At 41.3% G+C, this 144,179-nt stretch overlaps 2 protein-coding genes across 2 annotated transcripts in view; both read left to right on the top strand.

Moving 5' to 3' along the window:
• The first annotated feature begins 79,713 nt into the window (after window positions 1–79,713).
• Window positions 79,714–135,333, top strand: LOC128666878 (cytochrome P450 2G1). Its single transcript, XM_053721682.1, has 9 exons — window positions 79,714–79,955; window positions 86,877–87,039; window positions 111,222–111,371; window positions 114,575–114,735; window positions 117,328–117,504; window positions 124,095–124,236; window positions 128,802–128,989; window positions 130,141–130,282; window positions 134,459–135,333. The coding sequence occupies exons 1-9, from the start codon at window positions 79,782–79,784 to the stop codon at window positions 134,638–134,640; spliced, it is 1,479 nt and encodes a 492-aa protein (XP_053577657.1). The 5' UTR covers window positions 79,714–79,781; the 3' UTR covers window positions 134,641–135,333.
• A 5,574-nt stretch (window positions 135,334–140,907) lies between these two features.
• LOC128636469 (putative inactive cytochrome P450 2G1) overlaps window positions 140,908–144,179 on the top strand; it is a 49,954-nt gene continuing 46,682 nt past the window's right edge. Inside the window, exon 1 of the mRNA XM_053689481.1 lies at window positions 140,908–141,039. Within this exon, the coding sequence (XP_053545456.1) occupies window positions 140,908–141,039 (132 nt within the window). The remainder of the gene's footprint in view (window positions 141,040–144,179) is intronic.

Below are 144,179 nucleotides of genomic sequence, written 5' to 3'. Positions count from 1 at the left end.
AGACATCTCATTACCACTAAAACACCGAAAATTCGCTAATATGGTGGTGCTGGTAGCTAGGAAATTAATCCTGCAATATTGGGCCAAGAATAGAGAGCCTCCTTTTAAAAAACTAACCCATGCTTTACATCAACAGTTTCTGTCAGAACACGCAGACACACAGAGTGACCGTGATGTTAGAATTAAATCATTCATGACTAAGTGGGACCCGTACTTATTGCACCTACCTGTAGGACTGAGGAGGAAACTCCTGCGCCCCTTCCAAAATTCCATGTTCATGCTAAATGAGAACCTACGAGGACGCTGGTGCATACCAGAGTCGAACTCAGACCCTGACTCTTAACTAACACACTGCTAAACGGGACTGACACAGTCACTACCTCATTTGAAATCTTGGTGACTACATGTGGGGACCTAGGAACCTGGGCACATCCATCCGCCGACGCAGCAACGCAACAACTTGATCACTCTTTTATCTACAGCTCAAAGGTACTTAAGTTGTCATGAGTTTATGTTGTATGTTTTATGTTATTAGTTGGCATGACTGCATCGGCCCATTGACATAACTAGAATCTTCAGACATCAATACCTATTATGGAAGACCTGGCTTTGCACTACTACTATAAATGCAAAATAATCCTAACAGACTGTGAAAGTAGACACCAATATAGTGCAGTTAATACCCCGGAGCATATTTCTTCCCATACTTGGTATGATAACACCCTGTAACATCTTCTAGACTCATTGATGCAGTTAGCCAAGATCTATTTATGGTTTTGTTTTGTATTGTTTTGTATAGTTTTTGTTCTTTTAAAAGTTCTAATTATGCAGGGAACTTGACCCTCCACATGGCTCAGGATAATTCGGTGGACACAATTCAGACTCAGATTCCTTGAAAAGATCATGTTACACCTCATATTGTTATTGCCTTACGATGACAAGATATTGTACAATGCTGTGTGAAAGTGTCTAAGCTTACCTGTAAAAAATTTTTTTTCAAAAATAAAGTTATTAAAAAAAAATAAAAAAATACTATCATACTCAAAAGAATATAGGGGCTACGCATTACCAGATATTGGGAATTATAATTTAGCATGCTTGGTCAAAATAGCAGATGAATGGTTGATAGACAAAGAATATTTTACAGATAAATTATTAGAAGAAGAGATTGTAAAGCCTTACATACTTAAAGCGCTATTACACACGCAAACTAAAGATATCCCTCAGAAAATTAAAAATTTTCTTTCATATTCCGGCATTATAAAAGCCTGGCAACAATACTGTAAGAAACTAAAAGTTAATTTTACAGTATCCAATTTTTTAACAATAACCAGTTATCCTCCGTTTCCAGAAGCTTTAAAATCTGCAGTATTCCATAGATGGAAAAGAAAGGGTTTAATAAATATTAGTCAAATGATTAACTTTACTTCAGATATAGCACAGATTAAAACATTTGAAGAGCTAAGAGGTGAATTTGACCTCCCTAGCAAAGACTTTTTTGCTTATTTACAATTAAGAGATCTTGTCAATAAATTATTACACAATCAAAATAATGAATGGGGTTGGCCGTCACTCATTTATATTTTGGATCTATGTAAGATGGGAAATTTTTCCATAAAAAAAAATGGTACAAGGAGTCATTAAGACAGGAGGGCAACTTAAATCTGCAACTGATTGCTAAGAAATGGCATCTGAAGGGATTAACAGAATGCAATGAAGAATATATACAAAATAGTATCACGAGAACTAATAAGATCTTCATCTCTACCAATTTTAGAGAAGTACACATTAATATATTAAATCAAACATATCTTACCCCTTCCGCTATGGCAAGATGGAATAGCAATACGCAAGATAAATGTGTCAAATGCGGTAGCGGGGGGGCTGATATTGTGCACTACTTCTGGGAATGCACATTAATTAGACAATACTGGAACAAAATGAGTTTCTGGCTATCAAGGATATTAAAAACAGAGATGAAGATCTATCGAGCTCTAGTATTTTTTCTGTTCTCTCCAGACAAAAAAGAAAAGATCAATAATAAGGAATTTATTGAATTAGCTATTGGGATGGCCAGGTTCCTATTACTGAAAACATGGATCTCGAAAAAAGTGCCTGCTATAGCTGAAATAAATAATCAGATTTTGAAACAAATGACTATAGCGCAATGTTTATTGGAGATAGATAAAACCAATGAAGTTGAGAGATTTTTCAAGAAATTTTTAAATATTTATATATTCACAGTCACTGGATATGCAAAAGAAAATGATCTACCCACTCAGATCTACAGAGTATGTAATGAATGCCATACTTGGTTTACTGAGTTAAGAATAAGAGAAGGCTGAGGACACTATAAATATTTTCTTTTTTTTTTTTTTTTCTTTCTTCTTTTTCTTCTGTTTCTTTTCTTTTTCCTTTTTCCCCCTGTTTTGCTTGGTATGCTGTTTTCATACCATGTAACAAAATGTTATTCATATAGGGAGGAATTAATCGCTTTTTGGTGTTACTGAGGAAGATATGGGGTTTGGAGGATTGAGATCTAATTTAATTTCTTTATGTAAGCCTGTGGTTAACTGGCTGGCGCATAATCCAGAAGGAAACTTTTTTTTTTTTTAGTAGTGTAAAATGTATATCTACAACTCCCAAATATGTAAACTTGAGATGTAATATACCCCAAATGTCCTTCTCCTTTGTTTCTTTCTTCTGTACCCCTCATGGATTTTCTTTTTCAATAAATATATATATATATATATAAAAATAAAAAAAATGGCATTTTGCACCAAAAAGGAAGTCTCTTTTTAATAAGATGTGTAGGCCTCCACTCAGCTGCTATCTATCTATAGTTCTTAAGCGGGAGATGTCCGTAATTATAGGAGTAGGTTAGTGACTGGTGACAAATAAAGCACTCTGCTTACCCCCTCGTGCAGCTTCTGTGTGTCCGCCGCAGTGACCTCCTCCACCGGGTCTCAACCGGCAAAGGGGGGCCCTGCTTATAGATCTCTTTTGCAGCAAATGGGCTTACACCAACTCTGGAGTGGAGCCCCGACCCTCCAGAGTGCAGTCAAGTAGACGGGCTTGACAGCAGGAATCCAAAAGTGCCGCACAGACTAACCGCTATTGTCAGAAGGGTCAGCTACACATCGGGTCCACAAGATGTTGATTACCTTTGTCCAGGCAGCCTGACAGAGTAATTTGGCTGCAGTAAATATGATCCCAAACACCGGTAATATTGTTTTTAACAGTTTGGGGCCAGGAGCTCCTTGAAAGTGCGACCGGTGTGTCTGGATGCTATCTCCGCTCTTTTTTTATTTTCTCTCCCCTCCCATACCCCCACCTCACCCTTCCAAATTGAGACTTGGTACACTTATTTTTAGAGACCTCAACTCCCCTTATGTTAACCAAACCAGTTTCCTCCACAGGCTGCTGGGAAGAGTGGATAAGCTCAAACAAGGCCACGTTTTTTTAGATGGTGACTGCAACCTGGTCTGGGACCCTAGTAGAGTTAGGAAATTTCATAATAAAAATGCTGCATCCCAAGGGGATGAAAGCTGTTCCCAAAGTGTTGTCAGACCATGACGCTGTCCTCATAGATATATCTCTCATGCACTCGGACAGAGTAAAGGGTTCCTGGCTCTTGCCTGACTATCTGCTTTCCGATATTCATGTGGCCTCTTGGACTCAGGGGATAGAAGACTTTCTTTGCGTCAATGATGTAGGAAACACATTGGAATTGACCTTATGAGCTACACTCAAGGCCTATTTGAGAGGTCTGTTTCTGCGACATGATAGTCAATCTAAGAAAGCTAGAGGTGCCTCTTTGGCCCAACTATACTGTGACTACACTACATTGAGAGATAAACTGAAAAATGGAAGGCTAAGCTCCTTAGTAAGTAGAGTGCAATCCGTTAGAAAACGGATTGAACAACTCAAACTAGAAAAGGTTCAGTGTAATCTTTACCTGCTAAAGCAGAGATATTATCACAAGGGCCACAAGGCTGACAGGTTGTTAGCTTACAAACTACGGCAATGCTCACTTTCAAATAAAATTTCCTATATTAGAAAAGACCACCATAGATACTACTCTCTAAATGACATTGGAGAAGCTTTTGTTAGCTATTACAGCCAGCTATATCAGATTGAAGGGTCTGAGAGTTCCCACTATGCCACCAAATTGAAGATCTCTCATTTCTTGGCTGAACTTCAGCTCCCAAGTGTCCCGGAGAACTTTCTCGAATCCTTAATGGCTGATATCTCCATTGAGAAAGTTGTGACCACCAACAAAGGCCTTAAACTCCATAAGGCACCGGGCCCTGTTGGGTATGGAGCTCTATTTTACAAAAAGTTCACAACAATTCTCAGTCCTGTTTTTGTTCAGGTTTTTAATGTGGCCTCTGAGTCAGGTTGCTTACCTAAAGCGTATTTAGAGGCCTCTATTGTTACCATTCTTAAACCAGGAAAGGATCCTAGTCTATGCGGGAGTTATCGCCCAAATTCCCTAATTAATGGGGACATGAAAATTAATTCTAAAATTTTAGCCAATAGGTTCAACTGAGTTCTCCCCTGACTAATCCACCCTGATCAGGTGTGTTTTACCCCTGAGCAACAGGGCTTGGATAATACCAGGCTGCTATGAACCTCTTTTCTGAGGTGGCATCTCTCGAGATCCCACCAGTAGCCCTGTCACTTGATGCCGAAAAGACATTTGACAGGGTGCAGTGGGATTATATGACGGAGGTGCTCCGCTATTAATGAATATCAGGGTTTAACAGCAGGATATAGCACTATACAGTGCGATATATCAGTATATCTGCCATCAATAATTCATACACACTTGATTAAACATATATAAGAGAAAATCTAAAATGTATATTTTTCACATGGAGGATAATACAGGACTTGTGAAATAAATTTTATTTATGGTCAATATGTTTGAAAGGATTTTTCAATGCCATATCATTCATGACAAACTTTAAACTATACTCCTCATATGGAATACACAATCCTGGTTATATGTACATGGTATATCACAATATGCCATAATCATTAATCCATTTTAGGATAACATGCAATTTTCTCATTAAATCTGACCTATATCTTCCATTAGGATTCTCCTTGATCCATCATTGAGATTTAATTATTATTAGTGAGTCTGAGGACTATGGATTAATATGTCATCCTAGGTCTATACTATTAAGACTAGCTAATAATACGTAATACTTTTTTCTCATCTTAAACTAATATTTACATTTGGATAACTCCAGTGTATGCTGTTTGAATCCTGATTTGAGTTATTATACGTTCCTGTAATTTTAAACGTGCTGTTTTTCCATTATTTTAAAGTCCCAATAAAAGTTATATTTTAATTTATTTTTCCTAGTTTATCGGCCACTTGTTACTCAGTCTAATATTACCTACTTAAGGGAATTTTGAGTGCTATCTATGTGTACATTTTTTGGAGGTTCACATCTCCTTTTGTTCAAAAATCTCTCGAGATCCCACTAATAGCCCTGTCACTTGATGCCGAAAAGACATTTGACAGGGTGCAGTGGGATTATATGACGGAGGTGCTCCGCTCCTTCCATTTCCCTGACAAGTTAATTTCTGCAGTCGTGTCGTTGTACGTGGCCCCTTCAGCTAGAGTGAGAGGTTTAGGATTTTCCAGACCATTCGACATTAAGAATGGCACCAGACAGGGGTGCCCCCTCTCTCCACTTCTGTTTGTCTTGACCATCGAGCCTCTGGCCAGTAAACTTAGGACGAGCATAGACATTTAAGGTTTGATGTTATACAATACCCCTCACATTTTGGCATTGTTTGCTGATGATCTGACTGTTTTTGTAACAACCAAAGGACTCCCTGACAGCTTTATTTGACCTGCTGTCAGAGTTCGGAAGATTATCTTACTACAAGATTAACTATACGAAGATGGAGGCATTTGTCATGGGCTTGTCACCTGCTAGTGTGGAGAAGCTGAGGAGATCCTATCCTTTCAAATGGTTCGCAGAAGGGCTGAAGCATCTTGTGCTGTCCCCTGATCCCAAGACAATCATTACTAAAAATTATGAGCCTCTTCTTCAGGACTTCAGGCGACTGATCGCAAAGTGGTCTCCATTGGAGGTGTCTTGGACAGGTAGAGTGATGGCTCTAAAAATGATGCTACTCCCCAAGCTAACTTATTTTTTATAGGTGTCTCACAGTGGCTGTTCCTGTCTACCTTATAAACCACTTCCAATCAGTTTTTTCAAAATTCACCTGGAAGGGTCACCCTTCTAGAATCTCGCTCCTCCAATTTCAAAAGCCAATAAAATGTGGCGGTCTATCAGCCTCTAACATTATCCACTACTACAAGGCTGCAATGTTGTCACACATCGCCGCTTGGGAGGTTAAATCTGACAACTCGAGATGGTATCAGCTTGAGCAGGCATCCCTGCCAGCAGGCATGAACCTAGATGATCTGATATGGATTCCTGACCATGCCGATGTCCTTAAAGGGGTGCACAATCCTATTATACAGACTTGTCTTCGGTACTAGAGAGAACTCCTCTCTCACCAGCAGGTGGACCCACACCCCTCTCCAGTGCACTCAATAAAGGCATTGCTATATTGTCTGCCTGACTCCCAGCCTAGACATTGGGATGCACTGGGGACTAGGCAGGTATCAGATCTATATAAGGGAGACACTCTTGTGTTGCCACCCAACGATTTCCCAGTCACCGATTTCCCCAGAAACTTACAATTTGAATACCTTAGGATGACCCCATTGCTTTTATCTTGGGGGTTCCCCAAATCCGGCACCCGGACCCTCACACAATGGGAATGACGATGGACTGCATTTGGAGCTGAGTTATCGGGGATAGCAATTTGAGACATTTCAGCAGAGTGGAAGAAGGAGCTGACTGACATTGATGATTTAGATTGGCTTTTAGATAGCTTATCTCCTTTTGTCTCTTTCTTGGAAGCCATGGTTTTTGCTTGTTTTAAAAGTAACACCTATATGTAGGTTAAAGGCTTCAATTGTAGGCAAGCTTAAGGTGGGTTACCTTAGTTCAGGGGAGTGGTTATAAGTGTCCCTGAATTTAGGCTCATAGCCTGGTAGAAGCGATACAGAGTATCAGTTGTTTTTAACGTTTTACTTTATTGTATTTTCATGAGCTCAGTGGTATAAGCTGCATTGTGGGAATTGCAGGAGAGCTAGTAGAACAGTATTGCTTTTATATTTATATTTTCCCATAAGTGGTAAGGGCTATTTGCATCTGAGAAAAATGCAGTTTAATAGGCGTATCTGTAGAAAAGTAATTCCCTCTTAAAATCTGGCCTACCCTTTAGCATGCATATTGTGGTTATTTGTACCTAGGCTCATAAGGGTATGTGGTAATGGCCAGTGTATCTGTTGGGTCTTCTGCTGCTTGAAGTGGTGGTCTGAAGTCACTGTTTAATTCTTAGAGCCTGCAAAAGAAGGTCTCAGTATGAGGACTGCATGTTGCTTTGGTAGCATACTGGTGACAAATAAAGCACTCTGCTTACCCCCTCATGCAGCTTCTGTGTGTCCGCCGCAGTGACCTCCTCCACCGGGTCTCAACCGGCAAAGGGGGGCCCTGCTTATAGATCTCTTTTGCAGCAAATGGGCTTACACCAACTCTGGAGTGGAGCCCCCACCCTCCAGAGTGCAGTCAAGTAGACGGGCTTGACAGCAGGAATCCAAAAGTGCCGCACAGACTAACCGCTATTTTCAGAAGGGTCAGCTACACATCGGGTCCACAAGATGTTGATTACCTTTGTCCAGGCAGCCTGACAGAGTAATTTGGTTGCAGTAAATACGATCCCAAACACCGGTAATATTGTTTTTAACAGTTTGGGGCCAGGAGCTCCTTGAAAGTGCGACCGGTGTGTCTGGATGCTATCTCCGCTCTTTTTTTATTTTCTCTCCCCTCCCCTCCCATACCCCCACCTCACCCTTCCAAATTGAGACTTGGTACACTTATTTTTAGAGACCTCAACTCCCCTTATGTTAACCAAACCAGTTTCCTCCACAGGCTGCTGGGAAGAGTGGATAAGCTCAAACAAGGCCACGTTTTTTTAGATGGTGACTGCAACCTGGTCTGGGACCCTAGTAGAGTTAGGAAATTTCATAATAAAAATGCTGCATCCCAAGGGGATGAAAGCTGTTCCCAAAGTGTTGTCAGACCATGACGCTGTCCTCATAGATATATCTCTCATGCACTCGGACAGAGTAAAGGGTTCCTGGCTCTTGCCTGACTATCTGCTTTCCGATATTCATGTGGCCTCTTGGACTCAGGGGATAGAAGACTTTCTTTGCGTCAATGATGTAAGAAACACATTGGAAAGGTTCATAGTCTATGCGGGAGTTATCGCCCAAATTCCCTAATTAATGGGGACATGAAAATTTATTCTAAAATTTTAGCCAATAGGTTCAACTGAGTTCTCCCCTGACTAATCCACCCTGATCAGGTGTGTTTTACCCCTGAGCAACAGGGCTTGGATAATACCAGGCTGCTATGAACCTCTTTTCTGAGGTGGCATCTCTCGAGATCCCACTAGTAGCCCTGTCACTTGATGCCGAAAAGACATTTGACAGGGTGCAGTGGGATTATATTACGGAGGTGCTCCGCTATTAATGAATATAAGGGGTTTATCAGCAGGATATAGCACTATACAGTGTGATATATCAGTATATCTGCCATCAATAATTCATACACACTTGATTAAACATACAGGGAGTGCAGATTTATTAGGCAAGTTGTATTTTTGAGGATTAATTTTATTATTGAACAACAACCATGTTCTCAATGAACCCAAAAAACTAATTAATATCAAAGCTGAATATTTTTGGAAGTAGTTTTTAGTTTGTTTTTAGTTTTAGCTATTTTAGGGGGATATCTGTGTGTGCAGGTGACTATTACTGTGCATAATTATTAGGCAACTTAACAAAAAACAAATATATACCCATTTCAATTATTTATTTTTACCAGTGAAACCAATATAACATCTCAACATTCACAAATATACATTTCTGACATTCAAAAACAAAACAAAAACAAATCAGTGACCAATATAGCCACCTTTCTTTGCAAGGACACTCAAAAGCCTGCCATCCATGGATTCTGTCAGTGTTTTGATCTGTTCACCATCAACATTGCATGCAGCAGCAACCACAGCCTCCCAGGCACTGTTCAGAGAGGTGTACTGTTTTCCCTCCTTGTAAATCTCACATTTGATGATGGACCACAGGTTCAGATCAGGTGGGGTTCAGATCAGGTGAACAAGGAGGCCATGTCATTAGATTTTCTTCTTTTATACCCTTTCTTGCCAGCCATGCTGTGGAGTACTTGGACGCGTGTGATGGAGCATTGTCCTGCATGAAAATCATGTTTTTCTTGAAGGATGCAGACTTCTTCCTGTACCACTGCTTGAAGAAGGTGTCTTCCAGAAACTGGCAGTAGGACTGGGAGTTGAGCTTAACTCCATCCTCAACCCGAAAAGGCCCCACAAGCTCATCTTTTATGATACCAGCCCAAACCAGTACTCCACCTCCACCTTGCTGGCGTCTGAGTCGGACTGGAGCTCTCTGCCCTTTACCAATCCAGCCACGGGCCCATCCATCTGGCCGATTAAGACTCACTCTCATTTCATCAGTCCATAAAACCTTAGAAAAATCAGTCTTGAGATATTTCTTGGCCCAGTCTTGACGTTTCAGCTTGTGTGTCTTGTTCAGTGGTGGTCGTCTTTCAGCCTTTCTTACCTTGGCCATGTCTCTGAGTATTGCACACCTTGTGCTTTTGGGCACTCCAGTGATGTTGCAGCTCTGAAATATGGCCAAACTGGTGGCAACTGGCATCTTGGCAGCTGCACGCTTGACTTTTCTCAGTTCATGGGCAGTTATTTTGCGCTTTGGTTTTTCCACACGCTTCTTGTGACCCTGTTGACTATTTTGAATGAAACGCTTGATTGTTCGATGATCACGCTTCAGAAGCTTTGCAATTTTAAGAGTGCTGTATCCCTCTGCAAGATATCTCACTATTTTTGACTTTTCTGAGCCTGTCAAGTCCTTCTTTTGACCCATTTTGCCAAAGGAAAGGAAGTTGCCTAATTATTATGCACACCTGATATAGGGTGTTGATGTCATTAGACCACACCCCTTCTCATTACAGAGATGCACATCACCTAATATGCTTAATTGGTAGTAGGCTTTCGAGCCTATACAGCTTGGAGTAAGACAACATGCATAAAGAGGATGATGTGGTCAAAATACTCATTTGCCTAATAATTCTGCACTCCCTGTATATAAGAGAAAATCTAAAATGTATATTTTTCACATGGAGGATAATACAGGACTTGTGAAATAAATTTTATTTATGGTCAATATGTTTGAAAGGATTTTTCAATGCCATATCATTCATGACAAACTTTAAACTATACTCCTCATATGGAATACACAATCCTGGTTATATGTACATGGTATATCACAATATGCCATAATCATTAATCCATTGTAGGATAACATGTAATTTTCTCATTAAATCTGACCTATATCTTCCATTAGGATTCTCCTTGATCCATCATTGAGATTTAATTATTATTAGTGAGTCTGAGGACTATGGATTAATATGTCATCCTAGGTCTATACTATTAAGACTAGCTAATAATACGTAATACTTTTTTCTCATCTTAAACTAATATTTACATTTGGATAACTCCAGTGTATGCTGTTTGAATCCTGATTTGAGTTATTATACGTTCCTGTAATTTTAAATGTGCTGTTTTTCCATTATTTTAAAGTCCCAATAAAAGTTATATTTTAATTTATTTTTCCAAGTTTATCGGCCACTTGTCACTCAGTCTAATATTACCTACTTAAGGGAATTTTGAGTGTTATCTATGTGTAAATTTTTTGGAAGTTCACACCTCCTTTTGTTCAAAAATCTCTCGAGATCCCACTAGTAGCCCTGTCACTTGATGCCGAAAAGACATTTGACAGGGTGCAGTGGGATTATATGACGAGGTGCTCTGCTCTTTCCATTTCCCTGACAAGTTAATTTCTGCAGTCATGTCGTTGTACGTGGCCCCTTCAGCTAGAGTGAGAGGTTTAGGATTTTCCAGACCATTCGACATTAAGAATGGCACCAGACAGGGGTGCCCCCTCTCTCCACTTCTGTTTGTCTTGACCATCGAGCCTCTGGCCAGTAAACTTAGGACGAGCATAGACATTTAAGGTTTGATGTTATACAATACCCCTCACATTTTGGCATTGTTTGCTGATGATCTGACTGTTTTTGTAACAACCAAAGGACTCCCTGACAGCTTTATTTGACCTGCTGTCAGAGTTCGGAAGATTATCTTACTACAAGATTAACTATACGAAGATGGAGGCATTTGTCATGGACTTGTCACCTGCTAGTGTGGAGAAGCTGAGGAGATCCTATCCTTTCAAATGGTTCGCAGAAGGGCTGAAGCATCTTGTGCTGTCCCCTGATCCCAAGACAATCATTACTAAAAATTATGAGCCTCTTCTTCAGGACTTCAGGCGACTGATCGCAAAGTGGTCTCCATTGGAGGTGTCTTGGACAGGTAGAGTGATGGCTCTAAAAATGATGCTACTCCCCAAGCTAACTTATTTTTTATAGGTGTCTCACAGTGGCTGTTCCTGTCTACCTTATAAACCACTTCCAATCAGTTTTTTCAAAATTCACCTGGAAGGGTCACCCTTCTAGAATCTCGCTCCTCCAATTTCAAAAGCCAATAAAATGTGGCGGTCTATCAGCCTCTAACATTATCCACTACTACAAGGCTGCAATGTTGTCACACATCGCCGCTTGGGAGGTTAAATCTGACAACTCGAGATGGTATCAGCTTGAGCAGGCATCCCTGCCAGCAGGCATGAACCTAGATGATCTGATATGGATTCCTGACCATGCCGATGTCCTTAAAGGGGTGCACAATCCTATTATACAGACTTGTCTTCGGTACTAGAGAGAACTCCTCTCTCACCAGCAGGTGGACCCACACCCCTCTCCAGTGCACTCAATAAAGGCATTGCTATATTGTCTGCCTGACTCCCAGCCTAGACATTGGGATGCACTGGGGACTAGGCAGGTATCAGATCTATATAAGGGAGACACTCTTGTGTTGCCACCCAACGATTTCCCAGTCACCGATTTCCCCAGAAACTTACAATTTGAATACCTTAAGATGACCCCATTGCTTTTATCTTGGGGGTTCCCCAAATCCGGCACCCGGACCCTCACACAATGGGAATGACGATGGACTGCATTTGGAGCTGAGTTATCGGGGATAGCAATTTGAGACATTTCAGCAGAGTGGAAGAAGGAGCTGACTGACATTGATGATTTAGATTGGCTTTTAGATAGCTTATCTCCTTTTGTCTCTTTCTTGGAAGCCATGGTTTTTGCTTGTTTTAAAAGTAACACCTATATGTAGGTTAAAGGCTTCAATTGTAGGCAAGCTTAAGGTGGGTTACCTTAGTTCAGGGGAGTGGTTATAAGTGTCCCTGAATTTAGGCTCATAGCCTGGTAGAAGCGATACAGAGTATCAGTTGTTTTTAACGTTTTACTTTATTGTATTTTCATGAGCTCAGTGGTATAAGCTGCATTGTGGGAATTGCAGGAGAGCTAGTAGAACAGTATTGCTTTTATATTTATATTTTCCCATAAGTGGTAATGGCTATTTGCATCTGAGAAAAATGCAGTTTAATAGGTGTATCTGTAGAAAAGTAATTCCCTCTTAAAATCTGGCCTACCCTTTAGCATGCATATTGTGGTGATTTGTACCTAGGCTCATAAGGGTATGTGGTAATGGCCAGTGTATCTGTTGGGTCTTCTGCTGCTTGAACTGGTGGTCTGGAGTTACCGTTTAATTCTTAGAGCCTGCAAAAGAAGGTCTCAGTATGAGGACTGCATGTTGCTTTGGTAGCATCATAGCAGAGAGAGTGGACCCATTATGTGGATCGACCTAGGAGCCGCAATGACTTTGAGTTTTGCCTCTGGTTTAATCTTGGTAAAGTGCCAGCATGTCTGTACTTTACTTTAGGTCCCACGTGGATGACAGTATGGCGGCAGTTGATCTGTCGCTATGAAGAGATGAACTGTACTCGAGCCAGGTTGCTTGGTTTGTTCTGCCGAGTTCACATTGAAGGCTGCGGTGTAGGAGCAGCTGGATGGTGCATGCTGATGCCGTCTCAGACTGTTGAATCAATTGGCGGTCGTATAATTGTCACCGAGCTGTGTGACTATGCGGCCACTTGCTTACTTGGCAAAGCTCTGCCCCCTGGCATTACCTAATATTATTATCAGTTACTTAGAGCACCAATAGGTTCTGCAGTGCTAAAGACATGGGTATAAAATGCAAGGTGACAGTTATGGGAGACAAAAGGATAGAGGGCCCTGCCAAGAGTTTCACTGTTGTAAATCATCACTCATGAAGGTGATCTACAAAACAGCTAGGCTTGTAGGCTTACATGCAAAGGGGTTCAAGGGGATAGCTAAAGAAGGAGAGGAACTAAGATAGAAAAATATTAGAGTATATTATATGCATCCCTGAAAAGTAGAATCTTTAAGTTAAGTTTGAAAACTAGGGGAGAGTAGTGTAGAGCAAGGCAGAGTGACACAAAATAGGGGCCAATCTGGAGAAGTCAATGTGAGGAGGTAACAAGAGAGGAGAAGAGAAGGAGGTCATGAGCAGAGCATAACTGTAACCCTCACCATGCTTTAATAAAAGGGGAAGGCTCCAAATTAATACTCTGCAACATTATTTTGTTTTTATAGTTTAAACATTTGCCTCAGGGATCTGTTTTAAATCCTAGAATCATGGGATATATAATATAATATATTTATATGCTCTGTGTCAATGCTTCTAATTTCAGCTCCAACATTTATCCTGTAAAAGTAAAAAGTTGTGGACTCTGTGTCTGTATGCTTTGCATGTTATCATTACTGCAGCCTTAATTACTTTCCTTAAGGTTTCCACTTAAAGCCAATAAATCACTTTGATAACTTAAATTTACACTCCTGCTGGGACTGCTGCACTATATTCCTGGTGTCACTGAGAACATCAACTAGAGGGGAGAGACTTCCCAGATCATCTTTAAATATAACATCCTCTGTAAATAATAATTTTAAACATCTGACCACATATGATACATCTGACAACATTAGTGCAACCACTCACAGACTGAACTTCCTGAAAAAATAGAGAGAAATGTCAATGCACCTGACAAAGGCAGATATATGTGTTCTCTCTACAAAAGATTTTATGGCTGACAAGATGCAAAATATAACAGAATGCATCAAGGAAGAAATAGCTGGTCTCAGATCAGATCTAAATGAGCTTGATTTCAGGGTAGAATTCCTGGAAGATGAGAAATAGACCATTGTCAAGGAAACTTTCAAGCCAAAAAATCACAAAAAAGTACACTGCCCGCCTTCATCTACAGACCAGTAGTACACTGCCCGCCTTCAGCTACAGACCAGTAGTACACTGCCCGCCTTCAGCTACAGACCAGTAGTACACTGCCCACCTTCATCTACAGACCAGTAGCACACTGCCCGCCTTCATCTACAGACCAATAGCACACTGCCCGCCTTCAGCTACAGACCAGTAGTACACTGCCCGCCTTCAGCTACAGACCAGTAGTACACTGTCCGCCTTCAGCTACAGACCAGTAGTACACTGCCCGCCTTCAACTACAGACCAGTAGTACACTGCCTGCCTTCAGCTACAGACCAGTAGTACACTGTCTGCCTTCAGCTACAGAGCAGTAGTACACTGCCCACCTTCACCTACAGACCAGTAGGGCACTGCCCACCTTCAGCTACAGACCAGTAGTACACTACCCGCCTTCAGCTACAGACCAGTAGTACACTACCCGCCTTCAGCTACAGACCAGTAGTACACTGCCCGCCTTCAGCTACAGACCTATAGTACACTGCCCGCCTTCAGCTACAGAGTAGTAGTACACTGTCCGTCTTCAGCTACAGACCAGTAGTACACTGCCCACCTTTAACTACAGACCAGTAGTACACTGTCCGCCTTCAGCTACAGACCAGTAGCACATTGCCCACCTTCAGCTACAGACCAGTAGCACACTGCCCATCTACAGCTACAGAGCAGTAGTACACTGCCCGCCTTCAGCTACAGACCAGTAGTACACTGTCTGCCTTCAGCTACAGAGCAGTAGTACACTGCCCACCTTCACCTACAGACCAGTAGGGCACTGCCCACCTTCAGCTACAGACCAGTAGCACACTACTCACCTTCAGCTACAGACCAGTAGTACACTACCCGCCTTCAGCTACAGACCAGTAGTACACTGCCCACCTTCAGCTACAGACCAGTAGCACACTGCCCGCCTTCAGCTACAGACAAGTTGTACACTGCCCACCTTCAGCTACAGACCAGTTGCACACTGTCCGCCTTCAGTTATAGACCAGTAGCACACTGCCGCCTTCAGCTACAGACCAGTAGTACACTGCCCGCCTTCATCTACAGACTAGTAATTCACTGCCCGCCTTCATCTACAGACCAGTAGTACATTGCCCGCCGTCACCTACAAACCAGTAGTACATTGCCCGCTGTCACCTACTGACCAGTAGTACACTGCCCGCCGTCACCTACAGACCAGTAGTACACTGGCCGCCGCCACCTACAGACACGTAGTACACTGCCCGCCTTCATCTACAGACCAGTAGCACACTGCCCGCCTTCAGCTGCAAAGGATCAAGGAGGAAGGAGAACAGCACACCTGTTTGTGGGGCACGGAGTAAGATTTACCAAATCTTGTCAATCCAAATAGTCATACATCCAAAGCACTCCAGCCACCAGAAATCTTTGTTTAAGAGACCTTTATTCTCATTAGTTGGGTCCAAAAGTTTACAGGTTTACAGGTTCCTGTAAACTTTTGGACCCAACTAATGAGAATAAAGGTTTATCAAACAAAGATTTCTTCTGGTGGCTGGGGTGCTTTGGACTCCTTCAGCTACAGACCAGTAGCACACTGCCTGCCTTCACCTACAGACCAGTAGTACACTGCCCGCCTTCAGCTACAGACCAGTAGCACACTACCTGCCTTCAGCTACAGACCAGTAGTACACTGCTCGCATTTATCTACAGACCAGTAGAAAATTGCCCACTTTTAGCTACAGACCAGTAGTACACTGCCCGCCTTCAGCTACAGACCAGTAGTACACTGCCCGCCTTCAGCTACAGACCAGTAGTACACTGCCCACCTTCAGCTACAGACCAGCAGTACACTTCGTGCCTTCAGCTACAGACCAGTAGTACACTGCCCACATTCAGCTACAGACCAGTAATACACTGCCCACCTTCACCTACAGACCGGTAGCACACTGCCCACCTTCACCTACAGACCGGTAGCACACTGCCCACCTTCACCTACAGACCGGTAGCACACTGCCCACCTTCAGCTACAGACCAGAAGCACACTACCGCCTTCAGCTACAGACCAGTAGCACAGTGCCCGCCTTCTGTTACAGACCAGTAGTACACTGCCCACCTTCAGCTACAGATTAGTAGTACACTGCCTGCCTTCAGCTACAGACCAGTAATACACTGCCCGTCTTCAGCTACAGACCAGTAATACACTGCCAGCCTTCAGCTTCAGACCAGTAATACACTGCCCGCCTTCAGCTACAGACCAGTAGTACACTGCCCACCTTCAGCTACAGACCAGAAGCACACTACCGCCTTCAGCTACAGACCAGTAGCACAGTGCCCGCCTTCTGTTACAGACCAGTAGTACACTGCCCACCTTCAGCTACAGATTAGTAGTACACTGCCTGCCTTCAGCTACAGACCAGTAGCACACTGCCCGCCTTCATCTACAGACCAGTAGCACACTGCCCGCCTTCAGCTACAGACCAGTAGTACACTGCCCGCCTTCAGCTACAGACCAGTAGTACACTGTCCGCCTTCAGCTACAGACCAGTAGTACACTGCCCGCCTTCAACTACAGACCAGTAGTACACTGCCTGCCTTCAGCTACAGACCAGTAGTACACTGTCTGCCTTCAGCTACAGAGCAGTAGTACACTGCCCACCTTCACCTACAGACCAGTAGGGCACTGCCCACCTTCAGCTACAGACCAGTAGTACACTACCCGCCTTCAGCTACAGACCAGTAGTACACTACCCGCCTTCAGCTACAGACCAGTAGTACACTGCCCGCCTTCAGCTACAGACCTATAGTACACTGCCCGCCTTCAGCTACAGAGTAGTAGTACACTGTCCGTCTTCAGCTACAGACCAGTAGTACACTGCCCACCTTTAACTACAGACCAGTAGTACACTGTCCGCCTTCAGCTACAGACCAGTAGCACATTGCCCACCTTCAGCTACAGACCAGTAGCACACTGCCCATCTACAGCTACAGAGCAGTAGTACACTGCCCGCCTTCAGCTACAGACCAGTAGTACACTGTCTGCCTTCAGCTACAGAGCAGTAGTACACTGCCCACCTTCACCTACAGACCAGTAGGGCACTGCCCACCTTCAGCTACAGACCAGTAGCACACTACTCACCTTCAGCTACAGACCAGTAGTACACTACCCGCCTTCAGCTACAGACCAGTAGTACACTGCCCACCTTCAGCTACAGACCAGTAGCACACTGCCCGCCTTCAGCTACAGACAAGTTGTACACTGCCCACCTTCAGCTACAGACCAGTTGCACACTGTCCGCCTTCAGTTATAGACCAGTAGCACACTGCCGCCTTCAGCTACAGACCAGTAGTACACTGCCCGCCTTCATCTACAGACTAGTAATTCACTGCCCGCCTTCATCTACAGACCAGTAGTACATTGCCCGCCGTCACCTACAAACCAGTAGTACATTGCCCGCTGTCACCTACTGACCAGTAGTACACTGCCCGCCGTCACCTACAGACCAGTAGTACACTGGCCGCCGCCACCTACAGACACGTAGTACACTGCCCGCCTTCATCTACAGACCAGTAGCACACTGCCCGCCTTCAGCTGCAAAGGATCAAGGAGGAAGGAGAACAGCACACCTGTTTGTGGGGCACGGAGTAAGATTTACCAAATCTTGTCAATCCAAATAGTCATACATCCAAAGCACTCCAGCCACCAGAAATCTTTGTTTAAGAGACCTTTATTCTCATTAGTTGGGTCCAAAAGTTTACAGGTTTACAGGTTCCTGTAAACTTTTGGACCCAACTAATGAGAATAAAGGTTTATCAAACAAAGATTTCTTCTGGTGGCTGGGGTGCTTTGGACTCCTTCAGCTACAGACCAGTAGCACACTGCCTGCCTTCACCTACAGACCAGTAGTACACTGCCCGCCTTTACCTACAGACCACTAGCACACTACCTGCCTTCAGCTACAGACCAGTAGTACACTGCTCGCATTTATCTACAGACCAGTAGAAAATTGCCCACTTTTAGCTACAGACCAGTAGTACACTGCCCGCCTTCAGCTACAGACCAGTAGTACACTGCCCGCCTTCAGCTACAGACCAGTAGTACACTGCCCACCTTCAGCTACAGACCAGCAGTACACTTCGTGCCTTCAGCTACAGACCAGTAGTACACTGCCCACATTCAGCTACAGACCAGTAATACACTGCCCACCTTCACCTACAGACCGGTAGCACACTGCCCACCTTCACCTACAGACCGGTAGCACACTGCCCACCTTCACCTACAGACCGGTAGCACACTGCCCACCTTCAGCTACAGACCAGAAGCACACTACCGCCTTCAGCTACAGACCAGTAGCACAGTGCCCGCCTTCTGTTACAGACCAGTAGTACACTGCCCACCTTCAGCTACAGATTAGTAGTACACTGCCTGCCTTCAGCTACAGACCAGTAATACACTGCCCGTCTTCAGCTACAGACCAGTAATACACTGCCAGCCTTCAGCTTCAGACCAGTAATACACTGCCCGCCTTCAGCTACAGACCAGTAGTACACTGTCCGCCTTCAGCTACAGACCAGTAGTACACTGCCCGCCTTCAACTACAGACCAGTAGTACACTGCCTGCCTTCAGCTACAGACCAGTAGTACACTGTCTGCCTTCAGCTACAGAGCAGTAGTACACTGCCCACCTTCACCTACAGACCAGTAGGGCACTGCCCACCTTCAGCTACAGACCAGTAGTACACTACCCGCCTTCAGCTACAGACCAGTAGTACACTACCCGCCTTCAGCTACAGACCAGTAGTACACTGCCCGCCTTCAGCTACAGACCTATAGTACACTGCCCGCCTTCAGCTACAGAGTAGTAGTACACTGTCCGTCTTCAGCTACAGACCAGTAGTACACTGCCCACCTTTAACTACAGACCAGTAGTACACTGTCCGCCTTCAGCTACAGACCAGTAGCACACTGCCCACCTTCAGCTACAGACCAGTAGCACACTGCCCAACTTCAGCTACAGACCAGGAGTACACTGCCCGCCTTCAGCTACAGACCAGTAGTACACTGTCTGCCTTCAGCTACAGAGCAGTAGTACACTGCCCACCTTCACCTACAGACCAGTAGGGCACTGCCCACCTTCAGCTACAGACCAGTAGCACACTACTCACCTTCAGCTACAGACCAGTAGTACACTACCCGCCTTCAGCTACAGACCAGTAGTACACTGCCCACCTTCAGCTACAGACCAGTAGCACACTGCCCGCCTTCAGCTACAGACAAGTTGTACACTGCCCACCTTCAGCTACAGACCAGTTGCACACTGTCCGCCTTCAGTTATAGACCAGTAGCACACTGCCGCCTTCAGCTACAGACCAGTAGTACACTGCCCGCCTTCATCTACAGACTAGTAATTCACTGCCCGCCTTCATCTACAGACCAGTAGTACATTGCCCGCCGTCACCTACAAACCAGTAGTACACTGCCCGCTGTCACCTACTGACCAGTAGTACACTGCCCGCCGTCACCTACAGACCAGTAGTACACTGGCCGCCGACACCTACAGACACGTAGTACACTGCCCGCCTTCATCTACAGACCAGTAGCACACTGCCCGCCTTCAGCTGCAAAGGATCAAGGAGGAAGGAGAACAGCACACCTGTTTGTGGGGCACGGAGTAAGATTTACCAAATCTTGTCAATCCAAATAGTCATACATCCAAAGCACTCCAGCCACCAGAAATCTTTGTTTAAGAGACCTTTATTCTCATTAGTTGGGTCCAAAAGTTTACAGGTTTACAGGTTCCTGTAAACTTTTGGACCCAACTAATGAGAATAAAGGTTTATCAAACAAAGATTTCTTCTGGTGGCTGGGGTGCTTTGGACTCCTTCAGCTACAGACCAGTAGCACACTGCCTGCCTTCACCTACAGACCAGTAGCACACTGCCTGCCTTCACCTACAGACCAGTAGTACACTGCCCGCCTTTACCTACAGACCACTAGCACACTACCTGCCTTCAGCTACAGACCAGTAGTACACTGCTCGCATTTATCTACAGACCAGTAGAAAATTGCCCACTTTTAGCTACAGACCAGTAGTACACTGCCCGCCTTCAGCTACAGACCAGTAGTACACTGCCCGCCTTCAGCTACAGACCAGTAGTACACTGCCCACCTTCAGCTACAGACCAGCAGTACACTTCGTGCCTTCAGCTACAGACCAGTAGTACACTGCCCACATTCAGCTACAGACCAGTAATACACTGCCCACCTTCACCTACAGACCGGTAGCACACTGCCCACCTTCACCTACAGACCGGTAGCACACTGCCCACCTTCACCTACAGACCGGTAGCACACTGCCCACCTTCAGCTACAGACCAGAAGCACACTACCGCCTTCAGCTACAGACCAGTAGCACAGTGCCCGCCTTCTGTTACAGACCAGTAGTACACTGCCCACCTTCAGCTACAGATTAGTAGTACACTGCCTGCCTTCAGCTACAGACCAGTAATACACTGCCCGTCTTCAGCTACAGACCAGTAATACACTGCCAGCCTTCAGCTTCAGACCAGTAATACACTGCCCGCCTTCAGCTACAGACCAGTAGTACACTGCCGCCTTCAGCTACAGACCAGTAGTACACTGCTGCCTTCAGCTACAGACCAGTAGTACACTGTCCGCCTTCAGCTACAGACCAGTAGTACACTGCCCGCCTTCAGCTACAGACCATTAGTACACTGCCCGCCTTCAGCTACAGACCAGTAGGACACTGCCCGCCTTCAGCTACAGACCAGTAGTACACTGCCCGCCTTCAGCTACAGACCAGTAGTACACTGCCCGCCTTCAGCTACAGACCAGTAGTACACTGCCGCCTTCAGCTACAGACCAGTAGTACACTGCCTGCCTTCAGTTACAGACCAGTAGTACACTGCTGCTTTCAACTACAGACTAGTATCACACTGCCCACCTTCAGCTACAGACCAGTAGCACACTGCCCTCTTTCAGCTACAAACCAGTAGCACTCTGCCCTCCCTCAGCTACAGACCAGTAGTGCACTGCCTGCCTTCAGCTACAGACCAGTAGTACAGTGCCGCCTTCAGCTACAGACCAGTAATACACTGCCGCCTTCAGCTACAGACCAGTAGTACACTGCCGCCTTCAGCTACAGACCAGTAGTACACTGCCGCCTTCAGCTACAGACCAGTAATACACTGTACACCTTCAGCTACAGACCAGTAGCACACTGCCCGCCTTCAGCTACAGACCAATAATACACTGTACACCTTCAGCTACAGACCAGTAGCACACTGCCTGCCTTCAGCTACAGACTAGTAGTACACTGCCCTCTTTCAGCTACAGACCAGTAGCACACTGCCCTCCCTCAGCTACAGACCAGTAGTGCACTGCCCGCCTTCAGCTACAGACCAGTAGTACACTGCCGCCTTCAGCTACAGACCAGTAGTACACTGCCGCCTTCAGCTACAGACAAATAGTACACTGCCCGCCTTCAGTTACAGACCAGTAGTACACTGCCCGCCTTCATCTACAGACCAGTAGCACACTGCCCGCATTCATCTACAGACCAGTAGCACACTGCCCGCATTCATCTACAGACCAGTAGTACACTGCCCGCCTTCAGCTACAAGCCAGTAGTACACTGCCCGCCTTCAACTACAGACCAGTAGTACACTGCCCGCCTTCAGCTACAGACCAGTAGTACACTGCCCGCCTTCAGCTACAGACCAGTAGTACACTGCCCGCCTTCAGCTACAGAGCAGTAGTACACTGCCCACCTTCACCTACAGACCAGTAGGGCACTGCCCACCTTCAGCTACAGACCAGTAGTACACTACCCGCCTTCAGCTACAGACCAGTAGTACACTGCCCGCCTTCAGCTACAGACTTATAGTACACTGCCCGCCTTCAGCTACAGACCAGTAGTACACTGTCTGCCTTCAGCTACAGACCAGTAGTACACTGTCCGTCTTCAGCTACAGACCAGTAGTACACTGCCCACCTTCAACTACAGACCAGTAGTACACTGTCCGCCTTCAGCTACAGACCAGTAGCACACTGCCCACCTTCAGCTACAGACCAGTAGCACACTGCCCATCTACAGCTACAGAGCAGTAGTACACTGCCCGCCTTCAGCTACAGACCAGTAGTACACTGTCTGCCTTCAGCTACAGAGCAGTAGTACACTGCCCACCTTCACCTACAGACCAGTAGGGCACTGCCCACCTTCAGCTACAGACCAGTAGCACACTACTCACCTTCAGCTACAGACCAGTAGTACACTACCCTCCTTCAGCTACAGACCAGTAGAACACTGCCCGCCTTCAGCTACAGACCTATAGTACACTGCCCGCCTTCAGCTACAGACCAGTAGTACACTGTCTGCCTTCAGCTACAGACCAGTAGTACACTGTCCGTCTTCAGCTACAGACCAGTAGTACACTACCCACCTTCAGCTACAGACCAGTAGTACACTGTCCGCCTTCAGCTACAGACCAGTAGCACACTGCCCACCTTCAGCTACAGAACAGTAGCACACTGCCCATCTACAGCTACAGACCAGTAGTACACTGCCCGCCTTCAGCTACAGACCAGTAGTACACTGCCCGCCTTCAGTTACAGACCAGTAGTACACTGCCCAACTTCACCTACAGACCAGTAGTACACTGCCCGCCTTCAACTACAGACTAGTAGCACACTGCCCACCTTCAGCTACAGACCAGTAGTACACTGCCAGCCTTCAGATACAGACCAGGAGTACACTTCCTGCCTTCAGCTACAGACTAGTAGTACACTACCCGCCTTCAGCTACAGACCAGTAGTACACTGCCCGCCTTCAGCTACAGACCAGTAGTATACTGCCCGCCTTCAGCTACAGACAAGTTGTACACTGCCCACCTTCAGCTACAGACCAGTTGCACACTGTCCGCCTTCAGTTATAGACCAGTAGCACACTGCCGCCTTCAGCTACAGACCAGTAGTACACTGCCTGCCTTCATCTACAGACCAGTAATTCACTGCCCGCCTTCATCTACAGATCAGTAGTACATTGCCCGCCGTCACCTACAAACCAGTAGTACATTGCCCACCGTCACCTACTGACCAGTAGTACACTGTCCGCCGTCACCTACAGACCAGTAGTACACTGCCCGCCGTCACCTACAGACCAGTAGTACACTGCCCGCCTTCATCTACAGACCAGTAGCACACTGCCCGCCTTCAGCTACAAAGGATCAAGGAGGAAGGAGAACAGCACACCTGTTTGTGGGGCACGGAGTAAGATTTACCAAATCTTGTCAATCCAAATAGTCATACATCCAAAGCACTCCAGCCACCAGAAATCTTTGTTTAAGAGACCTTTATTCTCATTAGTTGGGTCCAAAAGTTTACAGGTTTACAGGTTCCTGTAAACTTTTGGACCCAACTAATGAGAATAAAGGTTTATCAAACAAAGATTTCTTCTGGTGGCTGGGGTGCTTTGGACTCTTCAGCTACAGACCAGTAGCACACTGCCCGCCTTCACCTACAGACCAGTAGTACAATGCCCGCCTTCACCTACAGACCACTAGCACACTACCTGCCTTCAGCTACAGACCAGTAGTACACTGCTCGCATTTATCTACAGACCAGTAGAAAATTGCCCGCTTTTAGCTACATACCAGTAGTACACTGCCCGCCTTCAGCTACAGACCAGTAGTACACTGCCCACCTTCAGCTACAGACCAGCAGTATACTTTGTGCCTTCAGCTACAGACCAGTAGTACACTGCCCACATTCAGCTACAGACCAGTAATACACTGCCGCCTTCACCTACAGACCGGTAGCACACTGCCCGCCTTCACCTACAGACCGGTAGCACACTGCCCGCCTTCACCTACAGACCGGTAGCACACTGCCCACCTTCAGCTACAGACCAGTAGCACACTACCGCCTTCAGCTACAGACCAGTAGCACAGTGCCCGCCTTCTGTTACAGACCAGTAGTACACTGCCCACCTTCAGCTACAGATTAGTAGTACACTGTCTTCCTTCAGCTACAGACCAGTAATACACTGCCCGTCTTCAGCTACAGACCAGTAATACACTGCCCGCCTTCAGCTACAGACCAGTAGTACACTGCCGCCTTCAGCTACAGACCAGTAATACACTGCCGCCTTCAGCTACAGACCAGTAGTACACTGCCGCCTTCAGCTACAGACCAATAGTACACTGTCGCCTTCAGCTACAGACCAGTAATACACTGTACACCTTCAGCTACAGACCAGTAGCACACTGCCCGCCTTCAGCTACAGACCAATAATACACTGTACACCTTCAGCTACAGACCAGTAGCACACTGCCTGCCTTCAGCTACAGACCAGTAGTACACTGCCCTCTTTCAGCTACAGACCAGTAGCACACTGCCCTCCCTCAGCTACAGACCAGTAGTGCACTGCCCGCCTTCAGCTACAGACCAGTAGTACACTGCCGCCTTCAGCTACAGACCAGTAGTACACTGCCGCCTTCAGCTACAGACCAGTAGTACACTGCCGCCTTCAGCTACAGACAAATAGTACACTGCCCGCCTTCAGTTACAGACCAGTAGTACACTACCCGCCTTCAGCTACAGACCAGTAGCACACTGCCCATCTACAGCTACAGAGCAGTAGTACACTGCCCGCCTTCAGCTACAGACCAGTAGTACACTGTCTGCCTTCAGCTACAGAGCAGTAGTACACTGCCCACCTTCACCTACAGACCAGTAGGGCACTGCCCACCTTCAGCTACAGACCAGTAGCACACTACTCACCTTCAGCTACAGACCAGTAGTACACTACCCTCCTTCAGCTACAGACCAGTAGAACACTGCCCGCCTTCAGCTACAGACCTATAGTACACTGCCCGCCTTCAGCTACAGACCAGTAGTACACTGTCTGCCTTCAGCTACAGACCAGTAGTACACTGTCCGTCTTCAGCTACAGACCAGTAGTACACTACCCACCTTCAGCTACAGACCAGTAGTACACTGTCTGCCTTCAGCTACAGACCAGTAGCACACTGCCCACCTTCAGCTACAGAACAGTAGCACACTGCCCATCTACAGCTACAGACCAGTAGTACACTGCCCGCCTTCAGCTACAGACCAGTAGTACACTGCCCGCCTTCAGTTACAGACCAGTAGTACACTGCCCAACTTCACCTACAGACCAGTAGTACACTGCCCGCCTTCAACTACAGACTAGTAGCACACTGCCCACCTTCAGCTACAGACCAGTAGTACACTGCCAGCCTTCAGATACAGACCAGGAGTACACTTCCTGCCTTCAGCTACAGACCAGTAGTACACTACCCGCCTTCAGCTACAGACCAGTAGTACACTTCCCGCCTTCAGCTACAGACCAGTAGTACACTGCCCGCCTTCAGCTACAGACAAGTTGTACATTGCCCACCTTCAGCTACAGACCAGTTGCACACTGTCCGCCTTCAGTTATAGACCAGTAGCACACTGCCGCCTTCAGCTACAGACCAGTAGTACACTGCCCGCCTTCATCTACAGACCAGTAATTCACTGCCCGCCTTCATCTACAGATCAGTAGTACATTGCCCGCCGTCACCTACAAACCAGTAGTACATTGCCCGCCTTCATCTACAGATCAGTAGTACACTGCCCGCCGTCACCTACAGACCAGTAGTACACTGCCCGTCGTCACCTACAGACCAGTAGTACACTGCCCGCCTTCATCTACAGACCAGTAGCACACTGCCCGCCTTCAGCTACAAAGGATCAAGGAGGAAGGAGAACAGCACACCTGTTTGTGGGGCACGGAGTAAGATTTACCAAATCTTGTCAATCCAAATAGTCATACATCCAAAGCACTCCAGCCACCAGAAATCTTTGTTTAAGAGACCTTTATTCTCATTAGTTGGGTCCAAAAGTTTACAGGTTTACAGGTTCCTGTAAACTTTTGGACCCAACTAATGAGAATAAAGGTTTATCAAACAAAGATTTCTTCTGGTGGCTGGGGTGCTTTGGACTCCTTCAGCTACAGACCAGTAGCACACTGCCCGCCTTCACCTACAGACCAGTAGTACAATGCCCGCCTTCACCAACAGACCACTAGCACACTACCTGACTTCAGCTACAGACCAGTAGTACACTGCTCGCATTTATCTACAGACCAGTAGAAAATTGCCCGCTTTTAGCTACAGACCAGTAGTACACTGCCCGCCTTCAGCTACAGACCAGTAGTACACTGCCCGCCTTCAGCTACAGACCAGTAGTACACTGCCCACCTTCAGCTACAGACCAGCAGTATACTTTGTGCCTTCAGCTACAGACCAGTAGTACACTGCCCACATTCAGCTACAGACCAGTAATACACTGCCGCCTTCACCTACAGACCGGTAGCACACTTCCCGCCTTCACCTACAGACCGGTAGCACACTGCCCGCCTTCACCTACAGACCGGTAGCACACTGCCCACCTTCAGCTACAGACCAGTAGCACACTACCGCCTTCAGCTACAGACCAGTAGCACAGTGCCCGCCTTCTGTTACAGACCAGTAGTACACTGCCCACCTTCAGCTACAGATTAGTAGTACATTGCCTGCCTTCAGCTACAGACCAGTAATACACTGCCCGTCTTCAGCTACAGACCAGTAATACACTGCCCGCCTTCAGCTACAGACCAGTAGTACACTGCTGCCTTCAGCTACAGACCAGTAGTACACTGCTGCCTTCAGCTACAGACCAGTAGTACACTGTCCGCCTTCAGCTACAGACCAGTAGTACACTGCCCGCCTTCAGCTACAGACCATTAGTACACTGCCTGCCTTCAGCTACAGACCAGTAGGACACTGCCCGCCTTCAGCTACAGACCAGTAGTACACTGCCCGCCTTCAGCTACAGACCAGTAGTACACTGCCCGCCTTCAGCTACAGACCAGTAGTACACTGCCGCCTTCAGCTACAGACCAGTAGTACACTGCCTGCCTTCAGCTACAGACCAGTAGTACACTGCCGCTTTCAGCTACAGACCAGTATCACACTGCCCACCTTCAGCTACAGACCACTAGCACACTGCCCTCCCTCAGCTACAGACCAGTAGTGCACTGCCCGCCTTCAGCTACAGACCAGTAGTACACTGCCGCATTCAGCTACAGACCAGTAATACACTGCCGCCTTCAGCTACAGACCAGTAGTACACTGCCGCCTTCAGCTACAGACCAGTAGTTCACTGCCGCCTTCAGCTACAGACCAGTAATACACTGTACACCTTCAGCTACAGACCAGTAGCAAACTGCCCGCCTTCAGCTACAGACCAGTAATACACTGTACACCTTCAGCTACAGACCAGTAGCACACTGCCTGCCTTCAGCTACAGACCAGTAGTACACTGCCCTCTTTCAGCTACAGACCAGTAGCACACTGCCCTCCCTCAGCTACAGACCAGTAGTACACTGCCGCCTTCAGCTACAGACCAGTAGTACACTGCTGCCTTCAGCTACATACCAGTAATACACTGTATACCTTCAGCTACAGACCAGTAGCACACTGCCCGCCTTCAGCTACAGACCAGTAGCACACTGCCCACCTTCAGCTACAGACCAGTAGTACACTGCCCGCATTTATCTACAGACCAGTTGCACACTGTCCGCCTTCAGTTATAGACCAGTAGCACACTCCCGCCTTCAGCTACAGACCAGTAGTACACTGCCCACCTTCAGCTACAGACCAGTAGTACACTGCCCGCCTTCATCTACAGACCAGTAATTCACTGCTCGCCTTCATCTACAGATCAGTAGTACATTGCCTGCCGTCACCTACAAACCAGTAGTACATTGCCCGCCGTCACCTACTGACCAGTAGTACACTGTCCGCCGTCACCTACAGACCAGTAGTACACTGCCCGCCGTCACCTACAGACCAGTAGTACACTGCCCGCCTTCATCTATAGACCAGTAGCACACTGCCCGCCTTCAGCTACAAAGGATCAAGGAGGAAGGAGAACATCACACCTGTTTGTGGGGCACGGAGTAAGATTTACCAAATCTTGTCAATCCAAATAGTCATACATCCAAAGCACTCCAGCCACCAGAAATCTTTGTTTAAGAGACCTTTATTCTCATTAGTTGGGTCCAAAAGTTTACAGCTTTACAGGTTCCTGTAAACTTTTGGACCCAACTAATGAGAATAATGGTTTATCAAACAAAGTTTTTTTCTGGTGGCTGCGGTGCTTTGGACTCCTTCAGCTACAGACCAGTAGCACACTGCCCGCCTTCACCTACAGACCAGTAGTACACTGCCCACCTTCAGCTACAGACCAGCAGTACACTTTGTGCCTTCAGCTACAGACCAGTAGTACACTGCCCTCATTCAGCTACAGACCAGTAATACACTGCCCGCCTTCACCTACAGACCGGTAGCACACTGCCCGCCTTCACCTACAGACCGGTAGCACACTGCCCACCTTCAGCTACAGACCAGTAGCACACTACCGCCTTCAGCTACAGACCAGTAGCACAGTGCCCGCCTTCTGTTACAGACCAGTAGTACACTGCCCACCTTCAGCTACAGATTAGTAGTACACTGCCTGCCTTCAGCTACAGACCAGTAATACACTGCCCGTCTTCAGCTACAGACCAGTAATACACTGCCCGCCTTCAGCTACAGACCAGTAGTACACTGTCGCCTTCAGCTACAGACCAGTAGTACACTGCTGCCTTCAGCTACAGACCAGTAGTACACTGTCCGCCTTCAGCTACAGACCAGTAGTACACTGCCCACCTTCAGCTACAGACCAGTAGGACACTGCCCACCTTCAGCTACAGACCAGTAGTACACTTCCCGCCTTCAGCTACAGACCAGAAGTACACTGCCCACCTTCAGCTACAGACCAGTAGTACACTGCCGCCTTCTGCTACAGACCAGTAGTACACTGCCTGCCTTCAGCTACAGACCAGTAGTACACTGCCGCTTTCAGCTACAGACCAGTATCACACTGCCCGCCTTCAGCTACAGACCAGTAGCACACTGCCCTATTTCAGCTACAAACCAGTAGCACACTGCCCTCCCTCAGCTACAGACCAGTAGTACACTGCCGCCTTCAGCTACAGACCAGTAATACACTGCCGCCTTCAGCTACAGACCAGTAATACACTGTACACCTTCAGCTACAGACCAGTAGCACACTGCCCGCCTTCAGCTACAGACCAGTAATACACTGTACACCTTCAGCTACAGACCAGTAGCACACTGTCTGCCTTCAGCTACAGACCAGTAGTACACTGCCCTCTTTCAGCTACAGACCAGTAGCACACTGCCCTCCCTCAGCTACAGACCAGTAGTGCACTGCCCTCCCTCAGCTACAGACCAGTAGTACACTGCCGCCTTCAGCTACAGACCAGTAGTTTACTGCCGCCTTCAGCTACAGACCAGTAGTACACTGCCGCCTTCAGCTACAGACCAGTAGTACACTGCCGCCTTCAGCTACAGACCAGTAGTACACTGCCGCCTTCAGCTACAGACCAGTAATACACTGTACACCTTCAGCTACAGACCAGAAGCACACTGCCCGCCTTCAGCTACAGACCAGTAATATACTGTACACCTTCAGCTACAGACCAGTAGCACACTGCCCACCTTCAGCTACAGACCAGTAGCACACTGTCCGCCTTCAGCTACAGACCAGTAGTACAATGCCAGTATGAAGCTGATGTTATTATAACTATGTGTTTAAAACTTTAAGTAATGTTGCATTTAGAGCATTGTTTAAATTGATTTTTTTTTATGTAATTTCATCTCAGAACAATTGATACATACACCACCTCTATAAACAGACCACGATAAGTATGAGCGAATATTTATGACATATTCAGTGAGATTTATGTAGATATCAGTCTTTCTCGATATCTATTCTATCTCGCTTCCCTATATTTCTATTAATCATTCTCTCCCTCTACTTTTCCTATATCTCTTATCTATTGCTCTCTCTATTTATCTACATGTGTTTCTATCTATCTATCTATCTATCTATCTATCTATCTATCTATCTATCTATCTAATATCTCTCTACTGATGTATCTCTTATCTATCTCTCATATCTATCTATCTATCTATCTATCTATCTATCTATCTATCTATCTATCTATCTATCTATCTCTATATTATATATATATATATATATATATATATATCCATCTATCTCATATCTATCTGTCATCTTTATCTTCTATCCATCTATATATCATCTATCAGTCTATCTAATATCTATCTACCGATTTATCTCTTATCTATCTCTCATATCTATCTAGCTATCTAAATCATATATATATATCCATCTATCTCATATCTATCTATCTGTCTATCTATCTGTCTATCTATCTATCTATCTGTCTATCTATCTGTCTATCTATCTATCATCTTTATCTTGTATCCATCTATATATCATCTATATAGCATCTATCTATTTATTTATCTGTCTGTCTGTATCTTTATCTTCTATCATGTCAGTCTGTCTGCCTTTCAGCAATCGGTCTGTTTATAGATTATTATATCATCTATCATCATTACATATCAACAACACATTTCATGTAAAATAAAATACTTTCAAAAAGTATTTACAGTATATCTGTACAGACCCAACATGGCTAGCTAACAGCTAGTACAGATTGTGCAATAACATAAATGCACTAAGTAATGTACAAAGATATAGCTGTTTACAGAACACTTGTGCCAAAAGATTTGCATTTTAAGTACTTTCTAAACCTGTATGGAATAGTACCCCACCCAAAGAAATAATTTGCAATGATGTTCGTAGATGATGTATTTAACATTGTGTCCATAATGTCTTTATTATTTTTTTATAACTACCAACGTTAATACATTATTATAAACTGTTAATTTAATTCCACCCTTTGTACCAGATCTGATCCAGATATCGTACCTGTTATAACCCGTCTGCATTCGTAGAGTTGTTGTCAATTGTATGTCAATTTGACCTTGGTACATATTTATTTATACAACATAAGGACTGAATGACCTATTTCAGGATAACAGTAAAGTGACACGCACCTACCAAACTTTATTACTCCCCTCTTTCCCCTGAAATAAAGACACAACACCAAGTTGGGAAGAAGACCAGCGGGTCGCATTTATTCAAACAGCTAGTGCGCATGCTCGTACTAGCAGGTTACTTAGTAACCAACAGCATATGCAAATATGCCGGCGCGCATGAGTCCCTATCCATAACTCCTACTTTGGGAGGTAGCGGCCCAATTTTAATTCGGGATATGACGGGGTCCCCCGGATGACTCCGCCCCATCAGGTGTTAGTCAAGGGGGTTAGGATGATTTTTTCGGTCTGCCTACCTGCGAGGAAAAGGCACCCTAGGCCCGGACCTAGTGACGTCGCCTTTCCTCCAGCCTGACCAATCACTCCACCCCAAGGCTTCAAATTTAGGCCACTACCTCTCGCCGCTAGAGCAACTATAACTCCTGCCCTTAAGGGGCCCAGCACTTGACAGCCGAAAGAGCCGAATAAGATGCTGGCGGAGGCCCAAACTTGCAAACACGGGCTTACCTTAAGGCTAGCTCGACTAAACCTACCCTTGCCGTGTTAACTAATGCCGAAACTCAGCCGCTACTCATGCCGCCTTCTTATGTTCTTTTAATAGGGAAGGGAGGGTGGGCAACTCCACTTTTAACAGAAAAAATGGAGGAAAGAGGCAGAACCTTCCAGAACATCAGTTCTTAAACCCCTAGGTGAGTCACTCCCCTTAAGCTGCAACATTGTTGCAGCTCCATCTTTTCTTTACATTCCTATCCTTGCAAGGCCACAGCCCTTAATATGTTTCATTCCCACTAGGGGTCACTACACTATCATAAGGACTGAATGACCTATTTCAGGATAACAGTAAAGTGACACGCACCTACCAAACTTTATTACTCCCCTCTTTCCCCTGAAATAAAGACACAACACCAAGTTGGGAGGAAGACCCGCAGGTCGCATTTATTCAAACAGCTAGTGTGCATGCTCGCACTAGCAGGTTACTTAGTAACCAACAGCATATGCAAATATGCCAGCGTCCATATTGGACTACCCTACACGGACCCCCGGGGACCAGGTACGCAGCCACGCAATGTCTGCTTGAATGATTTTGATGAGATCCAACACCGGAATCTCACCCACATCATTCCCCCCAGGTGCAACACAATTATCTGGGGTCTACCCCAGCGTCGCTGCGCATCCTGCAAAAGCGATGGGAGCTTGCGCCAGTGCATGCCTCTCCTGCCTAGCCATCTAAGAGATGCCCTGGCCGTAGAGAAACCCAATTGTTGCCCCCCAACTGAAGCGGCGGCCCGAATGGCCGCCCAATGGACATAATAATGCCCCACAATCCAAACTCGAACAGCAGCTGCAGAACCTGAAACAACAACAATAAACTTACTAAACTCAAACCGAAGCAGCGACCTGCAACAAACATTAACTTGCTAGCCCTAAATTGCCCCGTTTGCATCTATTGCTGCAATGGCCTAACATACAGCCTATATCTATTCGAGCGCCACCGGCCTAGCCGCCTAATGTCAGCTGCTGACTGCCCTTCTGCCGCTGCGGACGTGGCTGCGCCAATTCTAAAAGAATGCGTCCCTATACTATTCGGCTTGATGCCCACACTGCCTGCCACTGTTTTCAACACCTTCTTGAACTGGTAGACCGACAGCGATGAACCATCCGCATGTACCAATAACTGAATCCCGCCTATGGGACGCACCCTTAAGAACTCGGACAACACCCGAACTGGGCAGGCTACACCACCACCTTTCCCAGCCAGTGTCATCCAAGCACCCTTACACTCCTGGTCCGTTTTAGACCGGGGGACAAACAGTAGAACTGCCGACTCATACACCCTAACGTACTGAAGCAGAACACCTTTTCCAGATATCCTAGCCGCCGGTGCTACCAGCTCGCTCACGTGCAATGCACCCGCAAACGCCAGTACAAATGCTGCCCTAAAAAGTGTGACTTCATAGGGGGATGAACACACCCCTTCCAGTCCAATCAGAAGCCGCTCTAGCCTCTCGCTGGTGATAGGTTCCCGCAAGTCTGGAACGACCCTGCAGGGTCAAAACCACCCGCGAGCTTATAGAAGTAAGTAAGGGCAGCCAAACGTGCCTGCACAGCCGCTTTGCGCATCCCTTGCCTTTTGAGCACGGATAACCACTCCACATTACCTGAGACCCATCCCGTACAGAAACCTGCCAGTTCCTGCAGAATTCATCCCAGGCTCTCCAGTATGACACGTAGGCCGCCCAAGTTGCCGGGGCTAGCGCCGCACCCACTAATGACAAAATGGCTCCCCCAGATCCGCCAGCTGCCAGAGAGAAGGAGGACAAGTCAACCCCACTGTCGCAGCTTCTGGCACTAGCTTCCTAAACTGATCCCACTGGAAGCGCGATAAAGCATCTGCCACCACGTTATCCACTCCTGGCACATGACGAGCCGAGAATTGAATATTGCTATGGAGGCAACGCAATACCAAAACACGCAAATAACGCACCACCATTGGCGAGGCAGCTGACAAGTTATTAATGGCATGCACCACGCTCAGGTTGTCAGTCCAGAACGTGACTACCCTATCCTTGAAGCGATCAGCCCATAATTCTACCGCTACCACGATAGGAAAGAGCTTGAGCAAAGTCAGGTTACGCGCAAGCCCCTGCACATGCCATTCCACTGGCCAAGGCCCTGCGCACCACTCTCCCTCAAAGAAAGCCCCGAAGCCGGACGCCCCAGCCGCGTCAGTAAATAGCTGCATCTCTTGACTGGTGACCCATTGCCTAGGCCACAGCCGGACCCCATTAAAGTCTGTCAGGAACCTATCCCACACCTGCAGATCTTCCACAATATCTCTGGAAATCCGTACCCTGCCAGTTCTTGCCGGCCCCAGACAGCCCTCCATTCGCCTGTTGAAAACCCTACCCATGGGTATAACCCTACAGGCAAAGTTCAACATCCCCAATAATGACTGCAGCTCTTTCTTCTGCAACCATTCTCCTGCAGCGGCCAACCTAACCGCTTCCAGGAGCTTAAGGACCTTATCAATCTGCAGACGACACAGTGTGGCCTCCGTGTCAATTTCTATGCCGAGATACGTCAGGCACGTACCCCAAATTTGGTCATCATGAAATGCATAGTACCCATCAACCTGGCGCAACTCCCCGAACCCGGTGAGCCTACCAGGAGGAAATCATCCAGATAATGTGCTACCGCATCATCCTCTGCCACCGTGACCACCGCCCAGTGCAGGAAGGAACTGAACATCTCGAATAATGCGCACGACAGAGAACATCCCATGGGCAAACACCTGTCCACAAAATACTCCCCTTGTAGTTTACACCCCATTAACCAAAAGGATGTGGGGTGCAATGGCAGCAGCCGAAATGCCGACTCAATGTCGACTTTTGCCAACTCAGCCCCCTTGACAACCCTCAACACCACCTCTAGCGCCCGGTCAAAGGACTGGTAGTGCACTGAAGCCAGTTCGGGATCAATGGCATCGTTAACCGATGCCCCCGCCGGGTAGGACAGGTGCTGAATCAGCCAAAACTTGCCTGGCTCTTTCTTGGGTACCACCCTCAAGGGGGACACAACCAAATCCATGAAGGGGCCAACCATTCTACCAAGACGCACTTCCTTCATAAGTTTCTCCCACACCACCTCAGGATACTCCTTAACCGACTTTAAATTGCGATGGGTCGCCGACCCCCTCGTGATGGGGATCCGAAACCCCTCCCGCAACCCCTGCTGCCGGGTATAACTGCAACCAAAGCTCAAGAAAGTCCACCCTCAGCGGGGTGGGCGCTCTTCGCCCCAGCTCCTCCCTTAGCCTGCCCTCTGTGTGCCCCGAGGTCTCACCGTTTACAATCACAACCTGGGTGACCCCCACTGCAGAACTTGCAGATGTGACGAAAGGAGCACGCTGTGCCCCTATCACACTGCCGGTCCTGAAACTTCCAACACTCACGCCCCTTACGCCGGACCTTAGCAAAGGACCTCTGCACCCCTGCCGGTTACCCCGGGGGGGGAGGTAGACCTCTCTGCCCCCAGTCTAGCCCACAGGTGCATATCGTGGTACCAAAATTCAAAAGGGGGTTCCCCACCATTTTCCTGCGATACTTGTCATCGTAATCGCGCCACGCCCCCTCCTTGTACCTCTGACAGATCCAGTCAATCGTATACATGTATTTGATGACTGCCTGCATCTGATCAGGGTGCTTCTCCAAATAGCAAGCGCCCAGAACTCGGAAACAGCGATGCCATTCCAAGTATGTGTCTGGGCGCTTAAACTTCTTTGGGCCTGTACCATCTTTACTCCTCTTCTTCTGACTCTGTGCCTCGAACGACAGTTCGAAAACATTAACGAACTTGCCTGCCTGTATTCGCTGCACAGTCTTAGTTTTTAGATGCCCGTAAAGACAGTGCACCTGACACGGGGAAGTATCCCCGAGCAGCGCCGCTTTGCGCCCTACGCTGCCTTGAGGGGTGCATACCTGCTCCCCCAAAGGCATCAGGGAGCCTGCCTGCTCCCCCTGCCTAAGCTCCCCCATCTGCCTCACCGCCTGCGTACCCTGATTAGACACTAACTTATTCAGCAGCCTGAACATCCTACGCTTGTCTTTTCCTTCCAACTCCAAAGACTGATCACTATCTGACCCTGTATCTGAGGATGTATCAGAACCACCTCCCCCCAGTGTAAGTGTGGTTAGCTCACCAGCTCCAGAAGTCCCAGCTGCTCCACCCAACGGGGCTGATCCACCAATCGACGTAGAGGGTACCGCCTCAGACATCCCGGCTGCTTCTCTATTCGCCTGGGCCAGCGAAAGGGACCTTGCTGTTCTGGAATCCTACACCCAACAACCTGCTACTGGAACCTGTAAAACAGCAGAAACCTCGGGAGTACCAGGGCCTTGGACCACTGCCCCGCCTGCATTCACACTTCCAGCTACCTGCATTCCCCCGCCTGCTGCCTGCACTCCAAGCGTACCCCACGCATTCAATAGCGGCTGCAGTAACTGCAGCAGCACCGGTGGGATAACCTGCTGCCCTGCTGGCTGCATCACCTGCCCTTGTGGGCCCCCTAGCTGCCCTGGAAGCCCCACATTCATACCCCCACCGGCACCCACAGGCATCCGATGAGTCACACTGGGACCCTGCACACTCTGTCCTCTCCTATCATGAAAAGCCATCTCTTGCATGCCTCCCCCAGACACTTGCCCAACAGCATTATCACCAAATTCAAACCCGAGGCCCACTCCAACACCAGGCCCGAAAACGGGCCCAAAGCCTGCCAGACCCCCAGGCGCAACTGCCGCAACCAAGGCCTGCAGGAAGGACATCACTCCCACAGCTGCCTCAGCCGGCAAGGCCTGCAAGCCCTGCACCGAGCCACTGATCATCATAGGGGACACCTGAGAGGCCTCCAGCCCTGCACCACTAGGCCCAGGGCCTGAGGCCTCCCCACACTCTCTATCCTCCTGCCTATCAACTACTTCCCCCACCTCAGTCTCTCCCCCACTCGACTCTGCATCCTCATATAATGAGGGAGAGCCAGGGGGAGCTGGAGAGGGGGCCTTAGCACCCTGTCCACATGGGATCATGCCCTCCTGCGTGGGAAGGGGACTCTCCTGAGTAACCACTCTTTTCTCCTTTGCAGGAGCCCTACTACCACCTGGGGACCCATCCCTGAACCTCTTGGGGGGGACAGATACTCGCCTGGCACGATTCATGCTGACAGCAACTCAGACAACTCCACTTCTAACAGAAAAACCGGAGGAAAGAGGCAGAACCTTCCAGAACATCAGTTCTTAAACGCCTAGGTGAGTCACTCCCCTTAAGCTGCAACATTGTTGCAGCTCCATCTTTTCTTTACATTCCTATCCTTGCAAGGCCACAGCCCTTAATACGTTTCATTCCCACTAGGGGTCACTACACTATCATAAGAACTGAATGACCTATTTCAGGATAACAGTAAAGTGACACGCACCTACCAAACTTTATTACTCCCCTCTTTCCCCTGAAATAAAGACACAACACCAAGTTGTGAGGAAGACCCGCAGGTCGCATTTATTCAAACAGCTAGTGTGCATGCTCGCACTAGCAGGTTACTTAGTAACCAACAGCATATGCAAATATGCCGGCGCGCATGAGTCCCTATCCATAACTCCTACTTTGGGAGGTAGCGGCCCAATTTTAATTCGGGATATGATGGAGTCCCCCGGATGACTCCGCCCCATCAGGTGTTAGTCAAGGGGGTTAGGATGATTTTTTCGGTCTGCCTACCTGCGAGGAAAAGGCACCCTAGGCCCGGACCTAGTGACGTCGCCTTTCCTCCAGCCTGACTAATCAGTCCACCCCAAGGATTCAAATTTAGGCCACTACCTCTCGCCACCCTATCTACAAGAGACTCTTGCCGTCACTCCCAGCACAGCTTAAAGCTGTGCGCCCAACACCTCTCTCAAATTACCTAAAAATAGGTCCAGACCGACATCAGAGAGATGCACGCCATCAGGGCGATACAACGCCTTCTGATCAGCCGACAACTTCGGGTGCCTGACCACAAACTCTTTGCAACCCGCAAACCGTCTTCCCCACTTCTCTATTAATCTTCTTCCTAATCCTGTAACCGGCACCCGACGAACCTAGGTACCTCCAATGACTGCCTGCATCTGATCAGGGTGCTTCTCCAAATAGCAAGCGCCCAGAACTCGGAAACAGCGATGCCATTCCAAGTATGTGTCTGGGCGCTTAAACTTCTTTGGGCCTGTACCATCTTTACGATATGAGAGACAGAAAATATGAGAGACAGAAAAGAAGCATCCCTAAGCACTTAGAGGTAGAAAAAAACAAAAACAAATTACAAAGTCACCAAAATAGGGTCCAGGGCCCAGAAAAATAAAAATAAAAAAAAAATATATATAATAGCTATCATGTGAAAAAGCACAAAAGGGGTAACTATCCCTATTACAATGTGTGGCACCAAACACATAAAAGTCCCATACATAAATCTATCTGGGACTACTCCGCACTGGAGCCAGAAAGGGGTGGCATTCTGCTAACACTTTTGTGATACCCCACCAAAATTATTTAAAAAGGACTGGGTGTTTCCGTGCTACTATCCTTAAAAACAGTAAAAAAAAAAATAAATATATATATATATCACAATCAAGAAAAATCAATAAACTGACCCAAGGGGCACTGGACTCACCAGAAAAGCCTGACGTGCGTTTCACTAATATCTCCTCCTCTGATGCCCAGAGAGATTCTTTGCAAAATCCAACATTTTAACTCATGTTTAATCTGATGTGTCTGTAAGAAACGTGCTACTGAGGTCAGCTTCTTACCTTTTTCTAAGTCTTTATGTGCCTTTCTTAAGTTATTCAGATGTTCACCTAAGCGAGCTCGAAGTTCTCGTGAGGTTATGCCTACATACCTTTTCTGGTATCTACATTCAATGCAGTAAATGAGGTTGTTTGTACAACAGTTAAAGAGCCAATTTATATATCTGACACCATGTGGAAAAACCTCAAATGTATTAACCCCTTCCCCCAAAAGGATGTATATATACGTCTTGCAGTACTTTGCTTATCGTACTGCAAGACTTATATATACGTCTTTGCTTCAGGAAGCTCCAGTACTCTTGGCTGTTAAGTTACAGCCGAGACCTGGAGCTCCTGAAACTTCAGGCATCTGCCGCATATGGAGCTGGAGCGCGATCGGCGCTACGCCTCCATATGAGGGCAGATGACTGATCGCTACAGACGGTGACACTGTTTCACCGTCTGTAGCGATCTTCTGCTGGTGTGGGCGGGAAGTGTGGGTAGGAGGCGGGTGAGCGGTCCAGCAGAGGAGAGGGAGGGAGTGGGAGGTCACTACGCTACAGAAAAAAAAATAAAGGGACAGGGAGGGATTGGGCAGCTACACTACAGAAAAGGGGATCTGGGGGTGTAAGGGGCCCTAGCTAAATATTGTGTGTGTAGGGGAGGTGGGGGGGACACTATGCTACAGAAAATATGCAAAAAAAAAAAAAAAAAGAAGCAGTTTGTAGACAGCTGCCAGTACCTAAGATGGCTGGTAATACTTAGAAGGGGGGGGGGGGTTAGAGAGCAGTTTAGGGGGTCAGGGAGGTTAGGGGTAAGGGGGGGATCCTACACTGCAGAAAATATGAAAATAAAAAAATATATATTTTATTAAAAAAAAAAGCCTTATTTTCATACTGGCAGATCGTCTGTCAGTACCTAAGATGGGAGTTACCAGTGGGAGGTGGTGGAGGGAAGAGAGCTGTTTGGGAGGGATCAGGGGGTGGGAAGTGTCAGGTGGGAGGCTACTCTTTACACTAAATTAACCTTTTAAGCTACCTAATTAGCCCCTTCACTGCCGGGAATAATAGAAGTGTGGTGCGCAGCTGCAATTAGCGGGCTTCTAATTACCAAAAAGCAATGGCAAAGCCATATATGTCTGCTATTTCTGAACAAAGGGGATCCCAGATAAACTTTTACAAACATTTGTGCCCCGATTGCACAAGCAATATGCAAATAATTTCTGTGAGAAACTCAAAGTTTGTGAAAAAAGTACATTTTTTTATATTTGATTGCATTTGGCGGTGAAATGGTGGCATGAAATATACCAAAATGGGCCTAAATCAATACCTTGGGATGTCTACTTAAAAAATATATATAGATTTGATAAGTAAATAAAAAAAAAAGGCTCTATTTCTGTTTAAATGGAGTGATAGCAAAAATGCTAAAAATGCTCTGGTATTTTGGGCAAGTTTTTGTCTGAAAGTAGTGAAAGGGTTAATATTGATCATATATGGACAATAGCTGCACGTACCACGTGGGAAAGTGCCTCTGAGGCCATTGTATCTATTTGGTTTCCTTCTAGACAAATGGCTAGAGACTAATTTATCCCTAATAGTTTCTGATTTCTGCCAACTAGTAGCAATCTTGTTTCCCACAATCTCTTCATCAGAGTGAAGAATATCAAGGTGTTTGTTTGCCATCAATTTCCCTAGGGCATGTATTAAATGTACCCACAAATCTTACAGTCTGTTCATTGGCTTCTTTTCTGTCTCTAGTATTTTTTGTATTATATTTCCTTGCATCCAGCACCTTTCTTTTGTCCACTAGGGTTACCTATTGGAATTTCCACCAGTTTTTCTCTTGTTATTTCAACTATACTATTACTGTTTTAAGACAGTTCTCTTTGGTGGGTTATATAGACCCCTACAAATGGCTTCTATTAATCTATTACAGTACTTTTTGAATAAAAACGAAAGTCGTCAGGAAAACCTAGATGAAACCTTTACGAGGTCTGGTGAAATTTCCATGTTTGATAGAATTTACTGGGAACAGGGCCTTAAGACACTGGGTGAAATGATCAAGAAAAAAAAAAAGAAAATAAATAAATAAATATATATATATATATATATATACATGATTATAGCAACAGAAAAAGATTCAAACTCCTTAAAAGCGGTAATTTCTTTATTGGTATCCAAAACAGGTTAAAACCTGGGGTTAAAAGTAAGCACACACAGAGAAAGTGTGGGAGCAGCTCATAGGTTTTGGCTAAATGCCGTAATCATAGCACACTTATGATTACGGCATTTAGCCGAAACATGTAAGCTGTCCACATATGGAGGAATCGGCCAGAACACACACAGCTGTTGGAAGTACCTAGCTGCAAACTAAGGAGACGCTTGCAAGCGTTGTGTAGCAGAGTGGATTGCCTATGTAAATGTAAGCACTCATGAGAGAGAATCTGACATACAGACTGGTGAGTGGATAAGGCCTTAGAGCTTTTTTAGCACACGCTGCTTACTTTATATCCTCACCGGTAGTGTCTTGGCTACTTATGGTTTCCCACTAACTGTGTTCTGCTTTCACACGCAGCCACTGTTTTATTGAACTGTTGGACTCTTCTAAGGTTCTCCGGTCCAGGTTTATGGGCTTTGCAAAGGGGCAGTATCATTCTATTGGCCTAAGTTTAAAGGGCCTGGCAATTATAGATACTTAACACATTCTAGTTTACTTTCTTAATTACTGGTTATATACATGATTGATATATACAGATACATATAGGAATACATTTTTAATAATACTTAGAACATATTTCCTATATATATATATACTGTATATATAAATATATATATATATATACACACACATCCATATTTAGACATGTACAGTATATGTATGTATCTCTATGGTAAAGCCCTTTGCAGCCTTTTTTTCTAACACCTGAGACCTCATATCTTTGAGCCCTTATAACTTTTTTGTGCAAATTTAAACAAACAAAAAAAAAAATTATAACATTGTGTTATTATGAGTGTAACTGTACTTTGTAGTGTAATTTTAATTGTAATTTGTTTTCAACTTGCAATACGTGCGCAACACCCTACGTGCGCAAACAGACAATATAAACCCCTTTTCGCTTCTGCGTAACTGTTAGCGCGCCACTTGTAATCTGGCCCTAAACCTGTTCTGTTGGGCATCATATTTTATGCCACGTCTTTGCATGATGACTGTGAGGCTGGATATTATTACTCGGCATTATCCCATAGTAGTTATACTGATGTATTCACAGCAATGAGAACATGGTTGTGTCCCCCAGAAACATACCTATTATGAGCTTCTGAATTCACTTCGCATCTTTATCTGCTGCTATAGTCGTCATTGCCAATGCCACCTCTGCTTCCACTGCGCTGTGTAGAGTTTGGTGCACTAAGTGTTTCAAGTTTATACCTCCCCCTATCATGCGCTGCCTTTTGTCATCTGTGCGCAGGAGCTACAAACTCACTGCTTGGCCACATTACAGTGAGCTTCTATTATCCTTTATTCATGTTTGTACTTACAGAACCAATGTATTTATTAATACTACAAATACCTTCCATGATAGAGCTTCAAAGAAATACTGGTATAGACATCTTATTAATGCCCTTTTTCCTTATTTTTTTCCAATGTAATGCTTCTTTATTGCAATGGATTTCGGGTAGCCTGGGGGGGGGGGTGGCATCATCCTCTGGGGCTGATTTATTAAGCTGTGAATGCAGCTGTTTCCGCACGAGCCTTCAGGCTCGCCAGAAACAAAAGTTAAGAAGCAGCGGTCTAAGACCGCCGCTCCTTAACTCATCCGCCACTTCTGAGGTGGTGGACAGCAATCAGCCCAATAAGATATGATCGGGATGATTGACACCCCCTGCTAGCGGCCAATCGAATGTGCAGGGGGCGGCAATGCACAAGCATTTCGGCATTTAGTGATGTCGGGCGGACATGATTCTCTACAGCGGATCATGTCCGTCTGACATTTAATAAATCTACACCTTGGACTCAACTACTTCAGTAATATGGCACAACCACAGGTAATTGAGGCTTTGGGGCCGAACTATCAAGCTCCGAACTGAGCTTGATACCCCTTGTTTCCGGCGAGCCTTCATAAGGCTGCTCCATAACTTGTCCGCCTGCTCTGAGGCCGCAGACAGAAATCAACTGATTGGCACGCCCTTCTAGAGGTCGATTAGGCGTGAATCTGCAGGGGGCAGTATTGCACAAGCAGTTCTGGTGAACTGCTTGTGCAATGATAAATGCCGACAGTGTATGCTGTCGGCATTTATCGATGTGCAGCGGACATGATACGTTATATCGTATCATGTCCGCTCGCACTTTGATAAATATGCCCCTTTGACTCACTGGGTAACAATTCTGACACAGAATGTGAAAGGTTTCTTATGTCCCCAGGAATGCTCCTTGGCATTTTATGATTTTTATAAAAGAAAGGTTGCCCTAGTACAAGAGACCCTTTTTATGGGCGCTAATACACCTCCCTTGACCAAATATTATTATACGCAGCACTATTTTAGTTCCAATAACCATAAAAAGAATGGGGTAGCCATCTTTATTAGGAAAAAGCATCCCTTTTTAATTCATATCACACAAATATCGGACCCAGAGGGTAGAATTCTAAGAGCAGTGGGCCTGTTTTTTGGAAGGCCTGTCACAATCATGAACATCTATGCCCCCCATAAAGGACACCAATTTTTCTTTTATAAATGTATAAATCAGCTCCTAAAAGTGTCCAGGGGTCCTGTTTTTGTTGGTGGGGATTTCAGTATGCCCCACAGACTCCCTATAATACAACTCAACAGGCAAATCACACATATCTAAACAAGTGACAAGATCTGTTTGGGGGACCCTTCAGACAGCACACTTAATAGACACATGGAGGTTACAAAACCCTCAAAAATGTGATTATGCCATCTTTTGTCACCCCTTCTTTAAATATTTAAAGTTAGACTAAATTCTCTCAGATCACCGGGTGATCTCTAAAGTAGATAATATAGTTAGGGTGACCATATTGCCGCTTTAAAAAGGGACACATATGAAAAATACAGATGTCAGGGCTTTTTTTTAGTGCTGTTTAAAGAAATGTTCTGTATAAGAACCCTGCCATATGTATTTTTCATATGTGTCCCTTTTTAAAGAGGCAATATGATCACCCTAAATATAGCTATGTCTGAAATCACATGCTTGGACCATGCGGCTGTAGTGTATTCTCTGAAAAAGTAATGCCCCCTCTTCCTGTCATCAGTGGAGATTTGACAAATCTATTGCTAACAGAATTGGCAACATACACAGGGCTAAAACACAGCTTGAAAGCGTTCTTCCAATTTAATATCGCACCTGAAACATCCCATTTAATCAATTGGCAAGCACATAAGTGCAATATTAGAGGGAAGTGGATAAAGTTCAGTGCTCAACTTAAAAAGCAATACCTTGCAAAATATAACATTCTACTGCAGACTGTCACCCTAAAAGAAAAGGCCGACAAAATAAATCCTAGGCATAATAAATTATTGCTTGATTTAACAGTTGCTAGAGAGAACCTAAATACATTTATTCAAATTCAGAGACACAATAGAGAATTAGAGGCCGAATTATCAAAGGTCTTGAGGACCTGATCCGACATTGCGTATCAGGTCCGCAAGACCTCTCTGAATGTGGAGAGCAATACACTCTCTGTATTCAGCATTGCACTAGCAGCTCACAAGAGCTGCTGGTGCAACGCCACCCCCTGCAGACTCGCGGCCAATCGGTCGCCAGCAGGGGGTGTCAAACGATCGGGTTGAATTACGGCGATTCCTGTCTGCCTGCTCAGAGCAGGCGGACAGGGTTATGGAACAGCGTTCTTTGTGACAACTGCTTAATAAGCGCTGTTTCTGGCGAGTCTGAAGACTCGCCAGAAACACGGGCCCACAAGCTCCTTACGGAGCTTGATAAATTGGCCCCTTAATCACAAACTCCAAATTGTATGCGGAAAACAACAAAGCAGTAACATTGTTGGCCAGGTTTCTCAACAAAAACAGATTAAAACCTTTGTACACTCTACCAAAGGCAAGGATAACATTAAAATAATGAAAAAGGTTATGGCCAGCTACTTTCAAAACTATTATAATTATATAATATTACACAAACTAATCACAGGCAAAACGAAGGACCCTCCTCTACCAGTGTAATGCATAAATACCTATCTGATACAGTTGTCCTTACATTGGATTAGGAAGAAATAGAGGACTTGGATAGACATGAGGTCTTACAGGCTATCTCTGATATTCTCAAGGGTAAGGCCCCAGGCCTAGACAGCATCTCAGCTCATTATTATTAGTCATTCAGAGAGATCCTCCCCCCACATATAATCAACCTTTATAACTCTATAGATAAAACCATCCCATTTCCATGTGACATCATGTTGAAGACATATATCTTGGTCCTTCCCAAATCTGGAAAGTACTCTGATCACTGACAAAACTTTCATCCTATCTCTCTGCTAAATATAAACTGGCCATTAGAGTAGGATGCATTTTCGCAAAGTTGATACATTACAACCATTCTGGGTTTGTCCCAGGTTGAGAGGCTAGGGACAATATTATTAAAATTATTCAAATAATCAGTTACATGGAAAAGATACCAACCATGGTGCTATCACTAGATGCTGATAAAGCCTTTAAGAGGGTGGATTGGCAATTTTTGGCATCCACTCTGTCAAGGTTTAGGTTTAGTCCTGATTTCACAGCTTGCGCATTCGCACTATATAATCACCCCAAAAGAAAAATTCTGTGCTATTTTACTTCTAAGAAATGTCAAATACTAAAAAAAATTGTTTGAAATATGTGAATAGAAAGATATCAACATTTATAGAGAACACTCATTAATCTAAAAATAGTTCAAACAATAAATATATAAAGACCTCTCCTTTCCGTGAAGTTCCAACTGTCACAATAAGAAAAGATATACAGAGAAGTTCCCCTTGTGTCAATTCGGCCTCTTCCTCCTATACTAGATTTGTTTAGTTGTTATGTTTTGTATTTTATCACAAATCCTTGTCATTGTATGTGCAGCGCTGCAGAATCTGTTGGCACTTTATAAATAAAGAATAATAATAATAATACCCTATCTTTGTAACCAGCGCTACGAAATAATGCGGCGCTATACAAATAAATGATAATAATAATAATTTGGCTGCAGCTGCTTGTTGCTTTCGGCAGTCCTTCGACCAAACATAAGATAGAAACTTGAAACTGTAAAACAGAAACAAAGAGAAGCGCAGATCCGATTTAAAGTAACATTTATTTGAGCCGCGTGTCTATATTGCACTTACATAAACAAATAAATAAACTAAGCACATCCACACATCTGATTTCCTTCAGTCATTGCGATCCACAGCACAACCTCACAGGCTCCTTATTAAACCTAATAGCATGAGTCTTTCTCCGCTGGAAAGGTGCTGTGCATGTGGCATGCTGGAAGGTCTACAGAAGATCCTACGGCGGGAAACAAGGGACAAACCAAACCTCAATGCGTTCCTCTGATTTCCTGTGCAGGCTTTCTCAAGAGGAATGTCTATCTGTTATCATAAGGGGAATCTTATCATATTAAGTGATCTAATAGGAGAGATAGGATGCCCCTCCCATTCAAGCAAGTGTCTGTTGTGAGGTCACATCCAATTAGAATGTTTTGTCAAAAAGCCCCTTTCACACATAATGCTCAACTAATAAATAAAGTATGGCTGGCTGCTATTCCAATTACAGTTTTAAATAGTGCATTGCTAAAGGACGTATGTACAAAAAATTATAATAAATAATTAAAAAATAATAAAACTGACTATTATTTTCATAACAATAATAATTGACTATTAAAATCATTGTTAGAATATTTACATAATCACAACTTGTACTCATTAGTTTACTTTCCATTAAAGGTGCATGTAAAATAGTTTTAACACCATAGCAACCATAATACTTTAGCACTAATTTAAAAGAACTCCAATGTATCTCAAAAGGAGAGTAAAGTTGAATTACTATCAGGCTCAGATCAATATAACAGTGCATGAATGCTGCTATATCCACATCCACGTTGAGATCCTCAGGGTCCAAAGTGCTTAATTTTTGGATCCAATATGTCTCCTGTTGTCTCAATGTTAATAGCGTACTCTTTTTATTAGTTTTTATTAGAAGGAATCCAGTCTATAATCTGAATTTTTAAGGATCTAGTATCATCACCATGGATCAATCGAAAGTACACTATGGATTTACCTTTTTACAACATCTTTCTCCTTTATGTTATAGAGATGTTCATTAAAACGACATATAATTTTTTATAACTACAGCTAAAAAAAAATACTACAAATGTTAAATCATAGGTACATCAATACTTGTTGTTGAATTTACCACTTAAATTAAAAAAAAAAAATGTATCTTTGTTTATAAATTGGCACATTACTTTGCTTTTTTCCAGACTTATAAGTGTCTTACCTGAGACTAAGCCAGTTGATAATTATCACAGTATTATCAGATTTAATTTGATTTAATTTATTTTTTGCCAATATGTTTTAAGACTCTTTGCTTTTTTAAAAGTTATCAAGGGACTATATAATCAACCCAGAGCTAGAGTACGGGTAAATGGGGAACCCTCAGATCCATTCAGTATTAGCAATGGCACATGGCAAGGCTGCCCACTTTCAAGTATTCTATTTGTCCTGTCGATTGAGATCCAGGCCAGCAGAATCTGAACTAAGGGATGATATCCTACTTACTTTATCCACTAACTAGCTTATATTAAGAGAAGGAATTAGAGAGACATACGGCTAGATTTAGAGTTTGGCGGTAGATGGGGTGCGTTAGCTACGCGTGGTTTATGTCTAACGCACGGCATTGTTTGACTCCGGTATTTAGAGTTTATAAACAACCTTCTAACGATACTCCTAACGCATGTATTGCACACGCGGAATCCTGCCCGCGTTAGACAGTCTCCCATAGAGATCAATGGAAAAGCAAACAAACAAGCTTTTTTCATCTAACACTCGATCTCGCGAGAAATACGCACAGCTCGGTCATATGACGCATACCACATCATGCACAACAATAACACGCCGCAAAAGTCACAACAACAATCACTAAACAAAGCACACAAGCATTACACATTCAGAATCGGGGGGAATTTTATTTTAATAAAATACACGGAATACGCATATACTTTAAGATGCGGAAATACGGAAAATAACAACAAGAATAATTAAAAAAAAACATAACTAGCAAAATAATCGCATTCAATATCACTATATATTAGGACAAACATACATATACAACACTTCACTAATAACACACCATCGCAAATTCACATTTAAACATAATACTATTGGACAATGTTATAGAAAACGACCACTCTGACATCATCGCATTCTACACATTCCACAAATACTAACTCAAAATGAGCATGCGCACATTCACACACCTAATACACATTGCACAAATACTAATTGCTGATAATGCACACCTGAACACAATTTACAACGCAAATAGGTACATCATTAAACATTTACACAGGGTATATAAGCACCACACAAGCATGGCTTCTTTCACTGTGTTGATGGTGGGTCTTTGGAGATTGGAGGTTTAAGATTAGAGAGTTTGTGCATTATTGTGAGTGAGTTAGTGTGAGAGAGTCAGTTGTTAGTGTTATCATGAGTGAGTGAGTGGGAGTTAGTGGTAGTGGGAGTTAGTGAGAGTTAGTGGTAGTGTGAGTTAGTGAGAATTAGTAGTAGTGTGAGTTAGTGAGAATTAGTAGTAGTGTGAGTTAGTGAGAATTAGTAGTAGTGTGAGTTAGTGAGAATTAGTAGTAGTGTGAGTTAGCGAGCGAGTGCTTTTTCTGTACACTTAACACATTTACACGCAAACACATTCAATACATACATACACTTATCAATAACACTACATACACTCCATACCCCATACCCTCTCATACTACACTCCATACCCCATTCCCTGTACTCCCATTCCTTGTAATCCCATTTACTCTTATCCCATACCCCATACCATACCCATCCCCTAGTTACATTTAGTTGACATATCCTCCTTTTTTGTCTTCTCCTTCATTTTGTTCATTTAAATACTCCTTACCCTCTTTTATTTATATCCCTTTCACACTTTCAGCACTTTTTTCGTCTTTTTAGTTCTTTATTTTGACCCCCTTTCATTTGATCACACTCACTTTTGGGTTGCTTAGTTGGGGTTTAGTTTAGGGAAGAGATGGAGGGCAGGCAGGGGAGAGGTGAGGGGGGAGGAGAGGGAGGGGGAGAGGAACAGGGCAGGAAGGGGGGCAGGAAGGGGGGCAGGAAGCGGGGGTGGAAGCGGTGGGTGGACCCAGCCACTTGGTTCAAGATGAACAAGTGGCTGGGCCCAGTGGCGGACAGAGTAGGGCTTCACAGTCCGGGAAACAGAGGGCATCGTCACAGGGGAAGGCCAAGGCGACTAGGGAGGCGAGGTTTTCGATGGAGGAGAAGGAGGCCCTCGTAGAAGCCTATATGGCCAGGTATAGGAGGCTGCAGCATCAGAAGACCACCCCGACTGAGAAGAGGAAGCTCTGGCAGGAGATAAGGAATGCAGTCAATTCAGTGGGTGGCCGGAACAGAGATATGGACTCTATAAAACATCGATACCGGGACTGCAAGATGGATCTCAAGAAAAAGTTAAGCCTGGAGGCCCGACATGCCGCAGGAACCGGTGGCGGCCCTGCACTGGAAATCGAGTACTGCCGATGGGAGGAAATGTTGCGTCCCAGCATCTCCGAGGTGGATATATTCGGTATCGGAGGAATTGATACCGGGAACCTGCAATTCTCATCTGACGGTAAGCTCATTTAAGAATAAATTCACATACGAATGTATTTCAAGGGACACTATACGCAAACCTTTACTTTCATGATTGAGGTAGAGAATACAATTTTAAAAAACATTCCAATTTACTTATATTACCTAATTTGAATCATTCTTTAGATATACTTTAATGAAGAAATAGCCATGCACACGGTGAACCAATCACAGGAGGCAGCTATATTCAGCTAACAATCAGCAGCTTCTAAGCATATTTAGATATGCTTTTCAGCAAAGAATATCCAGAGAATGAAGCTAATTAGATAAGAAAAGTACATTAGAAAGTTGATTATAATAGTATGCTTCTAAATCATGAAAGATAAAACATTGGGTTTCATGTCCCTTTAAGGATCATATTAATGCTATTACGCTGTTTACACGCATTCACAATTACTTTGCGGTTACATTAGTATCTAGGCTATAGGTTAGGTGTGCATTTAAACAGACTGAAAACAAACGCTAAAACATTCAGATTGACCACAGATATCACAAACACGGTTTTGAAAATGCGGAAATCGTATTGATTGTTAGATTTCAAAGTGGATTAATGAGGCTGCATTTGTAATTGTATCGTAAGCTAAGTCATTTAAAGCTTTATTTTGAAATATGCTAATATATACATTTATTTCTTTTTCAAATATACAGAGTCTGGGGAGGAGGCAGCACAGCAAATACAGGCTCCTCCTTTTCCCCGGGATGAGAGTGGTGGGGATGAATCTCCACCTCGGAGGGAAGAGGCCCCCCATGATGAAGAGGCCACGGAAGCAGAGGAAGAGGCCACGGAAGCAGAGGAAGAGGCCCCGGGAGCAGAGGAGGAGGCCGCGGAACCAGAGGCCCCTCAAGGACCCGCACCCCACCGTGCACGGGCACCCCGCCGTGCACGGGTACCCCGCCAAGCACAACAAGAGGAAATAGCGGAGGTGCGGGTTCTACTAGACTACATAGACCAGATGCGTAACTCCCGGATACAAAATATAGAAGGCTGAACTAGAATTCTTGCAGGACAAAACCAAATAATTGAAGGCAAAAACCAAATAATAAACATACTTACTCGAATAGAAGAAGGGCAAAACAGAACCTTTAATCTACACCAAGAGATGTTTAATTTTTTCCGGGAGGTGCATGCTGGTCTGCCTCCTGGTCCGCCTCCTGCTGCTGGGCCTCCTGCTGCTGGGCCTCCTGCTGCTGGGCCTCCTGCCGGGCCATCTTCTCCTTACGGGCCTCCTGCTGCTGGGCCTCCTGCCGGGCCATCTTCTCCTGCCGGGCCTCCTGCTGCTGGGCCTCCTGCCGGGCCATCTTCTCCTGCCGGGCCTCCTGCTGCTGGGCCTCCTGCCAGGCCATCTTCTCCTGCCGGGCCTCCTGCTGGGCCATCTTCTCCTGCCAGGCCATCTTCTCCTGCCGGGCCATCTTCTCCTGCCGGGCCATCTTCTCCTGCCGGGCCATCTCCTCCTCCTCACCTTGGTCGTCCCAGTACTCTTCCTTCCACTCTTCCCACAACATATCCAATGAGAACTAGTCGGAGTCGGCAGTTGACCCTCCCAGAGCCTCAGCCCTGTGGGAAGAGGGGAAGGAAGAGGAAGTAAGTATTTCCTTTCATGTTTAATGTTATTTTTATTTAATGTGTAATGGATAGGTATGTAATGATGTGGTTTTCATACACTTGTGGACCACACTCTGTATCTAATCGACTTCTATGGGACCGGGTCCATGGAGGCAGATTGTTTGCAGAGTGTGGGTTATAAGTGTGTGAAAACCACATCACATACCTATCCTTGTTCATGATATTGATTGGTTTCTGTGATGTGATGTCCAAACTGTTTCCCGAATCGCTAACAAAATTACCATTACAATTATCCATGATGGCATATTACTGTTTGAATGTCAATAACACAGCTTAAAGGGACATTAAAAAAATTATTGATTACAAAGAAAACACTGTATTATGCATTATCAAGTTGGAAACAACAAAACATGGAGAAATACGTGTGACTTATGTGCTTACCCTTGGATCTATGACTATGAAAAATTACCACTTATTTGTTGTTCTGACATAACAACATTTTAGACATCAATGATCAATACATGGTAAATAATATGCTGTATGAGCACAAGGTTTTAGAGATACAAATGCTATCCAAATGCCCTCTAGTGGTCAAATTGCATAATGATTAAATGCACTCTTCAAGCTCTAAGAAATGAGCACACGAACCTCATAGGTTTAGCTAGCAAATTAAAATAAACACAGACAAATGATTAATTGGTGAGAAACCTTTGATATCATTGAAATTACAAAATTGACTTTTATAATAATGCAAAACATGATTTGTTTTCTAAACTGTCCCTTTAACAAAATTACATATGCTAACATATATTTGCAGATTGTTGGTATATCTACATGTACTTGTTCAAACAATAAATATTGAAAAAAGATTTATATTGACGTGTTAAATAAAGTCTATTTTCTTAAAGAGACATTATTGTGTTAATTTATTTTTATAAAGACATTTGTTTTAACAATGAATATGGTTTAAAGTCCTTTTAGGAGTGGGGGGTGAAAATATGCTAACAATAATATATTTGGAGATTAACCAATGTGGAACTCATACATGATACAAAAATAAACATTTGCATTAAAGGGACAGTATACTATCTTTTTAACAGAACTGTATATAATAGACACTACTAGAAACAACAAGATTAACATATACTGATATCAATATTACAAAGCTTTAAACACTTTCAAAGAAAATCGGGTTAGCTCTCTTGAAAATATAGATGAACCCCCATTACAACCGTAAAACAAGACAATACCCCATTATTAAAATATGAAAAGACCCTTTACACAAACAGGAGAAAGCTGGAGATGGTACTCACATGAAACTTTGAGGCTTGGCGAGGAGTCTGAAAATTACTTACATTTTATTTAAACAGAACCAAAATGAGACGTGTATTTGGAAAACAATGGACTATCTAACTAGAGACCAAATAAAATATTTTGATTTATAATGTGAGTGTCTAATGAACCTTTAATAAAATATACGACGAAATTACATTTAGAAGAAGTCTGCATCATATATTTAGCATTTGATAAAGATAAATGCATATTGATTACTTGATTCTAACACAATAGCGCATATTTATGAATTAGATATCTTTAACATTAAACACAACAGTCATTTTTCATAAAAAGGAACATATTGTTGACAAACATATTAAACAACATGGACTATAGAGATTTGCACTTGCCTCGAAATATCTTATGCATGAAAACATTTGGCTTTCGTTCGTTTATTCAACCAGACATCCAGCAAAAGAGAATGTGGTGGTCTTTATCAGCTATGGGTCAACAATGTAACATGATGCAAAAAATCCATATTCGCCATGTTTTTAAACCTGTCTTCTCATTCACAAACGTGTTTAACGTGCACAAACAAATATTGCGGGAATACGTAATACAATCAGACGTTTTTTTACCTTTGCATGTGACGTCTTAATTAACATGGCGCTTCCTTGATCGCGTAAGAACGCAAACCAAAAAAGGCGCATCCTTGATCGCGTAAGAACGCAAACCAAAAAAAGGCGCATCCTTGATCGCGTAAGAACGCAAACCAAAAAAAGGCGCATCCTTGATCGCGTAAGAACGCAAACCAAAAAAAGACGCATCCTTGATCGCGTAAAAACGTCACTCAATACAAGGAATCATTGGACAGCCTGGCAGGTGACGTCTTAAGCAACATGGCGCATCCGAGATCGCTGAAAAACCGCAGCCAATACAAGAACTCAGTTGACAGCTTGGCATATCAATAAGAAACGTATTTATATTTTAGTAACTAGTATGTGTCTAGATTGCTATCTAGTAATGTCACGAAATCATGAAGCATCTTTTCGGACTTGACTGTCCCTTTAACTATAGCTATGGTGTATATCTTTAACATTTAAAAGATACACATGAGAAATACATATGCCATTGATGTTTTAAGATATGTTTAGATTGTTTTGGAATAACAATAATGACACATGTATTGATCAAACGTGTCATTTATTCAAGTTGAAATATGGTCAGCCTACCTATAGCCATATATGGGAGGAGAAGTATTTTTTAATAATATTTGGTGAAAAATATTCCTCATCGAAAATATGCGCATTACACACAGAGATTGATTTGGTTACACTTTTACAATAAGATAGAATTGAAAATGAAATACATGTGCTGTCAACATTACAATAAGATTGTTTAGTAATAAGATTATATGTCCTTGTTCATGTAAAAAGGACAAAAACGCTTTAGAAATGGAAATACATTCATTAACAATTGTGCTCCCAGTCACTTAAAGGGACATGATTTTTATTTATAAAAAGAGGATACACAGAGACAATACTAATTCAATAACATGAACACTTTACAGGGATTATATCATTGTATCAATCCTCAGATCATTTGTTAAAGGTGCATCAATTCATGCAGAGTTTAGAAATACACACATGGATGTGAAATTTGAAATATACATATATATACACAAATAACTATCTATATATACATATATAAACAATTACTATGCTAATCATAATCATGCAATGATAAAGCTTTTCGAAAAATATATAAAGACAAATAATAAAATTACATTGGAGATGTTAATCTTAAAGTGATTTACAATTGTATTACATATATGATTCAGGAAACACCATTATTTTTGGTAAGGTCCCTTTAAGGATCAACCAGATAAACTAGAGATTTTAATAAATGACATGAATGAGGACAAAGAATCGTGCAATGACATGTCTTTTATTAGTATGTCAGAAAACATCAACAACGTTTATAAATAATCATGTAAATATCTGGAAAATTGGAGACATATGACAAGGTAAGAGAGTGCATCACAGTCCATGAAAAGAGTTGCCAAGGGCCAGCATAGCCCCATTTGAGCCATATGACAAGGTAACACAGTGCATCACAGTCCATGAAGAGAGTTGCCAAGGGCCAACATAGCCCCATTTGAGCCATATGACAAGGTAAGAGAGTGCATCACAGTCCATGAAGAGAGTTGCCAAGGGCCAGCATAGCCCCATTTGAGCCATATGACAAGGAAACAGAGTGCATCACAGTCCATGAAGAGAGTTGCCAAGGGCCAGCATAGCCCCATTTGAGCCATATGACAAGGTAACAGAGTGCATCACAGTCCATGAAGAGAGTTGCCAAGGGCCAGCATAGCCCCATTTGAGCCATATGACAAGGTAACACAGTGCATCACAGTCCATGAAGAGAGTTGCCAAGGGCCAGCATAGCCCCATTTGAGCCATATGACAAGGTAACAGAGTGCATCACAGTCCATGAAGAGAGTTGCCAAGGGCCAGCATAGCCCCATTTGAGCCATATGACAAGGTAACACAGTGCATCACAGTCCATGAAGAGAGTTGCCAAGGGCCAGCATAGCCCCATTTGAGCCATATGACAAGGTAACAGAGTGCATCACAGTCCATGAAGAGAGTTGCCAAGGGCCAGCATAGCCCCATTTGAGCCATATGACAAGGTAACACAGTGCATCACAGTCCATGAAGAGAGTTGCCAAGGGCCAGCATAGCCCCATTTGAGCCATATGACAAGGTAAGAGAGTGCATCACAGTCCATGAAGAGAGTTGCCAAGGGCCAGCATAGCCCCATTTGAGCCATATGACAAGGTAACAGAGTGCATCACAGTCCATGAAGAGAGTTGCCAAGGGCCAGCATAGCCCCATTTGAGCCATATGACAAGGTAACAGAGTGCATCACAGTCCATGAAGAGAGTTGCCAAGGGCCAGCATAGCCCCATTTGAGCCATATGACAAGGTAACACAGTGCATCACAGTCCATGAAGAGAGTTGCCAAGGGCCAGCATAGCCCCATTTGAGCCATATGACAAGGTAACACAGTGCATCACAGTCCATGAAGAGAGTTGCCAAGGGCCAGCATAGCCCCATTTGAGCCATATGACAAGGTAAGAGAGTGCATCACAGTCCATGAAGAGAGTTGCCAAGGGCCAGCATAGCCCCATTTGAGCCATATGACAAGGTAACACAGTGCATCACAGTCCATGAAGAGAGTTGCCAAGGGCCAGCATAGCCCCATTTGAGCCATATGACAAGGTAACAGAGTGCATCACAGTCCATGAAGAGAGTTGCCAAGGGCCAGCATAACCCCATTTGAGCCATATGACAAGGTAACACAGTGCATCACAGTCCATGAAGAGAGTTGCCAAGGGCCAGCATAGCCCCATTTGAGCCATATGACAAGGTAACAGAGTGCATCACAGTCCATGAAGAGAGTTGCCAAGGGCCAGCATAGCCCCATTTGAGCCATATGACAAGGTAACACAGTGCATCACAGTCCATGAAGAGAGTTGCCAAGGGCCAGCATAGCCCCATTTGAGCCATATGACAAGGTAAGAGAGTGCATCACAGTCCATGAAGAGAGTTGCCAAGGGCCAGCATAGCCCCATTTGAGCCATATGACAAGGTAAGAGAGTGCATCACAGTCCATGAAGAGAGTTGCCAAGGGCCAGCATAGCCCCATTTGAGCCATATGACAAGGTAACAGAGTGCATCACAGTCCATGAAGAGAGTTGCCAAGGGCCAGCATAGCCCCATTGTAGATATATGACAAGGTAAAAGAGTGCAACAGGCACAACAATAAACAGAAAAAAGGCCAAATGGCAACCATAAAAAAAAAAAATCAACATGTGGACGGAGGATTCTTATCTGCGTCCTTGGAGCATCTCCAGATCCTCCACTTACTGGTCATCCCCTTCATCGTCCTGTGCATGTCCAGCTCCAGATTCAGGCATTGAATGTAATCGCATGATCTGCCGCAGAGTCAAATGCTGAACCTGGAGCTGGGCCTGCATGGTGTCGGCCATCCCTCTCAGGACAGCTGCGTTCCTCAACACGGCTTGCTCTACACGTGCTATACCTTCTAGCATGAGCCATGTTGAGTCACAGCCTAAAATAAAGAATAAATAAAATATTAAGGATAATTACACAACCGAAGAAAAAATAAGCAAAGATACATTGTCATCATAAAGGCAAATCATTCTTTACATCAATTTGTTGAAATTGATTCTTTACACATTAAATATGTTATTCAGACAGACCGAAATCATTAAAGGGACAGTTTACTCAAACATGTTGTCCCCTTTAATTGGTTTTCAATGATCCACTTATACAGCTTGAGTGTATAAAATCTTGTTAAAGGATTTACATTGTACTTACATTAGCAATTTAAATATTTTAATTATACTGTGGTAGGCACACTTATCCTTAAACATTTTGGCGTTGAGGACAAGCTGTGTAAACATACCAACCTGAAGAAATTACATTCCCACTGGGTTAGACAAGAGATAATGTATCAACATTTTTACATAAATTGTTGGATCCAAGTAGTGGTGATTGGTATATGTAGTGATATAAAATTAAAGGGACACTGAACCTAAATATTTAATTGACTGATTCAGATAGAGCATGACATTACAAATAATAAAAAATTACACATATTCTTTAAATGTTAGAATTCTCTAGCTAGATTTTGAATGCAAGAATGTAGGTTTATAGGGCAGGCCATATTTGTTTATCAACTTTGGTTGTCCCTGCTGATTGATGGATACATTCATCCAACAATAAAGAAATGATGTCCATACTTATTTTCGATTTAAAATTAATTCTAGGCATTTCTTTGTTTCAATAAAGATAGCAAGAGAATGAAGAATAATTCATAAGAGTAGTAAATTATAAATTTGATTAACATTGCATGCTCTATTTGAATCACAATAGAAACAATTTGCCTTCAGTGTACCTTTAAGTATCTTATAATGTTGATTTTGAATGATACTTACAGCTGTGCCTGGGAAGGACAATCCGACACCCAGGACAATGAAGGTTGAGACAGGGGGGAGGGATGGGATTGTGTTGGGGAGGGATGGGATTGGGTTGGGGAGGGATGGGCTGCTGCTCTGGGGTAGCCCGTACAGCTGGGGAGTGGTGAGTTGGGGGCTGGGCAGCTGGGGTAGCTGTACGGGCCAAAAGACGGGGAGAGCGGTGAAGGGGGAGGTAGGGGCGTTTTTTGGGAGGGATATGACGGGACAAATGGGAAGGGCCGGGAGGGGAAGGGGACTGGGCAAGGGGCTGGGCAGGGGGCTGGGCAGGGGACTGGGCAGGGGACTGGGCAGGGGGCTGGGCAGGGGGCTGGGCAGGGGGCTGGGCAGGGGACTGGGCAGGGGGCTGGGCAGGGGAGGAACAATGATGACCAGAAGCAGAGGATCCATCTGAAATAAATATAATAAATATATTAACATCTCATACATCATGAAATCAAATCAACGCATTTCAACTTGATTATGTTTGCAATATACTTAGAAGTGTGTTTGAATTTCTAAACAATGATGACATGAGGATATGGTATGCATATAGGCACTCAGATGAATATCAATGACTGTCTGTACAATTCCAAAATTATTATTGTGGTTTGGCCTAGAATATGCATGTGACATCATGATGGCATGAATTTCAAATCCAAATATTTAAACAAATCCAAGCATATCTTCATGCTGCCTGATATATAAAGGGGGCAGTAGTGTATTTGAACAGACAAATAATATTCCTTTTTAAAGTGCAAAAGCTGTAGACTTTGAATGTCTTCAATAAAATGATTTCCAATAAAAAAACATGTTGGATACATGTTAGATATATTTCACATACCATCAGACTCCAAGGAAGCCTCTTCCTCCTCCGTCCCACATGTTAAATCAATCTCTGTAAAACATAACATGTTGTGTACACGTTAAGATCAGATATTATAACATATGTTACTGTTGCTCAAAGACACACATCAATGTTGCATTAAAGATATACACACCCAAAGTTATGATTTACATCATTTTGATGGAGCATACAAATGACATTATATTTGTTATTATCAATGATTCAGATTTTCAATGTATTGTTTGTATTAATTTTAAAATCATAAAAGCATAGTACATTGAATATTTAAGATTTCTCATGTGTGTATCACTTGATGATTGTTGTCAAAAATGAACCTGGAAACAAACATATGCTATACATCTTCTAAATAACAAAGGTGTAGACTAAGAAAGTTTTAATTCTTAATCTTTCAATATTCAAATAAAATTAATATATAATCAGAGGAGTCAATTATATGTTTGTTTCAAATGTTATGCTTCATCAGAATCATGCTCATAATATTGATTACCAATACACCTTCAATGACATATAAATGAGTCAATGGACTTACCAGATGACCGCAAAGGCGGCTCTGTGTCAGTGCTGGATTCCTCTGGGCTCCCCACACCAACTCTCTCTATGAATGATATAGATATATATTAGTGAACACATTTGGGATAGCACTAAATCACATCTGTATCGATTTATAAGAATAATCAACTTGAAAATGTGAAGAATAGAGCAGTCATTATACAATAAAATGCTTGATTGAATCAAGGGGATTATGTAAAAAATGATGTATTGAACATATGTTTAATTTCTGACTATATTAGATATCAAACTCATCTCATACGATGCTATTGCATATCTAAATATACCCATTGATCAATGTTCTTCAAAGAATACACACAAACCACATTTTGAATAACAGCTGTTGACAAATATAAACAAAGACATGTGGCACATCGAGCCATTTGTGCAATGTACAGTAATCTTGTTTAGGACACAACACATATTGATCACAATACCAAACCAAATAGATTAGTACAAATATGTAATCATGGTGCTGTTAGAGTATGCTTATATCTAGAAAGTAACTCCAACAGTGAATATGTGAATTATATATCAATATTGTCTAATCCAAAGAATGGAAGGATTAATGAATCTATTGTTTATTAAAGGGACACTGACATGATTTATTTCAATCATTGATTTCACTGTTCAAACTGTTCCAAATGATTTAACATTGACTCCTATTATAATTTTAATGTTGCTACATTTTAATCTTAAAGGCAGATATGCAATATTGGATTCAATAAATATTGTTTGTTGAAGGTATCCACCAATCATCAATAAAAACCCAAGTTGGTCAACCAAAATTGAGCTGCAGATAAACGTACATTCTTGATTTTAAAATACATTTAGCAATAGAATATTTCACATATGATTATAGTATTATATTTAAATGTTGCTTAATATTGCATGCTCTATCTGAATGACAACATTAATAATTTTAGATCAGTGTCCCTTTAATATAAAAAAATATTGATTTGATAAGGTTGGTGTTAATGAATTCTCTACTCCATATGTTGATGTAATGAATGGTATTGAGCATGCAATTTGAATCTAATATGTTATTTAAGGATATCCTTTGAATGATTTAATTTTCATCTATTAAAGGGACATGAAGCTCTAAATGTGTAATTGTATACTTTTTGAAACTATGTACTACTGTTATCTCAACACATGATTTTAACTTTTGACCCAATGCATATTTATGCATAAAAAAAACAGCCGGATAATACCAGTAATGCATTGTTTAACCTAAACCAAAATCAATATGTTTTTAGAAGAACTAAAACAATAGACTGAACCAATGTAGATCATAAAATGTTTAAACAAAACAATAAAATCACGTTTACAAATCATTCAATGTAAAATTTCGTTGGCATGTCCCTTAAATGACGTGATCAATTTAAAAAATGGAATCTATATTTTTTAAAAAAAATCATATGCAAAAGTGTGTGAGTTTTTTAAAAATGTATACAAATAAGATTAAGCAATACACAAGGGAAGAATATAAATTGGACATTCAAAGAATATTACATTAAAATTAAGATATGTTGTTTACTGTAGCTTTAATTATTTTTTGGTGTTATTTCATTCTCATCAATTGATGGGCATATGTTATTTTTTTTTTGGATTCTGTTTTTTTTTTTTATTATGTATAATATTGAAAAGAAGAATACTGTATTCTTCACATATATAATAATTCACATTTCATTTTGACCAACATGTATAAAGCAATGCCACTTACAGCAAACCCATGTTAACGTGTATGCGCAATTCTAATTTTCGCGATCATTGCGCAATGATTCCAAGCGGAATTACGCATCCGTCATTTGACCAACATGTATAAAGCAATGCCACTTACAGCAAACCCATGTTAACGTGTATGCGCAATTCCATTTTCGCGATCATTGCGCAATGATTCCAAGCGGAATTACGCATCCGTCATTTGACCAACATGTATAAAGCAATGCCACTTACAGCAAACCCATGTTAACGTGTATGCGCAATTCAATTTTCGCTCTGTGACGCATATTCTGTAGAGAGCAAGAAACATCATTCCTATTTCATGTGTCACTAATCTAAAATCAGATATCTAAACATCATATGTAGTGTATGTTGTGAGATCTGGATAGGTTTAGTATCTGACTATATACACATTTTTAAATAAATAATCAAATATTAAGATATTATATGAAGTTGGATAGTTACCTGGTTCAGATTCTCTATCAGCTCCTCCCAGGCCACCGGACGGAGAAGCAGCTGCCCTGGCCCCCGCGTCAGGACCTTCAGATCCCGCAGCTGGGAGGGAAGAAGAGGAGGCCGAGGATGGCGAAGATCTAAATCTTTTGGGGACCCGGAGATTGAGAAGCTCGCATAAAGTCACCTCATAAGGGAGTAGGTAGAGTTTCCGCGGGGCCTTTCTTTGGCCCCCTCTTTTACGGGCTTGTACCCACTCCCTTATGAGGTTGACTTTTTTGGACAATCGCAACCTCATATCTCGGAATCTCCTCATGATTTGATCCTGGCTCCTCTGGATGCCACACACCAATTTCACCGCATTGGTGATAGACTCCCAGAGGGCCTTCTTAACAGGCGCATCTGTCGACCTCCTCTTGTTCCCAAACAGCTGGGGATAAAAGTCCTTGACGGCGTGGACCAGTGCAGCACTCTCTGGCTTGGTGAACCTGGGAGACGTCATGCCTGCTGGGTTTTCTTATAATATATATATAAATAATATATCCACTACGCCTTGCAGGCATTAGAGAACTGACAAAGATGGCAACGTGTAATGGACTTTTATATGGTGAAGTAAACATGAGATGCACCATGGGACAAGTTATCTGTACATCTGATTGGATAAAAGTTTGAAATATTGTTAGAATGTCTGTGAGACCATCCTGACTCAAGTTGTGTTTGTGTGATGATCTCTGATTGGCCGTTCCTTAATGTTTCATATCTTAGTAACTTCCTTACACATACCGCTTGGTGGTGCTGTTACTTCATTTTTCATGTAGACTTATTTGTAACTCATGGGCCTGTCATGCAGATATGTGTGACGCAGATTTAATATCCGTGATCCGTTAAATATTAATGTTTAAATTCTCTTTAAAATCTAATACTGTCACATTATTAAATGTTGTATACATTTTTCGGTTTAATAACGGTCTGTTTCTTTAATACAGATACACATTTAATATTGTATGTCTTTATTGTTCATAAAATCAATTTGTTGACTTATTGTGAAGTATTGACATTGCTCTATTAAATGTATTCATAATGCACATTGATTGTGTGCTATTGCGTGACATTAGACTCTAATGTTTAAAGATGCAAATCTGGTGTTTCAAGATCCGTTTCCCACGCAACATTTCCGAATGTTCAAATTCAGGTTATAATGTCATTAACTTGGACAATCTGTTTATAAATGTTAAACTACAGGTTTGTTTGTTATTAGTAAATAAACCTCGAGCTTGTATTTGTCTGAAGTGCTCATATATGTTATTGTGCAATGGCGTCTTTATTTTTAAATAGACATTACAAACAAACAATTGTATCAAATGATCTGTAGAGATAGAAAATTGTTTAGACTTTAAAATGTAACTCAATTTATCTTTGTATTTAGATATCCTCAACAGAAGAAATTTAAATGCACATGGTTGAGCCAATCACATAATGCATCTCTGTGCATCCACCAATCTTCATCTACTGAGCCTATCTCGATATGCTTTTCAAGCAAAGTATGTCAAGATAAGAAGAGAAGTAAATACACTCTTTAAATCTCTTAAAGGGACACTGTCCAAACAAATTTAGCGTTCGTGATTCAGATTGGGCATGAAATGTTAATTAACTTTATAATTTAATCCGATTCTCAAATGTTAAGAATTATCTTGTTATCTTTCTTTGCAAATCAATAATGATATTTTAGATTACGGACAATTTATGCAAAAAACCTGGGTTGTCCTTGATGATTGTTGGATCAATTAATCCAACCAAAAAAAACAAGTTCTGTCCAGAGTACTGAAGCAAATAAATTATCTATTTAATGCCTTATTTTTAAAATAATGATAGCAACATCACGAGGAACATTGATAATATGAGACAATTTTTAAATTTGCTTAAAATCGAATACTCATTCAGAATGTATAAATCAATAATTTTTTAACTGTCTCCCTTTAAGTATATTTTGAGTTCATGTCCCTTTAAAGAGACATTTCACAATAATGCTTGAAAAATCATAAACCTAGGCACCTTCCTTTTGCTAAATTAGTATAACATATGAGTAAAGCATATTTATATTAACTTCTGGATTGTTTTACACACTGCCTGAAATATATATTGTAATGGATGTATTTCGCAGTCTTCAGCTTAGAGGGACATTAAGCTATATGTTATGTATGCATTTTGGATAAGATTATAATATTTTAACAACTTAATATGTTTTGGTATTCAATCATTAGATTGTAATTATATATATTCTTGGATTAAAGACATATCTACATAGGCTATTTTGATGATGATGATTGTTGGTTGCACATAGATGCCTTATGTAATTGACTAAGATATGTGCATTGATGTATATTTTTCGAAGTATATTTAAAGACAGAATGTAATTCTATAGTACTTTCTAAATATGTTTAAATTCTTTTATGATTTTTTAAAAATTAAGACACAATATACTTTGTGAATGTCCCTTTAAGGACCAAAACATTTTGAATGTTGATTTAACATTGACAAAAGAAACTAAAGGGGAATGAAAATTATATATACATATGTGATGTCTAACCCAAGAGGTAAGATTTTAAAAACTACATAATATTAATAACTATAGTAAAATGTCCCTTTAAATGACTCCACAAGAAAATAAAATCTATTAACATGGCATCCAATAACTAGCTTATGAAAAATATGAAGTTAAATGACCTACCATTTATAAATGTAAAAATTTATAAATTTAATAGAATAATGTTTTGAGATACCTAAGGAAGATACAAGATCTTATAAAATTAATTTTACATTCAACAACACTGTCACTTTAATGTAAGTGAACCACTTCCCCTTCTTAAAAGTGAAACAAAATAATTTATGTCAAATTTTGACTACATATCAGAAATTATTTGAACATCTAAGAATTTCAAAAGAAAAGCATTGATGGATCTCACTCCCCAATTAATTTAAAAAAGATAGTTTAATTTAATATTCTCTGAATCAGTGGATTTTATAAAATTAATGCATTATTTGACCTTATGCATGTGCTTGTCAAATAGACAACTACCAGTCATGGGAGTCAAATTGTTTTTTATTGACAGATTATATGGATATTTATTATAATCTGTTCAAAAGAGTGTATTTAATAATAAAATGTGGATTATTAACATTTAAAAAATTTAAAGTTTTTGAAACAAAAAAATATTCCTGGAAGTCATCAGATGACAATCTGAAATTAAAAAAGAAATTTTTACAAAGTTAATACACACATTGTAAAATATTCATAAAATACATTTACAATCATCTTGTGTCTATGCTCTAACTTTGTTCAACATTTTATAAAGATATTTATGATTTAAATTTTAAAATAAATAAAATAAACATACACCATTATATTGTGTAATAAAAATTAAATTTAAATATCAGAATTTCGAATTATACATAATAATGTATATCACATTCCAATAATAAATATATATGTATGCTGAACATAAATTTAATATTTCATGTCCATTCAAATACCTCTATATCAACTATAATATGTATTCCTTTTTCTGATTGTGATCCCTAAATATCTAATTATGAACTAAATATGACTAATGTATGTAAGCTACTAATATTCAACAGTCTTCACTAGCATGCATTGGTACACCAACCTGGATAATGCATGGTCTTTGAAAGTCAATTCAGGGGTAAACAGTTGATCTTCAATAGGTGTCTTATTCATCAGTTCATAAAATAGAGGATTAAAATCCAATCTAAAAATTAGAAAATCATCTAAATGTCTGATTGTGATGCCTAAATATTTAATTATGAACTAAATATGACTAATGTATGTAAGCTACTAATATTCAACAGTCTTCACTAGCATGCATTGGTACACCAACCTGGATAATGCATGGTCTTTGAAAGTCAATTCAGGGGTAAACAGTTGATCTTCAATAGGTGTCTTATTCATCAGTTCATAAAATAGAGGATTAAAATCCAATCTAAAAATTAGAAAATCATCTAAGTGTCTGATTGTGATGCCTAAATATCTAATTATGAACTAAATATGACTAATGTATGTAAGCTACTAATATTCAACAGTCTTCACTAGCATGCATTGGTACACCAACCTGGATAATGCATGGTCTTTGAAAGTCAATTCAGGGGTAAACAGTTGATCTTCAATAGGTGTCTTACTCATCAGTTCATAAAATAGAGGATTAAAATCCAATCTAAAAATTAGAAAATCATCTAAGTGTCTGATTGTGATGCCTAAATATCTAATTATGAACTAAATATGACTAATGTATGTAAGCTACTAATATTCAACAGTCTTCACTAGCATGCATTGGTACACCAACCTGGATAATGCATGGTCTTTGAAAGTCAATTCAGGGGTAAACAGTTGATCTTCAATAGGTGCCTTATTCATCAGTTCATAAAATAGAGGATTAAAATCCAATCTAAAAATTAGAAAATCATCTAAGTGTCTGATTGTGATGCCTAAATATCTAATTATGAACTAAATATGACTAATGTATGTAAGCTACTAATATTCAACAGTCTTCACTAGCATGCATTGGTACACCAACCTGGATAAAAATCATGGTCTTTGAAAGTCAATTCAGGGGTAAACAGTTGATCTTCAATAGGTGCCTTATTCATCAGTTCAAAAATAGAGGACTGTGAAATACCATCTAAAAAAATAAAAATAATATAAGTGTCTCCAATAGGATGCCTCCACAGCCTTATTCTATCAAATAGTTGGCACTTACCATGTGAACATGTCTTTGTATGGTTTTCAAGGTCAGCAGATTGGAAAGATAATGCCAGACATGATCCCATTGGTATACTTCAATTTCAATCTTGGCTTTTTCCACTGTCAGTCTGGGCAATCTTCACTGTCAGGCTTCGAATTCTTCCCTTTCAGTCTTTAGATTGTCAACTCCCTAATGGCAGAAAATTTTGAAAAAAAAATATTACTACAAGTGTGGGAATCAGTTCTGTACCCCTCTCCCACCCCTCATTTCTGAATCAATTTCTGTCACTAGCTTACTAAGCGTGTGTAGCATCTTGTGTTCTGTTCTATCAAGTGTGAAGATGAGTCATATTGAGCAGAACGAACCTCTAATGTGTGACATTGAACCATAGCCATGCTAGAGGATAGTTATGCTAGAGGATCCCTTTCTGAGTATGTACATTTTAAGTAATGTGTAAACTAAATACTAGTTTTTAAAATGTATGCCATATGATGTATTTGTGTACAATTCATGCCAGCAACAGTCCATACATTTATACTTACCAGCTGATGTCCTCTTTAAAAACCAGGTGGCAAAGACTCGCTACAGGACCCGATGACCAGAGCATCACCTATATTAATAAATCAAACACATTTTTAGCATTTGATGAACAATCCTAACATGTTTGCACAATTCTCTACTTGTCATTTCCCTAGAGTTCACATCTATTGAAAATACTCCAGTCTAACTTCTGTTATTTACCGTCTAAAGTGGCGGTTGATGATGTCTGCTCTGACATTGAGCCCCTCGTCCCGGAATGGCCCCTCTAGAACAGGATCATCCTCCTCATCTCTGAGGAGGTTTCGGTGCACCTGGACGCCCTGCAGCATCCCAGCCCGCTGTGCAATATTATGCAGGACACTACAGGCTACAACGATCTTAGCCACCTTCTTTGGGTTATACTGGAGGGCTCCTCCCGACCAGTCCAGGCACCTGAACCTCATCTTCAGGAGCCCGAACATCCGTTCAACCACCGCCCTGGTTCTCTTATGAGCCCTATTGTAGCGCTCCTCAGACACATCAGTCGGGCTACGCAAGGGGGTAATAAGCCAAGGCCGGCTCATGTACCCAGAATCACCTATAAATTATGAACAGAACATAATTCAAACTGAATCCTCAAAATAGTATTTTGATTCCAATAAAAGTTTTTGTACACGATAATCCACTAACAAATGTTTATTTTTTAAAAGAATAATCTAGTTCAATCTTATTCTCTATCTTCCCATTTCAGCTAAGACATGCTACATATGCGTATTTCTCCTAAACCAAACCTTGTGTAAAATGCAAACTAAATGGTTACATTGCATTCTCTATCTGAGCATTTAAGGTAAGACATGCTACATATCTGCATTGAACTAAAACTAGACATTAGCGGAAAGAGACAATGACATGGTTAAATTGCATTAGCTAATATCTTCCCATTTCAGCTAAGACATGCTACATATGCGTATTTCTCCTAAACCAAACCTTGTGTAAAATGCAAACTAAATGGTTACATTGCATTCTCTATCTGAGCATTTAAGGTAAGACATGCTACATATCTGCATTGAACTAAAACTAGACATTAGCGGAAAGAGACAATGACATGGTTAAATTGCATTAGCTAATATCTTCCCATTTCAGCTAAAACATGCTAAATATGCGTATTTCTCCTAAAACAAACCTTGTGTAAAATGCAAACTAAATGGTTACATTGCATTCTCTATCTGAGCATTTAAGGTAAAACATGCTACATATCTGCATTGAACTAAAACTAGACATTAGCGGAAAGAGACAATGACATGGTTAAATTGCATTAGCTAATATCTTCCCATTTCAGCTAAGACATGCTACATATGCGTATTTCTCCTAAAACAAACCTTGCGTAAAATGCAAACTAAATGGTTACATTGCATTCTCTATCTGAGCATTTAAGGTAAGACATGCTACATATCTGCATTGAACTAAAACTAGACATTAGCGGAAAGAGACAATGACATGGTTAAATTGCATTAGCTAATATCTTCCCATTTCAGCTAAGACATGCTACATATGCGTATTTCTCCTAAAACAAACCTTGTGTAAAATGCAAACTAAATGGTTACATTGCATTCTCTATCTGAGCATTTAAGGTAAGACATGCTACATATCTGCATTGAACTAAAACTAGACATTAGCGGAAAGAGACAATGACATGGTTAAATTGCATTAGCTAATATCTTCCCATTTCAGCTAAGACATGCTACATATGTGTATTTCTCCTAAAACAAACCTTGTGTAAAATGCAAACTAAATGGTTACATTGCATTCTCTGTCTGAGCATTTAAGGTAAGACATGCTACATATCTGCATTGAACTAAAACTAGACATTAGCGGAAATAAAAATAAATGGTTAAATTGTATCCTATAGCTGAACATGACGCTAACATTTTAAAACTACAGTGGCAATTGTCTAACTAATTAACCATGTTGTGCACAAATACTCACCAACGAGATAACCAGGGGGCATTTGTCTTTCCTCAAACTGTCTCCACAGGGACGACTGAAAGAGGATGCGGGCATCATGACTAGCTCCTCCAAAATTCGCACACACATGCATAATCCTCATCTGTGCGTCACAAACATACTGCACGTTGAGGCTATGAAAATGTTTGCGATTTCTGAAGGGCAAGTCATCAATTGGAGCACGCAGCGCAATGTGGGTACAATCTATGGCTCCCAAGACATTGGGCAATTGAGCAATATCAAAGAATTCCCGCTTCAGGCGCCTCCAATCACCATCATTTTGTGGGAATCCTATGTATTGCTTACTGATCCGTACCATGGCGTCCAGAAATTTATCAAACACCACAGAGAATGTACCTTGAGCCAGGCCATGCATGTACATTTCTCCGGATTGAAAACTCCCAGAGGCCAGGACGTAAAGACAACTTAGCATCTTACTCATGCCGGGAACAGCAGTCCTTATTCTTATACGTGGCTCCAAATGAGGTTTAAGAAGATCGTAAAGGCCAATGAGCTGTTCGCGATTGAGCCAATACTTATCATAAACCTCAAAGTCGCTCATGTTTTCCAAGGTGTGTCTCACCCTGTAGACACGAGGACCTCGAACCAGATGACCCCTTTGTCTCAGTCTGAGCCGCCGAGGCTGCCTGATTCGATCAACAGCTAGTTCGCCAATAGCAGCACCAGCAGCGTCTACCATGTCATCGTCATCATCCATCTTTGAAAACAGCGTAACAAGGTAAGCACTTGATCTGATGTGGATCACAAGTGATGCTTTGGCCATGTTGTTTGGGGGATTTATAGTACAATTAGTCCAATGGTAGTGAGTTTGTAATGATTGCTAATTGTATTCACTTGTTTGTATGTGAGCGGCGCGAATGCTTTCACAGTGGGCGTTTTTTTGTTGTTTGCTGAAATGTTTTTTTCCCCCAATGAATCTATCTAAACGCGATCTTATAATAACAAGCACACGTCCAGGCTAACATGAATGAAAGTGCATAGTTGTGTATAATGTGCATCGAATGTGATCGATCAATGTTGCTGCAATATTGTTTGAAAACGATAAAGTAACATCTGCCATCTGTAGTATTGTATATATAAGTGATTGCCGAGCTGTCAATATTGTATGTGTCCCTTTAAAATCGCAATAATTATTCAGAAATTCCCGTCTGCCATCTGTAGTATTATATATATAAGTGATTGCCGAACTGTCAATATTGTATGCGTCCCTTTAAAATCGCAATAATTATTCAGAACTTCCCGTCTGCCATCTGTAGTATTATATATATAAGTGATTGCCGAGCTGTCAATATTGTATGCGTCCCTTTAAAATCGCAATAATTATTCAGAAATTCCCGTCTGCCATCTGTAGTATTATATATATAAGTGATTGCCGAGCTGTCAATATTGTATGCGTCCCTTTAACATCTGCATAATAATTTAGAACTTCCCGTCTGCCATCTGTAGTATTGTATATATAAGTGATTGCCGAACTGTCAATATTGTATGCGTCCCATAAAAATGGCACTAATACTGAATAACTTCCGTCTGTCATCTGTAGTATTGTATATATAAGTGATTGCCGAGATGTCAATATTGTATGCGTCCCTTTAACATCTGCATAATAATTTAGAACTTCCTGTCTGCCATCTGTAGTATTGTATATATAAGTGATTGCCGAGATGTCAATATTGTATGCGTCCCTTTAACATCTGCATAATAATTTAGAACTTCCCGTCTGCCATCTGTAGTATTGTATATATAAGTGATTGCCGAGATGTCAATATTGTATACGTCCCATAAAAATGGCACTAATACTGAAGCACTTCCGGCTGTCATCTGTAGTATTGTATATATAAGTGATTTGCGAACTGTCAATATTGTATGCGTCCCATTAAAATGGCACTAATACTGAATAACTTCCGGCTGTCATCTGTAGTATTATATATATAAGTGATTTGCGAGCTGACAACATTTATTAATTGTCCCATTCAAATCTCCCTAATAATGCTGTTCCAAACTGTTGTTTACGTATATGTTGTATTGTAGTATTGAGTGTTAAAGTTCAGAAAGGGGCGGTACAGTCGTGAATCTGTGATGTGTATGGTTGAATCTTCTAATGACGTCATCATATTATTAACCTGCCTATGTAGTTCTGAAATCCTCATTGTGTTGTTGTATTGTACTACATTGTTATTGTGTGCTAAATAAAATATAAATGTGTGCTTTGTGGTTGCGTGATGGGTGATGCGTGTTATGTACATCTACGTATATATTGTGATTGTGTCCCACATATGCTGACTTCTATATAGCGGTCTGGCATTGTTGTTCCTTCCCATAAAGTGACATCTGTAATCTGGTGTAATGATGTTGTTCTTGTACGTAATTCCTAATGGTTTATTGTGAGTGAATCATGATGTTAAAAGTACATTAAAATCCATATGTTCTGTTTTGTGATTCCTATAGAGAATGTAATGTGTTTTTCCCACATCATTTGAATGCACATGTATGAGTGAATGTTAAAAGTAATGTATGTGCATCCATGACTAATCATATGTTAAGCCTATGTAGATATGCAGTTGCTGCAAGCATATGAGTTGAATAAATGGAATGCAATAATAAAGGTAAATGAGAGGTGTTTCCCATTGTGTACTGTTTGTGAATCCTGAAAAGTTTAAATAATTTTTTTGTCCGTTTAAATGTAATATTTTTTGTATAAAAATTTGTTACTAGTGATGTTGATTTGTAGTTGATGTAATATAAAAGTCTGAAACAATTTAATGGTGTTGTGAATATTCAATAATTAAAATCCATAAGTCCACCAGAGGGAAATAGTCATTTCTTGATCTATTTATCATAGCTGTGTCTAACGCAGAAAAGCATGTTTTTTTTTCCTATTTCTAGCGCTGGTATTTGGAGTTTTTTTGTCTACGCTATTTGCGTGCGTTAGGGAAATCTGTCTGTCGCGTGCACTAGCACGTCTTCCCCATAGAAGTCAATGGAGGCTCCAAATTTTGGTCAATATTTTTTTCTAAGACTGGTTTTCCTCGTAAAGTGAGTGACGTCATGAGCTTGTGTGAAAAAGTAGCTAAATCGTGTTCATTTTATTAAAAATAACTTTTTTGTGTATGTAATGTGGTGTATATTGTTTGTATGCATCGATGAGTGTATGTTTGTGATAATCTTATTAGTTAGATGTAGCTATATGAGGGTCTTTTCCCGTGTGTCAATGTAAGTCAATGGGAAAATGGATTTGTGTTGTTTTTTTTCTAACACCCGAGATCTCGCAACTTTGATCCTTTGTATTTGGATGAAAAATTATAAAATCAGAAAAATAAAAATAGTGTTGTGTTTGTATGAGTGTAAGTGTAGTTTGTGTAATATTTGTTTTGTGATTCGTGGATGTTTATTTTGTCGGTAGATGTTTACTACTGGGTTTGAGCTGTCGGTAGAGATTTGTGCGTTGGGTGATTTTTGAGTGTCGGTAAATGAACTCTAAATACCAGAGTCCGTAAGAATCCCGCGTTAGAAGCCTCTAACGCTGGTTTTCACGGCTAACGCCAAACTCTAAATCTAGGCCTTAGTAAATAGTCAAATTTATTGATCAATAAATCAAAATAAGAAATATTAAAAAATGGTATATCTTTCCTGAGACCCAAACTCAAATATCTCATGCCTCAGAATACCGTTGTGCACAGAATGAAATTTAATAGGAGTTAACATTACTAAATCTCAGTCACTTTTTAATGCTAATTATGTATACCTATTTATTTAGACAAATAGCTTTAGAATTGAGCTCCTGGAATTCTCATTTGCATCTTTCATGGATAGGTCACATTCACACCACTAAAAACTACACACCACTAAAACTAATACCTTGCCAAAAATCCTTTATTATTTTCAAACAATCCCGGGACCACTCCCTTGCAGATATATTAGAATTCTGCAGGGTCAATTAGACACGTTTATTTGGAAAGATAAAAAGCAAAGACTAAATAATCAAGTTATGTTTAATTCCCATTCAAAAATTAGTTAGTATACTTTCAAGCAAGGAACTTCTTTATAACACATACACATAAAAAGCACCTTAATAGATCATTAACGCCCTTTGAAAATCTATGCATAAATATTTCCCCTGCTTATGGAATTCTATAAATCTCCTATAAACTGCTAATGGTGTTGCATGGTACCCCTCTACTTCCTCCTTTGTTAAGCTAAATGGTAAAGGACATCTAAACACACCTATCCTGGACAAGACTTGGAGCAAGCTATTCCTTGCTATGCATAAATCCTTCATTCCCGCAACAGTGGTGGAAACCAATATCAAACTTATCACAATGCGGTATCTCACTCCATAGAGACTGCACCACATTTTTGTGTCATGTTCAGACAGATGTTGGAAGGGTTGTGACAAGGAGGGCTCCCTCCTTTATATATTTACAAATTTGCTGCACTCTCCCTTTAAGGGAATCACTTTGTGTTAACCCAGTATGAAACAAAAATTCTGAGATGTTGGATATCTAATTTGCATATCTTACCCAAAATCCTCTTGTGTATTGGTAACAGTGTATATGGAGTTTTCCTGGGTAAAAGCAAGCGGGGATACTAGCCTAGGTGTGCTAATTTCCTATGGAACAATTTTTATTGATTTACTTTTGAGACATGGGCCCCTAGTTATCAAGCCGTCAACCGCAAATACGCTGGAATTCCGCAGCGTATTTGTGGCGAGGCTGATTCGCTGTAGTTATCAAGCCCTACAGCCCGGCAAAAGTAGAATCTAGTGACGTAACCATACGATCCGCCAGACTCAGTCCGACACAGTCGATGCTTACGTCGCTCCAGATGTTCCGAACGCAAGTTTGGCACAAATAAAAAGAGAGAAGCGCTCAACCTGGGAACGAACAATAGCATAATAGCTTGTTCTATGGGTAGTTACCACCCTAGAAGCAGCCTCTTTTTGCTCAATATGTGCCTTTCACAGAGAAGAACTTTCCTGTAGCATATCAGTCTGATCCTGACTTCACAGTACAGTCCAGCCCCGAAATACCAGGCAATCCCTCTCTGAACAAGAGAAACAGCAAAACCCCAGACGTACGTTTCGGCCTATTGTGGGCCTCGTCAGTGAGGTGCAGCCATATCCCTCTAGGCACACTGAGCAACGGGTCCACGTCTGGATTCCCGCATCACACTTAGGGAGACTTCCCCAAGTGTCATAATTTGCATAAATAAAAAGAGAGAAGCGCTCAACCTGGGAACGAACAATAGCATAATAGCTTGTTCTATGGCTAGTTACCACCCTAGAAGCAGCCTCTTTTTGCTCAATATGTGCCTTTCACAGAGAAGAACTTTCCTGTAGCATATCAGTCTGATCCTGACTTCACAGTACAGTCCAGCCCCGAAATACCAGGCAATCCCTCTCTGAACAAGAGAAACAGCAAAACCCCAGACGTACGTTTCGGCCTATTGTGGGCCTCGTCAGTGAGGTGCAGCCATATCCCTCTAGGCACACTGAGCAACGGGTCCACGTCTGGATTCCCGCATCACACTTAGGGAGACTTCCCCAAGTGTCATAATTTGCATAAATAAAAAGAGAGAAGCGCTCAACCTGGGAACGAACAATAGCATAATAGCTTGTTCTATGGCTAGTTACCACCGTAGAAGCAGCCTCTTTTTGCTCAATATGTGCCTTTCACAGAGAAGAACTTTCCTGTAGCATATCAGTCTGATCCTGACTTCACAGTACAGTCCAGCCCCGAAATACCAGGCAATAGCTCTCTGAACAAGAGAAACAGCAAAACCCCAGACGTACCTTCCGGCCTATTGTGGGCCTCGTCAGTGAGGTGCAGCCATATCCCTGTAGGCACACTGAGCAATGGGTCCACGTCTGGATTCCCACATCACACTTAGGGAGACTTTCCCAAGTGTCATAATTTGCATAAATAAAAAGAGAGAAGCGCTCAACCTGGGAACGAACAATAGCATAATAGCTTGTTCTATGGCTAGTTACCACCGTAGAAGCATCCTCTTTTTGCTCAATATGTGCCTTTCACAGAGAAGAACTTTCCTGTAGCATATCAGTCTGATCCTGACTTAACAGTGCAGTCCAGCCCCTAAATACCAGGCAATCCCTCTCTGAACAAGAGAAACCGCAAAACCCCAGACGTACGTTCGGCACAATCTGACTACTTTTGCTAGTTATCAAAGAACTAGCAGGTACGCTCGCCAGTATTCCAGGCCAGCGTACCTGGTTTTCAATCCGCCGCATTGGAGGCGGCGGATCCCATAGGAATCAATGGGAGTCTGACAGCAGCGAGAGCTCATGTTCGCTGCTGGCCGATATCCCATTGATTCCTATGGGAAGTGTCTGCACCTAACACCCTAACATGTACCCAGAGTCTAAACACCCCTAATCTGCCCCCCCCTACACCGCCGCCGCCTACATTAAACTTATTAACCCCTAAACCGTCGCTCCCGGACCCCGCCGCCACCTACATTACATTTATTAATCCCTAATCTGCCCCACCCTACACCGCCGCAACTCTAATAAATTTATTAACAACTAAACTGCTGCTCCCGGACCCGCCGCCACCTACATTATACCTATTAACCCCTAATCTTCCGCCCCCTATACCGCCGCCACCTACATAAAGTTATTAACCCCTATCCTGCCGATCCCGGACCCTGCCACAGATAAATAAATTGTTTAACCCCTAAACCGCCGCTCCCGGACCCCGCCGCAACTATAATAAATTGTTTAACCCCTAAACCGCCGCTCCAGGAGCCCATCGCCACCTACATTACATTTATTAACCCCTAATCTGCCCCCCCTACACCGCCGCCACCTACATTATATCTATTAACCCCTAAACCTAAGTCTAACCCTAACCCTAACACCCCCCTAACTTCAATATTATTTAAATTAATCTACATAAATATTCCTATAATTAAATAAATTATTCCTATTTAAAACTAAATACTTACCTGTAAAAAATACCCTAAAATAGCTACAATATAATTAATAATTACATTGTAGTTATTTTAGGGTTTATTTTTATTTTACAGGCAAGTTTGTATTTATTTTAACTAGGTACAATATTATTAAATAGTTATTAACTATTTTATAGCTACCTAGTTAAAATAACTACAAAATTACCTGTAAAATAAATCCTAACCTAAGTTACAATTACACCTAACACTACACTATCATTAAATAAATTAAATTAATTAACTACAATTACCTAACATTAAATAAAATTAACTAAAATTAACTAAAGTACAAAAAAACAAACACTAAATTACAGAAAATAAAAAAAAATACAAGAAGTTTAAACTAATTACACCTAATCTATGCCCCCTAATAAAATAAAAAAAGCCCCCCAAAATAATAAAATTCCCTACCCTAAACTAAATTACAAATAGCCCTTAAAAGGGCCTTTTGCTGGGCATTGCCCCAAAGTAATCAGCTCTTTTACCAGCCCTTAACCTTTTGCGGGGCATTGCCCCAAAGTAATTAGCTCTTTTACCTGAAAAAAAAAGAAATACAACCCCCCCAACATTAAAACCCACCACCCACACACCCCTACTCTAAAACCCACCCAATCCCCCCTTAAAAACCTAACACTACCCCCTTGAAGATCACCCTACCTTGAGCCATCTTCACCCAGCCGGGCACAAGCGGTCATCCGATCCGTCCAGAAGTCTTCATCGAATCCGGGCAGAAGAGGTCCTCCAAGCGGCAGAAGTCTTCATCCAAGCGACATCTTCTATCTTCAATCAACCGGAGCGGAGCGGAGCCATCTTGAATCCAGCCGACGCGGAGCCATCCTCTTCCATCGACGTCCTAACACCGAATGAAGGTTCCTTTAAATGACGTCATCCAAGATGGCGTCCCTTGAATTCTGATTGGCTGATAGGATTCTATCAGCCAATCGGAATTAAGGTAGGAAAAATCCGATTGGCTGATGCAATCAGCCAATCGGATTGAGCTCGCATTCTATTGGCTGTTCCAATCAGCCAATAGAATGCGAGCTCAATCCGATTGGCTGATTGGATCAGCCAATTGGATTTAACTTCAATCCGATTGGCTGATTGCATCAGCCAATCGGATTTTTCCTACCTTAATTCCGATTGGCTGATAGAATCCTATCAGCCAATCGGAATTCATGGGACGCCATCTTGGATGATGTCATTTAAAGGAACCTTCATTCAGTGTTAGGACATCGGAAGAAGAGGATGGCTCCGCGTCGGCTGGATTGAAGATGGACCCGCTCCGCTCCAGTTGATTGAAGATAGAAGATGCCGCTTGGATAAAGATTTCTGCCGCTTGGAGGACCTCTTCTGCCCGGATTCGAGGAAGATTTCTGGCCGGATCGGATGAAGACTTGTGCCCGGCAGGGTGAAGAAGGCTCAAGGTACGGTGATCTTCAAGGGGGTAGTGTTAGTTTTTTTTTAAGGGGGGTTTGGGTGGGTTTTAGAGTAGGGGTGTGTGGGTGGTGGGTTTTAATGTTGGGGGGGGTTGTATTTCTTTTTTTTTCAGGTAAAAGAGCTGATTACTTTGGGGCAATTCCCAGCAAAAGGCCCTTTTAAGGGCTGGTAAAAGAGCTTATTACTTTGGGGCAAAGCCCCGCAAAAGGCCCTTTTAAGGGCTATTTGTAATTTAGTTTAGGGTAGGGAATTTTATTATTTTGGGGGCTTTTTTATTTTATTAGGGGGCTTAGATTTGGTGTAATTAGTTTAAACTTCTTGTAAATTTTTTTTATTTTCTGTAATTTAGATTTTTTTTTTGTACTTTAGTTATTTTTAGTTAATTGTATTTAATGTTAGGTAATTGTAGTTAATTAATTTAATTTATTTAATAATAGTGTAGTGTTAGGTGTAATTGTAACTTAGGTTAGGATTTATTTTACAGGTAATTTTGAATTTTTTAGCTAGGTAGCTATTGTACCTAGTTAAAATAAATACAAAGTTGCCTGTAAAATAAATATAAATCCTAAGCTAGCTACAATGTAACTATTAGTTATATTGTAGCTATCTTAGGGTTTATTTTATAGGTAAGTATTTAGTTTTAAATAGGATTAATTTATTTAATTATAGGAATATTTATTTAGATTAATTTAAATAATATTTAAGTTAGGGGGGTGTTAGGGTTAGGGTTAGACTTAGGTTTAGGGTTTAATTCATTTAATATAATGGCGGCGGTGTAGGGGGGTAGATTAGGGGTTAATCAATGTACTGTAGGTGGCGGCGGTGTGGGGGGAGCAGGATAGGGGTTAATGTAATGTAGGTGGCTGTGGGCTCCGGGTGCGGCGGTTTAGGGGTTAAACAATTAATTTATTTGTGACGGGGTCCGGGATCGGCAGGATAGGGGTTAATAACTTTATGCAGGTGGCGGCGGTGTAGGGGGCGGAAGATTAGGGGTTAATAGGTATAATGTAGGTGGCGGCGGGGTCCGGAAGAGGTGGTTTAGGGATTAATATCTTTATTATAGTTGCGGCGGGGTCCGTGAGCGGTGGTTTAGGGGTTAATATCTTTATTTAGTTGCGGGGGGGGCTTCGGGAGCGGCGGTTTAGGGGGTAAAACTGTATAGTATAGTGTGGGTGCTTAGTGACAGGCTAGCAAGAAAGCTGCGAATAAGCCGATGAGCAGCGAGATCGATGACTGTTAGTTAACAACAGTCCACTGCTCATCGCACCATACTTGGTGCGCAGCTTTTTGACAGCTTTCTTGATAACTTTGGCGAACGTATTCAGGTCTGCGGCGGCGATGTTAGGCGAGCTTAGGTGAGCGTATTGGGGCGCGTATTGGGGCCGGCGAATGCAGGTAAATACGGAGCTTGATAACTAGAGGCCATGGAGGATTTTAATCTAAGACTTTTATCTTTTATCATTGACTTGCTTGTAAGCTGAACACTGATTAATATGGATTGTAATACCTTCATAATAAACTGTTATTATTACACTGCATTTTTGTGTGGAGTTCCATTTTCTGTTGGTATTACAGTGAGTGCACCAAGTCTCAGGACAATACAACCCTACACACCGTAAGTTGCACATTGCTAATCATTTTTGTCGTAGTTTTGTGCTTTCCCCCATATGGGTAAATAAAAGGTGATCATGGACTGAATAGATCACTAAGCATGTTTTTCTTTTTCAGTTGACTAGAATGTAATATTTGATGTGTCTTGTTATGTTTCTTTTCATTTCTGTTGTTTAATTACTGATTTTAAAAATCTAATATAAATAATATACTTAAAGTGATAGTAAATTTCAGACATTAAAGGGACATTCTAGGCCAAAATAAACTTTCATGATTCAGATAGAGCATGTAATTTTAAACAATTTTCCAATTTACTTTTATCACCAATTTTGCTTTGTTCTCTTGGTATTCTTAGTTGAAAGCTTAACCTAGGAGGTTCATATGCTAATTTCTTAGACCTTGAAGCCCACCTCTTTTCAGATTGCATTTTAACAGTTTTTCACCACTAGAGGGTGTTAGTTCACGTATTTCATATAGATAACACTGTGCTCGTGCACGTGAAGTTATCTGGGAGCAGGCACTGATTGGCTAGACTGCAAGTCTGTCAAAAGAACTGAAAAAGGGGCAGTTTGCAGAGGCTTAAATACAAGATAATCACAGAGGATAAAAGTAAATTATTATAACTGTGTTGGTTATTCAAAACTGGGGAATGGGTAACAAAGGGATTATCTATCTTTTAAAACAATAAAAATTCTGGTGTAGACTGTCCCTTTAAGAATGTTGCAATGGACTTCAAGAGGGTCATATGACACACACACTGATTGGATGTCCATTGGAATTGTCATAAAAAAAAGAGTTTATCCCAGTTGCCCGGCATAACATTGTAATAGAAGCATTAGTATAGTCACAGATTTAACCCTTTTCATAGATAGATTTTTTTTTAAAAAAGTACACATATATTTTTTAATGACAAAGATACGTATGTGGCATTTGATTATCTAAAGTTTACCATCACTTTAAAAAAAAAAAAAAATCTCTTAAAATTTGTTGTAAAAATTGAACACTGGGGACAACTTGAATACCCTTAAAAAAGACAAACAAAAAAATTATATAAAGGTATGAAAGGAGAGGGCTATGCAGGTAAACGAAGTTCAGGATATTTGATACGTTTTATTGTTTGATGTCAGAACCTGACTATGCAGTTTTTTATGAACTTGCATGAACTTATGGTTGAAAGTTATAACATGCAAACTAAACAAGTTCAGTATATGATTAACTTTATTTGGAAGCAGTACGTACTTGTCAGAGAAACTTGGCTATAACAAAGTTTCTTAACAGTCATTTTAAAGAAGATTCAAGTTAGGGAACATGGATATCACATTTGTGCTCACATTACTCCTTATTTTGTTTATCATTTATATTTTGAACAACTCAATATGGAATGCAAAGTATAGAAAGCTTCCCCCAGGTCCCACCCCACTGCCATTAATTGGGAATTTGTTGCAGATAAAAAGCGGACAGCTGACAAAATTCTTAATACAGGTCAGTCATTTCCCTACAATTTTTTTACGTTATGTCAAGTGATAATTTATGTGGAAAAAGTGATAATTTATGTGGCCTCAATGAAAGTCTTAAAGTGAATGTCAAGTTTGATGAATCAGTGCCCGTTTTTTAAAAACCCTATAAAAAAACAGGGGCACTTTCATTCATCAAACTTTACATTTCACTTGTTTTATTAAAATACTTACCTTTTAATCTTGAAAGCCGCTCCAGTGCTTCCCCCGCCGGTCGCAAGCCTCTTTATATGTCCAAAATGATGAATCCGGCTTCCTCCAATCACAGCGTTGCCTCAGGGAATGATTCCCCTGGGGGGGGAGGCCGTGATTGGAGGATGCCGTATTCGTCATTGCTGACGTATGAAGTGACGAGCAGCAGGAGGGGGCATCGCTGGAGCGGCTTTCAAGATTAAAATTTTAACAAAACAAGTGAAATGTAAAGTTTGATGAATGAAAGTGTGCCCCTGTTTTAAATAGGGTTTTTGTAAACCAGGCACTCATTCATCAAACTTGACATTCACTTTAAGTACAAATAATTTCTTGTGGAGTGGTCCCATGAATGGTTATGGGGAAAAAAGTCTTATAGAGAGATTGCATATAAGGAGAAAATAATTTCTTATAGAAACATATAATTTCTGTTATGGGGTCCATTAAAGTCTTCCTGGATATATATTTTGTTTGTAGAAGGGTCTTATGGGAGAATTTTGGGAAAGGGGTTCTGCTGAGATGAATAATTTACTATAGAGGGGTTTAATTAAATTTTGACAGGAGAAAACATCTTTGTAAACTAAAGTGGTCCCATGAAAAATGAATTCATCTCTCATGGACCCCCATGAGAGTCTATGAGGACAAATAATTTTTTAACCAGGGTCCCCATGGAAGTATATGGGGACAAATTGTTTCTAGCTAAAGGTTCCCACACAAAGTTCTTATAAAAGGGTCCCATGAAACACTATGAGGAATTAAGTGGGGTAAAGACAATTCTTGAATTGTTCACAATAATCTAGAGATGGCGTTCAGGTTAAATGAAGAGTGATTCTTATTGATTTTTCAATCTTTTTTTTCTTTTTTTGAGGAATTAAATGAAAATACATCAAAAAGAAAATTAATTAGCATAAACCAAAGAAAAAAGAAACAATGTCATTAATACATCTATTGCTCTATATTTAGCAAATACAGTTTCATTTAGTTAAATTAATCCAGTGATTCTCATAATGAAACCCACTGACTATCGATTTATGAAATATTGCTACACATCATAGTGAGCCCTTTAAAGCCTCCTCCTCCATAACTGCTATGAGAGTCAGCACAAAATATAAAGTCTGGTGTCTAATAAGTTTATAAACAAATACAAATAAATTATACTATTTTTTAAAAAGAAAAAGTGAACAATAGAGCAATATACTGTGCTTCTTATCTATAGGGACACTCATTTCCTAGTTTTGCATAACCAACACTGTTATATTAATACACTTTTTACCTCTGTGATTATCTTGTATCTAAGCCTCTGCAGATTGCCCCCTTATCTCAGTTCTTTTAACAGACTTGCATTTTAGCCAATCAGTGCTGACTCATAAATAACTCCACTAGAGGGAGCACAATTTTTATTTATATGACGCACATGAACTAGTGCTGTCTAGCTGTGAAAAAATGTCAAAGTGCACTAAGATAAGAGGCAGCCTTCAAGGCCCTAAAAATTAGCATATAAGCCTACCTAGATTTAGCTTTCAACAAAGAATACCAAGTGAACAAAGCAAATTTGATGATAAAAGTAAATTGGAAAGTTTTTTAAAATTGCATGCCCTATCTGAATCATTAAAGCTTAATTTTGACTAGACTGTTCCTTTAAGATTTCTGCGTTAAATTGTAGATATTAAAACTGTCGTGAGATGCAGGACACATGCAGGACACAGCAATGATGGTACAACTCTATTTTATTACAGAGCATAGAAACATACATCTATTCAGGTTGATTGTACTAACTAACTGCGACACAGACTACCGGACCTAAGCCCCGCCCCCAAACTAGTGACATCACATCCTGCTCTCATCTCATCTTCCCCTTTTTCAAAGGAGAAGCATACATTTGAATATAACAAATAACAAGGTATACGAACAGAGTATACAACAACATTTTTTTTCGAACAATATATAAACAAATAGGTTCAGAAAATATAAACACATAAATTACATCCTGACTTGGACATCGGGGTAGACTACCCTAGTCCACAGTGACCATGGGATTATTCTGCCCATACTTCCGGTCACTGTTCTAGCTAAAGTCATTCCCTATATCGGGCCGGAAGTTTCACCACTCTTTCGCTTGATGTAACTTTGCATGAACTGTCCTCTGATACAGAGGATGGTAAATAAGAGTCCGCTGGAGGCAAAGATATATCCCCGCTGTGATCTTGCTGAGGGGAAGGCACCTCTCTTAGAACAGGGGATCCCACCGGCGGTGGTACTGATGCATCCAGTTCCAGACTCTCAGGTACAGGCTGAAGATGTCTTCGGTTACGGCGTGTAACCGTCCCTCCATCAGTAAGGACTGTATAAGGTTCTGGAGAGCGTCCAATTACCGTAGCAGGCGTCTTCCATTTCTTCTCATCATACAGTTTAATTCTGACACTTTGCCCCGCATTCAGTTCCTGTAAGGGCCTGACAGAATGTCTCCTGTCGTAGAAGAAATGATAACCCTTTTTGGCCTCTTCATCCCTCCTAAGGACTTCATCCCGAGGAACAGGGCCAGGCGGCTTGAAGACACCCACTGAGGGTAAAGTGGTGCAAATCTGGCGTCCTAGCATCAGCTGTGCTGGGCTAAACCCAGTGGCTTGAATGGGTGTCACCCTGTATGACAAGAGGGCTAGGTACGGTACAGATTGCTTTAGAATGAATTTTGTTGTTTGAACTGCCCTTTCAGCCATTCTGTTGGCCTGCGGATAATGTGGACTTGACGTGGAATGTACAAACTCATATTCCCTGCTGAAAGCACTGAACTCTGTAGAAGAGAACTGCATACCATTATCACTCACCTGCTCCATTGGAATGCCCCACCGGGCGAACAAGCTCTTCAGACGAATGATAACGGCTTGACTTGTGATATCATTCAGAGGTGCAATTTCCAAATACCTGGAATAGTAGTCGATCACAACAAGGAACTTTTTCCCGTGCAGTTCACACAAATCAGCAGCTATTTTCTGTAGAAATCAAGGGCTCCCTTCTCTGAGTAGGCCGGCGTTCCCGGCAAAAGGCACATTTAGACATGTGATTTGCAATGTCGGAGCTGATCCCAGGCCACCACACAGCTGTAGCTGCCCTTTCTCTGCACTTTGTAATGCCTAAGTGGCCATCGTGAATCCTGTTTAACATCTCCTTCCTCATGCTGATAGGAATTATGATGCGGTCTTGGAACAGCACCAACCCCTCCAACTCCGTGAGCTGCGACCTCTCTGGCTGGTAAACACTTAAAGACATCCAGGCTGCCCGGCTCTCGGGCCAGCCTTCTCTTATGTACTTTATAACCTCTTGCAGATCTGTGTCCAAATATGTCTCTTTCTTTATTTCCTCCAGTTTCCTTGAAGAAATGGACTTAGAGGCCAGAACTGAATCAACATACACTTTCACATCAGACTCAGTGGAGGATTCTTCAGCAGCAGCCAGCGGGAGCCTGGATAGTGTATCCGCCACAACCAGTTGCTTCCCCGGCACATGCACTGCCTGAACATTGAACCTGAGCAGTCTCATTAAAAGTCTCTTAAGGGTGTTTTGTCGATATCATAAGAGTTGATTAGAGGGACTAGCAGTTTGTGGTCAGTCTCCAAACCCACTAGATAACGCTGAAAGCGCTCACAGGCCAAAACTGCAGCCAGGCACTCTTTCTCAATTTGAGCGTGTTTTGACTCCGCAGCTGTCAGTGTGCGGGAACAGTAGGCGATGGGCTGTAGTTTTTTTTCATTTAACTGCAGGAGAGCAGCCCCCAACCCATAACTGCTTGCATCAGCACTAACCACAGTCTTTTTTGAAGGGTCGTAGAACCCCAGCACTGGGGCAGACCCCAGCAGGGACTTGGTCTGCATAAAAGATTTTTCTTGTGAAGGTCCCCAGACCCAGGCAACGTCTTTCTTTAGCAACTCCGTGATTGGGTGTAAAACTGTTGATAAATCTGGAAGAAACTTGCCCACATAATTTACAAGGCCCAATATCTGTCTCAGCTCATGTACATCAGAAGGACTTTTCATCTGTTCAATAGCACGAATTTTCTCGGGGTCTGGCTTGATGCCATCCCCATTGATGATATGCCCAAAGTAACATAATTCAGTTTTCCTAAAATGGCATTTTTCTTTATTCAGTTTCAGCCCAGACTCTTTGATAGCCTGATCCACTGTAGACCCATACACTAGAATGTCGTCCATGACGACTGCCGTGCCCACGTGGTCACTCAGGAGAGAACTAATTTCCCTTTGAAAGATTTCAGGAGCAGAGGATATCCCAAAGGGGAGTCTGCAGAAGCAGAACCGACCTACCGGTGTGATAAAGGTAGTCAGTTTGCGGCACTTTGGATCCAGGGGGATCTGCCAAAAGCCGCTAGAAGCGTCTAATGTGGAAAAGAACTTCGCCCCAGCCAACTTTGGAGCTATATCTTCTAATGTCGGCAGCACAAATCTCTCTCTCTTCACTGCCTCATTCAACCTTTTCAGGTCCACACAGATGCGCACTTTTCCGTTTTTCTTTGCAACAGAAACAATGGGGGCACACCAATCAGTCGCTTCAACAACCTCTTCAATAACCCCCATAGACTTCATGTGCATAAGCTCCTTCTCCACTTGAGGCATGAGCGGGAACGGAATTCTACGGGGAGTAGAAATACTGTATGGGACTGCGTCACTTTTAAGTGCTATACGGACTGGTTTGCAATTCAGTAGGCCCAACTCGCCAAACATATCTTCAGATATCTCATTCACTCTGGCCACGAGGCCCAAGTCACAGGCTGCTTTTCTGCTCAATAAATTGCTAACACACTGACCTCGAATCACATGCACCCACAACTTCCTTTGCTTGTACTCACAGCTGGCAAGAAATTTCCCCGCACAATCAATGCGGCCACGGGGACTATGGACATTTGTATTAACCTTTGCCAGCTGGGGCTGTCGAGGCAGTTTCATAAATGGAGCAAAAGACATTACAGTGATATCTGCTCCTGTGTCAATCTTAAAATCAACTTTGTCTCCCATTACAGTAAAAGTAACCTTCCAATCTTCCTCTGAGCTTGGCCGTTCCACAACAGACCCCACAAAAGACACTTCCTGACCCTCTTGGTCACTGTCCATCTGCATCTCCTTAATGTATTCAGTTTTACACACCGCTTCAAAATGGCCCACCCTGTTACATTTTCTGCATCTTTTATCTCTGGCCGGGCATATAACACTCTGATCATGGGCACGGGATCACAACAAGGAACTTTTTCCCGTGCAGTTCACACAAATCAGCAGCTATTTTCTGCTGCGCCCATCCACTTCTAGGTCTATCCATTATTTCAGATCTACTGCTCACACTGTGCCTTTCACTAGCAGTTTTCCTGGACTGTTGCACTTCATCCACAATACTCTCAGACCTCAGATCAGCACTTTGCTTTTTCACCAGTTCACTCTGGCGGGCCATCCTAATAGCCCCATCTAATGTTAAATCAGGCTCTAACTGCAGCTTCAGTGAGACTTCAGCATCTGCAATTCCAATAACTATTCTGTCTTTGATTTGCTCTTCTTTAGCAACACCAAACTCACAGAATTCAGCTAGTTCATACAGGCTGTGCACAAATGACTCCACAGATTCTCCCACACGCTGATTACGTTTGTGAAAACAAGCTCTCTCATGAATCACATTTCTTTTGGGCACAAAGTGGGCACTGAGTTTATCCATAACTATATCAAAGTTAACTTCGTCCCCTTCTTGGAAAGTAAAAGCATTGAACACTGGCTCCACATCTTTCCCCATAGAGTATAAAAGAGAATTAACTTGTACATCACCACTCTCCTTGTTCAGTTTGGAAGCAATCCTGAAGCGCTGAAACCGCTGATGCCATGTGGGCCAAGCTGCAGGCTGAGAGAAGTCAAAAGGCTCAGGTGGGGTAAACTTTGACATCATCATCGATTAGGAACAGAAGCGCAGGCTGGAACTTCTGACACCATGTCATGAGATGCAGGACACATGCAGGACACAGCAATGATGGTACAACTCTATTTTATTACAGAGCATGGAAACATACATCTATTCAGGTTGATTGTACTAACTAACTGCGACACAGACTACCGGACCTAAGCCCCGCCCCCAAACTAGTGACATCACATCCTGCTCTCATCTCAAAAACAAAAGCAGTAAATTGTTTATGAAAAATTTTGTGTCGAAAAATTGTACAAGTTGTCAATTTAAGCTTTATATTTGTGCATATTTTCATGCAAATGTGTGCATACAAGAGCATGTCTGTAAACTGTACGCTTATATGTGTGTGCAATTATTTTTAGTGCTTATGTGTATTTTCTATGGAATCAGCAGTCAGTAATGTAAGGTTTAGTGCAGTGTGGAAGTTATGGTTAGGATAGGGTGACCAGATCTGAGGAGAAAAAAAAGACTTCATCAGCGACAATTGAAAAGGATTAATTATTAGACTAGATTTTGGTTGTAGCATTTCAAATAATTTATTTTAAATTGAATAATGAATGAAAAATAATTATCACTATTTTTAATGAACAACTTTTCATGGAACATTGTGGAAAACATACAGATAAAAATATATCCAAGACTTAATCAACTTCGTTTATTGTGATTTTTTTGATTATGCAGAAGATGTGATTATAGTGCACCTAGGCTGGTCCATCAATAAGTTATGCATTTCTTAACTCTCTCTCTATAGACAGGTGAGCAGTATGGCTCTGTGTATACAGTGTATTTTGGACCCCATCCTGTGGTCATTATTAGTGGATACAAGGCTGTGAAAGAAGCTCTGATTGACCAAGGAGAAGAATTTAGTGGCAGAGGAAGCTTGCCGTCTGTGGACAAAGGTTTTCAAGGCTACGGTAAGGAACATATCTAATATCTACAGATTAGATCAACCATCTGTCTACTGTTTATAACAACTCTTTTACAATATTTATTCTGACATCTAAAAATATAAATATTCTGCGTGAACAATGTTTAAGTCATTCTAAGTGGAAAAGCCATTAGGAGTGAATTGTGCTTGGGTGTGCCTAAAAAATAATTGGGGTGCAGATGAGTAGCGCTAATCCATAAAGGGACACTAAACCCAATTTTTTTAATTCATGATTCAGAAAGAGCATGCAATTTTAAACAACTTTCTAATTTACTCCTTTTTTAATTTGTCTTCATTCTCATGCTATCTTTATTTAAAAAGCAGGAATATAAAGCTTAGGAGCCTGCCTTTTTTAGGTTCAGCACCCTGGATATCACTTGCTTATTGGTGGCTACATTTGACTAACCAATAAACAAGCATTAATCAGGTTCTGAACCAAAAATGGCCGGCTCCTAAGCTATGTATGTAATTGTACTAACTGTGCACAGTATATTGTATACACCCAACATCAATGTATGTAACAGTACTAGCTGTGCACAGTACATTGTGTACACCAGACATCACTGTATGTAATAGTACTAACTGTGCACAGTATATTGTGTACACCAGACATCACTGTATATAATAGTACTAGCTGTGCACAGTATATTGTGTACACCTGACATCATTGTATGTAATAGTACTAGCTGTGCACAGTATATTGTGTACAACTGACATCACTGTATGTAATAGTACTAGCTGTGCACAGTATATTGTGTACACCTGACATCACTTTATGTAATAGTACTAGCTGTGTACAGTATATTGTGTACACCTGACATCACTCTATGTAATAGTACTAGCTGTGTACAGTATATTGTGTACACCTGACATCACTCTATGTAATAGTACTAGCTGTGCACAGTATATTCTGTACATCTGACATCACTGTATGTAATAGTACTAGCTGTACACTGTATAGTGTGTATACCTGACATCACTGTATGTAACAGTACTAGCTGTGCACAGTATATTGTGTACACCTGACATCACTGTATGTAATATTACTAGCTGTGCAGAGTATATTGTGTACACCTGACATCAATCTATGTAACAGTACTAGCTGTGCACTGTATATTGTGTACACCTGACATCACTGTATGTAACAGTACTAGCTGTGCACAGTATATTGTGTATACCTGACATCACTGTATGTAACAGTACTAGCTGTGCACAGTATATTGTGTACACCCGACATCACTCTATGTAACAGTACTAGCTATGCGCAGTATTTTGTGTATACCTGACATCACTGTATGTAATAGTACTAGCTGTGCACATTATATTGTGTACACCTGACATCACTGTATGTAATAGTACTAGCTGTGCACAGTATATTGTGTACACCTGACATCACTGTATGTAACAGTACTAGCTGTGCACAGTATATTGTGTACATCTGACATCACTGTATGTAACAGTACTAGCTGTGCACAGTATATTGTGTACACCCGACATCACTCTATGTAACAGTACTAGCAATGCGCAGTATTTTGTGTATACCTGACATCACTGTATGTAATAGTACTAGCTGTGCACAGTATATTGTGTACACCTGACATCACTGTATGTAACAGTACTAGCTGTGCACAGTATATTGTGTACATCTGACATCACTGTATGTAATAGTACTAGCTGTGCACAGTATATTGTGTACACCTGACATCACTGTATGTAACAGTACTAGCTGTGCACAGTATATTGTGTACACCTGACATCACTGTATGTAATATTACTAGCTGTGCAGAGTATATTGTATACACCTGACATCAATCTATGTAACAGTACTAGCTGTGCACTGTATATTGTGTACACCTGACATCACTGTATGTAACAGTACTAGCTGTGCACAGTATATTATGTACACCTGACATCACTGTATGTAATAGTACTAGATGAGCACTGTATATTGTGTACACCTGACATCACTCTTTGTAATAGTACTAGCTGTGAACAGTATATTGTGTACACCTGACATCACTCTATGTAATAGTACTAGCTATGCACTGTATATTGTGTACACCTGACATCACTGTATGTAACAGTACTAGCTGTGCACAGTATATTGTGTATACCTGACATCACTGTATGTAACAGTACTAGCTGTGCACAGTATATTGTGTACACCCGACATCACTCTATGTAACAGTACTAGCTATGCGCAGTATTTTGTGTATACCTGACATCACTGTATGTAATAGTACTAGCTGTGCACATTATATTGTGTACACCTGACATCACTGTACGTAATAGTACTAGCTGTGCACAGTATATTGTGTACACCTGACATCACTGTATGTAACAGTACTAGCTGTGCACAGTATATTGTGTACATCTGACATCACTGTATGTAATAGTACTAGCTGTGCACAGTATATTGTGTACATCTGACATCACTGTATGTAACAGTACTAGCTGTGCACATTATATGTAACATCACTCTATGTAACAGTACTAGCTATGCACAGTATTTTGTGTACACCTGACATCACTGGCTGTAATTGTGCTAGCTATGCACAGTAAATTGTGTACACCTGACATCACTGTATGTAATAGTACTAGCTGTGCACAGTATATTGTGTACACCTGACATCACTGTATGTAATAGTACTAGCTGTGCACAGTATATTGTGTACACCTGACATCACTGTATGTAACAGTACTAGCTGTGCACAGTATATTGTGTACATCTGACATCACTGTATGTAATAGTACTAGCTGTGCACAGTATATTGTGTACATCTGACATCACTGTATGTAATAGTACTAGCTGTGCACAGTATATTGTGTACACCTGACATCACTTTATGTAATAGTACTAGCTGTGTACAGTATATTGTGTACACCTGACATCACTCTATGTAATAGTACTAGCTGTGTACAGTATATTGTGTACACCTGGCATCACTCTATGTAATAGTACTAGCTGTGCACAGTATATTCTGTACATCTGACATCACTGTATGTAATAGTACTAGCTGTACACTGTATAGTGTGTATACCTGACATCACTGTATGTAACAGTACTAGCTGTGCACAGTATATTGTGTACACCTGACATCACTGTATGTAATATTACTAGCTGTGCAGAGTATATTGTGTACACCTGACATCAATCTATGTAACAGTACTAGCTGTGCACTGTATATTGTGTACACCTGACATCACTGTATGTAACAGTACTAGCTGTGCACAGTATATTGTGTATACCTGACATCACTGTATGTAACAGTACTAGCTGTGCACAGTATATTGTGTACACCCGACATCACTCTATGTAACAGTACTAGCTATGCGCAGTATTTTGTGTATACCTGACATCACTGTATGTAATAGTACTAGCTGTGCACATTATATTGTGTACACCTGACATCACTGTATGTAATAGTACTAGCTGTGCACAGTATATTGTGTACACCTGACATCACTGTATGTAACAGTACTAGCTGTGCACAGTATATTGTGTACATCTGACATCACTGTATGTAACAGTACTAGCTGTGCACAGTATATTGTGTACACCCGACATCACTCTATGTAACAGTACTAGCAATGCGCAGTATTTTGTGTATACCTGACATCACTGTATGTAATAGTACTAGCTGTGCACAGTATATTGTGTACACCTGACATCACTGTATGTAACAGTACTAGCTGTGCACAGTATATTGTGTACACCTGACATCACTGTATGTAATAGTACTAGCTGTGCACAGTATATTGTGTACACCTGACATCACTGTATGTAACAGTACTAGCTGTGCACAGTATATTGTGTACACCTGACATCACTGTATGTAATAGTACTAGCTGTGCAGAGTATATTGTGTACACCTGACATCAATCTATGTAACAGTACTAGCTGTGCACTGTATATTGTGTACACCTGACATCACTGTATGTAACAGTACTAGCTGTGCACAGTATATTATGTACACCTGACATCACTGTATGTAATAGTACTAGATGAGCACTGTATATTGTGTACACCTGACATCACTCTTTGTAATAGTACTAGCTGTGAACAGTATATTGTGTACACCTGACATCACTCTATGTAATAGTACTAGCTATGCACTGTATATTGTGTACACCTGACATCACTGTATGTAACAGTACTAGCTGTGCACAGTATATTGTGTATACCTGACATCACTGTATGTAACAGTACTAGCTGTGCACAGTATATTGTGTACACCCGACATCACTCTATGTAACAGTACTAGCTATGCGCAGTATTTTGTGTATACCTGACATCACTGTATGTAATAGTACTAGCTGTGCACATTATATTGTGTACACCTGACATCACTGTACGTAATAGTACTAGCTGTGCACAGTATATTGTGTACACCTGACATCACTGTATGTAACAGTACTAGCTGTGCACAGTATATTGTGTACATCTGACATCACTGTATGTAATAGTACTAGCTGTGCACAGTATATTGTGTACATCTGACATCACTGTATGTAACAGTACTAGCTGTGCACATTATATGTAACATCACTCTATGTAACAGTACTAGCTATGCACAGTATTTTGTGTACACCTGACATCACTGGCTGTAATTGTGCTAGCTATGCACAGTAAATTGTGTACACCTGACATCACTGTATGTAATAGTACTAGCTGTGCACAGTATATTGTGTACACCTGACATCACTGTACGTAATAGTACTAGCTGTGCACAGTATATTGTGTACACCTGACATCACTGTATGTAACAGTACTAGCTGTGCACAGTATATTGTGTACATCTGACATCACTGTATGTAATAGTACTAGCTGTGCACAGTATATTGTGTACATCTGACATCACTGTATGTAATAGTTCTAGCTGTGCACAGTATTTTGTGTATGCCTGACATAACTGTATGTAATAGTACTAGCTGTGCACAGTATATTGTGTATACCTGACATCACTGTATGTAACAGCACTAGCTGTGCACAGTATATTGTGTACACCTGACATCACTGTATGTAACAGTACTAGCTGTGCACATTATATTGTGCACACTTGACATCACTGTATGTAACAGTACTAGCTGTGCACAGTATATTGTGTACATCTGACATAACTGTATGTAACAGTACTAGCTGTGCACAGTATTTTTTGTACAGTATATTGTGTATACCTGACATCACTGTATGTAACAGTACTAGCTGTGCACAGTATATTGTGTACACCTGACATCACTGTATGTAATAGTACTAGCTGTGCACATTATATTGTGTACACCTAACATCACTGTATGTAATAGTACTAGCTGTGCACTGTATATTGTATACAACTGACATCACTGGATGTATATTAGTCCTAGATCTGCACTGTATGTTGTGTACACCTGACATAACTGGCTGTAATTGTGCTAGCTATGCACAGTATATTGTGTACACCTGACATCACTGTATGTAATAGTACTAACTGTGTACAGTATATTGTGTACATTTGATATCACTGTATGTAATAGTACTAGATGTACACAGTATATTGTGTAAACCTGACATCACTGTATGTAACAGTATTAGCTGTGCACAGTATATTGTGTACATTTGACATCACTGTATGTAATAGTACTAGCTGTGCACAGTATATTGTGTACACCTGATATCACTGTATGTAATAGTACTAACTGTGCACAGTATATTGTGTACACCTGACATAACTGTATGTAACAGTACTAGCTGTGAACAGTATATTGTGTACATCTGATATAACTTTATGTAACAGTACTAGCTGTGCACAGTATATTGTGTACACCTGACATCACTGTATGTAACAGTACTAGCTGTGCACAGTATAATATATTGTGTATACCTGACATCACTGTATGTAATAGTACTAGCTGTGCACTGTATATTGTGTACACCTGACATCACTGTATGTAATAGTACTAGCTATGCACTGTATATTATGTATACCTGATATCACTGTATGTAACAGCACTAGCTGTGCACAGTATATTGTGTACACCTGACATCACTGTATGTAACAGTACTAGCTGTGCACATGATATGTAACATCACTCTATGTAACAGTACTAGCTATGCGCAGTATTTTGTGTACACCTGACATCACTGGCTGTAATTATGCTAGCTATGCACAGTAAATTGTGTACACCTGACATCACTGTATGTAATAGTACTAGCTGTGCACAGTATATTGTGTACACCTGACATCACTGTATGTAGTAGTACTAGCTGTGCACTGTATATTGTATACACCTGACATCACTGTATGTAATAGTACTAACTGTGCACAGTATATTGTGTACATTTGACATTACTGTATGTAATAGTACTAGCTGTGCACAGTATATTGTGTACACCTGACTTCACTGTATGTAATAGTACTAACTGTGCACAGTATATTGTGTACACCTGACATCACTGTATGTAATAGTATTAGCTATGCACAGTATATTGTGTACACCTGACATCACTGTATGTAATAGTACTAACTGTGTACAGTATATTGTGTACATTTGACATCACTGTATGTAATAGTACTAGCTGTGCACAGTATATTGTGTACACCTGACATAACTGTATGTAACAGTACTAGCTGTGAACAGTATATTGTGTACATCTGATATAACTTTATGTAACAGTACTAGCTGTGCACAGTATATTGTGTACACCTGACATCACTGTATGTAACAGTACTAGCTGTGCACAGTATAGTATATTGTGTATACCTGACATCACTGTATGTAATAGTACTAGCTGTGCACTGTATATTGTGTACACCTGACATCACTGTATGTAATAGTACTAGCTGTGCACTGTATATTGTATACAACTGACATCACTGGATGTATTAGTCCTAGATCTGGACTGTATATTGTGTACACCTGAAATCACTGTATGTAATAGTACTAGCTGTGCACTGTATATTGTGTGCACCTGACATCACTGTATGTAATAGTGCTAACTGTGCACAGTATATTGTGTACATTTGACATCACAGTATGTAATAGTACTACCTGTGCACAGTATATTGTGTACACCTGACATCACTGTATGTAACAGTACTAACTGTGCACAGTATATTGTGTACACCTGACATCACTGTATGTAATAGTATTAGCTATGCACAGTATATTGTGTATACCTGACATCACTGTATGTAACAGTACTAGCTGTGTACAGTATATTGTGTACACCTGACATCACTCTATGTAATAGTACTAGCTGTGCACAGTATATTGTGTACATCTGACATCACTGTATGTAATAGTACTAGCTGTACACTGTATATTGTGTATACCTGACATCACTGTATGTAACAGTACTAGTTGTGCACAGTATATTGTGTACACCTGACATCACTGTATGTAATATTACTAGCTGTGCACAGTATATTGTGTATACCTGACATCACTGTATGTAACAGTACTAGCTGTGCACAGTATATTGTGTACACCTGACATCAATCTATGTAACAGTACTAGCTGTGCACTGTATATTGTGTACACCTGACATCACTGTATGTAACAGTACTAGCTGTGCACATTATATTATGTACACCTGACATCACTGTATGTAATAGTACTAGATGTGCACTGTATATTGTGTACACCTGACATCACTCTATGTAATAGTACTAGCTATGCACTGTATATTGTGTATACCTGACATCATTGTATGTAACAGTACTAGCTGTGCACAGTATATTGTGTATACCTGACATCACTGTATGTAACAGTACTAGCTGTGCACAGTATATTGTGTACACCCGACATCACTCTATGTAACAGTACTAGCTATGCACAGTATTTTGTGTATACCTGACATTACTGTATGTAATAGTACTAGCTGTGCACATTATATTGTGTACACCTGAAATCACTGTACGTAATAGTATTAGCTGTGCACAGTATATTGTATACACCTGACATCACTGTATGTAACAGTACTAGCTGTGCACAGTATATTGTGTACATCTGACATCACTGTATGTAATAGTACTAGCTGTGCACAGTATATTGTGTACATCTGACATCACTGTATGTAATAGTTCTAGCTGTGCACAGCATTTTGTGTATACCTGACATAACTGTATGTAATAGTACTAGCTATGCACAGTATATTGTGTATACCTGACATCACTGTATGTAACAGCACTAGCTGTGCACAGTATATTGTGTACACCTGACATCACTGTATGTAACAGTACTAGCTGTGCACATTATATGTAACATCACTCTATGTAACAGTACTAGCTCTTCACAGTATTTTGTGTACACCTGACATCACTGGCTGTAATTGTGCTAGCTATGCACAGTAAATTGTGTACACCTGACATCACTGTATGTAATAGTACTAGCTGTGCACAGTATATTGTGTACACCTGACATCACTGTATGTAGTAGTACTAGCTGTGCACTGTATATTGTATACACCTGACATCACTGTATGTAATAGTACTAACTGTGCACAGTATATTGTGTACATTTGACATTACTGTATGTAATAGTACTAGCTGTGCACAGTTTATTGTGTACACCTGACATCACTGTATGTAATAGTACTAACTGTGCACAGTATATTGTGTACACCTGACATCACTGTATGTGAAAGTACTAGCTGTGAACAGTATATTGTGTATACCTGACATCACTGTATGTAACAGTACTAGCTGTTCACAGTAGTTTGTGTACACCTGACATCACTGTATGTAACAGTACTAGCTGTGCACAGTATATTGTGTACACCTGACATCACTGTATGTAATAGTACTAGCTGTGTACAGTATATTGCATATACTTGACATCATTGTATGTAACCTTACTAGCTGTGCACAGTATATTATGTATACCTGACATCACTGTATGTAACAGTACTAGCAGTGCACAGTATATTGTGTACACCTGACATCACTGTATGTAAAAGTACTAGCTGTGCACATTATATTGTCTACACCTGACATCACTGTATGTAACAGTACTAGCTGTGCACAGTATATTGTGTACACCTGACATCACTGTATGTAATAGTACTAACTGTGCACAGTATATTGTGTACACCTGACATCACTGTATGTAACAGTACCAGCTGTGCAAAGTATATTGTGTACACCTGACATCACTGTATGTAACAGTACTAGCTGTGCACAGTATATTGTGTGCACCTGACATAACTGTATGTAACATTACTAGCTGTGCACAGTGTATTGTGTACATCTTACATCACTGTATGTACTATTACTAGCTGTGCACTGTATATTGTGTACACCTGACATCACTGTATATAACAGTACTAGCTCTGCACAATATTTTGTGTATACCTGACATCACTGTATGTAATAGTACTAGCTGTGCACAGTATATTGTGTATACCTGACATCACTGTATGTAACAGTGACCCCACATAGTCAAGTTGCCATTGTAACAAACCCCCCCACAAAAACACCTCACACCTTCTTTGGGATTGAAAGGCTGCAGCTCCTTTATTAACATAACTTATAACATAAATAATATTAAATAACATTAGATAACATTAACTCTTTTAACACCAACACAGTGCTTGCCCCCATTCCACGTTCCACAAGCCCCGCCCTACCCAAGGGAGGGGCTACCACCATCAAACCAACCCCCTGCTGTTGAAACAGGAAGTCCCATCACATCATAACAGGCGTAAGCCTCTACCACCCAGGGCAAGCACCCCGCCACAGCTGCGACAGTTTTGAAGCCTATCACCAGGGAGGGAGGGCGGGAATTTGCCCACCGTGCTGCTCCTGCTATCAGTGCTTGTTATTTTTCAAATGTGTGTTGCTACTTCCTGTCAGCACCTTATCAACCCTTTGCTTAGCCCACCCCCTTGTCCTTTCTCTCACCCCATGCCCTGCTTCCTAGTGGGGTCACATAACCCTCTCTTCAATTTCTTTCTACAGGGTTATTCCTTGACCCCACATAGTCAAGTTGCCATTGTAACAAACCCCCCTACAAAAACACCTCACACCTTCTTTGGGATTGAAAGGCCGCAGCTCCTTTATTAACATAACTTATAACATAAATAATATTAAATAACATTAGATAACATTAATTCTTTTAACACCAACACAGTGCTTGCCCCCATTCCACGTTCCACAAGCCCCGCCCTACCCAAGGGAGGGGCTACCACCATCAAACCAACCCCCTGCTGTTGAAACAGGAAGTCCCATCACATCATAACAGGCGTAAGCCTCTACCACCCAGGGCAAGCACCCCGCCACCCCTCACCCCTTAGGTGAGGACCGCCACCCAGAGCCAAGGCCTTCTCAATCCCTTCTCTCAATGTGAAATTAAAAAGGTGTAAACCCACCTCGTTAAGATGGACCCTGTCTTTTAGATAGAAGCACCTTCCCGATTCCCCTTCAAATTCAACATGCCTCAATCCAACTCCACCCACCCTTCTTACGTAACTGCTCACCATCCTGTTGATCTTCCGTCTGGAAGCCTCCAACCTCCCAGCATCCCATGCTGACCTCCACACTACCCGGCTCTCTATCTCTGACCAGACCACAACTAAGCCCGGGAAGAGTTGCCGCAGTCTCTCCATCCCTCTCTTAATATCGTCCACCAAGTCCTTTTGAGGCATGAAGCCCAGGTCATTTCCTCCCACATGAAGCACCAAAATCTGAGGGGGTGCAAACAATCTGGCATACTCCACAACTTTTCCGACTACCTGCCCCCACTTCATACCCCGGACCCCAAACCATTTTACTTCAACTTTATCCCTAGATAGTCCCAGCTGGCCTCCATCCTCCTTAACTGTGGCAGCCTTCCTGGCCCAGTAAATGTACGAATGCCCGATCACCCAACACCTCACTGGACCTGTTAAAACAAAATATAGCCGTGTCAGCTGCCGCCCCTTCCACTTACACCCTCATCCCCAACCTAACGTACCCCCGATACCTGTCCGACCTCCACCTCCCTATCCTCTTAATCACAGACACATCCAAACCCAAGCCAGCCGCCTCCGTTGCCGCCCCTATCCTGAAGGAATGTGACCCGAACTCCATTTCCCCCAGCCCCACTCTCCCCAAGGCCTTTCTGAATACCGCCATAAACTGGAACCTGGACAAGGCAGACCCATCCTCATGCACCAACAGTGGACCCACCCCCCTGGGGCGAAGGCTGAGGAACTGCTGGACTACGGCCACTGGGCAACACACTCCTCCCACTTCCCTCAACTTGATCAAGACCCCTTTCCCCAACTGGTCCGTCTTGGACCTTCTCAACCAAATCTCCACTACTCCTTCCCCCAGTGTCACCTCGTCTCTGTGCAAACCTCCCCCGTCCCTCCTGTTCTGTCCCACCAACTCCGAAATCCTGAATGCTCCAAAAAATGTCAAAGTAAATGCAGTCTTAAACAGAACCTCCTCAAAATTTGACAGACATACCTCCTTTAAACATCCCACCACCTTCACCAAAACTACAAACGATACCGGCCGTCTGCCGTCTGGCCTCCTTCTACCCCGGCACAACCCCCTCACTGCCATCCTCACCACAAAGACCTTCGTTAAGTCCCCCATCTCCAACAGCTGAAACCAGAAAGCCAATGCCGCCATCCTTTTCTTTATCTCTGAGGAGGATAGCCTCTCCTCACCCCACTGCCTTACCCATGCAAGCAACACCCCCAACTGGGCATCACCACTTTCCAGTAGGTGCCTCCCCCTCTCCAGACTGCACCATTTTTTCCACACCTGGACGTAGGCCCTCCAAGTCGACTCTGCCAGCGAACCCCGAACCAGCTCCATCAGCCCGCGTCGCCCAGGTTCCACAAGTCCTCCGGGCAGGATGCTCCCTCCACGTCCGCCTCTGGCGCTGCCGCACGGAACCGGTCCCACTGGAAACGGGACAAAGAATCAGCTATCACATTCAGCTTCCCCGGGACATGTACAGCCCTGAAAGATACGTTATTGCGCAGGCACTCCAACACAAATACTCTCAGCAACCTAACCACCGGCGGGGAGTTAGCCGTCAGCCTGTTTATAGCCAAAACCACCCCTAGGTTGTCCGAATGGAAGGTAACCCTCTTGTCCCTCAAAGTACTGGACCACACCCGTAGCGCCACCACTAACGGGAAGAACTCCAAGAATGTGAGATTCTTCGTTAGGCCCGCCTCTTTCCAACTGTCCGGCCAGGCCTCCACACACCACCGTCCTTGCAAATAGGCCCCGAAACCCTGCGCTCCCGAAGCATCCGTGTATAAGCTCAGGTTGTCATCAGACCAACCGACTTCCTGCATAATCAACCTCCCATTGAACGCCTCCAAGAATGTGAGCCACACCCTCAAGTCATCCTTCAGCTCCCTCATGACCCTGATATGATGTCTAGGCTCCGAGACCCCAGCCGTCGCCAGCGACAGCCGGCGACAAAAAGCTCTACCTATCGGGATAATCCGACAGGCGAAGTTGAGCTTCCCCAATAATGAATGCATCTGCCGCAACGTAACTTTTTTAGATGCCAAGACCTCACCCACCACTGCTTTGAGGTCAACCAGCTTGTCCACCGGGAGCCGACACTCCATATGAATCGTATCCAGCTGTATCCCCAAAAAACTCAGGGAAGACACCGGACCCTCCGATTTTTCACTCGCCACCGGGATCCTAAAGTCCCTAGTCACTTCCCCGAAGACCTCGACCAGCCTCTCGCTTTCCCCTGAATCCGCCGCTCCCACGAATAAGAAGTCATCGAGGTAGTGAACCACCGAAGACTTCCCCGCTCTTTGCCTTACCACCCAGTCCACGAAAGAACTGAATTTCTCGAAATACGAGCAAGATATAGAACAGCCCATGGGGAGGCATAGATCCACGAAAAACGAGCCCTCGAACCAACAACCCAACAAGTGATGGCATTTTGGGTGAACGGGCAGCAGCCGAAATGCGGATTCGACGTCTGCTTTTGCCAGCAACGCCCCGGGTCCCACCCTACGGACCAAAGATACTGCCCTATCGAAAGACGCATAGTTCACCGAAACCAACTCAGGATCTATGCCATCGTTCACTGACAGCCCTTTTGGGTGAGAGAGATGATGGATCATGCGAAACTGCCCCACCCCTTTTTTGGGTACCACCCCAAGCGGAGAAATCCGCAACCCTTGTAGTGGGGGCCCATTGAAGGGCCCCGCCATCCTGCCCAGTGCCACCTCCTTGCCCAATTTTTCCCTCACCACTGCCGGAAACTCCTTGGCTGACTTTAGATTACCCCCAAATGCTCCCACCTCCTGGTCTTTAAAAGGAATAACGAAACCCGAACTGAACCCTGTCAACAATAACTCGGCGTCCGCCGCGAACCCCCGCCTATTGGCGTATTCCTTTAGCCATGGCACCATCTTTTCGACCCTCACTGGGGTCCGCGCTCGCACTACCCACCTCCCCGGGTTTTCCTCCCTGCCTCGCTTTCTTGAAGCACTTGGCAAGAGAGTGGATTTCCCCACATCCCGAGCATTCATGCTTGTACTTGCATGATGCCCCGAATTTGCATTGCCCCTCATTAAACTGAAAGCAGAGGCCCTTCCGTATTGCTGTTGTTGTGTTTCCGCTCCCGCCCCCGCTCCCCGGTCCCTGGCCGCCTGCCCGAAAGGACTGACCCCCTCTCAGGGGCGTCATGATCTCTAACCAGATGCCCATGTCCCTATCGTCCCACCGCATCTCAGCCCTAACCGCCATTCGCTGCCGGAACCTCTCGTCATACTGCCACCACGCCGTTCCACCGTATGTCCCATACGCATTCCCGATCTCATCGTAGTAACAGAAAAGGGACGACCCCTGTTCCGGGAATTTCTCGCACACCATGCTCGCCATGATGCGAAATGCCCTGGACCAATTCCCAAATGTCTTCGGCAACTTCCTCCACCGCTTCTTCCTCTCCTCGTCTTCCTTCTTACCTTTCTCCTTATCGTCCTCCTTCACCTCCAATACCTGATCCAAGGGGAGCAGCAAGAAAATTTCCAGAAATTCCCGTTTCCAGATCTTCTCCTTCAGCTCACTGGTGAGGTGTATTCCCAGAGGCCCCACCGAACATAGGCACGGTCTCCTTAAGGCATCTTCTGGAACCCTCAGCGTCTCTCCAGTCCCCGCACCGACTGCAGCCCCCGTACCTGAGCCCCTCCGCTCTGCGCTTCACCTGCCGGTTGCGCCCATGCCGCCGCCGGCGAACCCCTTTGCCCCTGAGCCTTCTCCAATGTAGCAATCAAGCCCTTCAACCCTGTCAGTATCAACTCACGCTCCCCAGACAAACCCTCATTCATCCTAGGGAGCAGCGCAGCAGCCTCACCTGCCGACTGCACCGCTGTTGCCGGTCCCAGTCTTCCCCTCTCCTCAGAGACTCCCGTCTCTGGCATGTTGCGTCCGTCCCGACTGGAGCCCCTAGGCCTCCCGGCCGTCCTCGCTCCGTCTACCTCCAGTATGCGTCTCGCCGTTCCTCTCCTGGCAGGGGACCTCCCCCTGCCGCCTCTGCTCCTGTCTCTGGACCTCTCCAACCTGGCCCAGGTGGGAGACGACGCCTCCCTTCCTCTGCTCCTCCTGCGCCTTGGCGACCGTGACCTTCTGTGCCCCCTATCTGTGTCCTGCCTCCTCAGGGGAGTGGGATCCCTCCCCGTATCACGTCCTGGTCTTGCCGTCTGTAAAGAGATCAAACCCGTCACATCATCCCCCCTTTCTGGCCTCCCCTCACCACTTCCTGGCCTGACCCCTCCCCGTGGTGGGGACAACAACCTCAATAGCTGCACCAGTGTATCCATCCTCCCTACCTGGCCAGCCGTCGCCGTTCCTGCCGATGTGCCCTCCAACGGATCCTCCTCCTCGAAGTCACCGCTGGCGTCCAGCTCAAGCGGTGGCTCCGTCCACAGCTCTATATCAACGATCTCCCTTGTGGCATTGCCCGCCACATCTCCCCGGGCCGTAGCGGCCCTTCCCTCTGTAAAACAAATCATAACATTAGCATAATTCCCTTCACACCTCCAGCATCCTATCCCCCTCCCCCCTAAACCCCTTCAATTCCCCCCCTTCTCCCTCGTGCTAACACTCACCCACCTTTTTTTTTTTTTTTTTTTTAATATATCCACACCCCCACCCTGCAGCATAGGTACCCCCTACCCAACACCGCACCCCTTAACAGACTCCCTGTCCTCGCCCCTCCCCCCTCCCAACTATCCCAGCATCAGGACTCCCCCTATTCCCCCCCCCCACACACACACACTGTTTTTCCTACTGGCCCTCATCCCCTAACTCCTTGCTAGTCCATCCAGTTGCTAAGGGTATTGCCCCCTGACTCCCACCTCTCCCCTCAATAATTACCTGTGGTCCCCAGATGCCCCGCTCCCAGAACCTCAACTCTCTTCCCATTCACCTCACATCTTATGGCCTCTGAACCTGCCCCACCTGCTAATCCTCCACCTACACCTTATGCCTTCCTGCCTGCTGCATTGCCCCCCCCCCCCTCTTCTCAAATTCCCTTGCCGCCTCCAGCAATGTCACCGACCAACCCCCCCCCCCCTCTGGATGCCGCCCTTTGCGGCCCTTACCCTGCTTGGCCTGCCCCTGGCCCGGTAGGTCCTTTTTTGTGCCCCATATTGCCTACGGCACCCCCTTCCGAAGCCGGCCCCCCCCGGCCCCTCCCGGTGCAAGGCTTAAGCCCCCGTAGCCCCCCCCCCCCCACCTCCCGCTCTCACCTGCTCCCTCCGATTGCGCCCAGTGACCTCCGCTGCCCACTCCTCTGGGTCCCAAGGCCCGGTTGCGACCGCCGGGCCGTGACGTCATCCGGTCGCGCTGTTGTAGGCCGCAAGCCTGTACCCGGCCTGGCCGTCGCCTCATCCGGCCGCGCTGCTGTAGGCCGCAAGCCTGTACCCGGCCTGACCGTCGCCTCCGGTCCTGCTGTGGCCCGCTCTCCATCCTGTAGGTCCCCGGATCTCCTGCCGCTCCTCCACAACTGAGGCCCCGACTGCGCCTGCCGGGCCGTCTCCGCTCCCGCCTCTGCCGCACTAGGCCGAGAGCCTGCCCTGGGCCTGGCCGTCCTCACTGGTCCCGCCTCTTGCTGAACCACTTCTGGCGTCCCTGAGGCCCCACCGACTCCTCTGCCCGACCTCCGTCTTACCGCCTCAGGGCTCAAACGCTCAGGCGGTCTGGATCTCCTCGTGGGCCTCTCACTCCTCCTGGGCCCAGCTACGCTAGGACCTGGCCTCTCCTCCTCTCCTCCTCCGGCTGCTTTCTCTGCTGCGCCCAGGTGCTCCTGAATCCAGCCTGCCCCCTTCTCTCTGGCCACCTTCATCAGCTCAGCAAGCAAAGCTTCCATGACAGGTAAGCAAAGACTGTAGTCCTAATTTGCCCACCGTGCTTCTCCTGCTATCAGTGCTTGTTATTTTTCAAATGTGTGTTGCTACTTCCTGTCAGCACCTTATCAACCCTTTGCTTAGCCCACCCCCTTGTCCTTTCTCTCACCCCATGCCCTGCTTCCTAGTGGGGTCACATAACCCTCTCTTCTATTTCTTTCTACAGGGTTATTCCTTACTAGCTGTGCACAGTATATTGTGTACACCTGACATCACTGTATGTAACAGTACTAGCTGTGCACAGTATATTGTGTACACCTGAGATCACTGTATGTAGCAGTACTAGCTGTGCACAGTATATTGTGTATACCTGACATCACTGTATGTAATAGTACTAGCTGTGCACAGTATATTGTGTACACCTGACATCACTGTATGTAACAGTACTAGCTGTGCGCAGTATATTGTGTATATCTGACATCACTGTATGTAATAGTACTAGCTGTGCACTGTATATTGTGTACACCTGACATCACTGTATGTAATAGTACTAGCTGTGCACTCTATATTGTGTACAACTGACATCACTGTATGTAGTAGTACTAACTGTGCACAGTATATTGTGTACATTTTACATTACTGTATGTAATAGAACTAGCTGTGCTGTGCAACCATAATTCGTGTACAACCTGAACACACTGTATGAATAGTACTAACTGTGCACAGATGATCCTGACGCTGTGAAGACGAGCTGGAAAAGAGGGTTTGGGCCTTGGGAGCTGACTACTTAAAGGTAAGCTAAACCCCACCCTCACTAATGCAACATTGTTGCAACCTTCACAGCAGCACACTCCTAAGGGCCTTAATTATTATGGTCGTTCTGGGCTATGCTGCCCTCCACTGTCTGTATATTGTGTACACCTGACATCACTGTATGTAACAGTACTAGCTGTGCACAGTATATTGTGTACATCTGACATCACTGTATGTAATAGTACTAGCTGTGCACAGTATATTGTGTACACCAGACATCACTGTATGTAATAGTACTAGCTGTGCACAGTATATTGTGTACACCTGATATTACTGTATTTAATAGTACTAGCTGTGCACCATATATTGTGTACACCTGACATCACTGTATGTAACAGTACTAACTGTGCACAGTATATTGTGTACATCTGACATCACCTTATGTAATAGTACTAGCTGTGCACAGTATATTGTGTACACCTGATATTACTGTATTTAATAGTACTAGCTGTGCACAGTATATTGTGTACATCTGACATCACTGTATGTAATAGTACTAGCTGTGCACAGTATATTGTGTACACCTGATATTACTGTATGTAACAGTACTAGCTGTGCACAATATATTGTGTACACCTGACATCACTATATGTAATAGTACTAGCTGTGCACAGTATATTGTGTGCATCTGACATCACCTTATGTAATAGTACTAGCTGTGCACAGTATATTGTGTACACCTGATATTACTGTATGTAACAGTACTAGCTGTGCACAGTATATTGTGTACACCAGACATCACTGTATATAATAGTACTAGCTGTGCACAGTATAATGTGTACACCTGACATCACCTTATGTAATAGTACTAGCTGTGCACAGTATATTGTGTACACCTGATATTACTGTATGTAATAGTACTAGCTGTGCACAGTATATTGTGTACACCTGATATTACTGTATGTAATAGTACTAGCTGTGCACTGTATATTGTATACACCTGACATCACTGTATGTAATAGTACTAGCTGTGCACATTATATTGTGTACACCTGACATCACTGTATGTAACAGTACTAGCTGTGCACAGTATATTGTATACACCTGATATCACTGTATGTAATAGTACTAGCTGTGCACAGTATATTGTGTACACCTGACATCACTGTATGTAACAGTACCAGCTGTGCACAGTATATTGTGTACACCTGACATCAATCTATGTAACAGTACCAGCTGTGCACAGTATATTGTGTACACCTGACATCACTTTATGTAATAGTACCAGCTGTGTACAGTATATTGTGTACACCTGACATCACTGTATGTAATAGTATTAGCTGTGCACAGTATATTGTGTACACCAGACATCACTGTATGTAATAGTACTAGCTGTACACTGTATATTGTGTACACCTGACATCACTGTATGTAACAGTACCAGCTGTGCACAGTATATTGTGTACACCTGACATCACTGTATGTAATAGTACTAGCTCTGCACAGTATATTGTGTACACCTGATATTACTGTATGTAACAGTACCAGCTGTGCACAGTATATTGTGTACACCTGATATTACTGTATGTAATAGCACTAGCTGTGCACAGTATATTGTGTACACCAGACATCACTGTATGTAATAGTACTAGCTGTGCACACAGTAAATTGTGGACACCTGATATTACTGTATGTAATAGTACTAGCTGTGCACAGTATATTGTGTACACCAGACATCACTGTATGTAATAGTACTAGCTGTGCACAGTATAATGTGTACACCTTACATCACTGTATGTAATAGTACTAGCTGTGCACAGTATAATGTGTACACCTGACATCACTGTATGTAACAGTACTAGCTGTGTACAGTATATTGTGTACACCTGACATCACTGTATGTAATAGTACTAGCTGTGCACAGTATATTGTGTACACCTGACATTACTGTATGTACTAGTACTAGCTGTGCACAGTATATTGTGTACACCTGACATCTCTGTATGTAAAAGTACCAGCTGTGCACTGTATATTGTGTACACCTGACATCACTGTATGTAATAGTACTAGCTGTGCACATCATATTGTGTACACCTGACATCACTGTATGTAATAGTACTAGCTGTGCACAGTATATTGTGTACACACCTTACATTACTGTATGTACTAGTACTAGCTGTGCACAGTATATTGTGTATACCTGACATCACTGTATTTAACAGTACCAGCTGTGCACTGTATATTGTGTACACCTGACATCACTGTATGTAATAGTACTAGCTGTGCACAGTATATTGTGTACACCTGATATTACTGTATGTAATAGTACTAGCTGTGCACAGTATATTGTGTACACCTGACATCACTGTATGTAACAGTACTAGCTGTGCACAGTATATTGTGTACATCTGACATCACCTTATATAATAGTACTAGCTGTGCACAGTATATTGTGTATACCTGATATTACTGTATTTAATAGTACTAGCTGTGCACAGTATATTGTGTACACCTGACATCACTGTGTGTAATAGTACTAGCTGTGCACTGTATATTGTGTGCATCTGACATCACCTTATGTAATAGTACTAGCTGTGCACAGTATATTGTGTGCATCTGACATCACCTTATGTAATAGTACTAGCTGTGCACAGTATATTCTGTACACCTGATATTACTGTATGTAATAGTACTAGCTGTGCACAGTATATTGTGTACACCAGACATCACTGTATGTAATAGTACTAGCTGTGCACAGTATATTGTGTACACCAGACATCACTGTATGTAATATTACTAGCTGTGCACAGTATAATGTGTACACCTGACATCACCTTATGTAATAGTACTAGCTGTGCACAGTATATTGTGTACACCTGACATCACTGTATGTAACAGTACTAGCTGTGCACAGTATATTGTGTACATCTGACATCACCTTATGTAATAGTACTAGCTGTGCACAGTATATTGTGTACACCTGATATTACTGTATTTAATAGTACTAGCTGTGCACAGTATATTGTGTACATCTGACATCACTGTATGTAATAGTACTAGCTGTGCACAGTATATTGTGTACACCTGATATTACTGTATGTAACAGTACTAGCTGTGCACAATATATTGTGTACACCTGACATCACTATATGTAATAGTACTAGCTGTGCACAGTATATTGTGTGCATCTGACATCACCTTATGTAATAGTACTAGCTGTGCACAGTATATTGTGTACACCTGACATCACTGTATGTAATAGTACTAGCTGTGCACAGTATATTGTGTACACCTGATATTACTGTATGTAACAGTACTAGCTGTGCACAGTATATTGTGTACACCAGACATCACTGTATATAATAGTACTAGCTGTGCACAGTATAATGTGTACACCTGACATCACCTTATGTAATAGTACTAGCTGTGCACAGTATATTGTGTACACCTGATATTACTGTATGTAATAGTAATAGCTGTGCACAGTATATTGTGTACACCTGATATTACTGTATGTAATAGTACTAGCTGTGCACTGTATATTGTATACACCTGACATCACTGTATGTAACAGTACTAGCTGTGCACAGTATATTATGTACATCTGACATCACTGTATGTAATAGTACTAGCTGTGCACTGTATATTATGTACATCTGACATCACTGTATGTAATAATACTAGCTGTGCACAGTATATTGTGTTCACCTGACATCACTCTATGTAATAGTACACGCTGTGCACAGTATGTTGTGTACACCTGACATTACTGTATGTAATAGTACTAGCTGTGCACAGTATATTGTGTATACCTGACATCACTGTATGTAATAGTACTAGCTCTGCACAGTATATTGTGTACACCCGACATCACTGTATGTAACAGTACTAGCTGTGCACTATATATTGTGTACACCTGACATCACTGTATGTAATAGTTCTAACTGTGCACAGTATATTGTGTACACCTGACATCACTGTATGTAATAGTACTAGCTGTGCACAGTATATTGTGTACATCTGACATCACTATATGTAATAGTACTAGCTGTGCACAGTATATTGTATACACCTGACATCACTGTATGTAATAGTACTAGCGGTGCACAGTATATTGTGTACACCTGATATTACTGTATGTAACAGTACTAGCTGTGCACAATATATTGTGTACACCTGACATCACTCTAAGTAACAGTACTAGCTGTGCACAGTATATTGTATACACCAGACATCACTGTATGTAATAGTACTAGCTGTGCACAGTATATTGTGTACACTTGATATCACTGTATGTAATAGTACTAGCTGTGCACAGTATATTGTGTACATCTGACATCACTGTATGTGATAGTACTAGCTATGCACAGTATATTGTGTACACCTGACATCACTGTATGTAATAGTACTAGCTATGCACAGTATATTGTGTATACCTGACATAACTGTATGTAATAGTACTAGCTGTGCACAGTATATTGTGTACACCTGACATCATTGTATGTAATAGTACTAGATATGCACAGTATATTGTGTAAACCTGACATCACTGTATGTAATAATACTAACTGTGCACTGTATATTGTATAAACCTGACATCACTGTATGTAATAGTACTAGCAGTGCACAGTATATTGTGTACACCTGACATCACTGTATGTAACAGTACTAGCTGTGCACAGTATATTATGTACACCTGACATCACTGTATGTAAGAGTACTAGCTGTGCACAGTATATTGTATACACCTGACATAAGTGTATGTAATAGTACTAGCTGTGCACGGTATATTGTGTACAGCTGACATCACTGTATGTAATAGTACTAGCTCTGCACTGTATATTGTGTACACCTGACATCACTGTATGTAATAGTACTAGTTGTGCACAGTATATTGTGTACACCTGACATCACTGTATGTAATAGTACTAGCTCTGCACTGTATACTGTGTACACCTGACATCACTGTATGTAATAGTACTAGCTGTGCACAGTATAATGTGTATACCTGATATTACTGTTTGAAATGGTACTAGCTGTGCACAGTATAATGTGTATACCTGACATCACTGTATGTAACAGTACCAGCTTTGCACTGTATATTGTTTATACCTGACATCACTGTATGTAATAGTACTAGCTGTGCACTGTATATTGTGTACAGCTGACATCACTGTATGTAATAGTACTAGCTCTGCACTGTATATTGTGTACACCTGACATCACTGTATGTAATAGTACTCGCTGTGCACAGTATATTGTGTACAACTGACATCACTGTATGTAATAGTACTAGCTGTGCACAGTATAATGTGTATACCTGACATCACTCTATGTAATAGTACTAGCTGTGCACAGTATATTGTATACACCTGACATCACTGTATGTAATAGTACTTGCTCTGCACTGTATTTTGTGTACACCTGACATCACTTTATGTAATAGTACTAGCTGTGCACTGTATATTTTGTACATTTGACATCACTCTATGTAATAGTACTAGCTGTGCACAGTATATTGTGTACATCTGATATTACTGTATGTAATAGTACTAGCTGTGCACAGTATATTGTGTACATCTGACATCACTGTATGTAATAGTACTAGATTTGCACAATATATTGTGTACATCTGATATCACTATATGTAATAGTACTAGCTGTGCACAGTATATTGTGTATGCCTGACATCACTGTATGTAATACTACTAGCTGTGCACAGTATATTGTGTACACCTGACATCGCCTTATGTAATAGTACTAGCTGTGCACAGTATATTGTATACACCTGACATCACTGTATGTAATAGTACTAGCTGTGCACAGTATAATGTGTACACCTGACATCACTTTATGTAATAGTACTAGCTCTGCACAGTATATTGTGTACACCTGACATCACTATATGTAATAGTACTAGATGTGCACAGTATATTGTGTACACCTGATATCACTATATGTAATAGTACTAGCTGTGCACAGTATATTGTGTATACCTGACATAACTGTATGTAATAGTACTAGCTGTGCACATTATATTGTGTACACCTGACATCACCTTATGTAATAGTACTAGCTGTGCACAGTATATTGTATACACCTGACATCACTGTATGTAATAGTACTAGCTGTGCACAGTATATTGTATACACCTGACATCACTGTATATAATAGTAATAGCTGTGCACAGTATAATGTGTACACCTGACATCACTGTATGTAATAGTACTAGCTGTGCACAGTATATTGTATACACCTTACATCACTGTATGTAATAGTACTAGCTGTGCACAGTAAATTGTATACACCTGACATCACTGTATGTAACAGTACTAGCTGTGCACAGTATAATGTGTATACCTGACATCACTGTATGTAATAGTACTAGCTGTGTACAGTATAATGTGTACATCTGACATCACTGTATGTAATAGTACTAGCTGTGTACAGTATATTGTGTACACCTGACATCACTGTATGTAACAGTACCAGCTGTGCACTGTATATTGTGTACACCTGACATCACTGTATGTAATAGTACTAGCTGTGCACAGTATAATGTGTATACCTGACATCACTGTATGTAATAGTACTAGCTCTGCACTGTATATTGTGTACACCTGACATCACTGTATGTAATAGTACTAGCTGTGCACAGTATATTGTGTACATCTGATATTACTTTATGTAATAGTACTAGCTGTGCACAGTATATTGTGTACATCTGATATCGCTGTATGTAATAGTACTAGCTCTGCACAGTATATTGTGTACATCTGACATCACTGTATTTAATAGTACTAGCTGTGCACAGTATATTGTGTACACCTGATATTACTGTATGTAACAGTACTAGCTGTGCACTGTATATGGTGTACACCTGATATTACTGTATGTATATGTAATAGTATATCGGAGCTACATAAATATGTATCTAAATGTGAACAGCATCTAAAAACTGCACAGCAGCTAAACATAGGTTGGCTCAGCAGTTAAATTGTATTCTCTATTGTAATTATGACAGAAACGTTTTTGGAATTTGGGTTAATAAAGTAATGACAATGAAATAATATTTTTGCAATTTGTAAAGACACCTTAAATCCTTAATATTCTAGGTCTGGTTTTCAGCAATGGAGAACGTTGGAAGCAAATGCGGCGTTTCTCTATTACAACGCTCAGGAACTTTGGAATGGGAAAGAGAAGTATCGAGGAGCGGATTCAAGAAGAGGCAAAATACTTGGTTGAGGAACTCAAGTCTCATAACGGTACATACTGGGTTAACTGCATTTAGCAGTATTTTCCTTATCTCCTTAATGTTGTTTTCAGTTTGTGATCCGCATACTTCCTTTCATTCCCTAGTAGGGTTGCCATTTTTAATTAAGAGACTATTTTATAAAGAACTATAAAAATTTATATTTATAAATTTTTATAGTTCTTTATAAAATAGTCTCTTAATTAATTCATTTGTATTTATTAAATAAACACGAGACATCAAATTATATTGCACTTCTGTATTATATCATCACATTTAATTTTAATTTTATTTTGTCGCACATTGACCACATATCATTATTATTCGATGAAAATTCTGATATACACACTTAGGGTTGATGGTTTTAATAAGCAGTGCATAGATGTATTATAGCTAATGGAAAGACATCTGGTATTAATGATATTGTTAAGGATATGTTTGATATTGTGTGTATAGTCAGATATCGTACACTTGCACTTCCTATGGGCTCTTACAGCCAACACCCACTTCACTTATGAGTACACTGAACACTGCCATTGTAATCGTCTTTTTGAACTAACTCCAATTCTATTACGAACAGATATAATAGAGGTGTAGAACTTTACAATACGTCACACTCAGACCTCCTATAGATACCTGAGACGTCAATCCTAGTGTTACTAATGGGAGATCGCAAGTGTGTATCCACTGACGATATATACCTATTAGAAATTGACACGTCACTCAGTTGTTAATGATTGGCTAATTCGTAGTGTATACGCACCGCCGATATCCCATACAAACAGCTTTATAACAACACAAATAGATAGCCTGAAAGCTAAATATTACACATACATATATTCTTAAAACAATGGTATACTAACAATGAGGTCTATTCAGATCGCGTTTTTTTTAGTGTGTACGAACATGCTGCTAACTGATGTGGTTGTCGCTATAGCATGTATTATGATCGGATTAAAAGTAAATTGAGGAAGGGAATGGATTTGATACAGATCGATTGGGTAATGTTGGCTGCAACTGCACGGTATCACTGTCGTTCAAAATAATATATCGATTGTTATAATATTTATTTGGTTTTATATTTTATGTATCAATTTTAAGCAAATGTACAATCATGTATTGTTGTTGCATATGATGTCTGTTTGTATGATCAAATTAGTTCTATTACTATCATCTTAGAATTGTCATTAATGTTATTTGTAACCATCTGTGAATCATGTGATCAATTAAGAGAAATCAGGGCATGTTTGCCAAACAGTCATTATTATTGGTCACTTTAGGGTATATTAAGTAGCAAGTTTAGTATAGTTTTATTCAGCCTGAGGAAACAGTACTTGATACTGAGAAACACGTTGCTGTGTTTTTAATGTTTTATAATAAACACTTTTATTCATACAACTTGCTACATTGCCTCTTTTGGATATCCCTGTCTGGAGCAACCCTCTAACTGCTGGAGGTGAAATAGTGCTCTTTTGACATCCAAGTATCACAGTCTTTCTGGTGATTACCAATTGGTTCCTGGGAGTCTAAGCCTGAGAGGAGAGTTTTACCGGACAACTCTGAGGTTCCGGTCCTCCCAGCCTGCACCACATCTTGGTGCTTTTTAACACGTGAGTGTATCAGAGTCACAATATTTTTCCTGATCTATCACACAGAATTATGCTATGTGGCACCTTCTCTGTCTCTTTATAGATTAAACTCGTTGTGGATGGCCTTATACTTCGAGGAGAGCTGCCTTACACCCCTCTAATTATTGGGGACTCATTGGACTCTAATTTGTTCATTGGGACAATTTTGCTTGTACAGGTCTGATACCTGGATTTTTTGTATGCATGTATATATATAGGTGATACTCCATTCTGAGACCACATTATACTCAGCTAGAATTGTGAATATCTTTGTCTCTGTATATATTCTGTTACTTTGCATACTCTGATAGCGCCCCTATCCTATATTCCTTTTTGGGTTTATATATATTTCTTCTCCTAAGCATACTTTCCTGCTTTTCAATAGAAGATAAAAGGAGAACAAAGAAAAGTCGATAGTAGAAGTAAATTACAAAGTCGTTACAAATAACATGCACTATTTGAAGTGGGGTTTTATATGCCTTTAAATATTAGAATTTTTTTTTAAACTCCATGAGTGTTACATGTATAATGCCTCATATGCCTCAATGCATTTTAAATATGGAGAAGGAAAAAGTGAGGAGCAGTAAGGGGGTAACATCTTTATTGTTTACAAAAATAGATACCCCCACATACATTTTTAGGATAGCAAAGCCAATATTTAAACAGTAACATATATTAATATGAAATAGGTTGTGCCAAAACTGAGACACCAGGTATTGAGAATTGTGAAGGTTTCAGTAGACGACCTACTACTCAACAGAGGGCCTTTGTTGCAAAATTGTTTTTGGGCCCCTCAAAGGTAAGCAGTAGTATACATGCTGCTCTCTATAATTATTAGTGTATCTGTACTAATAAAAAGCTCCTTTGCATTAGGATTGTACTTATTCTGCACATGCCTTTGTAAAGACTGGCTACTATGGACCCTACCAGCACTTTGACCTTGGTGCCAGTGCACCTTCTGCAACAATGGTAGCTCTGTAACTGGTAGGTTTATATGTCAACCAAGTAAGATTTAGAATACTTTGTTGCAAGGCATACTTAGGTAGGCTCAGGAGCAACGAAACACTACTAGGAGACAGCCGTCTATTGGTGGCTACATACTATATTGTCATTGGCTCACCAGATGTGTATGACGAGGTTAAAGGGACACTAAACCCACATTTTTTCTTTCATGATTCAGATAGAGCATGCCATTTTAAGCAACTTTCTAACTTACTCCTACTATTGCTATCTTTATTTAAAAAGCAGGGATTTGAAGCTAAGGAGTCAGCCCATTTTAGGTTCAGCACCCTGGATAGCGCTTGCTTATTGGTAGCTCTTAACCAGAAATGGGCCGGCCCTTAAGCTTAACATTCCTGCTTTTTAAATAAAGATAGCAAGAGAACGAGGAAAAATGATAATAGGAGTAAATGAGAAAGTTGCTTAAAATCGCATGCTCTATCTGAATCATTAAAGAAAAAAAAATTGCGTTTAGTGTCCCTTTAACACATTTTCTTGTTGCACTTTTATAACCCTTTAAGAGAGGCACCATTTGTGTGATTTGTTTTGTTGGGCTTGACTAATCATATTGTTCCCATTTTACTTCCAGAAGCTCCTCTTGATCCCAGAAACATTCTCACTCAAGCTGTTACCAATGTCATCTGCTCTATGGTCTTTGGAAATAGATATGAATATGAGGATGTACAGATGTTGAAACTTCTTAATCTGTTTAATGAAAACGTACAAATAATGAACTCAGCTTGGGGACAGGTAAAAAGTGTTCATACCTGGATATATTGTGTCAACTATGTGAATAAAATTTTTCCACTTTGTGAAAAGATGGTGGAGGAAAAATGGATACTTATAGGTAATAGTTTCTCATATGTATCCAATTGAATCGTTATAAGTCAGCTTTCAGGAGTTCCTCAAATAAAACAAAGAGAAGAGTACACCATTCTCTTAGGAGTCGATTTATTAAAGGTACACTGAACCCAAATTTTTTTCTTTCATGATTCAGATAGAGCATGCAATTTTAAGCAACTTTCTAATTTACTCCTGTTATCAATTTGTATTCATTCTCTTGCTATCTTTATTTGAAAGGCAAGAATGTACGTTTAGAAGCCGGCCCATTTTTGGTTCGCAACCTGGGTTGTCCTTGCTAATTGGACAGCACTAAAGAACAATGAAAAATTGGCTAGTTTCTTAGCTTAGATGCCTTATTTTTCAAATAAACAAAGCAAGAGAATGAAGAAAAATTGATATTAGGAGTAAATTAGAAAGTTGCTTAAAAATGCATGCTCTATCTGAATCATGAAAGAAAAAAATTGGATTCAGTGTCCCTTTAATGTGCGGGTGGACATGATCCGCTGTATCAGATAATGTCCGCCCCACATCGATAATGCCAACAGCATACGCTTTCGGCATTAATCATTGCACAAGCATGCCACACCCTGCACATTCGCGGCCAACCAGGGGGTGTCGATCATCCCGATAATATCTGATCAGAGGTGGCACATGAGTTAAGGAGCAGTGGTTTTAAGACTGCTGCTTCCTAACTTATGATTCCGGCAAGCCTGAAGGCTCACCCAGACACAGCAGTATTGGCAGCTACATAAATCGGCCCCATAGTGTTAAACTGTATATAAGACCAGCTCTGAAAATCAAAGACTCTATAAATCACTGCACAGTCCAAACAGGATGTCTTCTTGTTAAAAGCAATTTATTACATAAGAGTTAACATTTTAAAATCAACAAGGAAATAATGCCAATCAGGGTCTAAACCATGGACTCAGGCAAAGGTGACAAAGAGATTACAAAATAGTGATGAGATTACAATCAATTGATAACAGTTCACCAAAATGCTGTCTGTCCGTGTCAGTTGGATGTTCCGCCCCCTCTTCATCTCTGATGTACATTTTCACATTTCATTGAACACAGTTTTTTTAAGGAGGCTCAAGGAGATACTGTTTTGTCTGTGCTGTAATTTTTAGAGCTTTTCATACCCAGAGCTGGACTTAGTGAGTATTTGGATTTAAAAGGATTTCCAGCCTCCAAATAATAAGTAAAAAACCTTTATTCACTAATATAGGGTCTATAATACAGCAACAGCAACAACGTTTCAAACCAGCAATTGGTTCTTAGTCCAATACTTATTTGAATTCAGACTGTGTTATTGCATTTTATTTCTATTGTGCTATTTGTTGATTATGCAATTCCCCTGTATTTGATGGTTCTTTAAAGGGACATAAATTGATGTTAAATATATACATAGTATATATTAACAGTTAATCACTGCATGCAACACAAATGTTTTACATACAGAAAGAGAAACAGTCTGCCAGGAATGAACAACAGCTCAGTGGCTTGTTCTATGGCCCAGTTACAACCTGGGAGTAGCCTAATTTACCCCAATTGTGCTTTCCTGAAGTCAATCAGTCTGACCCCAGATGAATGTTTCGACCTCCTTTGGGCCTCGTCAGTGAGGTACAGCCATAAACCCCTAAGCACATTGGCCAAGGAGTCCACGTCTATTTTACCCCATCACCCATAAAGAGACCTTCCCCAGGGTCATAATTTAAATACAAACATAAAGAAAAGCAATCTGCCAGGAACGAACAATAGCTCAGTGTCTTGTTCTATGGCTCGGTTATCACCTGAAAGTAGCTTCTTTTAGCCCAATTGTGCTTTTCACAGAGGAAAACTTTCCTGAAGTCAATCAGTCTGATCCCATCTAACAAGGTCAGTCCAGTCCCGAAATACCAGGCAATTCTCCTCTGAACAAGGGAAAAGCAAACCCTAGATGAACGTTTCGGCCTCCTTTGGGCCTTGTCAGTGAGGTGCAGCCATAACAAGGAGTCAATGTCTGGTTTCCCCCATCACTCTAAGGGAGACTTTCCCCAGGGTCATAATACAAATACAGAAAGAAAAGCAATCTGCTAGGAACTAACAACAGCTCAGTGGCTAGTTCTATGGCGAGTTACCACCTGGGAGTAGTTTCTTTTAGCCCAATTGTGCTTTTCACAGAGGAAAACATTTTCTTTAGACAGCAACATATCAGGATAAACTGAGTATTGTTACTAGAGTAGACACAAGTAAACACTGTGATTGTGTTACCAAATCTCCATTGCTTGTTTTGAGGTTCCATATTTTATCATCTTTACTGAAGCCAATTATAGGCAGATATGTGGCAGGGTTAGGCTTGTGCACTTTCTGTTCTCAGAATTGGAAAAGGAAATGAAATAAATAAATAATGCACATTTTTATTTATTTATAATAAAACATTTTATTTTACAATCTTTGTCTACGGTTCCCTTTGACTTAAATGTGAACATTTACATTTTTTTTTATTTTTTTTTTTTAAAGCTTCAGGATTTGTTTCCAAGCATCATGTACCGCCTACCAGGACCTCACCAGAAACTACATAAAATTTTAAGCGATTTGCTAGAATTTGTGTCCGATAGAGTCAAGAGGAACCAAGAAACATTGGACCCAAGTTCGCCAAGAAACTTCATTGATTGTTTTATCATTAAAATGCAACAGGTGATAAAAGTGATGTTTAGATACACTATTCGGAAATATGTCTTAGATAAGTTACAATAGATTATATTTTTCTATAAAGTACAAATATGGGTCATGGGTAAGGAGGGGCTAATAACCATCCTGAACATTACCACACTGTCCAATCCGCTGGCTTATAAATGTCCTGGTTTCTTGAAGTGAGACTAGAACTTACATACCCACAATCCCACAGCACCTTAACCCCTAGACAAACACAGAACACCCAGAACTTTGTCCACAGGTCTCCTCTACTCAGTCAAAGCCTCCCAAGTTCAGCACTGGACAATATTAGAAGATTTGACATTGACAAATGTTTAGTAGTCCTGCTTATTGGAACTAGATAGGGCATTTACCCCCTGGGCCAGGGATGATGCATTGGGCACAGTACAGTGCTTAAGACCCATGATACTTTTAGTGTCTCATGAAAATGTTTTCATTTCTTTACAAATTTGAAGAAAAAAAGTATTTGGGGTCATTCCCCCCCCCCCCTACTTTCTTAAAATCAAACTAGTTTACTGGGCAAAATACTTATAATATTCCTCCTGAAGTCCTGAAGTTCTTGGGCAAGGTGAGTCTGTCTTAGCCTTGCTCTTTGGGGCCAATTTATAAAAGTGCGAGCGGACATGATACAATGTAGCGTATCATGTCCGCCACACATCAATAAATGCAGACAGCATAGTCCGCAGCCTTGGAGCAGGCGGACAAGTTATGGAGCAGTAGTCTTTAGACAGCTGCTTCATATCTTCTGTTTCCGGCAAACCTAAAGGCTCGCGCGGAAACAGGGGAATCAAGCTCCATGCGGAGCTTGATAATTCGGGTCCCCTTGCCTGCACTTGTCAGTGACACTGCCTATTATTTTATGATGGCAGTGTCAACATGTACAGCCCCACAGGCTTAGCCATTATGCTAATGGGGTGGTTGCCCAAGCCCCCCTTCTGTGACCCCAGTGCTCAGCCATAGTCACCAACTGAATGATGACAGGAGGCATGTGTAGTCTCAGTGCAGTTTACTTCTTGCAATAAGCAAGATACATACTTTGACTTGACTGTGCTGGTACAAAACTGTGGTTTTACCAACACAGCAGTAAAATATAATTTTTCATTTACTTTCTTTTTTGTGTGAAGAAAAGGGATGAAGAGGGAAAAGTGTCCTGCTTCCACAAAACTCATAATGGCGCCCTCTCCATTGACTGCTGCCATATTTATTTTTAAGGCCATTTTGGATGTTGATCTTGGACTCTGACTATTGGGATAGTATATTATAAAACAAAAATATCTGGAAAAGGGGTTGGTTAAGTAGAATCTACAATTTAAAGGGACACTCAATCAAAATTATACTTTCATTATTCAGATAGGGCATGCCATTTTAAACAACTTTCCAATTTACTTCCATTAGCTAAATGTGCACCGTCTTTTTATATTTAAACTTTTTGAGTCACCAGTTCCTACTGAGCATGTGCAAGAATTAGTGTGTATGCATTTGTAAATGGCTGATGGCTGTCACATGGTACGTGTATGCATTTGTGATTGGCTGATGGCTGTTGCATTGTCTTGTTATCTTGCATTTGTTGATTATGCAAATCTACTGTGTTGACTGTCCACAGAATTGCTACTTTTGAATGCAAAACCCTCAAGTGTTAATTATAGACTCAACAGCACTTTACTAACATTAACAAAATACAAACAGTACTTGAATTATTATTTCAGAATATTTAAAGGTTGGTAGAAATGCAGCAGTGCTGTAGAATAAGCTAGTGTGATTTATTGTTATAAATATGTATTATGGGAACCATAGTTTAAAGGGACACTAAACCCGAATCATAAGAGAAAAATTGGGATTAGTATTCCCTTTAAAAGGATACTCAACCCACATTTTTTTTTTCTTTCATGATTCAGATAGAGCATGACATTTTAAGCAACTTTCTAATTTACTACTATTATCAATTTTTCTTCTTTCTCATGCTATCTTTATTTAAAAAACAGGAATGTAAATCTTAACTGCCAGCCCATTTTAGGGTCAGCACCATGGATAGCGCTTGCTTATTAGTGACATTGGTCGCTTGCATTTAGCCACCAATAAGCAAGCATAACCCAGGTTCTCACCCAAAAATGGGCCGGCTCCTATGCATCATATTCCTGCTTTTTAAATAAAGATAGTAAGAGAATGAAGAAAATTCAAATGCTCATATCTTTGGAGTGGAATAACATATTTTGCTGAAATTACTTAAAAACTGGAAATTTGAAGTGATTAGGTTTAGTAGTTTTGGAGATATTTGAGTTTGAAAAAACAGAGGTATGATTTGAAAATGCCATAGGGGCCTATTTACTATGGCGCGAGTGGACATGATCCGATATAGCGAATCATGTCCGCTGCACATCGATAAATGCCGACAGCATATGCTGTCAGCATTTATCATTGCACAAGCAGTTCTTGTGAACTGCTGGTGCAAAACCGCCCCTGCAGATTCGCGGCAAATCGGCCGCTAGCAGGGGGTGTTAATCAAACCGATCTTATTCTATCGGGTTGATTTCTGTCCGCGGCCTCAGAGCAGGACCACTGCTTCATAACTTCTCTTTACGGCGATATACGAAGCTTGATAAATATGCCCAATAGACTTAACATTGGAGAATTGGAAAAGTGTATCTAGGAATTACCTGCATGTATTTGTTTGAAATTTGTAATTGGAATAGATTATGTTGTGAGGATGTGCTGCTCAGAGTTTCACACTTATCGTATATTGTATAATACCTTGTCATATATCTATATGCCTTTTAACCCTTATAATATTTTTTTGAATTAATATTTACATGAATATTTCTTATCAGATAGTGCATATATGAGTGTAACTCTTTATCTTAATGTAATTATGTTGTGTTTGATGCACATGACTTTAAAATGATTAGCAGATTTACCGTACTGATAACTTCACAAGCATGAACCGCCAGTGAATCACTCTAAAGTAATCTGATTTAAATATTTTGGCCTGTGGGCATATTTAACGATGGCTTCTGATGACTAGTCTGGAATCGATTACTTCAGAATGTGTTGAGGCCTTCTTGCTAAACTCAGCGGCTCCGGGCGCCCACAGCACAGCACTCTGTGGTGAGTCTGGTGACATTTCCACCTCTAAGCTAATAGCCATGCTAGCATACAGAACAGTGCCATATGACTAGCACGGCTATAGGTTTTGAGGTGGAAACGTCACCTCATTGAAAAAAGAGTGCTGTACCGCTGAGTTTAGTGAGGAGGCCATGGCACAGAAAGGGTAAGTTTACCACACTTTTTTATAAAGTCATGACTGAAAGTCCTATTTATTGTTATTGATGGTAAATCCTAGCGTTTTTTGAAACTCCAGGATTTACAATCACTTGTAATGGAGTCCATAGACTCAAGGGCCTCTAGTTATTAAGCTCCGTATATACCTACATTCGCAGGCCCCAATACACCCGCCTAAGTTCGCCTAACCTCGCTGCCGCAGACCTGAATACGTTCGCCAAATTTATCAATAAAGCTGTCAAAAAGAACCAAGTACACAGCGGACTGTGTTATTTATCAGTCATCGATCTTGCTGCTCTTCGGCTTTTTCCCAGCTTTATTGATAACCCTGTCACTAAGCACTCACACTATACTATACTGTTATGCCCCCTAAACCGCCGCTCCTGGAGCCCCCTCCCCCCACCAGCTATAATAAAGTTTTTAACCCCTTAACCACCGCTCCCAGACCCGCCACAACTATAATAAATATATAAACCCCTAAACCGACGCTCCTGGACCCTGCCGCAACTATAATACATATATTAACCCCTAAACCGCCGCTCCTGGACCCCGCCGCAACTATGATAAATATATTAACCCCTAAACTGCCACTCCCGGACCCCGCCGCCCCTTACATTGTACCTATTAACCCCTAATCTACTGCCCCCTATACCGCCGCCACCTACATAAATTTATTAACCCCTATCCTGTGGATCCCGGACCCCGCCACAACTAAATAAATTGTTTAACCCCTAAACCGCCACTCCCGGAGCCCCCCGCCACCTACATTACATTTATTAACCCCTATACTGCCCCCCCTACACCGCCGCCACTATATTAAATTTATTAACCCCTAAACCTAAGTCTAACCCTAACACCCCCTAACTTAAATATTATTTAAATAAATATAACTAAAAATTACTATTATTAAATTATTTCTATTTAAAAATAAATACTTACCTATAAAATAAACCCTAAGATAGCTACAATATAACTAATAGTTATATTGTAGCTATTTTAGGATTTATTTTTATTTTACAGGCAACTTTGTATTTATTTTAACTAGGTACAATAGTTATTAAATAGTTATTACCTAGCTAAAATACTTACAAAATTACATGTAAAATAAATCCTAACCTAAGTTACAATTAAACCTAACACTACACTATCATCAATCAGAATTAAGGTAGGAAAAATCTGATTGGCTGATTCAATCAGCCAATCAGATTGAGCTTGCATTCTATTGGCTGTTACAATCAGCCTATAGAATGTGAGCTCAATACGATTGGCTGATTGGATCAGTCAATCGCATTGAACTTCAATCCGATTGGCTGATTGAATCAGCCAATCGGATTTTTCCTACCTTAATTCCTATTGGCTGATAGAATCCTATCAGCCAATCGGAATTCGAGGGACATCATCTTGGATGACGTCCCTTAAAGGAACCGTCATTCCTTGTTAGTCCGTCGGTTGAAGAGAATGGCTCCGCGTCGGCTGGATGGAAGATGGCTCCGCTCCGGATGGATGAAGATTGAAGACGCCGCTTGGATGAAGACTTCTACTGGATGAAGGACCTCTTCTGCCCCGCTTGGATGAAGACTTCTACCGGATGGAGGAACTCTTCTGCCCCGCTTTGATGAAGAGTTCGGCCCGGCTGGGTGAAGACGGCTCAAGGTAGGGTGATCTTCAGTGGGTTAGTGTTAGGTTTTTTTAAAGGGGGTTTGGGTGAGTTTTAGAGTATTTTTTTTACAGGTAAAAAGGCTGATTACTTTGGGGCAATATCCCGGAAAAAGCCCTTTTAAGGGCTGGTAAAAGAGCTGATTACTTTGTAATTTAGGATAGGGTAGGGCATTTTATTATTTTGGGGGGCTTTATTATTTTATTAGGGGGCTTAGATTATGTGTAATTAGTTTAAACTTCTTGTAATTTTTTTTATTTTCTGTAATTTAGTGTTTGTTTGTTTTTGTACTATTGTTTATTTTATTTAATTGTATTTAATTTTAGGTCATTGTAGTTAATTTATTTAATTAATTTAATGATAGTGTAGTGTTAGGTTTAATTGTAACTTAGGTTAGGATTTATTTTACAGGTAATTTTGTAAGTATTTTAGCTAGGTAGTTATTAAATAGTTAATAACTATTTAATAACTATTGTACCTGGTTAAAATAAATACAAAGTTGCCTGTAAAATAAAAATAAATCCTAAAATAGCTACAATGTAATTATTAATTATATTGTAGCTATCTTAGGGTTTATTTTACAGGTATTTTGTTTTAAATAGGAATAATTTAGTTAATAATAGTAATTTTAGTTAGATTTATTTAAATAATATTTAAGTTAGGTTTAGACTTAGGTTTAGGGGTTAATAAATTTAATATAGGTGACGGCGGTATAGGGGGAGCCGGATAGGGGTTAATAACTTTATGTAGGTGGCGGCGGTATAGGGGGCGGCAGATTAGGGGTTAATAAGTATAATGTAGGTGGCGGCGGTGTAGGGGGTTGCAGATTGGAGTTAATAAGTATAATGTAGGTGGTTGCGGGGTCCGGGAGTGGCCGTTTAGGGGTTAATAAGTATAATGTAGGTGGCGGCGGGGTCCGGGAGCGGCGGTTTAGGGGTTAATACGTATAATGTAGGTGGCGACAGTGTTGGGCGGCGGCGGTTTAGGGGTTAATAAGTATAAAGTAGGTGGCGGCGGTGTAGGGGGGACAGATTAGGGGTGTTTAGACTCGGGGTACATGTTAGGGTGTTAGGTGCAGACATCTCCCATAGAAATCAATGGGATATCGGGCGGCAGCGAACATGAGCTCTCGCAGCTGTGATTCCAATGGGATCCGCCGGATCGAGGGCGGCGGATTGAAAACCAGGTACGCTGGGCTAGAAAAGTGCCGAGCGTACCTGCTAGTTCTTTGATAACTAGCAAAATTAGTCAGATTGTGCCGAACTTGCATTCGGAACATCTGGAGTGACGTAAGAATCGATCTGTGTCGGACTGAGTCCAGCGGATCGTAGCTTACGTCACTAGATTCTACTTTTGCCGAGCTGTAGGGCTTGATAACTACAGCGAATCAGCCTTGCCACAAATACGCTGCGGAATTCCAGCGTATTTGCGGTTGACGGCTTGATAACTAGAGGCCAAGGACTTTATTCCAAGACATGCAAAGTGCTTGTGACTGAATATTTTAGCCATAAATATAACTAAGCCCTTTTTAAACCTATGTTTTGAATTGGAAGTCAATTTCCCATAAGTCAAAAATGTTGCCCTTACAGGTTAAAAAAAGCAGTAATTATTTTCATGTTCCTTTTGTTTCCTTTTACAGGAGAAGCAAAACCCAGAATCTGAATTCAACATGAGGAACCTGATGAGCAATGTGCTCAACTTGTTTTTTGCTGGGACAGAGACTGTTAGCAGCACTATTAGACACGGACTTCTTATTTTTCTGAAATATCCAGAAATCCAAAGTAAGCGATTTACCACCGGCAGCCATAATGAGAAAATATGAAAAAAATGTAAGCATTACCAATGGAACAAATAAAGGGGACTTTTAGTCATGAAGTATAAAATACTTAATGCTGAAATTTCCTTCATTTGTTTTTAGCGTTTGTCGCACTGAGCTGCTCAGGCAGCCCACGGCAGAACGCTATTTTGCTGATAGGTGACGTTTCCACCTCTTAGACAATAGCCATGCGGGCCAGTTGGCATTATGCCGGATAGCTAGCGCACTATTGGCTAACAAGAGCTGCTGGTGCAATGCCGCCCCATGCAGATTCACAGCCAATAGGCCGCCAGCAGGGGGGTGTCAATCAACCCGATCGTACTCGATCGGGTTGATTTCCGGTGATGTCTGTCTGCCTGCTCAGAGCAGGTGGACAGGTTATGGAGCAGCGGTTTTTGTGACCGCTACTTCATAACTGCTGTTTCTTACGAGCCTGCAGGCTCACCAGAAACACGGGGCATCAAGCGCCATTCGGAGCTTGATACATATGCCCCATTAGCTTTAATTAGTGGTGGTTCTAGAATCTTGTCTGAACAAAAAGGCTCATTGGCAGCCTAAAGATCAACCAATCAATCTAGCCCATAGTAAATTAATGCATTTAAATATTTATGATAATAATGAGCTAATTTTAATTAATCAGGCAATTGATATTGGTAAACATTCTTTTAAAGGGATATTCCTGCCAAATTTGGAATCCACATGGATGCATTTCAGTTTTTCATTAGAAGCATTATTGTAATATACATGTATTAAAAAAAAATGCTTATAATATAAACTTTTTTTAAAGTTTATTTAAGTATGCAACATGCACCAGCATTTTTAACCAGGTTTGTTAATTGCTGACATGATACAAGCCCCACTGGCACTCTGAGCAGCTGCAGTATTTAAAATGCTGGTGCACTGAGAATATCTAGCTATGCATCACATGCACGTACAGAGAAACACACTAACACTATAACAGTGATAACTTTTACTAGAATGATTTTTGCCAATACATGTATATTGCAAATATGTTTCTATTCAAAGATGTAATAAATCTATGTGCATTTAAATTTTGAGCGGAATGTCCCGTTAAGTAAACAGTTTTTAAAATTACATTTTTAAAAATTCTCAAAATTTGCAGATTCTCTAATATTTTGCCATGATTGTGGTTTCTGAAGGCTGTGAATAAAATATTAGAGAATAAAATATCAGAGCATTTTGTTTTTGCACTTTTTTGTGATGACACATGGCCGCAATCCGTGCACTATATTTACTGTGAATGATGACCATGTGTCGTCATTTAGGGAGGGCGCTCTCAGAGCTCATTGTGGGGACCCCCTTCCACTCTCACCTAATCCCTGGTGGTCTAGTGCTCAGTATCGCCTGGGGAATCATGATGACATCATCATACCCAGGAAACCCGGTGGTGTCTGCAAGGAGAAGAGGGCTTACTGGAGCCAGATGGAGTTGTTGGGGTTCAAACCCCTCAATCTCAGCTCCCTTAAATGGACAGTCAACTCCAAAATTGTTATTGTTTAAAAAGAAAGATAATCCCTTTATTACAAAACCAACACAGTTATATAAATATACTTTTTACCTCTGTGATTACCTTGTATCACAGGGGTATATTTAACAACGTGCGAGCGGACATGATACGAAGTAGCGTATCATGTCCACTACACAACGATAAATGCCAACATCATACGGAGCTTGATAAATATGCCCCTAAGTCTCTTCTGACAGCCTCCTGATCACATGACTATTTATTTATTATCTACTGACTTGCATTTTAGCCAATTAGAGCTGTGTCATCCACAATCCACTGGCATGTTATCTATATGTTATCTATACGGCCAACTTGAACTAGCAGCCAGATACTAGAGTAGAAAGAACCTACTCAAGAAAAGAATACACAAATAGTACTCTGGGTTGTGTAATCACTAACAGCTAAATTAGCTGGTAATACAATAACAGCTTATATCTTAAATAAGTTTGTGGAAAAATAAAATAAAACAACTTTTATTAAGTTAACAAATAAAATAGGAAAAAATACATATAAAACCACACTTAGGATCCTTAAGTAGTAAAACAATAAGTATATATATGGAGTGACAATTGTATTTAAATTCACTAGTATGCTGAGAGCAAACTAAGTTAGATTGAACACAAGTTATATGACTATGAATGTAGTCTCTGGGTGTTTCCTAATAAGCAGTTGATTGGATCCTGGTTTTGGATTTATTACGTGAATTGTAGTATTCTATATCTTGTGATAAATTATCCTTGTCACGGATCACAGTATAAATCCTAGGATTATCACGGATATCACTTAATTATAAATCAGGTCATGTTTATAAATACCATATCATTGGTCCCAAAGTATCTAAGAGTGTATTTGTTGGAAATTAACAAGGCTAGTTAACAAACGCAACAATGTTGCGTATATATACCAAGTTGTATATACAGGTATACCTCACTTTACAGCACTTCACTTTACAGCGCTTCGCTAATACAGCGCTTTGTGGAGCTGAATTTTAAACTCTAAGGACTTTGAAACAGTGCTGTAATCATCATTCTCTGAGCGCAAGGGTTATTCAACCAACCTTTTTTGTTTTATTAAAGACAAAACACCATATATTAAACAATATACAACTTGGGATATATACGCAACATTGTTGCGTTTGTTAACTAGACTTGTTCATTTCCAACAAATACACTCTTAGATAATTTGGGACCAATGATATGGTATTTATAAACATGACCTGATTTATAATTAAGTGATATCCATGACAAGGATAATTTATCACAAGATATTGAATACTTCAATTCACGTAATAAATTCAATACCAGGTTCCAATCAACAGCTTATTAGGAAACACCCAGAGGCTACATTCACAGTCATATAACTTGTATTCAATCTAACTTTGTTCGCTCCTAGCATACTAGTGAATTTAAATATAATTGTCACTTCATATATATACTGATTGTTTTAATACTGAAGGATCCTAAGTGTGGTTTTATATATATTTTTTCCTATTTTATTTGCTAACTTAATAAAAGTTATTTTTTTTTTTTCCCCCACAAACTTACTTAAGATATAAGCTGTTATTGTATTTCCAGCTAAATTAGCTGTTAGTGATTGCTATTTGTGTATTCTTTTCTTGAGCAGATTCTTTCTACTCTAGTATCTGTGTAGTTTAGGTTAATGCACTCAGCATCTACATCCCCTCTATATACAAAATCACCTATCTCTTTGAACACTGGGGTTTAAAATACCAATCAGCAGTGCCATTGGCCCACTAGCAGCCCCCTGTTGTGAAAAACGAATAAAAAAGCAAGTTATAAAAGACTGCACTACAGAAAAAAAAAAACAGTTGAGAACGGCAGGTAAGGGAAGGAGGGAGGGATAGGAGATCCAAGTGGATGGGAATTTTGGCCCATATAAAGGGGCTTTAGGACTAGCATATATATATATATATATATATATATATATATATATATATATATATATATATATATATATATATATATATAAAATATATATATATATATATATATATAAATACGTGTGGGTTTCTCTCTTAAAGTGACCTACAGTAGGGCCTTAAAGGTACACTGTACCCAATTTTTTTTCTTTTGTAATTCAGAAAGAGCATGCAATTTTAAGCAACTTTCTAATTTACTCCTATTATCAATTTTTCTTCGTTCTCTTGCTATCATTATTTGAAAGGCAAGAATGTACATTTAAAGCCGGCCCATTTTTGGTTCGCAACCTGGGTTGTCCTTGCTGATTGGAAAGCACTAAAGAACAATGAAAAAATGGCTAGTTTCTTAGCTTAGATGCCTTATTTTTCAAATAAACAAAGCAAGAGAATGAAGAAAAATTGATATTAGGAGTAAATTCGAAAGTTGCTTAAAAATGCATGCTCTATCTGAATCATGAAAGGAAAAAAAATGAGGTCAGAAGGCATCTAAGCTTTTTTTTGGTTTCAGTACTCTGGACAGCACTTTTTTATTGGTGGATGAATTTATCCACCAATCAGCAAGGACAACCCAGGTTGTTCACAAAAAATGGGCCGGCATCTAAACTTACATTCTTGCATTTCAAATAAAGATACCAAGAGAATGAAGAAAATGTTATAATAGGAGTAAATTAGAAAGTTGCTTAAAATGTAATGCTCAATCTGAATCACGAAAGAAAAATTTTGGGTACAGTGTCTCTTTAATATAAGCAGAATCTAAAACCTGCAAAAAAGATCAGCACATATGTTGGAAATAGCTCAGCAGTTAAAGGGTTAAACAACATATATCACATTTTTGCATACAGCACAAAATTTAAAAAGTGGATTTTGCAGTATTGTGGAATCAATTTATAGCGCTTATCTGGAATGTTTTTCGTTGACACTAAAGGACTTCAATTTACCATTGCAGATTGTAATACAGTAGAATAAAAGCAAATTGATTAACAATCCGTAAATATTTGTTGTAATAATTAATCAAATTGAATTTTATGTAAATCTTTTTTGTTGCTGTTTTATTGGTCAACAGCAAAAGTGCAGCAGGAAATTGATCATGTGATAGGGCATAATCGTTGCCCAAATATTGATGATAGGAGTAAGATGCCGTACACAGATGCAGTGATCCATGAAATCCAAAGGTTTTGTGATATTATCCCAACTAATTTACCTCATGCCGTCATAAAGGATACTAAATTTAGAGGATATACAATACCAAAGGTAAGTAGTCTGATACCATGAAGGAGTGGCATCTCACTATAATAGCACATTGCAAGAGCAGAAGTGAATTATTGGGGGTAGATTTAACAAGTGCTGGGCGAATAATGTCCGCCCGACATCGCTAAATGCCGAAAGCATATGTGTTCTACATGCTAACCCAATAGCTGATCCCTCAGCAATTCCAGGCAGTGAAGATGCTATATAGTCAGCAGTTTATTTCAAGCCTACCATGCACAAGTACAGATCCAGCAGCAGGTGAGCACAGTTAAAATCCAGTGTTAAGCTCCCTATTCCAAGCCAGACTCACACCAACAATATCAATGATATCCTTAAAACCTGCACGGTACAACCTTTTAAGTCTAACAAATGTCAGATAAAAAGTGTTAAATAAACACAAATTTGTATCTCCCTCATAAAACATATGACTGGGTCTGATATATAAATCTAATCTTTGGCTTTTCATGAGTCATGTTAACATGTGCATAAAAGTTTTAACAACAGCAATACAATGTAATGGGTATATATTCTAGAGTTTTTTTCAATTGCTAAGCACCACCAACTTCCTGTATCTTGATAATTGTATAACTATACTTTTTGTTTTATTATTTTAAAGTCAACATGAGATTAAGGGGTATATTTATTAATGTGCAAGCGTACATGGTATGATGTAGCGTATCATGTCCGCCACACATCGATAAATGCCGACAGCATATGCAGTCGGCATTTATCATTGCACCAGCAGTTCATGTGAACGGCTGGTGCAATGCCACCCCCTGCAGATTGGGGTCAATCAGCCGCTAACAGGGGGTGTCAATCAACCGGATCATATTCGATCGGGTTGATTTCTGTCAGAGCAGGTGGACAGGTTATGGAGCAGCGGTCTTTAGACCACTGCTTCATAACTTCTGTTCCGGCGAGCCATACGGAGCTTTATGAATTGGCCCCTAAGTATTTTCTTAACAAATAGATATAAATGCTGATTCTTAACCTCTCCAGCAACTCAGAGATAAAACACCCGGACACCCTGTGCTTGTGCATTGGTACACCCATTAGCCATCACCATCATTAATAAATGGGGTCATTTAATAAATGGGGCCCATAGACTTTTTTTAATTTTATAAGTCACTTTGTTAATCATTCTTTCACCCCAGGGTACAAAAGTTTTCCCTTTGCTATGCTCCGTTTTACGAGATCCAACACAATTCTCTACACCGGACAAATTCAACCCAAATCATTTTCTGGACGACTCTGGCTCCTTTAAGAAGAATGATGCGTTCATGCCATTTTCTACAGGTAAGAAACCATCAAACCAATTCTATAAACAAATTTGTAAGTTATTTTGTGTAATAAACATAATTATTTTGTGGAATTATTATATAGTGTATTTTCTCTGGATATCTTGCAATAATTAAACCTTCTAAACAAAAGCATTTAGAAAAAATTAATAAAATAAAATTTAAATATCATATTTGTTGCAACATATTTGGTTCAGATAAAGGGGTAGATTTATCAGTTGCCGGGTGGACATGATTTGATGTAGCGGATCATGTCCGCCCAACATCGTTAAATACCGACAGCATACACAAGAAATTTAAAATTTCTTGTGAAATGCTTGTGCAATGCCCCCCCCCCCTGCACATTCGCAGCCAATCGGCCACTAGCAGGGGGTATCAATCAACCCGATCATATCAGGATGATTGCAGTTCGTCAATTAAAAGGTGGCAAACAAGTTAAGGAGCAGCGGTCTTATGACTGCTGCTTCTTAAAGGGACACTAAACCCCAAATTTTTCTTTAATGATTTAGGTATAGGATACAATATTAAACAACATTCCAATTTACTTCTTTTATCTATTTTTTAAAATTCTTTAGATATATTTTGTTAAAGAAATAGCAATGCACATGGCTGAGCCAATCACACGAGGCATCTATGTGCAGCCACCAATCAGCAGCTACTGAGCCTATCTAGATAGGCTTTTCAGCAAATGATAACAAGTCAATGAAGCAAATTAGATAGTAGATGTATATTAGACAGATTTTTAAAATTGCATGCTCTTTCAAAATCATGAAAATTTGGGTTTCATGTCCCTTTAACTTATGTTTCCGGTGAGCTGGAAACTGTGGGGGTAGAAAGCAGCATCCGCTGCTTGTTAAATATACCCCAAAGAATACCATTTTTAAAAAAATGTTTCCAATTTACATCTATTAGCAAATTTCCTTTGGTCTCTTGTTATTCTTTGTTGAAGAAATATCTAGATAGGTAGCGTGTACTACCTGACAGGAAATAGTGCTGCCATCTAGTGCTTTTCCTAATGTATTACATTGTTGCAAAAGAACTGTCATATAGTGCTGCAAACGCTGATCACATTTAAAAAAATTTACTGTTGCTAGCTTGTAGCAGCAGCACTAGCTACTACTTTAACTGTATTTGTGTAAGCTGTTCTTTGGAGGCTTCTCTGCTGCCTTGAAGACTGTTCCCCATAGGAAACAGCAGATTTAAAATAAAAAAATAAAAAATTGTAACAAACCATGAAAAAATAATAGACAAAACTATTCTTTTTATTGTGACAAACAGTTTAAAAAAGAATTGTATTTGCATATGCCTATGTTTTGGTTGATATAGCTATGGTACTAGATACTATTGCTTAGGTTTTAATGTGAATATCATCACTGTATTCACAACTAGGCAGACAACCCAAGATTTTAGGGGTGGAAAATGCTGAATCCACTAGCAACCTAATGAGGACTAGATTTCAAGTTGAGCGCAAATATCGCTTCCGCGAAATCGATATTTGCGCTTATTTTAGTAATACCAGTGCGCGCTAATGTTTTCTGGTATTACAAGTGAGGTGCAATGTGAATGTGACCTTACGTGCGCATTGCACTGAAGCATTGCGCTCATGAGAGAGCGTTTCCATAGGCAGCGATGGGTAGCAAATATATATTTATATGAATATATACATAAATATTTATTTGTTAATATGTATATATATATATATATATATATATATATATATAATGCATAAATATAAATGTATATAAGCATATTCATATATATTTACTGTGAGCAACTTTATCTCCCAAAAAGCGCTTAGTGCATTTTTTTGTTTTTTTTGTTTTTTTAGGGACATGTTATTTTGGGGGCAATTGGGAAATATTTACAAAATTAACATCTGGTTAATTTTTTGAGCACTAATTGCTACCGCAAGCTCGCTTGTAATGGCTGGTTACTTATCACACTCCCGTAAACGGGTGAATTTAGCGCTTTCAGTGGCGTCACTAGGGGGGGGCGGGGGGGCGGGCCGCACCAGGGTGACACCCACCAGGGGGTGACACCAAAAAAAAATTTTTTTTTTTTTTTTTTAATTTTATTGAGATTCAAAGAAATACAATGTTGAGATGCATAGATTTTTTTTTTTATTAGAGGGGCTGGCATTTGTGAACATTGGTGGGACTGGGGAAGATGTAGACACACAATTTTTTTTGCCCCTTGAGCCAGTGCTGCAATTTCAACAAATAGTTTTCCCGGCTGCTTTTGCTTGTTTGTACTTTGCTTCTCCCCTGCCCAATTTCGCTATGAATGTTGTGGGAATGCCGTGGGGCTTGCAAAGTTGCGCTGCTAGCCTAAACCTGCCTGCCTATCTGTGCTCACTGCTCAGTGACATGTGGAGCAGTGGAGTCACTCACTGCTGTGCTGTCTCTCTAAACGGGAACTGGCAAATCATGAGGGGATGCCTGGCACCTGACCGCATGACTGTTTGACACTGTCTTTAAAGTGAAGGAGCCACGTATGATGCCCACCAGACCATTACGGTTACGGTACACTAAGTGCACACTGAACAGGTAGGAGGGCGGGCGGGGGTCTGGGGGTGGGCAGAGTGCAGAGGTGATTGGCTATAAGAAGCGGTAGACACGCGGCCCGGGGCTGTGCACTGACAGACTTGGAACAGAGTCAGAGAGCAGAATTTTCATAGTTTGCACCTAAAACTTTTCTTTAGTGATTTATTTTTAGAGTGCTCTGTTTATCTTTCATTTGATGCTCTGCTGAGCCAGGGAGCAGCTCTAGGCATGAGCTTTATAATTAATGCAGTGCAGTTTACATATTTTGTATGTGTGTGTCTGAGTTTTTGTGTGTGTGTGTGTGTGTGTCTCAGTGTTTTTGTGTGTGCGTTTTTGTGTGTGTGTCTGAGTGTGTTTCCGAGTGTTTGTGTGTGCATCTGAGTATGTTTTAAGTGTGTCTGAGTGTTTGTATGTGTGTTTGCCTGTGTTTTTGTGTGTGTCTGCTTTCTGGGGGGGGGGGGGGTGACACCATAACTTACCGCACCGGGTGACACCAACCCTAGTGACGCCACTGAGCGCTTTACTTAATCTAGCCCTGAATCGTTCATGTATCCCAATATAAATATACTTGCCTGGTGTTTGGGGTAGGGGAGTTAGTGATCTGGTCATACTCCCTTGATAATAATCAACTTTTGAGGTCCTCTCTGTCTGTAAAAATGGTTCCTGTGCTATGTGACAGTAATAACACTGCACTGTGTGAACATCTGGTAATAAAAGGGTTAAATCATTGTTCTGTGTGTGTTACTGGCATAGTATGGGCTGACGCTTCAATATGTGTGTTACTGGCAACTGTGGGGTTACATAACTGCACTGTGATATCAATATAGATGTCAAATCAATGCTGAGTACAGGCAATTGCCAATTGTGAGATTAAAGGGACAGTCTAGTCAAAATTAAAGTTTCATGATTCAGATAGACCATGTAATTTTAAACAACTTTCCAATTTACTTTTATAATCAAATTTGCTTTGTTCTCTTGGTATTCTTAGTTGAAAGCTAAACCTAGGTAGGTTCATATGCTAATTTCTAAGCCCTTAAAGGCCGCCTCTTATCAAAATGTATTTGACAGTTTTTCACAGCTAGAGGGCGTTAGTTCATGTGAGTCATATATATATATATATATAGCACTGTTCTCACGCCTGTGGAGTTACCTAGGAGTCAGCACTGATTGTTTAAAATGCATGTCTGTCAAAAGAACTGACATAAGGGGGCAGTCTGCAGAGGCTTAGATCCAAGGTAATCACAGAGGTAAAAAGTATATTAATATTATTGTGTTGGTTATGGGTAATAAAGGGATTATCTATCCTTTTTAAACATAAAAAATTCTGGAGTAGACTACCCCTTAATCGCTGCTGTATTTGGGTCACTGGGAATTTTGGGTTATGTCAATGATCTACGTGAGTTACTTGCAATAAAGAAGTTAAATTGTGACACCATATGGGTTAAATATAACTATATATATATATATATATATATATATATATATATATATATATATATATATATATATATATATATATATATATATATATATATATAGGAAGTATATGTGATAAAAATTGATGTTGGAGTGTATGTATTTTGTTATTCCTAGGGCAGCACAAAACCTAAATTTTGATTTTCTCTTTTCAGGGAAACGGATATGTATAGGGGAGGGCCTGGCTCGTATGGAACTTTTCCTTTTCTTTTCTAACATCCTACAGAACTTTACACTGACCTCTAAAATGCAGTTTACAGAAGCTGATATTGTCCCCAAAATGACTGGAATTGCAAACGTTGCTATACCTTACAAGTTGTCTTTTGAAGCTCGCTAAGAATTCAATCAGTTATCCAATGCTGCTCATGAGAAAGTTTTTTACGATTCTTAAAGACACTGTCCATCATTATTATGACGGTGTTTAGGTTGGAGACTATCCGGGATGTTGATAGAAAAAGGGACTTTAAGTTCCAAATAAAGGGACATGAAACTTAATTTTTTTCTTTCATGATATAGATAGAGAATATAATTTTTAAAAAGTTTTTATTTTACTTCTATTATCAAATTTGTATCGTTCTCTTGTTATTCTTTGTTGAAGAGATGTCCAGATAGGTAGCGTGTACATGTCGGGAGAACTTGCTAATGTATGACACTTTTGCAAAAACTGCTGCAATATAAAGCTACAGACACGTGCTGAATTTACCTTTCTGCTTTTCAACAAATAGTAACAAGAAAACAAAGACAAAATTATCAAACAAGTAAATTGGAAAAAAAATTTAATTGTATGTTCTATCTGAATCATGAAAGAAAATGTTTGGGTTTGTTTTTTTTTTCTTTTTAAGTTTTGTTATTCATTTAAAGCATGCAATTTACAAAACAACAATTTTCCAATATACATTCTGAGTCTCCAGCTCCTATAAAGTGTACAGTACATATGTAAATGCATTTTGTGATTGGTTGATGGCTGTCACATGATATATGGGAAGGGAAAATTTGATTTACTTTAAAATTTGCCAGAAATTATTCTATTGCTCAATTAAAAATTCAAAGTAAGTGCTATTGCTATGTTTTTTATTGTGTATTTGTCAATTATTCAATTCTGCTGTATTTAGTGATCATTTAAAGGGACAGTCTACACAATACCTACACGGAATTGATGCGCTGGGTATATCGTGCTCCACGCGGTGCAGCACCATGCAAGGCCAAAGTGAAATAAGTACGGTAGGGACATTTTCATTGTTTGGCTGCTCCAACATGGCTGCCCTGCTCCTCCTCCCTCCTTCTTTCTCATTCCTGTGGTTCTGGTAGAAACCTCTCCAAGCAGTGCAAAACTATGGGCGCAGCATTATTAAGTGAGAGCCTTTTGATTAAACGCAGCTCACACATAGACGTGCGGTGCCCACTGATTGTATAGTAGGAGCTATTCGGCCATCGTTTCACGTCCGAACGACAAAGTATTTTAATTAAAATACTTTTGTTTTGGCAAGCATGGTGTGTCGGGGGTAGGGATGGGCGAATGTGTTTATATTCTAATTCAAATGTTAGAACGAATGTTATTGTAGAAATTCGATTTACATAATAGAATGTTGATAAGAACGAATATTCTTAAAAATTCTATTATCGAATTCGAATATTACATTTATAAAACACAGTTGTAGACTAGAAATACTATTTTGAATTTGAATGTTACATTCAAATTCGAATGTAGCATTCAAATTCAAATATTACATTTGTTAAACACAGTTGTAGACTAGAAATACTATTTCTTATTCGAATTTTACATTCAAATTCGAATGTCACATTCGAATTCGAATATTACATTTCGAATTTGAATAACTACATAGCTAAACATTCTATTATTTGAACGAATATTTTCGAATTTTATTGAAAATATCGAAAACGAAAATTTGAAAATAGAATGTTTGAATGTTATATAAACATTTGAAATTCGATTTGAATGAATGTATCAAAATTCATTTTAAATTTAAAATTTTTAGAAACATTCGCCCATCCCTAGTTGGGGGTGCAGCACAGCGTCCCCAGCGCAGCAAACAAAATAAGGTAGTATTTCATCATGTGTAGACTGTCCCTTTAAACATTAATGCCAAGACATTTAGAAACTTTATCCTCCTACCTTTTTGTGAACCCCCCCCCCACCATTCATTTCTAAGAATTGCCCCCGCATTAAATGGACAGTAAACACTGTAATAATTACAAGATATGTATTTTGTTTAGCTATAGAAATTTAGAATAACATATCAGCCCAGTTAGAACCTTGTTTAATATATACCAGAAATATCAAAGATAAGAGAGGGCGCATACACTATATATACACTGTGCAACTTCAAAAAAACAACATACACATCTCATTCAATATATGGCACTTGTACCTATTAACATACAATTATATCAAAGTCCCATGTTTAAAGTCACTGTGATAGTGCAAAAATGCAAAAAATCAGATATGTCCTCAGCGTGAATGATGGCTGCACTCCTTTTCACAGAAGATACTGGATAAACTGTAAAATAGAAGAAAGGGAGGGGCGTCTCATGTGTAGAATCACTAAACCAAAAAAGCCAAAGCTTATGCACTTGAGCCAAATTGGTACTCACATTTGAAATAAGCACCCCGATGTGCTAATAGAAGCAGACTGACATAATGTGGTGTGTCAGTACACCCACTCCAGGATATCCCCGCTAGGTGTGTCTGTAATGGAGAGTCAAGACAACAAAGGAAACTACATGTGCAGATCAACCCACTCCAGGTGTTGCCAATGATATGGTCCAAAAACAGGATAAATGCACAAACAAGCCAAAATTGGGCAGTGAGAGGTAAGATAGAAACCACTATACTTGTGTTATAGTAAAAAACATTTTTATTAAAAAGCTGAAAACAAAAATGGAAATAAAAAATTAAAATAGTAAAAGAATATAATAAAAACAAGTAGTGGTCAAGGGGGTAATCCCCTCTAATGCAACGCGTTTCTCGGCACTGAAGGGCCGTTTCCTCACCTTGCTTCCTCACCTTGTTTGCTGCAATTGAAAACGATATCAGGTTTATGCAATCAGGTGTTAGAAAAAAAAGGCAGGCATATGGCTTTAACTTAGACACATACAGTATAACACATACATACATATGCATATATATAGATGGAACCCTTTGCAGTTAAGTAGATGAAAACATGTAAAAGCATATTTATGCAATATTCATATTTAATATAGAATTTAACACTGTATTTACTGTAAATATTTCACATTCCAATGTTCTGCACATTGGGGAATATGTTCTAAGTATTTATATTTATATATATATATATATATATATATATATATACATATATATATATATTTATTTATTACTTAGGGCAGGGGGCACTCAGATTGCATGTATATATACTATGTAAAAGAAAGAGTTCATACGTATTGAATGAAGCAAAGCAGAACTAAGGATACCGGATACTTATTAACACACTATGATTGCAACAGTGATACCATCATCGAGTTTGCTTTAAAATTTATAGATTTATTAAAAATACAAAGCCACAAACAGGAGCAGATGATGGTTCTGTAAAGAAATATAGATATACAAAATTTCCCCAAAGATATATCAGCATGCTAGCATATTAATGAGCCGGCTTTTCAACAGTCCACCTGTGTATCCGGGCACTTAGTGTTAGCAACACGCTCCGGTGCAAGTGAACAATAATACCTTCTTTTATCCTCTTAAATCTGAGTACTTTTCCTGTACCGGACTTCGTTACATCTGATGAAGCCCTAAGTCCAACCCGGAAAGGGGGAGGGGCGAAACGCGTAATGATTGGATTACCTTACACAGCGTGGTAACGCTATCATGGTGGAGCAGCTTTGGTGGTTGCTGTAAGAATTGGCTGACATACTACTGGCGAGGCAAGTGAAGTACTGCACAGGCTGGTTTGCATCACAGTGAATGATACTATGGAAGGGATCCGTGTTCGGAAGGTACCCGTAGCGATATTATACAAGTGAAGGTAAGCCGTGCAGCAATAAGTCTTGTACTCAGAGGTTCCCAAACAATGCAAAGCATTGAGGAGTTTGGCATTGAATTACTGTCCATTATTGACACTCTAAGTTATAACGGAGTCCGGTACCGGACAAGTACTTGGATTTAAGAGGATAAAGGACAGTATTATTGTTCACTTGCACCGGAGCATGTTGCTAACACTAAGTGCCCAGATACACAGGTGGACTGTTGAAAAGCCAGCTCATTAATATGCTAGCATGCTGATATATCTTTGAGGAAATTTTGTATATCTATATTTCTGTACAGAACCATCATCTGCTCCTGTTTGTGGCTTTGTATTTTTAATAAATCTATATATGTTAAAGCAAAATCGGTGAGGGCATCACTGTTGCAATCACAGTGTGTTAATAAGTATCCGGTGCGGCCTTAGTTCTGCTTTGGTTCATTCAATACGTATGAACTCTTTCTTTTAAGTAGTATATATATATATATATATATATATATATATATATATAAAATGAGAAGTCCTGACTGACTCATCAATGCCCAGCTCAAACCGTTTAACCTAGGAACGTGAAATTCGGAAAGTACATTGTTTTTATGATGTAGGCACCCACTAGAGGAATGATTTTTGGAAATTTCGTCCCTAAGAGGGTGAAAAAAGGGGGTATATTTTTTTTGTTTTCAAAAAGTTTTATTGAAAATTTTCTCATTAATACAATAATGCAACAGTGTTGGTAGAATTACATATCTACAAACCAATTAACTTTAACTATACAATGTCAGCTTCACAAAAGAAGATTACTTTCTGAGATACATCTCGTCCTGGTATATATATAGTCTAGGCAAACAATTTGGTAACTTCATGTTTACTGTTTTTATGTTATACTTTCTATTACCTATACATCTGTGTAAGCAATCGCCTAGCGCCCTTCTTCTAGTCTGATGTCTCGCTCCGGGGATGTTGGAGGCCGCCCCCGCCCTGTTTGTGTGAAACCATCTTTTGTCAGTTCCCAATATAATTTGATGTCTAGAAACAGTGTTTTTCTTTGTGTTTTAAAATAGCTGTATTCCTCTAATAATAGAGTGTCATCTACATGTTTCAACCATTCCTGCACTGTAGGTTGAACAGGGGTTTTCCATTTACTAGCTATCAAGGACCTAGCTGAGTTTAGGGAGAACTGGACCACCTTTTGTCTAATTTGACAGATACTTCTGGGGAGTGCATTCAGCAATGCAACAGCAGGGGTTAGTGTGAATGTGTCGCCTATCAGGTGTCTTAGGAAAAGCTCTATTTCCTGCCAAAATGGCTTAACCACGGAGCAATGCCACCACATGTGGGACATAGACCCCCTATGGCTGCATCCCCTCCAACAGAGGTCGGATGTGTGTGGGTATATGCTTTTAAGGCGTGACGGTGTCAGGTACCACCTTGATAATAACTTATAGTTGAGTTCTAGTATTTTAGTTGATGATGATGACTTCCCTACCAGGGCATATATTCTACTCCACTCTTTGTCCTCTAGGACAATATTTAGATCTTGTTGCCATTTGGTGGTATATGACGGTCTTGTAACCCTGCTGGCTGCCTGTATCATGGATTTTGCTAGTGATAAAGTGTGCCTGAGGGGGCCTTGAGCAGAACATATAGTCTCGAACCGGGTCATAGGTCTTGTCCAGTCAGGTAAGGGGGTATATTTTTTATGAGGATACCTATATCTCAAAAAACGAATATGGTACCGAAGATGTTACAGATGTGAAAATTGGTATTTAGATTCTCCTTTTAAAATAAAAGTGTTTTACAGTTTTTCCGAAAATTCACTTAAGGGGGGGAAAAGGTGGAGTGATTTATGAGGATACCTATATCTCAAAAACCAATGATGATACAGACATGAAAATTGGTATTTAGATTCTCCTTTAAAAGTAAACGTGTTTTACCGTTTCCCAAAAATTCTCTTAAGGGGGGGAAAGGTGGGGTGATTTGAGGATACCTATATCTCAAATATGTTACAGAGTTGAAAATTGTTATTTAGATTCTCCTTTCAAAAGTAAGAAAAGGGAGGGGGGGTGTCCGGGTAGCAGCCATGATAGGTCGCAAGATTGTTTGCTGTTTCATATCTCCACTAAATCCCCTTTTCAATGCTTCATTGAGTGTTATAAATTACAGAATACTCTGCAGTAGTGACAGCTCTTCTGAATAATACCAATACTCTGTAGATTTGGTGCTGGATTCACAGGTTGCAGCCTACCATCTGACCCCCCCGGCAGGGTACTTTCGTACCTCTGTTGTTAAAGTGCAGTGACACTCCGCAAAACACTGCAAGAACCTCCCTACAAAACACCAAGCTGACTATCCCCTTAAATGTCTTCCATGGAGGCTGCTCACTTTATCAGCGAAATATGCAATCTGCTCTCCTATTACCAAGAGGCCTTCTCAGATGCTCTTAGAAATGCATTCCAGCTTCCTCCTGAGGCCTTTAACGGGTGCACATTAATGACCCTCCCGAGGGTAACCCTTATGAAAGTGGTTAAGCTAAAGAGCCAGATGGACTCTTAACTACCCCCCAGATAACTACACACAAGAGGCTTACATCCTTATCAACTATGGAAGAGGTATCAGACGACGCAGAGAATAAAGAGTTCCACGCAGTACTCACCTCCTATTACAACGGCGATACAGAGTGCTTGGATAGTGAATCAGCAGCTGTTCTGTTGCCTGAAAGCAGGAAGACACAGGTATGCCTTACCCCACTCTAGATCTCTGCCCTGAGAAAACTGTACCCCACTGCCACAAATTATGGCCATGGCAGCCCAGACTGGAAAAAGTGATCCTACAGCCTCTATGCGGTCCCAGCAGAACATAGAGAGTTACCAACTATACCATGCTCCGCTCTCTGTCGGTAGTCCGGCTGAACCGCCAAAGGAGACAGCATTCAGAAGGAAGTTGTGGCGCTGGTCAGTTGCGATGTTCTCCTTTGTCACCAAGTGACCCTCATGGATGACCACCTCTCTGTATCGGAGAAGACAAATGAGAGAGTTAATTCTATAGCAGGTCCTGTTTTCCTGCATTTAGGAATAGGCTGACAATGCCCATATATTACATCTGAGCGCTCACTGTCCGTATACATGGAAACCCACACCAGTAAACTTTCATTGGCTGGTCTCTGAAATTCTATGGTTGCTTATAAGTTTTTCAGTGAGGCCTATATAACAGAAACACCTGCCAGAACTTTATGTCATTTTCACTACGAAAGTGCTTCATATGAGGACTACTATTGTCAGAATATACGTGCCTACCATAGCAAGGGCCGTCCAAGATTATATGCTCATCGCATTGTGTGTATTTGTGTTGAAGGTTACATTTTTCAGTAGAAGCTACAGTGTAGGCAGTAATTTTAGATAAGAATGCTTTGTTTCTCTGGCAACCACCAATCCTAGTACATGTTAAAAATACCATTGAGATAACTCTACTAATTCAGTGATATGTTCAACCTCTTCTTTTATGTAAATATACTGAAAGTAATAGGAGGTCTCATCCTCATCCTTACGCAATATTACTGGTACATAATAATATGAGAGGCTTACGCATACACCAAGTATAATCTAGCGAGCTGCTTTTTCACAACTAGTGTTTTCCATCTGCTTGCATTGGAGATGCCCTCTATCACTCAGTTAATTATATGTATGATCCTAGTTCCATGTTATAGCAATGTAAGTAAATACACTCAGCTTTAACACCACTCTAGATAGGGATCCTCTATCCCACATATTAACTCTCGGGAAGCGCTGTTCGCAGCCGGAACAGTGGGACCCAACCCCATTCCTAACATGAGGATCCTCATTACTTATGCACAATGGTACCATACTGTAGCTGGGTAACTTTGCATGTTTTTTGAATAACAAAGTTTTATGGGCTGGGACTTTGCTCACTATAATTTCCAGAATTAAGGCTCCTTTTACATAAGATCTCCATAATTTAAAAGTACAGCTCCCTGTCTATATAATCAATTTACTACAGGAGTGATATGTAGGAACTATGGTTAAGGTTATTAATACAGTTTTACGGGAAGATATAAGGCTATAAAGGTGATCTCTTGATACTTTAATTTCTTATTTTATGTCCTAATTATGACCCAGTAAGATATAGGTATGTTAAATATGAGCTATAGCAGCGGGATCCTCTTAACCCTAACTCTCCAACCTTATTGCCCTTACTTTGCCAACTTAAATAAATTATCTTTTAGCCATTTTGTCAAGGTCACAAGCCGGCCCTCACATAACTAAGAGTTTTAATACTGCCCATATACTGTACTCTGCAAGATAATTCATTCCATATACTGAGCCATCATCATTTATTTTTAAATGTACTATATATACTTTACTAGCCCTCTTAGTCCTCATATGTAGCCTCTCTATTCCGAAAAAGCCACAGCTCCCTGATGGAGGCATAGCTTGTACTGTTACTAATGTTAATCTGATAGGAGATAGTCAATTGTATCTTGTTAACTTTCAGTTGAGTTCAAACAGGAGGTTTGTCTAGTTTTGAGGTCCAAAAGTGGTCTCCTTTATTACAGGTTAGCTTCCATTCTTAGTTTTTCTATGCATACACTTGAGAACCAAAAGTGGCCTCTTGAGCACCCTTGGACGTTTACAATCATATATACCATTAAAATCCCTCCTCAGAGATATAAAAGTTTTAATGGGTCCATGAGTGACCCTAGTTATGGAGGCTTATATACTATCATATTATTCAGTAGCACTATGGTTGTTGGTGTTGTTTTGATTTCCAGATCTTACATAGTTTTGTGTATTCTTCCTTATAACTTTGTATGTGCATGTATCAAAAAACAATTATTAATGTACTCGTATATTGAAAATGTGTTTAAAGCTGTATTTTTCTTGAATAATCTCAATAAATAGATTATAAAAAAATATAAAGAAAAGGGTGTTTTTCCATTTCCCAAAAATCCACTTAATGGGGTGAAAAGGTTTTTTGAGGATTCGTATATCTCAAAAACCAATTAAAATTATACGAGAGGGGGGTGTTTTTTCCTTCTTCTATGGAGGAATACGTGAACAAGCATGCAATATTCTAATTTCAAGAAAGAACAAGGTGCAACGGCACTACACTTGTAATGTGGGAGATGCCTATACTTTTGAAAGGTATTACACGTTCTTAGGCTGGAATGCTGATGCAAGTACAAACTGGTGTGGATTTGTCAAATAAAGAGAAATTTGGCAAAAAGCTGCATCTGAATAGCACTTCACACTCCCTTTTGAATTATAATGGATATAACATCATTGGGGGGTAGTTATCAAAAGGTCTACTTGAAATCCGCCGGAAATCCGCGTCGTACACGTCGCGAACTGGCTTCGCCTCAGTTATCAAAGTGTCTAAATCGGACGAAGTTGATTTTTGGTGACGTAACATACGATTCGGCGCTCTCAATTCGACACAGATCGATTCGAGTAGAAAACCTCTGGAAAACTTGCGGATTCCAATGCTTTCGCCCTGCTCTTCGACACAATTAGAAGCTTTCTGATAGTTATCAAAAAATTACCACTTACGCTCGCGTCTTATCCGACGCAGCGTACCTCATTTTCAATCCGCCGCCTCAGAGGTCGCGGATCCTATAGTAATTAATGGGCTCGAGTCGATCATGTCACCTAATAAAATTATGGGAATTTTTTTTAATTTTTTATTTTCCACTTGTTACAGTTTATGGAACTGAAAAACACATGCACACAAAGGATAGGAAAAGAATGAAAACAATGCAAAGCAATTGTTATAATTTTGAAAATGAAAAACATATGCACACAAAGGATAGGAAAAGAATGAAAACAATGCACAGCAAATGTTATAATTTTGAAAATGA

This window comes from Bombina bombina, chromosome 7 (assembly GCF_027579735.1).
Source record: "Bombina bombina isolate aBomBom1 chromosome 7, aBomBom1.pri, whole genome shotgun sequence".
NCBI classification, from domain to species: Eukaryota; Metazoa; Chordata; class Amphibia; order Anura; family Bombinatoridae; genus Bombina; species Bombina bombina.
Note: the sequence above shows the minus strand (reverse complement) of the source record. Positions and strands in the feature narration are given on the sequence as shown.

Excerpts from the sequence above, each read along its gene's own strand:
- LOC128666878 (XM_053721682.1), top strand. The coding sequence starts at position 79,782 with ATGGATATCACATTTGTGCTCACATTACTCCTTATTTTGTTTATCATT. Across the intron at positions 111,372-114,574 it reads GGAACTCAAGTCTCATAACG|AAGCTCCTCTTGATCCCAGA; the intron begins GTACATACTGGG and ends TTTTACTTCCAG. Across the intron at positions 114,736-117,327 it reads TGAACTCAGCTTGGGGACAG|CTTCAGGATTTGTTTCCAAG; the intron begins GTAAAAAGTGTT and ends TTTTTTTTAAAG.